Source organism: Pinus tabuliformis, chromosome 5_1 (assembly GCF_031772625.1).
Source record: "Pinus tabuliformis cultivar Carrire ecotype Pingquan chromosome 5_1, CPIR1, whole genome shotgun sequence".
Taxonomy (NCBI): Eukaryota; Viridiplantae; Streptophyta; class Pinopsida; order Pinales; family Pinaceae; genus Pinus; species Pinus tabuliformis.
In genome coordinates, this window is record NC_142305.1 from 433976343 (window position 1) to 434120521 (window position 144179).

Genomic DNA, 144179 nt, shown 5'->3' on the forward strand with positions numbered 1-144179 from the left:
ACTTAAACCAACCCTCATTCTGACAGGTTTGGACTTTCAATTTAGGAGTTTTAATATGCAATTTCCTTACTTTTGGTGCGAATACTTTAAACTTCTGTATGGTTGTCCCTCAAAAGTATCCGGGAAAAATGGTGGCTCTGACATTCCATGTCTTGTTCAGACAACTCGAATGAAAATATGAGGCTGTGAGTGTTTGACCAGCTTAAGGTCCTCATCATCTCCATCTTCGGTTTTCGTATATGTAAATAAATAGATAGTCTTCGTATATAAAAATAAATAGCAGTGTACATCCCACACGGTGGGGTAACGGTTGCTTAAACCGTTGGTCTTTCTGACCAGATTCAGCTTTCTATTTGGGAGTTTTTATATCGCTAATGTGAACGTGCATTTCTCTTATTTTCACCTGCATTTCTTTTATTTTCAAATTATGGTTTAAATTTTAGTGCGTAAATTATAATTTTTGTTTAGTTTTTTATCAAAAACTTAAATTTAATTAGAATAATGATATAAATTAAAATTGTTAATTAATTATTTTAAGTTTTAAAGTATTTTGTTGGAATTTTGTAAAAAAAAAATTGTTAAATTGAATTTTTTGGTGTTTTAAAATCTGTTTTTCAATGTAGATATGGATTCAACACCCCGAAAAATTTTGGAACATTGATATTGGGTAAAGTTCACATATCAAACTTATGATTCAAATAAATTCATACCTAAAAATATGCTTTAAACACGTCCAAAAAATAGAACAGTTGACTAAGACTTAATTAATAGTTTCAAATACTTAAAAACATCAAAATATATAATATTTTAAGGAGTTGTCTATAATGCGACTTTTTGGAGATTCTAGTGACGGAATCCGGTGGAAAAATTTGAGGTTAAATCTTGATTTGTATTATTTAAAATGGTTTTTTAACTGCATATTTGGATTCAGCACCCTGAAAAACCTCTGAGATGCTTTGATTGTGCAGAAACTAGCTATCAAACTTGCAATTCCAATAAATTGCTGCTGGATTTTGACCGGAAAAAACCCACCGAAAAACCGGAAAAACCCACCGAAAAAGCTTCCAAAAAGTCGCATTATAGACAACTGCAAAGCTATAAACACTTAGAAACATCCAACTCTATAATAGTAAGTGTAAAAATACTTATAATATAAAACAATTATAAAAATAAACTCAATTAAAACATTATTATTATTATTTTTGGAGCTAAATAAATATATTTTTAAAAACATGTAACAAGAACGAGAAAAAGAAAAAGATGTTAATTAACAATAATCAACAAAAGTTCACTGGTAAACATGAATATTTTTTTATTAAATTGAAAAGCAAAGAGAATGTTGGAATAAATCTCAACCTTTTATCCTTATTACGATTAAAAACATTTTATGGATATTTTATGAAGGTTAAATTTCTACCATCCATCTAATAATTATTGATAATTAAATTAAAATTTTGTATTCTATATTAAAAAATAGACATAGCTATGAGCGTAATATTTTTTTTTCTTTTTACTAGATTCATGAAGCTAGAAGCTATTTGGGCAATGAGGGTTAGTTATCAAACTTTGTTTTTTTGTCTTATTTTTTTTATTGCACGGATGAAGACTTTATAGCCAAGTATGAGGGGAGATCTTGCACTGCTAGTAAAATAAATCATATAACATTGACTCAATCAAAAAATAATAAATTTATTCAATTCAATTTCATACATTGTAATTTAAAAATTGTTTTTATTAATAAAATTACAAAGGTTTTTTTGTTGATAAAAGAATCAAGCCATACATATCACATTAAAATAAATTCAAATAATAATAATTCATAGTCATAATCATAATATTCCAAAACATATACATATAACACTGAAATAAATTCAGATAATAATAATTCATAATCATAATCATAATATTTCAAAACATATAGTTCATAAACCTACCAAAGTTTTTTAATAAATTTAATTCATAAAAATAATAATAAATAAAAATATTTTTTTTAGAATGGTTATATATATATATATATATATATATATATATATATATATATATATATATATATATATAATCCATCCTACTATATATAATTAAAATAATAATTCATATTCATAATTATTATATTTTATAATTTTGTATTTAAATTTAATTAATAAGTATATAAAAACTTGATACTATCTTTTGATTAAAAAATTAGAAAACATCTTAAAGAAAAATTACAAGTATATATATGTAATTATATGTATTAATGTTTTTTATAAAATAAAAAATAAGAGTATTTTTATATAGAAATGTGAAATTTATATAAATATTAATAATGCCATTAAGAATAAGCATATATCCATCTTACCTTTGAATCTACAAAGATCATAGAAGAATCCAATTTTTCTAAGTGCAAACATTGCTTCAAGTTTTGTAATTAAAAAAAAAATTGCACTGCCAAAAATTTGATCCATATCTATACTTGGTAGATCCAAAGTTTACATGGATTTATGCTAGATTAATTTATAATTTATCCATCTTAACTCTAGATTTACCAAAAGGATTTAGCATACCAAATCTCTCAAAATGCAAACTTGAGTGTAAAACTTGAAAAATTATTTTAGCCTCTAAAGATTTAATTCATCTTGGTCTAATTTAAGATGGATCTATATAAATTTTTAATAATATGCCCTTTACATGTCTCTTTCAAGATTTTTTTTATAGAGCATAGAAAAAGTGTGAATATTAATTTTTTATACGTTTATTAATTAAATTTAAAGATAAAGTTATGAAGTTTACCAGGTGGTTGTAGAATAGACGGTGATGGTGCTAGTGTGCTCTCTATTAAGGCAATTATGGTAAGAAGATCACTCATTAGAATGTGGGAAAAAATCTAGTCATGCTAAAGGCTGTTGTGGCCCCGTGGGGGTTTTGATGGATTAGATGCCCCTAAGTCATTGTTACTCAAGCCATAGGTTATGCTTGCTAGTCATCTCAGAGCTCACTATATCTATATCTATATCTATATCTATATATATATATATATATATATATATATATATATGACTTTTTGAAATATTATGAATATTTAAATATTATTATTTAAATTTATTTAATATGATATGCATATTATGAATTTTTCAACATTAAATTGTTTGTAATTTTAATTAATACAACCAAATTAATTGTAGGGAATGTTGGAGAAAGGAGAAAGGAGCAAGGAGCTAGGTGGAACCTCAACCAAGACTCAAGGTATAATCCTTGTTTTAATCTTCTCTAATTTATAATATATATTTAAGTGAGTCCCCTTCTCTGACATTGTGTATTCAAAATTTTATACAACTTTTCTTGAGTAAAATTGACTAGATCTAGGTATGATTGATGTTCATGTATGTCCAAAATTAGTTTCATATTGGTGTGCCTTGGTTTGTTGTGTATAGGTAGCAAATAACAAGAGCTAAATCTTGGATCTCTATAGTTTTATTAATCAGATCATATCAGAATGACCTACAAGGTTAAAATATGCATTTTAGTCTATTTCCATAGGCATGACAAAGGATCAATTGTCTCAAATCTAGTGGTAAATAATCCAATGGTCTATTATGTAGTCTATCATGGGTCAATGGTAGACTTAAGGGTTTTCTCACCTATCTATAGGACGCATTCTCTCCATAATATAATTACATTAAGAGCTTGGTTCTTAGGCCTTTGAAGAGCTCTTGTTGAAAAATACCCAAAACAATGTGAAAATGTTTCTAAGCACTATAGTTATAGTTGGATTTCTTGGAGCCCTTAATTTAGATATTCTTGACCAATAAGTGCTAAAGTCATAAAGGGGGTGAGGGTTGTCTAAGGTACTATAGTGTAGAGAATAAATTATATATCTTGGGTTATGTAGATTGATGGGGAAGAGAGTTGGGTGGCTGAAATTGTTGTAGGACCCACACCACTATGAAATTACTAGGTATTAGGATATTATACAACTAGCCATCAAAGCTTATACATCCTTGCAACTCATAGTCGTAGCTCGGGGATGGACCATTGTAGAAAGAATTTGTGCAAAAATTTTGTGGTTTGGTGGTCCAACGTCAATGTCTATAAGTGCTCATGTAATCATTCACGAAAATAAGTGTTAAGGTCACTATTTTTATTTATTTGGTTGATATTGTTCTTAACTAATATGTTTATTTTGTGTTTTGTCTATTTGAATGTTACCATGTTGAAAAAACACATTGCATTTATAATGCTAAGGGTTAATTGTAATTGCAAGAGTATGTGCATCATGTCGTATGCATTAATTTAAAAATAAATAAATAAAATAAAATAAAATAATTTGATATCAGAGTTATATCTTTTAATTTGGTAAGGGTTATGTTACAACTTGGTATTAGAGCTAGAATAGGAGTCTGGATCTATTATAAATTGGTATGAAAGCTAAACTATGAGCATATGTATATATTACAAATTGGTATTAAGATGTAGGTTTCAACATCAAACCTACTTGGGTTGGAGACCAAAATGAAATTGACAAAATCATTATCGATAGAGTTTTTTTTTGTAAATAGAGTTTCTATTCATTCTTCCAAAAAAGAGTACATCAAAAGTAAAACACAGGTAGTCTCACCCCAACCAGGTTTGTTGACTACTGTTGAAAAAAATGACAATGCAATAGGAAAACATCAAGTGACCGAGTCCACATCTTGAAGGGCCAAAAGCACCAGTAAACAAATAAGATACATAAAACACCTGTAATCATGTTAGTCGTCAGAAGTGATGGAAGTTGGGTTGTTCAAGGTTATTCCTAGAGGTGGAGGAGGGTGAAAAGAGCATTGAACATGCTCTTCGAAATGGGCCATTCAGGCCTCCAACTTTTTGATTTTTTTAGATAACATGTTATGGCCTCGTGAGACGACCACCACACCTTCCCGAGTATGGCAATAAAGTAGTACATCTTGTTCAAGGTTGTAATTAGCTTCGTGTGCTCCTCCCGCCTCACTCACTCCGCAATTGCCAATCGGTCCAGAATTGATTGAATGAGATCCCAACAACACTGCATGCAACACACCTATTGTTGACCACATCCCACATGATGCACCACCCCCTGAATCCTCCCTCCTTTGCAACGAGCCAACCCATCGCATTGTTGCCTTCACTGGGAGTGACTCCCTCGACATCGATCGAAAATCCCTAGGCACTTCCACCCCTTGCCTCCAAGCGCCCCCGACATTTGCCTCTCGTTCTACCACCTTCATGACCCATTGAGGTTGCTAAGCTCGAATGACCCCCTCTGGAGCCACCACACACTTTACGATTGGGGATGGGATCCAGCTCCATCTAAGAGAGGTTCACACCTCCCTCTAGGCTGCCTGAATTGGGCTTCAGGAGTGGTGAAGAATGAGACATGTGAGGAGAAGGGTGCATGCTGATCCACCTAAAACCACAGAATAATTTCACCGAGGGAAAAATCACCCGTCCTACTGGTAAGACCACCTCTAGTCTCTCTAAGATGGACTCCAAGGATCTTAGACGCACCACATCCATAGATAAATCTCCAATGCCTCCCCTAAGAAGGTCACCTGTAAGCCAAATGACCACCCAGTGAATAATGCACCTGCCCCACAGAAGCCACCAAGCCCGAATGGCCTTGACGAAAGCACCAATGGGGGCGACTAAGACCTTATGCCTCAAATTTAATGAGAAAACAACTAGACCCCAATTGCATAGCAATAGAATCCCTAGACCCCTATTGAACCAACACTACTCTAGTAAAACCAATATTCCCCCTAGAATCCTTTGCTCCATAGATTTAACTCGTATACCAAACCAACAATTGTCAAAGGTAGACCCTCATGAACATAGGAAGGAACTTCAATGGCTCACATGCCACCTCTCCCAAAGCAGGTGTCCACTGAAACAACTGTTTACCCGCTCTAAAATCACATACCAAGTTTCTTAGCATAACCAGACTCCACAACTCTCAATGTTAATTGCACACCATAGCCAGGCATCACCCGTGTGATAATGGGTCATGCCACCATCCATTAACTCACCACTGACACCACCACCTGAAGAATACCATGCGAAGGAATGTTCCACATAAGATTCTTTAAATTGCCTTATACTCAAGGTGCTTGGAGAGGACCGGGAGGCAGGTCCTTGCACCTACAGCCATACGCCCAGCATCATATCCCATGTGTTCCTTCGGGGACTGCATTCAGTCGGTTCAACACTAGCTTCCGGTAATACTTGTTCCTTGCGGACGGTAGAAAGTCCGGTAAATGCAATGACAGTCGATCTCTGTAAAGAAAACATCTTTATGTAAAGTCTGCATCCATATAATAAAATTCCACGAGTTCATATTTCCGCAAGCTTGCTGTGTTATTTATCTTTGTGAAAGGTCCTGTTGAAAATGGTATCAGAGCCAGTAGTATTGTTTGAGTGAATCTTTGCTGTGAGATATTGTTTGAGTGGATCGCGAATTCGCTTGAGTCCTGAATAGCGTTTGAGCCCGTTGTTGCCGGTCTTGGCGTTGGAGGGTGTTGAAGACGTTGGATGAGAATTCGTACTTCGGTATGCGAGGAAGCCGCAATTTCTCCTTCAGAAGAAAGCCGCAATTCTGCTTTCATCATTTTCTGCAAGTCTTTGAACGGGTATTTATCTTTCTTAAATCTACAATGGATGCATCTAGAAATTCATCTGCTAAATCCTCTGAGTCTATGGGAATGTTTGGAACAAAGCATTTTAAATCTATAAAGACTGAAGATGAACTAAGATCTGGTTTAGAAGGTTTATGTCGATTTGAATCTACTTCTGGTAATTCTGCAATAATTGAGCAAGAAGAAACAGACCCTACTGTAAACTGGAAATTTCCACCAGTCTCTCCTCAAGATGTCTATCGAGGACTTTCCTCTTTTAATTTCCGTGCCCTCAGCCAGATAAAAATAAAAGAAAAATCCATTAAAGCTGATTTAACATTGAATGATATGTTGACCATCTCTCTCTTAGAGGCCAAACATATCAAAGCAGCTCTCAAAGCTAGTTATCAGTACGCCCATCTGGGGATGGTGAGGATAGGACTGAATGCGTTGCATAGAAAAGGCCAAAAAGCCTATGTATTCTCAGCCCTATTTGATAATCGATGGACTACATTTACACAAGCCTTGATAGGTGGCATTGAGACAAGCCTTGCTGAAGGACCTGTACAGTATGATGTTTTTCCAGACTTTTCTGTTGCATTAGATGACCCAAATGTCCTGCAATGCCTAACATTAGCTATTCAAGCTGCAGGATATGAAAACTTCAAAACAAAATCAAAAAATTTGGGCATTTTTTATATTACTTGTGTCCGATTTTATAATACCACAATACCTGTTGTGTTACATACCCCTGACAAAGATGAAGGCCGAGTCACTCTCATCCAGTATGACTCATCCTGTAATCCTGTAGCACCAGTCTATGTTTCCCGCAACGATTTGTGTCCTCCTGACGACTGGGTAACTAATTGGGGAAAACCCATAAAGAAACCTGTTGCTGCAGCACAGTCAATCATCACAGAGATTGACGGTAAAGTTACCACACGATTTCCCATAATTAACACAGTCCAGCATGGTGGACCCTCTGTTTCTGTCTCTGCAGTTCCAACCACAATTAGCCAATTACATCCTGCTCAAACCCCTGCGCCTCCGCAATTTGTAATTGACCAAGCAGTGTATGATTCCATCAGAAGATTATTTTCATAGCCAGGCCCATCACAACCATTCAGCTCAGTCTGTGATCATCCAGACTGCTCAAAAACATTTTGCCAATTCGCCTCAGAGCCGCCTACACCACATGGTGAGTCATTAGACCATCACAGGATCAATATGATCAGATTCACTCCTCCGTCTAACTCCTCCGAAGAAAGTTACAAAAAAGTGGTATTCTTTAACCCACAAGAAGAACTACTTGTACATACAGTTTCTAGTTCTTCCACTCATGGTTTGGTTATGTTGATTCTTCACCTATTCCTGAATATAGAAGAAATCCTATTGATAGGATTCCAAATCATGTAGAAATTCCTTCTGATTCAAAGATAGTTGCCTTCTTAAAGATTTTTAAAGGTATCAATCCATATGATCCAGATGATCAATGGAAAAAGAAAATGTTCAATTGGGATATGTTTACACATTAAAAAGAACATTTGTACTTCGAAAAAGTAATGCTTCTTCCAAGAGATGATCGCCCTGCCTTCAACAGACAGAATGTTGAGAAATGGAAAGAATGGATGAAGGCAAAAAACCAATGGATATCATTCTATGAATGGTATTATCCTTCTGCAAATATAATAGAGCAATCCTTGATAAAACAATTCAGAAATCAGGCCAAGCAAAAAAGAATCAAGGATCCAGAAAAATTCATAGAAGAAAAATTGAAAGAAAATCCAGTAGTAATTCCTCCTCCTTTGAAAGCCCATATTTTTCAGCCAAAAATTCAAAGCATGATGAATAAGCCAAATATTCCTAGATCTCTGATTATTGTTCAAATTGAAGGAGAAAAATTACTAAGAAAAATTTGTTCCCAGCTCCATGTAAATATGATACGAACTGGCACCAAATAAACATAAGTGGGAACTTCTTGATGGAAACCTTTTGGAAACAGATACAGAATTTCCCCCTTGGAAAAATTTTGTGATAAGGAGTCAAGATGGAAAGTTGTACAAACTTCTTCCATCTCATGCTGATGACCCTTCATTAGCAGCAAGAGACTCAGTTGTTGCTACCAATTGGACTAATCTAGCTCTGTCTAGTCTTGAGAAATTTGTCAGTTCTAAATTTGAGAGTATTGAAACTGCTAATTCTGAAATGAGGAGTATGCTTGAAAGTATTCTAAGGAAACAGGATTATAACACAGTTTGCTTGAATAGCAGTGTAACTACTCTAGCAGAAAATGACAAAGCTCTTGCTAAGAGCCTTGACAGGTTGTCTTTACAGACAGGACAGATAGAAAAGAAGACCCATGAAGCCACCTCTGCTCATGGAAAAGAAATAGTGAAGATCAGTAATTCCCTAGATATTGTCAAAAAACAAGTCTGGGAAGTATCTCAAGGAATTGAATCTTTGAAAAATAAGCCTAGGGTCGAAGCTTATAAATCTGCAACTATATTTTCAGAACCCAAGACTTCTGTTCCTTATTCTATTACTCCTTCTATGGAAAGCCTCATCAGGACACCCAGTTCTATAACATTTCCACCTCCTACCTCCACTCATCCATATTCTTTGTTTGCAAATCCCAGTTTCTTTAGCCCACATCCTACTATAAAACAATCCAAAGAAACTGAAGAATCAAGCAAGCCTGAATCCTCTAATTTTATGTTTGAAGATTCATCCACCAAAGATGAAGAAGAAAGTTTTGATACAAGTATTCATAAGATAGAAGCAGAACCACAAATTGAAGATCTTGAAATCTGTATCAATAACTTCTCTGTGACAGACCAAGAACAATCTGATGATGATAAAGATCAGGGCAATGCCACATCTTCCAGATCAAGATGGGAGACTACATGAAATCCTGCTTCTGACCGCAGAGACCTTATGAAATCAGAATACCATAAGGATTGGTCTGCAAATGCTACCTACTCATGGAATATTGACAATTGCACAGAAGCTGAAATCATGTCTGTATTACACTCCATGCTTGTTTGCTATAGGACTTATCTTGCAGATGATATAGGTCCTACTAATGCCACGAGAAGGATAATTGGAGGATTTGAGGGTACATTAGATTCTTGGCTAAAAGCTGAGACATTAAAAGAGCCAAGTCTCCTTGCTGATTGGGAACAAGTTGTTGTCCTAAATGAGGATGGCACTACTTACATAAACCCTGTCACTCATATGCCTGTCAGCAATATGATAGGAAAACTCCTCTATGCCATTACTGTCAATTTCATTGGTTTCCCCCAGATAACCAATGATATTACAACCATTACTCTGCTGGCCATGAAATTGCATAATATGCAGCACTTTGATGAATACTTTAATGAATTCCTTCACAGATTGCACACATTGACTCCAGATCTCATTCTTGAGCCAAAATGGAAGGAAATTTTTGTTGCATCCCTTCCCCAATGGGTTTCTTCTGCTATTGTCAATAAATTACCAGGGAAGGTTGGTGATTATAAATTTGGTATAATCAGACAAGCTGTAAAAGCTATCATTGTTGAATTATGTTCACAAATGAAGATTGCTAGAGCAGCTACTAATCCTAAAAAGCCTCATGGTTACCAGCAGCTCTGTAAGCAATGGCACCTTGGTAAAGCTGGCAATTCTGAGGGGCATAAGAGAAGAAAGAAAATACATTTCAAAAAGAATTACCAGATTTCCCAAGAAAAACCAAAAGGAAAACATCACAAAGCAAAACCTTATAAGCATACAAAAATGTTTTCCAAAGACAGAGAAATAATTTGTTACAATTGTAACAAAAAAGGCCACACAGCTCCAAATTGTCCAAACAAAAAGAAGGATTCATCTAAGAAGAAAGTTCAGTATAGAAATAAGAAAGGAAAGATAAATTCTTTTGATCTTCCTAGCAGCTGTGACGAGCTTGTATCTTCTGATTCTGGATCTGAAAATGATTTTAACTTTGTTGACTCAGAAGAGTCATCTGATGAAGAATTTTGTAATGACCCACACTGTACAGAATGTAAATATTGTGACTGTGATGATCCTGACGTTTGTACATGTAATGCAGTCAAAATGATGAAGACTGATTATGATGAGACCAGCAAAAATATTTTTGCACAGATGATGGCTGCTACTGATCCACAGATGAAAGATATGTACAGATCTTTGCTAACAGAACATTTGAAGAAAACACCTTCTAGTCTAAAGAATTCTCCAAATAAAGGGTATGTACCTCCTGCTACTCTTTTCTCAGTAGAGGCCTTAACCAAACAGTTTAGAAATGAAGATTTTGGAGAAGATCTGCCACAGACTTTGCCTGCAGTTCATCAGGCAATTAAAGAATTGAGAAAAACAATCAAGGAGAACAGGAGACTGTGTGTTGAAAAACACAATGAACTAAGTCTAAGGATATTGAATGCACAGGCATCTCCTGCCTCTTCATCACAAGGCCCTGTTTCAGGAAAAACAGAAAACTGGACTTATCATTCAGGACAAGTTCAGCAGCAGTATAGCCGGGAAGAAGGAGAAGAAGAGGAAAAGGCAAGAACAGATTTTGGATGCAATAGCATGAATAGAGATGTCATGTATTGTGTCAAAATGAAGGTAAATATTGGAAACCAGTATGAGTTCTGGAAAGTTCTTATGGATACTGGTTCCAGATTAAATATTGTAAGTGATACTGTAGTTGGTATGCATCATCGGAGGCCAACAACATGTCCGAGAGTGATTACTGCAAGTGGTGATATCCCCACTAAGTATGAAGCAGAAATAGATGTTCTGCTTACAGAAAAGATCGGAGTTCATTTGGTTTGTCCCGTTGTCCCAGGACTAGATTGTGCAATGTACCTTGGGACCCCATTTTTTCAGAATTTTAGCATGCATGGAGCAAAATTTGATACAAAAACCCAGAGGTATGGATATTTTATCAGCCTTGAGAATAAGGAAGTCTTTTTTCCATTTATTAATTCTAATTCTCCAATTAGGATTAAAAGACTAGAGAGAATGGAAAATATTCTGGCAAAAATGGAAGTAAAAAGAGAAGTATTAAAAACAGAAGAACATTTGGATAATGGAAAATATGCCTCTGAAATAGCAAATCTCACTGCTAAATTCAAAGAGTGTTGTTCAGACGACCCAAATGCTTTCTGGCATATTAAGAAACAGGAAGTAGGGCTTCCTCTCAAAAAAGATTTCAGCGGAAAATCAAAAAAGATTTCAGCGGAAAATTAAGGAGATCCAAAGAAGTGGCAATGAATGAAGAACAGATGAAGCTTTGCAGAGAAGAAATAAAGGATCTCTTAAAGAAAGGGCTTATCAGGAAAAGTAAGAGCCCCATAGCATGTTTTGCATTTTATGTTAATAAGCATGCTGAAATTACCAGAGGTAAGCCAAGATTAGTTGTGAATTACAAACCTCTGAATAGTATTTTGGATTATGATGCATACCCTTTGCCCAAGCCATCCTCCATACTTGCCCAGATATCAAAATCAAAAATATTCTCCAAATTTGATCTCAAATCTGGTTTTTGGCAAGTAGGAATCAAAGAGGAAGACAAATGGAAGATAGCATTCTCTGTACCTGAAGGGCATTATGAATGGAATATCATGCCATTCAGCCTAATCAACGCTCCTTCAGCCTTCCAGAGAATAATGGATGAAACTTTTGAAGGAATGGAGGAATTCCTGAAAAAGTATATTGATGATTTACTGATTCATTCTGATAATATTGCTGACCATGTTAAACATTTGAAAATCTTTCTCCGCAAGATCGAAGAAATGGGAATAGTATTATCAGAATCCAAAATGAAGTTGTTCCGGCCAGTGATAGATTTCTTGGGTTACAATATACAGTATGGATCCTATACTGTAATCCAAAGAAGTTTGAATTTTGTTGATCACTTCCCTGATGAAATTAAGGATAAAACACAGTTGCAAAGATTTTTGGGAAGTTTGAATCATATTTCTAAGTTTCTAAAGCATTGTGCACAAGAAAGAAAGCTATTAAATAAAAGGCTTCAGAAGGATCCAATTCCATGGAATGATGACTGCACACAGGCAGTCAGAGCAATAAAAGAGAAAGTCAGAAATATTCAGCCTCTCTCCCCTATCAGGGAAGAATGGGAGAAAATCATTATGATAGATGCCAGTTATGAAGGATGGGAAGCAGTCTTGTGCCAGAAGAACCCCAGCAGCAAAAGTGAGATTGAAATCTGTCAATATGCATCTGGATTATGGGCCAAAAATCAATTGAATTGGTCAAGTCTGAAGAAAGAACTTAGAGCAGTTTGTTTGGGAATAGAAAAATTTAGGGACTTTGTTATCTACACCAAATTTACTGTTAAAACAGATTGCCAGGCATTAAAATTTTCCATTCACAAATGTGATTTTGAAGACGCTGCTATGGTAAGATGGATTATGCAGCTTAGCCAGTATAATTTTGATGTTGAATTTGTTAAGGGTGATAAGAACAATTTTGCAGACATGTTGAGTAGGGAATTTCTGTCCGAACATTCAATACTAAGTCTACATTGCAATTATATCAGGAGAAGAGAAAGCACTATTGAAATAGAAACACCAAATGGTTGGGTAAGTTATATGCTTGAAATTCCATTACTTATCCATGATGTAGATTGGTACCCAATCAAAGAGATTAGGCACCGAGAAGATATTCCCTATCTATGGACAGAAGCAATGCAAGATGAAATGAATCAAGAATCAGTGGAAGCTTTAGAGTATCTGGAACACATTAAAAGTATACACTATACTCTTGAAAGAGATGATGAGGATGATGATCGAATGACAAGTTGCCACATCACACTTCGAAGGTTTGATAACCATCTTCATCGGGAAAATTATAACCCCGACAGGCAAAAGGAATCCTTCTTTACGGCTATGAACCTCCAAAATTTCTCAGCCAACTTATTTTATTCTATACAGTCCTCATTCCTATTTGAAGGTATGACAGCAGAAGCCTTAGAACGAGAAGACCCCACGCCAGATTGGTTCATTGAGTGGTGGCAAATATATGGACTCTCGGCCTTGGTCATTAAGCCGTATACACTACACATGCTTAAAATTCCTGGTTTTAGTGAACCAAGATCCCACATGAATGGTATAGTATACAAGACTGTCGAAGACATTGCTGACATAAATAATTTTTCTTTCTTGCAAGCAATCCGACACTGCGGTCACAACAAATGGTTTGTCACAAACCAATACAAGGCAAGGACGATATCTTCCATTACCAATTATGAAGATTTCCACCATCAGGTTGATATCTCATCAAATCCTTTCCAGCCCATCAACTTTATGGAACCACCTAATAGAAACAGTTCGCAAATGTGGGAATCAGAGAAAGAAATAAGAGTGCAGTACTTTAATAATTCCCTGATTGAAAGGTTCAGATATCTGCATTACACACATCCACAAATAGAATATTACAAAATGGATTAAGTGTTGTCTTTCTGGCCGACTGTGGTGCCGGACGAGCTTTCGTGGATTCCCTCGCCCTGGAATCTCCACTTTGTACAAACCGAGATTTGCATATCTCATCCTTTAGTCATTCCAGTCTTTCGAGGATTCTCGTTTGAAAACATCCTCTATGTAAATAATGTATGTACAAAGATTCGGTCCCCACATGCCTACAACTCTCTGTAAAAAGAGTAGGGACGAGATAACATAGGACGATATTGTCCTATGCCTGAATCTTGCTTTCAGCAGACGAGTCCAGACCTGTCCGTTTTTTCCACTTTTGAGTCATCAGTCTGTAGATAGTCCATTCATGGATGCTTGTTCCCTTCCAGCTTATAAATAAGAGCTAGTTGCGAAGTAAGATTCATTCGTGTTTGGAGAGAGTCTTGAGTCTTGAATCTTGTGTTTAGAGTTTTTGGAGTCGAGGGATTTTCCTGCTCTGCATCTGTGGACCATAGTGTCTGATCTGCTTGCATCACGAAAGATTCACTCAGGTCTTGTAGGTATGGTTTGGAAGCCTGCGCATCAGTGTGCTCGGCACTGGTCAGAACCTAAAGTGGCTGAACCAATAAGAAAAAGTCTATAAATCTGTGAGTCTGTGAAATTTCTGAGGCAGAGTCTGTCTATTGCCAGGTAGCTTCCGGTAATACTTGTTCCTTGCGGACAGTAGAAAGTCCCCCTTCAAGGAATCATCGATAGAGTTTTAATCTACATGACAATGGGGAGAATAGTAAAATTAGAACAAAATTTTCTATAATAAATCCAATTTGTATTTAGTGTAGGGATATTAAATGGGTGAGTAGAAGATTGAAATTAGCCATGCAAAAATAATCTTGAATCTTTCATGGTGGTCTTCTATAAAATTTACTTTAGATATTATATATAACTATCAACAACCTAGATCACATTTAATCTTGAGATCAACAATCCAAATTCATCCTTAGTTTGGTTTCAAATTTCCAAGTTAAAGTGGAACTTTATTATTGACGAGGAAAAATTGTAGTTCATTAAAGAATAGTTTTGTAGCTTGCCAGGAAAAAAATTTATTTCGCTAACATTAAGTTTATTTTAGTTCACTAACCTCAAAAGTTTTAGTTGGCCGATGTGAAAAAAAAAAATGTGTCCATCAATTTGATAATTTTTTTATTTGTCAATGGGGAAAATTTTTAGTTCACTAGTTGGAGAGATTTTAGGTTCATCAGTGGAAGAAGCTTTAGGTTCATTAGTGGAAGAAATTTTAGGTTCCGTAATGGAAGAAATATTTTGTGCATAAAAATAAAAGGAGAATGGTGACATGACCACATCAAGGGATAACAAGTAGACATCAGTGTCACATTAGTGGAAAAATTCCATGTCACATCAACTATGTTGCCATGTCAAGAAAGAGAAAGTTGAAAAAAAATGTAGAGTCAAAATATCATTTTGGCCATAATAGGAGCAAAAAGAATCAGAAGCAAATGAAATTTCATAGGTAGTTTCATAGTGAAGACTACAAAATTTCTAGTGAGAGCCACTAACCAATTCTTCTGTAGAACTCCAAAAGTTGTAAATTAATGGTTTTTAAAAAATAGGGTCAGACTCTTTATGGGAGGCCCTACTAATGAAATTTTATAGTGAGCAATGGATGTAGACATAATGAAACATAGTTGGTATTTTCACTAAATTCCAAGGGATATGGAATGAAGACAAAAAAATAAAAAAAATCCACTATTCCATAACATCTTTTAGGGATTTATGAGATTTTTAGTGGAAAAAGAACCCCATATCAATTTTGTCTGTTCAATAAGCGAGATAAATTTGTCTTATTAAAGTTTTCTCAGTTTTTCTCAATTCAGAAGATAGTATTTAGTTTTTCTCCATTTGGTAGAGACTATATTTTCTATAAATTTCAAGTCTAGAGAAAATGCAAAAATGACAGTTTGGAATGCCATATTGATGCAAAATTTGACTAGAGTGTCAAATCTCCAATCTAAAAGTTTTGTCCTCATCATCAAAAATATTGTCTATGCCCAATATAAAATTTTCTTAGTTTTCACTAGATTTTCTTCTATGGTTGGCATAATTCGACCTTTGACAGTAATTATAACAATTAGATTAGTACAGAAAAGAGGTAAAATTGTTAATTTCAAAGAGCCATCGCTTTCAACTCAAACTTAGAATGGGGCATAAGTATAGTTATTAAAAAGATAATTCAAAGGAGATTTTGTTTAAGGGATCAGAATTTGGATTAGTACATCAATGTTATTTATAAACTAGGATAAGAAAAATGATTTGTGGCATAATTAAAGAAAAAAAATTATAATATGCATAATTTCTAGCAATAATATTTGGATACCCATTTTTGCAAAATGAGGAGTACAAGTATAATAGATCTAGTTCAAAATGAAAACTAGAGAGATGGGTGATGCACAAGGTTCTTAAAACCATGAATATGAAATCAAGGTTAAAATAACATCTTGGGAAACACAAAAATAGAGTCCAATGGACATATAAGCATGGTGGAGCTTGTAAAATTGGTTAAGATAATGGAAATATTATTAACGGAAGGTTAAATATACATTGTACATAATGAAATGTTGATAAGAGCTCAAGAGGATATGAAATAAATTAATACTCAACTGCTACATATTCTGAATAACTAACAAAGACAACTAAATAAGGATTTTAATACAAAATATGCAACCAATACAAGACATGTAACAACACCTAGATCTCATGATAGGAGGGGTGGTCATAGGAGATATGGGTACTCAAGAAGTGTTAGTAGATATCATCATTCACCTAGACATTCATATAGAAGAGCATATGCATTTTCAAAATCATAGAACAACCCAAGTATGTCTCCTATCAAACATCAAAGGAGAAGACCTAAGATAGTTGCAAGGAGAGCTTACGAAACTCAGTTGCCAATATTTGATAGAAATCATAAGGAGGGTGAAGATGTTGAAGCTTTGTTGAGAGGCATGATAAATTATTTTCAACTTCATAATTATTCATCAAATTAGGAAGAAATGATTGCTATATATCACTAGCAAAGGAAAGCTTCCACGTAGTGGGGCCAATGGAAGAAGGTAAAGTATACTGATGAGAACAGAATTTGTTAAAGAAATTCAAGAAACACTTTCAAAACAAATACTTTTTAGAACACTAATATGAAATTAAAATGCAAGAATTATTTAATCTTAAATTAGGAAGCATGATTACAAAGGAATATGACAAGAAATTCTTGGAGATTTTAAGATATGTGGGTTTCATTAAGGATATAAAAGTTAAAATTAAAATATTATTGAGTGGACTATCATCATTTTACAAGGAGAAATCCAATATTATGAACCTAATACTTTGGAGGAAACCATAAGGAAGTCCCAAGATTTGTATGGTAGAGCAAGGGAAGGCCAAATTTTCAAAAAGTTTTGGATTATAAGAAGAAAAGGAAGATGGATTAGAGAAATAAAGGATTCAAGTTGTCCTTATCCAAGAAAAATATCAAACATTTCAATGAGGGTATATAGCACAAGGTGAACCTAATATGACACATTCCTTGGGGAAGATGCCTAGAAAACATCCGATAAAGTGTTGGAGAAACGAGGGAGACCACATGTATAAATATTGTCCTCGCAAGGGTGAAAGAAATATGATGATACATAACATTCAAGAAGTTGATAGATTGGAAGATATGGGTAGAAGCGCGCCAAGGATATATGCATCCTTTGACACCATATAAGTAGACTATCAATCATAAATGATTAAGGTGTAAGGTCAGATTGATAATTATCTCATAGCTATTTTGATTGATTTTGGAGCTAATCATAGATTCTTCTTTTTTGACAGATAAACATCCATATATTCCATATGAGGAATATACATATTCTGGTCCATTACATCAAAGTTCATAATGTCACTTGCAAGAATTGAACCTATGTGGGGAGGATCGAAATCATTCCTCCCAACCACTTGAGATAAACCCAACTGGCTAGAGCTAATTATAGCTATATAGATCCTAATTTGATTAAATATTTAAATTGAAGAGTTGTAACCACAAAATGTCTTAGTTGGTACAACTAGCCACTAAAAACAAGAGAAAAATGAATGAGCTTATCAAGTATTTCCCCATGAACATGAATGGATTTAATGTTAAGGTAGATATGAACATTACACTACTTTAGTTATATGACTTCTTAATTGGTATGGATTGGGGAGGAAAACATCATGTTGTATTAGATTGTTACAACAAATCTTTCACATGCCTCGATGAAGATAGGACTTTAAGAACAATTCAATGTATTTAAAGGAATATATCGATTAGAAAGATTCAACATTGCCACTAAAAAGAAGTTTTAGAAAATGGTCTCAAGTATATGCAACACATATAGAAAAGGTAACTAAGGATAAAGTACCAAATCTTGAAGGTGATCCACTCTTGAAGGAGTATGAAGATGTGTTGGAGAAATTTCAAGGATTACCACCGAAGAGAACCATTAAACTCCATGTTGACTTTGTGTTTAGAGCTTCCACAATTTCTAAGATTCCCTAAAATGGTAGCACATCAAATCTAAAAGAGTTTCAAAATTATTTAGAAGAGTAGTTCAAGAATTGGTACATATGCCCAAGTGTCTTAGCTTCAGGTGCCCCAATGTTTTTTGTGGAGAAAAAAAGATCGAACTATGATGTTTTTTATTGACTTTAAATAGATAAACATGGTTCCTATAAATAAGAAGTATCATTTTCCAAGAACTAGGGATATTTTTCATTAACTAAATCAAGCAAGAATCTTTTCCAAGGTTGTCCTAAGGTTAGGTTACCTCTAGATGAGAATAAAAAATAAGATACCAGCAATACAACCTTATAGACAAGGTACATATCTTATGAGTTTGTATTTGTACCATTTGTGTTAAAAAATGCAGCGGCTAATTTTATTTATCTAATGAATGGAGTGTTTAAATATTACCTAGAAACAATGGAATTGCCTCCTTAGATGATATTCTTATTTACTCCATGATAAAGGAGGAACATGAATGTCATTTGATGTTGGTGCTATAGGTGTTGAGAGTGAACAAATTGTGTGCCAATTCAAGCAAATGCACTTTCTAACAAACAAAATTCCATGGGCCACAATGCCTCAAATGAGAGCATAGAAGTGGATCCAAAAAAGAGTGAATCATTTAAAGGTTGTTTAGCACTAAATAATATTTTAGAGGTGATATCATTTATGGGTCTAGTTAGTTACTAATCACATAATTACAAAAGAAAGGAATAAAATTTGAATGGACTGTTGAGTGTGAAGAGGTTTTCCATCAGTTCAAAAAATATTAACTCATGCACTTGTTTTATATATTGTTGATCTAGAGGAGGATTATGTTGCTTGCGTATATGCATGTAAATAAGGACTTTGTGGACTCCTTACCCAAAATGGGCATGCCATTTATTATAAATAAAGGAATCTTAAAGAGAAGGAAAGGAATTATGCTACCCATGACTTGAATCATACAACTATTATTCACGTATTGAAAATGTGGAGGCATTATCTCATGGGTAGAAAATCCAAGTTGATGATATACTATTGTGGTCTAAAATATTTATTTTTGAACTCATTCATAAATGCCAATAAAGTTAGATGGACAAAATTTCTTAGCGGATATGACTTTGATATAAAGCACATTAAGGAAAAATAAATAAAGTCTTGATACTCTCAATATGAGGGTGCAATATATGTTTGTTACAACCATTAGAATGTATAGTTTAAATTTAAAAAGTATAATTTTGGAAGCTATAGTAGCATATAAAACATTATTTACAAGTCAAGAAAAACATGCAATAAGATAATATACAACTGAAATTTAAATATCCCAGGTTATAAGAGGATGGGATCCTCTTGTACAAGAAAAAAATCCTATGTTACTAATTCTGAAGAGTTGACAAATTTGGTCCTAAAAATTATGCATCATGTGCTATATGCAAGATATCTAGGGTATTAGAAGATAATTGCAACCATATGAAGCCATTTTTTTTTTTTAGTATGAAGAAATATGTGGTCAATTATATAGCAAAATGCATGAATGTTATAAGGTAATGGTTGAGCAGAAACATCCATGAAGGTTGTTATATCCATTTCCCATTCTTGAGTGAAAGAAGGAGACTATTACAATAGATTTCATTTGAAAGTTTCCAAGAACAACAAGATAAATTGATTCCATCATGTTAGTGGTGGATAATCTCACAAAGCAATCACATTTTATTCTCCTCAATGTGACTTGTAAGGAAGCCAACATTATAAAGATTTATATTAAATATATCACCAAGATACATGGTGTGCCTAAACCAATTGTCTCCAACAAATATCCCAAATTCACTTCCAATTTTTAGAAAGTTTTTTTTTAAATTATTTGGAATAAATATGAGTTTTAGAAAAATACATTAATATAGTTACATGAGAAAATAGAGAGGGTCAACTAAATAATTGAAGGTATGTTGAGAATGTATGTAATGAATAAGCCTTCTAGGTGGGATGACTCCGCATTCATTTAAGGTTTCATATAATAATGAGTAGCATGCATCATTCAAGATGATCCCATTTGAGGGCTTGCATTAAAAATAGAACACATTAATGACATAGGACAATCTAGCAATTAAAGATAATATTGGGAAAAAAACTCTCAAACATATGGAAGAGCATATAGTAAAGATAAAGAAAAATTTAAAGTTTGCATAGGATAGGAAGAAAATTTGTGTAGACAAAGGTAGAATATATAGGTATTTCTGAGTTGGAAAGCATGTATTTCTACAGGTAAAGACCATAAAGAAATTGATAAATTGGAAAGTTTCTCAAAATATGTAGTAAGATATTATGGGTCAAGTGAAATATTACATAGGATAGGCATAGTTTAAAATATGATTTTATTTCCTACATTGATGTGTATTCATAACCTATTTCATTTGTATTTACTAAAAATGTATGTGCCTAATCCTAAACATGTGATTGATTACACTATGATCAAAGTGTACCATGATGGGGACTTTCAGGTGGAGCCACTCCACATCCTATATTGAAAATTAAATGTGCTTAGGAACCCAACCATCAGCTTGGTAAAGGTCTATTGGACTTGCTATGATCCTAAAGACATTGTGTGGGAGCATGAGGAGGCCATGCAAGAGGAGTATCAATAGATTTTTGCAAATTTTAAGGAAATATAAATGCACACATTTTATATAAATCTATAAAGACTCCATTATTGTACCTAAAGGGCCCAGAGCCATTGCTACGAGACTTTGTTTTTAGCCTATGCTAGAGCCTTGGAAGAGAAGTATAATAGTTTGAGGAACTATAATGTAGAGAATGGGGTACTATCTCTTGGGTTATGCAAGCTAAGCGGAACGATGGTTTTCCAATCATAATTGTTGTAGGAGTCATTAAGATATGAAACTATTAAGTAGTGTGATGTACATGTCCATGTGCATGGTGATGTGCATTTTGGACAATGCAAAAACAAGTTGCAACAAAATATAACACCATAGTTTTTATCCTTGGGTTAAAAATGCATAATTTTATATATGATGAATATAAAAGGGTTAAGTGATGTAATATGTAAATATTGTATGTTGAAATTTATAAAAATAAACTACATCATCCATTGCATCTAGAGAAGGAAAGAGTCAGGAGGGGATATGATTCCACAAGACAATGGGCTAAAGCAGGGCTTGAAGGAAATTCTACATGCCGAGAGTACATCCCAACAAGCCATGATGTATTTATCTCATGATCTATCCCATAACATCTTGGATTATCTGAATGACCTCATTTCCTAGACTAAGAAGCAATCCCAACACTTAGAGGACCTTCAGATAATGTTCCAAACATGTCATTAGTACAAAGTATGATTGAACCCCCTCATGCGTGTGTTTTTCATTTCAACTAGGAAATTATTGGCTTTCATTGTTTCCCCCAAAGGACTCCCAATTAAACCTTTGAAAGTCCAAGTAGATAATATTCTAGATTGGTATTTGGAACATGCTTACATATATTTCGTTTCTTTTAGTATAAACAACATTAGTTTATAACTATTTCTTGGCACTTTTAACTTCTCAAATACAATCATAACTCCTTATCTTCTAGATTTTGTTCTATTTTAATTACATTTCAAAACTAATTGCAAAACTTATTTCTACATTAGCCACTTTATTTTATAATTACATGTTGTCAAATAGTATATTTTTTATTGTGAATATATATCTAGCTACATTCAAAGTCAATGTTTTGACTATCAAAGCGAAGGGATGAGGAGAAAGATATTGTCCCCTAGACAAGTGAAAAACTAGTAGCATATGGAAATTAGTGAGAAACAAATTATAAAATTGAAGATCAAAGTAGACTAGGCTCATTAACAATGTCAAAATGTTTTACCTTGCAAGTTGTGACTCATTTAAAATAATAATAATAATAATAAATATTCCATATTTGCATGTTTTCCTGATTGCTTTTTTTTTGTATTTTTCCAATGTTTACTAGTTGTGCTTAAATGACCATTACAAATGAATCTAACTTGCAACGCGACAAATTATATCAACACAAAATCAAGCATTCTTATTTTCAAAAAAGTGGCTAGAAGTAGGCCAAAATGATCTAGCAATACATAGTATGTCTTTCTAATTTCATTGAGGCACTCAATGATGATTCCACGAAGTATTACTTATAAACTCTTGCAAAACAAATGTTCAAGCAAGGATTCAATCATATGCTTGTTATTGAAACAACACTCTTTCACAACTAATTTCTTTTTCTTTTATGGAGAATCATCATAAACTGACAAAGAATATAGGATTAAAAAAAACAACAACAAAAAAAGTATAGTTCATTAACAAACACACATAATAGGTTGAAGTTTATATATTTCCATCTTTAAATAATATCTATTCAAAAAACAAAATTGTATGTTTTGAAAGAAAATCTTACAAATAAGATACTTTAAAAGCTCAAAATTGGTTAAAAAATGTTTTCAATTTTTTTATAGATAAAACAAGCATTTGGGATAAGACATGTAGTGAAATTATTCTTTATAGACTAAAAGGTTTTAATTGAGGATCAATTCGCAGTGGATTCATTAGCAATGCCAAAGCTTCTAAGTCTTCCACGTGATATATTTCTATAAAAATAATAATATAATATTGAAAGATTTCACACTTAAGGAAATGGATAGGCTAAATCCTCTAACGAAAATGTAATGAATATTATTAAAGAGACCTTAGAAAATAATAAAATGATCTTGGGACTTACATTTTAGATATTCTCTTTGGAATGATAGGTTATGTACTAAATGGAATGAATGATACCATGTAGGAATAAGGTTTGTGGAAAGTTTTCTCAACATCCACACTACAATGATTTTGTGGGATTGAAGAGGCACAACTTGGGTATTGTTACAAGGAAAGTTTTGCTCACTTCCTCATAAGTGGGGCTCAATATAAAATACTAAATATTTTGGATAAATGGTTAGATGGTTTTACTCCATCATAATTAATAAAATAATAAATTTTTAGGGGAAGGGGTTGAAAATGTTTCAAGGAAAAAGGTAATAATTTCCTCTAATAAAATATTTTGAATAATAAACATGATATGATAATAATATAAAAATCACTATTATAAAATCAGAAAGGAAGAAATATTTTCTTATTCTTGATAATTACTTGTTATGTTTCTTGCTATTACAATTCTTTTTGTCTTCTTTCTTCTAGTTCATCAAGCAATTACCAAAGCAACAACGCATAAAATAATTGACACTAAATGTAACCACTATGCCAGGGAAAATCCCCTCTTGAGGGGAAAACCCAGTCAAGAAATTCTTCCTTTCAATAGTATTCTTTGAGACTCTTCACCCTAGACAAAGACTAGACCTTCTCTCCACACAAAGTCATCTTCCCAGAATTTCGACCCCTTTCGAGCAACTTTGACTAGGCAATAGCTTCCGGCAGCAGGCAGCTTTTGGCAACTGTGAAAATTGGAAGACTTTGATCTCACAATCTAAGTCACGAAACAAAGAGAGAGAGGCAACAAAGTTTCAATTTTCTTCTTCTCATTAGACTCCACCAAAATCACACTTATTTTGGCTTCCCAACTTCAGACTTCTCACTTTTCCCAGCTACAATAGATATCAAACTTCTTATGAGAGAGTTTGTTCCAAATGAATTTGATTTCCTTGTATTTATAGGCTCCATGTGAGGTCTAATTAGTCTCCTTAGGCCGACTTGATCTCTTCTAGGCTGACTTGGTGTCAAGGATACATAAATTATATTTTACTCAATACATAACCTTTTTACATTATTCGGAAGCCCAATAAGGGTCTCTTTAAAAGTACAATGACTCTATTGACTTAGAATAAATCCTAGAAGTCCACAATGGGGACTTTGACCTAAAACATGGTGACCCAAGCATGAAATCCATGCTTTAATAAGTCACAATAATAATAATAATTATTATTTTCTTTATTCTTTTGACAAGTACATTACGTGATGACTCAAGTACATTAATGAAGACCGAACATAGTTACATTTTCCAACACTTCCTCTTAACTAGAGAGGTATTCATAATGTACAAATACAATGGAAGATCTCAAGCTATATGAACCATGAAGAAATTTAGACTCTGAAATGCCATGGACTAGATGCCTGACCAGGTCAATCTATCCAAGTGTTCTCTCAACAATTTAGGCACCGTAATGCCATGGACTAGATTCCTAACCAAGGAAATTTATCCAGGTGGGACTAATATGGACTCAAGATTTCATCCCCTCTAGCTACCATCGATCTTAATTGCTAACCATCAACACAAAAATCTAAGTTTGTATCCAAAACAGAGCTCAATAACCAACACCGCCTTTTAACCTTCGAGACCTAGACATCAACACAAAGTGTTAGCCAAATGTCTTCCCAGGTAATTTTTCACTCACAAAGCCTCAACACCCCTTGATCCAAAAGATCAAGGATAACTAATCTCTCCCAATCAAAATGATTAGTAACTAGCATGCTATCAACACCTTCGAGAGATTCACCTGTACAAACACAACCCTAATCAATAATATTTTCACATGTACATAATCAAAAGAAAACCTCCAAGGTCTTTCAGACAACTTGATGTTTCTTCTCAAATTTCCATAGTAGGACTATCAACCGAATATATGATAGAGATTCCTTGATCATTCACTTTCCTTTCCTACTTCTCATGCAGCAACATATCCTATGAAATTCATTCTTTAATCAAAACCAAGTTATGCCCTCCCTATCAATTAGGGATATTTCCTTTATCCAGACTCCCTCTTAACTCAGGGATATCATATTCTTCTTTTCTTCATTGGAGAATCTTTCGTGTCTTCCAACCATTTCATCAGAGTTACCATCATCCTCATCATGCTTATCACATCAACGAGCATCTTCACCATATTGAAGAATGTGTACCTGCACAACTTAGATAGAAAGTACAACCAAATATATAGAAGCATGAAGTTAGCCATATCAGAATTATGGAAGCATTTCAACCTTACATAAATCAAATAGCCAAACTTATTGATAAAAAAGAGACATATATACTCTTTAACATCTTGCTAGGGACTTTTTCATAAACCCTAGACTATTTCATAACAACTTTTCATTCTATCTAGGGTCTCAATTTTTCTTTCAAAGGTATGACATACCCTACTACAACATATATAAAACCCTAGAAACAATATAGATCTCTTTAGCAAATTTTCAAAACATATGTTAGACTTTCCACTAGGGTTTCATACAAATCTTAGATTTCATAGAAAAGAATCAGTCAAATTAATAACAACTTAGTCATTAACATGACCAACTTCCACTAGGGTTAGTTGCAAACCATATATTTTGAATCAACAATCAATCTCAAATAAAACTCATATTTCAACAATATTACACAAATATCAAATCATCACATTGTCATTAGAGATTTTTCTTCTACTAAGGTTCAACTACATAACCCTAGAATTTCATTTTCACAATCTCAACAATAATTATATAAATAGACCTTAGATACTTATATCAAACATACTAGAGAATTTAATTCCTACTAGGGTTTAGTTGCAAAACCCTAGATTTCGAAATATCGTCATCCTAGAATCTTAGACAAGGACCATCAATAAATAGGTCAACACACATATCTAGGAACTCATAATCATATCATGTGTCTCACAACATTAATAGATTAGACATATTTTGACCTAGACGAGACTAGGCTTTCGACCAAATGGACACACACACACACACATATATAGAGTTTCATGCAAAGGAATTTCATATCATGTGTTAGTCAAACCCAACTTCACAAAATATCAAATAAGAGTTAGACATACAACAAACTTGATTAGACTAGGGTTTGATCAAACTAACACACACATACCAAGGAAATCATTTATTAGACATTATAAAGGACTTACTTACCAATTCCACCAAACCTTAATGAGTTAGGGTTTCAATATAGGAACATAGAAAACCTTATCATTCCACCATAACAAGTTAGGTCTTCCTGATCATACCAAAATCCTAAACATGGCATTGTTAATAAAACTTCAAATGGAATTTCACAATATCCCTAAGAAGTTTAGGGTTTTAGACATTCACACTAACATACCATTAGGTTAGGGTTTTCCGAGAACCTGTCTATGGTTCTATAAAATCAATTGAGAGTAGGAGTGGGGTAGATTTATCAAGTGATGAATCACCCAAAATAGGAATCAATATGATTCAATATAGCTAGACACAACAATGTTAGCAACAGATTGTAAAATGAATAGACATTTACTAAAGAAGTCAATGTTTTTATAGTTTAAGGCATACCTTTAATCTTAACAAACCTTATCTTGGGTGGCTTCCTTTCATACTCCTTGAGGATATAGTAGATGTCTTCCTAAACAAGACAATAGAGGGAGAATGTTGATTAGTATTTAATATAATCAAAACCGAATGAGTACATGAAACCAAAAACTGAAAGGAAATGAGATACTTATCTTTGGGAGTTGCTGGGGGATCCCTCCAAATCTTGAGGGATACCTACAAAATTATAAAAACAACAAAAATGTATTTTCCAAAAATATGTTAAAAACCTACAAATTCTAAAACATCAAAAATATAAAACAAGATATCTAAATCTCAAGAAAAGGACTTAGCAGTGTAAGTCCCTAATGCCAGATTCTTTGGGATTCACTTTCTTTGGGTCTCCTTCTTCAACAATGTTGCCTTGATCTCTTTCTCTCTTCTTTTTTCTTGGATTGTTGGGACAAGCACTCCTATAGTGGCCCTTCTTATGACATTGATATCATTCAACCTTAGAAATGTCAACTTTCTTCCTTGTTCCTTTCGATTTCTTTCCTTTATGTTGAGCAATGTAGGAATATGACACTCCTTCAGGATTGGCAACTAATGAGATCCTTAATTTTTCCTGACTACAGGAAGTCCATAGTTCTTCAAGGGTGAGATATACCTTCTAACTATTAAGTCCTGCAACAAATTCAACCCAAGTAGGTGGCAAACCTAATAGGGAAGTGATCATGAATTCTTTGTCTGGAATAATTTCATCAATGGCCAAACAATCATCCCTGATTGTCGCTATCTTAACAAATAAGGATGCCACTGTGTCTTCTTTAGTCATCTTTGTGGTCCTTAGCTCATTCTTCAAACTTTCTACTTGACCAATGTTCTTAATAGTAAATAAATTTGATAAGGCCTCATACATTTCCTGAGCATGATCGATGTTAGCTATGAATGGGACAAGGTTTTCCTTTATTCCTTCTACCATCAGAGTCATGGCCACCAATTCTAGTTCCCTAAATATCACTTTGTTAGCATCACGAGAATCCTCTGTAGGCTTATTTACTTTTCCTTTGACCAAGTCTAGTACCTTGTTCTTTTCAAGGATGAGGTCAATCCTCTTCTTCGAGGACCCGTAGTTTGAGGCCCTTTCAAGTTTTTTTCTCTCCCTTGATTGTGTTAGACATCTTCCTTAAATATAGTAGATTTCTTCCCTGAGATAATCCTTTGAATGGTTCCTTGATCAAGTGCTTGAGACTGCCTTTTTCTTGTTTCTTCACCAAAGCTCCGATACCATGTTAGAAAATCAGAAAGGAAGAAATATTTTCTTATTCTTGATAAGTACTTGTGATGTTTCTCTTTATTACAATTCTTTATATCTTCTTTATTTTAGTTCATCAAGAAATTACCAAAGCAGCAACACATAAAACAATCAACACCAGATGTAGGCACTATGCCAGGGAAAAACACCCCTCGAGGGGAAAACCCAATCAAGAAATTATTCCTTTCAATAGTATTCTTTGACACTCTTCACCCTAGACAAAGTCCAGACATTCCCTCCACATCAAGTCAGCTTCCCAGAATTTTGACCCCTTTCCAGCAACTTCGACTAGGCAGTAGCATCTAGCAACAGTGAAACTTAGAAGACTTTGATCTCCCAATCTAGGGAATGAAACAGAGAGAGAGAGACACCAAAATATTGATTTTATTCTTCTCCTTAGACTCCACCCAACTCACACTTCTTTTGGCTTTCCAACTTTAGACTTCGCAATTTTCCCACCTAAAAGAGATATCGAACTTATTGTGAGAGAGTTTGTTCAAAATGAATTCGATTTGCTTGTATTTATAGGCTCCATATGATGTCAAATTAGTGTCCTTAGGTTGACTTGATCTCTTCTAGGCCAACTTGGTGTGGAGGATACATAAATTATATTTGACTCAATACATAACCCTTTTACATGATTCGAAAGCCCAAGAAGGGTTTATTTAAAGTAAAATGACTTTATTGACTCAGAATAAATCCTAGAAGTCCTACATGGGGACTTTGACCTAAAATATAGTGACCCAAGCATGAAATCCATGCTTTAATAAGTCACAATGATAATAATAATAAAAATTATTTTCTTTATTCTTTTGACAAGTACATTACAAAATGACTCAAATACATTAATGAAGACCGAACCTAGTTACATTTTCCAAAATATACTACCTTAATAACTAAGTTAACATGTGTATTGATCCGTAAACTGCCATGGATATTCTACTAGACAATTCGCCACAACATATATGATAATAATATATTAAAATTATGAATTTTTACACTATTACAGTTTTATTAAACTTCTAGATCTGTAAATTTAATTGTAATTAGTGCATGCATGCGTATAGAAATTATGCAAAAAAATAAAGAACAAAAAATAAGCTCACACACACACACACATAAGACACAAGATATGCTTTGGGAAACCCTTTCAGGAGAAAACCCAACTGGAAGGTGAGGTTGCTTTTCTCTCTTTCTCTGTTTGGAAAATAAGGCTGCATGTACAAAGAAGTAATGCATGTGGCCCATGGGATGTTACAATGCACATATCCTCTCTATTTTCTCTACCTCCTATCTCTCTTGGCTATCTTTTCTCAACTATGGAATAAAATGCTTTCAAAAGAATGGAATGCCTCTTCCTCCTAGTGGCCCGATTATAGCACAACCTGATAGCCTACTAATGGTTAACTTTGACTACATCAACTCTTAACTAGAGTTACAATATAGATTATTATAGAGTATGTTACATCACAAACACGTGACTAGCCCATTTTCCATGAATAATGGGGGTTGACGTGACATCCTCCTGAACTATAAGTGTGAAAACAAGAAGGTCAACTTCTGAGTGACATAATTTTGCATATGAACTCGGATTGATGCGCTTCTTGCACCGTTCGGAATATAATTGTGTGTAGAACAACATGAAAAGGTCTTTCACTAAAGAGACCAATTTTTTCCCCCAAAAAATGTCATTTGATGCCTCAAAATGCTACCAGAAAGTTTCAGACCCAGTTCCACCAAACTGGGTCTTGCTGGTAAAAATGGTCCCTCGAGTTGGTTCCTCCACCTTTTCCACTTCGAATGCATCAAGATGGATGGAAAACAATATAATTATCCAATATGGATAATGTATAAAAACATTGTTATAATGAATTAAATAATTGATCATGTGAGAAAAATGAAAATAGATATAAGATGGATATTTAAAAGAAAGGATATGAATGCACCATTACATAAGAATCAAATAGCCATAACTTTGTGTGCATGGATTCGAGTCAAGCAAGGTTAAAGGAATTTGAAACATTTTGATGGGCTCCATGGCACTATCAAGTTAAAGTGATGTCTTAATTGAAAAAGATACAAGAAATAAAACCATACATTTTACCATAAAAAACAATGCATTGAATAAAAAATAAATCTTATAGCAAGTAGATGCACTAAAAAATATACTAAAATCAATTTTAAACAAACAACAAACTAACAATGGAATTGTTTTTCTTTCCAAATTGGATCTAGGCACTTGTTCTCGACAGAAATTTTGAGTTTTTAGAATTACAAAAAAGAAAGAGCTCTTTTTCTTTTGTGATCTTCAGTACATATAACATTTGTTTATAACTATTTCTTAGCACTTATTAAACTCCCAAATATAGTCAAAACTATAAAAAAACAACATAGCTTGAAAACCTTAGATCTTAGTATGGTAGTGTTTAATTAAAGAAGAAAGGTATGCTTGAAAACTTTGCTAGACTTTTGGAAATTGCAGCAACGGAATTTGTAAGAGCTAGTGTGAAGATATGGAAGCAATGTTGATATGGATTCTAGCTTGCATGTTGTTAGAAAGGAAGGAGACACTTATTAGTCTTAATGAGAATGTTCATGGTCAAATTATAGCTGAAAAAAATAACAACATATGTTGGACGTGAATGTCAAAGAATATTTTAATAATAGTTGGTGTTGGGTATCCTTAGAGTGATAGTCACACCTACGTTGTTTTCTATAGGACAACTAATATTATTGAAGGCCTACCTACAAGCAAACTTATTTCAATACAAGGGCATAGTTTGGTTCTAATTGTAAGAATATAATTCAAGCATTATCATTTACTTTGTGAGATTTTGCTTTTTATTTACATTATGATATTGTCATTATTCTTATGAAGAAGCTTATTAAGAACGGAGAAAAGTGATTTCTGTGGCCATCAACTATTCTATATTGGGAAAAGAAAAAGATTCAACAAAAGGTGATATCTCATTTTCTAATTTTGTATTATTGCTAAAATGGTTAGAATTAATGAGTTATTAGAGTTATTGAATAATCTAATACGTTGTGTTGTTAACAATATAGTCATGATTTACAAAGTCATTCTCACAGTTATTCAAACCTTTTTACAAGGTCCATAAGATAAAAACAAGTTTCTCCAACTCGAATCTCAGCTCTACCGAGATGAGCTATGATAAAAGAGATATCATTTTGAAGTGGTTTTTGTTAAGAAAAACTCTATATTTGAGTTTGAGATAGACTCCCATCAACACCCAAAAATTGATTAAATTAATGAGGTCAAGGTTGATTAAGATCTAGTGGCCACTTCAAGATAAGATCTACATGAAAATGCAGAGGTTCAGTGTACACTTATCTAGTCGATCATTGGACCTTAGGAAGAAGTTGTTAACAATATGAATAAAGCTAGTCTTGGCTATGACAAGGATGTGTATTTTCATATTCCATACTATGCTAAGCCAATCTAGCTTCATAATATTGGGTTTCTTCAGGATGGTTCATCTTCACCTATTCTACATCCTACTCCTCTTCCACAACCACAATAAATTTGTAGATGCCAACATTATGATTGGGTTGGTCATATGAAAGATCAATGTTTTGATCTTCACCCTTGTGGACATTATGGTAAGCACACTCACCATTCAAACAAATGTTCCATAAATAAGCCTCTTGCATGAATGAAGATTCACTAGATCGCTTCTTGGAAATGGACTTCAACAACCAAGAAGATATTTCAAGCATACTTCAGAGTTCATTCTCGAGTATTAACACCTATTGTAGATGATATTTATTCATCTTCTCACCTTGTAGATGACAAGGGAGAATTGATGGTCAAATAACAAATTCAAAGATTTATCAAGTGAGCTTGAGCCACAACCTGAACCAAAGCTACATGCCAGATTCTAGAGCTATAGTCAACCATATCTAGATTCAGAATTGTAGCTAGAGAGAGAGTCATGCTCCATGAGCATATGTTTTGGTTGGTGGCATGCCTTCAACTACCACTAGCAGAAGACTTCAATTTTTGTTACATCATTTTATGGTCAATTTTAAACCAACATCAGGGAGCACTTCCACATAACTTCTACTAGCAGAAAATTTAGCTTCTAGCTTATTTCATAATAGCTCCAAGGACTACATCAAGATTTAGTTCTAGAGTTGGTGGTCAGCCTTAAACCACCATTGGTAGAGACCTCAAGTTTTCCCACACTTTTGGTTTGTAGTCTTCCTTAAAAACCACCTTTTCAAAGAGAACATCCAACCATTATTTTCCATATAGTTTTACATTTTAGCTCTCTTCTTGGACTCATATACACCCATTAAAATTAAGGGGGGAATGTTGGACACCTAATCTGCTAGGATTTGTGTGGACGAATGTGAACTGTCATAAAAGTCCAAGAGGCCTCCAACAATATGAAACCAAGGGTTAAATATATGTATTAATATGTACGTCTTTGTGAATAATATGCATTCCATAATTTATCTAATTTTTTGTTTACATGCTTGTGTTTTTAACAAAAACTATTTATCTTATATATTTCATCGTAGTTTACATTAGATATAATACTTTACAATCAATCATATAATTTATTTCTCCATCAGCATTTTTTTTATAAGAACCCCCTGTTAAATAGTACATTTTATAACCTAATTATGTAGCCATACACATTTAAAGTCAATGTTATGACTAGCAAAGTAGAGGGCCAACAAAGGAAGATCCTATCCCCTAGATATGTGATAGGACGGTAGGTTATGGGCACCAGAGAGAGAAAAAAAACTTTGAAATTGAAGATAAAAGCACACTAGGCTCATTGACAATGTCAAAGTGTCTCATTTGCTAAGATTCAATCCACTTTATTTTTTTTTTCATATTCCATATTTTCATGTTTGTTTTATTGCAACATTTTCATTTTTGCAATGTTTATTCAGTGCACTTAAATGACCATTACAAAAAAACCATAATTTGAAATGCAATAGCTTATGTCAACAACAAAAATAAGCATGCTTATTTTCAAAACCATGGTTAGGAGGGATGTGGAAATATATGAAAAGTTCTCTATCTATTTTAATGAGGAACCCAATGATGATTCCCCAAATTCTTATTTACAAACTCTTGAAAAAAAATGTTCAAATAAGATTTTAATGATATTCTTATTGTTGCCATTATGACAAATGTGTTTTCCTTGATGGAAACCTAGTTAATACAAAAGTCAACATGATTGTAGGAGGATGGGTATTCAGGCTAGTACAAATGTGACAAAAATATTGGACAAAGGAATATCAATTAAGAGACATAGGAATGATAAAGATGAAGTTTGAGGAAATATACATGGGTTATGTGAAGCAAAGTCGTGTACATACACATGTTTGGTGAAGAAAATTTGTGTACAGTTTCCACACCATAGTATTCTCAATACTAGGGGTCTTTACCATGATATTGGTCCATAATAATGAGTGACAATGGATAGTTGATCCCATCAAAGAATACCATCGACATAACTACAAAATTGGCCTAAGATATTGGCTAAGGCCTAAGCTATATAAGGAGATGGAGATCAAAGTGCTAAGTGTATATGATATGGGTTATTGATGAATTGTTTGGGTTATTGAAATAAGTGTTATCACCAAAAAATGATCACCTAGCCATTTCTAACTAGGCGGATCGAAATACACCATGTAGAATTAATTTTACCATAGTATAATCACTTTCACTGTGGAAAATAATTTAGTAAACCAATTTTATTAAATTATTTTTTGATTTAAATAACAAAACCCATGAGAATAATTAGATAAATCATTATTTATTTAATTTTCTCTAGGAATAATTATTAAATTCATCGTTTAAATAACTATTCCTTGTCACATTTGACTAAATCCCCTAGGAATAATTAAATAAATCACTATTTAATAATTATTTCAATTTCACACCATTCTTGATCCTCGCGAAATAATTAATAAATCATTTTATTTGTTAATTATTTCTTAATAAAGATATTTAACCATTTTTAATATATTTTCCCTCTCTAATAAATATAATAAAGTATTCTTAGTGGTTAGACCTTGAGTTGGTCAATATTAGTTTATTATTATCCATTTTTTAGATTAACTCAATACTTTGCTATAAATAGGAGGGTCTTTCATCCACTCTTCACCATGATCCTTATCATCATCACCATTATCATCTCTTTTATTTTGAGCTCCCATTTGAGTTCTTCACATTGTTTGGGTTTTTCACATATTGAGCGAGAAGATCAATTACTAAAGCATCAAGGACATCAAGGGACACATCCCACGGAGGGGGATTTACAGACCATTTTTGTAGATCTCCTTCACGAGGTGTTATTAATAAATAATTTATTCAATTAAAGTCTTTCCATGTGGGTTATTGCATTGGATATCTTTATTGTTGCTTTCTATTATGGTCCGTCAATGTTATTATTGCAGGTATTTCCATTTTTATTGCAGATCTGAATCGTAAGCAGCCATAAAATTATTGTTAGGGTCACTTGTCACCTAGTGAATTAAGTGAAGTGTTTTTGATATACCTTCCAAGAAATTTCACACTAACAAATGACGACTCCACTGGTCTTTAGTTACATTTGTCATCAACAAATGATGACTCCACTGATTTAATGACAACGTTCTTGGGTGGCTGAAGTTTCAGTAAATTTCAAGTTTTTCTACAGCTATTTTTAGCCTCTTAATTTCTATTTATAGTAATATTTCATTTTTTTTTTCAAATTTTCAGATTCTGGTGGTTCTGTAGTTCTTTCCGCAGGGCATAAGTACCATCCAAGTAGGAGACGGTAAAATTTGTCCAAGATCTATTGATCGAGAGTCCGGAGGGAAAAAACACTTTTCATCCCCTGATATGCACTCCAGAGCGCACTATTTGGCCAAGAAACTACGTTTTCCACTGTTCTAGTTTAGTACCTGCGTTTTGGTGTTTTTCCAGATTTTTTTTTTTTTCGTTCTTCAGAATTGTCGAGAGTGTTGTCTACAGACTGGGTAGGGTACTTCACGTCTGCTTTCAATCTCCCCTAGCCCTAGATACACTTAATTTGTCTCTTTGAGTAAGGAAAAATACCCTAGGGTTTAGAGTATACCTCCACATTATTAGGAAGAGATTTGTTGAGTGAGGAGTCTAGGGTTTCACCATTTTTAGCCACTAATTTTAGAGTCTAATTGATTACTTTTCAACACTTTTGGATAGGTTTCGCTTACCTTTTCTCCCTTTATATTTTGGGTTTTCATTTTCCCCCTTAGGATCTCCTTAAGAATCCTAGGTTTTAGAGCTTCACTCCTATCCTTTGCGGCATTTTTCACCTCTAATTTTTGTTGTTTTTCTACAGCATTTACAATAGATTAGTGGTCGTAGATGTCGGTCCCTTGACATTAGATCTTGCAGGCCCTTTTATGTGTATTTGAGTAGCTTTTTTTCCTCTCTTTATTTACCTCATGGTAACCCTTGTGGGTGGGGTTTTGTGTGCTTGATTCATTTTCAGATTTATTTACAGTATTTCAGCACTTTATTTTCAGCAGCACATGGCATCATAAAGCCTGCACAATTAACTCATCCACTTGACACATTATTTTCACACACTCACACCCTAAGAAAACGTGAGTTTGGTTAACACTATCAAGCCAAGACTTGAAACACTACTCCTTAATAACTAAACATACATAGATTAAGCCCACTTGGGCACCAGGGCTAAATAATCTTTTTAGTGTAGGTGTAAGATCGGTGGGATATGCTTCCAATAACACCCATCGATCACTTTCATTGAGACATATAAGTTGAAATATTAGGGAGCATAAAATCCTTCACCATCCCATGGTCCAAAGCTAGAGTGCGTCAAAAACCCGATTCAAAGGGGGTTAGGTTAGGTCATCGTGTGAGTGATTCTCCTGAGGCATACCCAACCTGTGGTAGGGAATCCTGTGCAGTGGTTGACTACCAAGAATCTCAAGACTCGACCACCCCCATGGGATGAAGGTAACTGTGTTGACCAATCTTAGGAAAACACCCTATAGGACTCATTGTGTAAAGCAGTTGGTTCTCTACCTTACGTTTCTTTGGACAAATCTACTTGCAGGGATGATATTTCGTTAAGTAAGAAGTTATTTGGAAGGCCATCTGAAATAGTAGATTTAGAATTGTTTGAGGGTTTAGATCACCTATAGGCTAGAGGTCTTTTTTTTTTATAAGACATGCTTTCTTGTTGTAACACCCTCCTCCCACATCTACCCAAGCAACTGGATAGCCGGGATAAACATGCGACGAGAGGCCACTATGATATGATTCGACCTCCTAAGTCACGTTAAGGAAGTGGAACTAATGGAAACACACCATACAAACATTCAACATCAGCTTCAGGACCCATAGGAACCAATCCAACACTTTAGACAGCTTGCCCTTGGGTCCCACTAAGCTTTTGGACAACTTAAGCCTTAGTCACTCTCATGCTATAAGCATGACAACATCCAGAAACCCAAAGTCGCTCTCATAAGCTTTCCTGTCAATGTCCAGAGACTCATTTATTCAGTATTATGCCAGCGTCCCCAATATTTGAGCCACTTTTTCAGGCCCATAGCTCAGCTCACTACCCAAAATTGAACCATCTCTTCAGAACATAAAATAACATGGAAATGACAATACTAAAGCAAACACTTGTCTAAGACCTTATCTTGACCCCTACTAGCCATGACAAAAATTTTGTCAAACATATCACGAATATGTAAACTACAGGTGTAAATACCATATTTGAGCATAGGGGTCTCATACTTATCTGAGATTCACCATGAAGCATTGATGCCTCAACACATTAACTTACATTCCATCCATTAGGTCATATATACCTTATTCATTCACTTACAAGTAGAAACATGATGGGATCAATACATAGTTGTTGTCATAAAACATATACATAACCAATATAATAGGGACATAAATACCGATGAACTCACTTCCATATAAAAATCATATAATCTAGTATAACTCTCATAGAAATAAAAGGATAAATAACCTCTTATTGATGACACAAAATCCAAACCTAGATGGGACTTCCACGTTCCACTCGACCGTAGAATGGATGAGCCAAATCTCTCTTTAGCCATTCTCCCCTATGCCATATTCCAAGCATGAATGTGGGATCTCATATAACACATAATTCAAAACTCGTCCAGGGCTTCTAGGGGCCATCCACCTTAACCCATGAAACAATGATTCCACCTCACAGTCGAACATCACAACACCATCATCAAATCGGTCTCTACCCAAGCCTTCCAGGGCTCCAGGGCGTTTGTTCCAACTCGGCTTCTAGGACTAGTAACTCAACCCACTACTGCCGACGATTTCCAGAGAATTTGTTCAACCAAGGCTTCCAGGACTAGTAACTCAAACCAAGCCGTTACAGGGATTCCAGAGTGTTTGTCGAACCAAGGCTCCAGGAACTAATAACTCAACCCAAGCTAAAGGAACATGAGAACGAACCAAAACAAAGCAATGAAAATAAACCCATAATCACCATGGCTATCCAGGAAATGGAAAGGCTAGGAAATCCATTGTCAATCCAAGAAAACCTCCATTCCAATGATAGATCATGACCAAGAATCCACATGCATATGCCATGCATGCCAAAACTAGTGAAAAAATCATACATGTAACTCGATACCTACAAAAAAATCTGATGTAGTTGTTGATCCTGATGCCTTCTTACTCTTTCCTGCTCTCCATTTGCCTTCTTTCTCCAAGAATCCAAGTATGCCACATCCACCAAGAATGCTCCAAGAAAACTCTAAGTCTCCAAGAATATGAGAGAGAGAGAGAGAGTGGAATAGAGCTCCACCAAAACCTGTCAAAAGCTTGACCCAAAAGCTTATACTGACTAAGATATTGCCAACTGATCCTCAAAATATTTCTTTATGAATGTGTCCTCTATTTTCTTCATTTTCCATTATTTTCCTTCATTTGCCTCCTCACATGCAATCTGTAACCTTTCACCTTCCTTTTCTCCTAATTTCCTTTGTTTTCATAAACAAATGTGCCAAAAATGCCATTTTGCCTTTCGAAAGCCTTAGATATTTCCTTTGCCAATTTCCTCAGCCATAATAAACCAAGTCAACACCCATTAGGATGTTTCCCACACCATTCATATTGGAATACATATCCCATCATCCGTGGTATTTATATATTTTTACATGGAATTTTCACCAGTGTTGTTAGAAAACCCTCCCCCTTGGGGGAACACCATCCTCGGTGTTCATTGACACCTATAACCAAAAAGACTACTGAAAACAAAACATATTGCCCATGGAGCATTATAACACAGCTCATTGTAGTATTTACAATGACCACTTGATAAAATATGACAAACATACCATTTACTAGAGCTTTATAACATACCCATTACGATATTTACAATAACCACATATACACATACGCATTTGCTTCAACCAACAAATAACCATACTGTCTGTTAGGTTCCTATACCAATAGGTGTCATATTTCATGATTGACTGTCAAAATGCCAAATATGATCATCCTTTCCATGCTGCAAAGGTTCCATATTTCAAAAAAAAAAAATCAAAAAATTTAAAAAATGTAAAGAGGGTATGCCCCAAAAGGAAAATCAAAGGGCAAAAGAATGAATTGGTCAAGAAAGAAAGAAAATGAACCCCAAAGAAAAGACCAGGAAAGTGTGCTAGTCAAAATGCCACTACTATCCTATTTTTTGCAAAGAAGTTCAAATTGTGCAAATAGTGACTTTTGTCACACCTGATGGATGGCCAAACAACTCAATCTTGGCCAGTCCATGTTTAAATTTCTTGTTTTAGCATTAGAGAATAAGGTCTGTTCAAATAGTTTAAGCTTGGCAAATCAGTAGTTAGGTAGAGAAACAGGGGTGCTCAATAGCTAAATCTGAGCCCCTGGAACAGATAAGGGCAGACTTAGATAGGAGGATAGTTAAAAGAAAACAAGAAAAAAAGGGTTTGCTATTTCAAATGCACCCAATCAAAAAGGAAGAAAAAATGTTAGGTGTATTAGGCTGGGTAGGCAGTTGGATGTTGCAGAAGCAAGTTTATGAGCGGTTTTGTCTTTTTGAATATGATCTATCTCATGGATATCACAGGTACCATGGCAAAGTGGCTGCAAAACAACTGAAGCATGACTAATCTCCCCTCTCATTTCTCCAAGAACATTTACTGACATCCCCTCAAGGACATTGGGATCTGCTCAATGGTCCTAGTTCACTTCATTTTATGAGAAAGACTAAGCAAAACTTTGTGTTTTCTTAGGCAGAGGAAGCCACATTTCTTGTGTAAAAATCATTTTTCTTCTATTATGCTGAGTCTCTAAAAGTTCATGACTTGGATCCCTTTATTCCCTAAGCCTAAGTTTCACCTTTTGCTTAGTGCTTTGTTTGAAAACATTTCTCGTATTAACATCCTAACTCTATTTATATAACTCCTATGTAAAGTTTTCGCCACACCTATTATATGTAAAAATACATAAAAACCCCAAAAAACTTAATATCCCGCCCCGAGCTTGATAAAGCCATATGTTAATATTTATGGGGGTCCAAGGTTTACCTGAAACCTTGTGGACAACCATTCCCCACGCACATATAACATTGGGATTTATTCAATGTTTGGTTGAATAAATAACTGCGCCCAAACGTTTAAACAAAGTTTCAATACACGCAAAAACATTACAAAACATTAAAAATTAACGTGGGTCCCATACTCCATACGCCTCGCCAACTCCACTTGTCTGTAAACCGTCCGATTCGGGCTTTCCCATCGGACGATCCACGTCAATATCACGACCCCTCTGATGACCGAATGATAGCGTCCGGGAAATCGACGGTTTTCCTGTCGTACACAATCCACGCATCGCCACCACGTTTTATCACGTCTGCTCCGCCCAAAACTGTCGTTGTCCAATAAGCGGTGCGATGAAACCATATATCGCCCCCACTCTCTGTCGGTGACGTCATTACCCACGTCAGCACCCACGTCAGCTACCACCTCACTACTGTATCATCCGCCCTGTCCGCCAGGTCAGCTTCCGTACCCCCACTTCCCGACAAAGATGACGTCACGTTGACGTCACCCGACCAAAGTGCACCAAAAACCTGCCAAAGTCAATTTTTTGTTAAAAAGCTGTTAAAACGTCGTTTTTTGTCCATTTCTCTTTGTTTCCTCTACGCGATTTTGCATGGTCTTTTACGTTCAAAGTGGCATTTCCACTGCACAGTCCACCACCCAAGGAAATTGACTCCACAGCTCAGTCCCTCAGCTCGATCTGCCACCCACATTTCACACCAGGTGTCCATAAAATAGGTATTTACCCGAATCCTGCTCCTAAACCCTGTTTTTTTAGCTTTCTCTATGAAAATCGCCCGGAGAACCCAAATTCGAATTGAAATCACGTTGTTGCCTTCAAACCTCTGCATCATAGCCACTGTTTTATCCATTTTTTCCAAAGAAATCCCGTGAACTCTATTTCCCTCTGTGAATTCGCCTATTAAGCCGAATTTAAGCTCATTTCCACCTGCAATTTCCGCAAAAAGGGCCCAAAACTACTATTTTACCTGCTGCTGTTGCACAAAACCCACAATTCAAATTCAAGAATGACCAAAGATTGTATAATGGAGGCTCCAGTGGCCCTGAATTTTGCCCCCTTGAATGCACCACACAAAGAATTGGAATGGCTGCCCCTTGCTGACAAAGATTTCCAAATTAATGATATGGTTGGTGACAAGCCTCACCTTCAAGCTTTTTGTGAAATTAGGAATAGCTATAGAAGCAATACTGATGTCTTTGGAATTTGGGAGTCCAACATGCCCATCTATTACCTCCCTTCAGTAAATGTGCTTCCTAATCTCATCCATTTATGTTGTGCCAATTATGACCCCACTCAAAGAGTAGTTTTGGCTCCATCTGGGACTGTCTTGTTTCACATTACCCCTCAATCCATAAATAAGATGCTACACTTTAATTCAACACAGCCTATGGCTCCTCTCTCCATGGGATTTTTTCTTGACCAAGGTGCCAAACTGCCCAGCGCAGAGATAACCAGAATTGCTCAGTTATTCATGAAACCAAATTGCTAGCCACAACAACCTCCTCCTTATATGCATTCTTGGTTCAATGAAGCAGGGAGATTCATTGTAGACATGATATCCTACCTTAGTTTTGATGTCTATATTTACTCCAGGACAACCCCCTGCTGTCAAATATGATTATGCCACCTTCATAGCTAATAAGATCCATGAGAAATTCATGAGCCTGGACAAAGAAAGAGTGTTCAAATACACATCATACATATACCATTTGCTTTTGTACAATCAACCTGATAGTTTTCAAATTCCTCTTAGAAAGTTGGATCTCAAAGGAGAAAGAAAGTCTGTGATATTCTGGACCTCAGTATTCCATATAGTTTATAATTCTCCTTATACATATTGTGAGTTCATTGACCTGTTCATATATCCAGCTACTTCTTTATTGTTGACAACTCCTCCTGCCAGACTCTTTGCTGAAATGCAGAAAATTTTGGATCTCTCAAAAGACTGGTACTTTTACCAAAATCACACAGAGATCAGGATTTATGGTTGTGAATTATGCCCCTACAAGCTACCAAAGTATATACCTATGAGACTGTTTGACCTGGAATACTTCAGGCAATTTATTAGTTCAGATTTGACTCATTTCTATGGTTCTAGGAAAAAGGCACGACTTAAAATAAGAAATCAATTAGGCCCTTTTATCTTCAATAAAAGGGAAGCCTGGGAAGAGGCTGATAAGATTTTAGGGGAGCAACTTAAGCTGAAACTAAGTTTTTAATGGGCACCATATGACCCTGAACATTTCATAAGTTATAGGAAAGTGAAAAACAAGCTTACAGCATATGTTCACCACCAAATCCCTGAAATTCAACAATATGCCAACCAACAAGAATGGGTAGAAGGCACATTAGTTGAAGAAATTACTGAAGAAGAAAAATTTGAAAAAGCCATGAAATTCCTTGAAAAAACACTTGACCTGGACTCTTTTGGACAGGTATCATTCAAACTGCCCCAGCACACAGGAGGTGATACATCTTTTGCAGGAACTTCTCAGCAGCCCACACAAAAAGCCAGCACAGGGTCAGCAAAGGGCAAAGAGGTAATAGGTGCAGAACAAGAGACAATGACAGACCAGCCAGCTACATCAAAGGAACAAGGCCAAGGGCAGGTCCCTCCGGCACAAACAAAATCACCAGAAATCCCTATACTACAAACTCCTCTAAATGAGGAGAGAGGCAAGAAAAGGGACAGGCAAGAAGACACACCGATCAGTGGTCCTGAAGGGCAACCAAGGGAAAAAAGGCATAGATTGAACCCCCATTCAGAGGAGGAATTCATTCAGGAGATCACAGACAGTCCAAGGGAAGAGAGAGCAGTCAGCCAGGATACATCTCCAATCGCAGAAACATCAGCCAGTTCACATAGATAGGAGATTGGAAGACAACATAATACGGAATTCTCTTCTGCCAGGCAGCAAAGTAAACAAGGCTCAGACATTAAGAGAACATTCACTGAAATAAAAGCAAAGAATGAGCCAATAAGGATTCAACTTTACAATCATTTGATGAAGATGGCACCCACAACTCAACAAAGTTTAATGTCAGCATACGACATCCAAGAAGGAAAGATGATCCTGAGTCACTTCAAGCCCAAAATGTTGCAACCACAGTCAGCTGCTGATTACATCAGGACCAATCTAGAAGTATTAGCCAAAGATATCTAGCTAATGGACCAGATTGAATTACATAAGAAAACAGGTGAAATGGTATACTCCACATTGGAAAATAAGGCACTGTTGGCCCACAAATTGCAGAATTATTTAAATAATACTTCTGCCCAATTGGAATTGGAAAAGGCTTCCTCTTTAGATAAGGATAACAGAATTAAATCCTTAGAAGAAATTATCATAGAGCTGGGACATGATCCCAAGGATCCCAAAGGCATCCAAGCATTAATAAGAAAGAAAGAAGAAGACATTGCAGCTCTCAAGAAGCAGCTCAAGCTGCCCATTACCATGCATCCCAAAACTACAGAGATTGTTGAACAAAAATCACAAGAAGATGCAATGGAACTGCTGATGAAAATGAATGAAAGATTGGCAGAAACAGAAAAGGCATTGGAGGAAGCACTACAAGGAAAACAGGGAGAGTTGGCCTCTCAGCCATCTCAAACAACTCCAATTGTTACAACTGCTCCTGCTACATTCACAACAGCAGTCCCTCCGACTGTCCCAGCATCAACAGCACCAAGCACTTCAACAATAGCAGCAAGCAACAGCACTACCATGTCTACTGAAGAACTGATAAAGGCCATGGAGGATCTAAAACTCCAGGTGTCAGAGTTAAAGGGTGCCAAAGAGCAATTGGCAAAACTGGAAGTAAGTTATGATAAATCCAAGATGACTATAGCAGAAAAAACAAGGGAGGTGAAAGCATTGGAAAACAAAGTAAAGGCATTGGAAAAGGACCTCTTATTAGATAAACCTCTAGCAGAGATTAGGAGTATTTTGTGGGCCAATATTAGCCAATCCATCACTGATATGTGGAAATCGATATAGATAATTTATGAGCAGATTTATTTGGTGGCAGCAACTAAGAAGAAATTCAAAAGGCTCGGGATGCATTGGGAAACATGCCCGAACAGGCCAATAGGCTAATATATTTCATGAACACCCACACCAAAGAAGATCTGGCAAAACTGGATATCAGGGACAGGACAAGCACTATTTTAATAATTAAAAGGGTCCTGACCATGAGGAACTTCATACAAAATCTAGAAAGGAAGTGCTAGGAGATGCAAATGGAAATAAATGCTTTCACACATAAATTTAGAGTTTTGGAGGAAAAGGGTCTGCCCAGTTTGTTAAATGATGACTACAGACTAATGTCACATGCAGCCTATGTACACAAATTAAATACATATGTGGATAGTCAAGCTACAACATCATCAAGTTCCGCAGGAGAGAAATCGCTCCCATCTGGACAGAGCCTATATGGCAATTTGGAGAATTTGTTTTTTATTGAACATGAAGTGAGGCATCTTTTCATAGTCCAGCCCACTTTTTTCAGGTATGCAGATGCAGATGAAACTCTAATTAAAATGCGCAGGCACCAATTACCAGATGATGAATGGTGGCAGAGTATGCTGGAAATTCTGTAGGTGGATTTCAAAGTTTTGTTTAATTTTTCAGAACATAACAGATGCCATAAAGTGAAGAAAAGAGCAGGTAAAAAGTCACGGTGGGTAGCAGTCAATCAAAGCACCCAGGAAAACAACACCAGCAGCGCGGAATTTCACCAAAGGTACCATCTGTCGACTCGCTGAGCAAGTGATCAATGCATTTCACCCACAAAATGGCCAGCACAACATTTCTTACTTCTGCATTCATTTCTCTCTGTTCCCAAGAGCATTTACTACTTCTGTACAGTAGGTGAAAATAGTTATTGCAAGATATTATCTCTTTTGAGATATTTTGTAAACATTTTGTACAAATACCTCCCCAATCTAAGTATTAGGGGTTGGTGAATATCATTCTGGAACTGCACTGTAAATCTGAGAACTCTTCTAAATAAAGACTGCTGGAATGCTTTGCTGATGAATTCTCTAGTTATGGAGTTGATGGCAGAAGCCCATGTTGTAGAATTCTTGGATTATCTCATGGATCAATAAGTCTTTTCAACTCTTGTTTTACTATTAGTATGTTTTATATATCATCTATATATCATGTTCTAACTTGCAGGAAAAAAGAATAGCCCAAAATTTACTTTTTTGTACTCTGTGTTCAATTCCTGTCATTTTTATGTTTTCTTCAGGACTAGCATAGGCAGGAATTCTTGACTGCTCCTGTCTCCCTGGTTCTTGCACCCTGAATATAATTAAGGAATTCTTAGCTGCTCCTTGGTAATATTTTCCCACTTTCCCTATGTTAGTATGATGAAAGATTCTTAATTTCTTTTCATCTCTTGACTCCATTTCACCTGATTCTAGCTTGAAAATTGTTCCATGTTTAATTATCATGCTCTGTAGTTCCTCCTTTTGTCAAAGAAACCATACCCATAAATTTATTTTCATTGACTCCATTAACCTAATGGTCTGAACTTCTCTTACTTTGCAACCCTGTTCTATTGAATGTCACCATCCAAAAATCAAACAACTACCTGCACTTCATAGCTAGCCTAACATATAGCAAAACAAAGCTAAATCATAAAGAGAGAGTCGTCTCTGGCTGCAGATTGGCTAGAACCTGCATCTAAAAGATTGGTTAGTGGTTACCTCGGCTGTATTCCCTTTTCTCACTGCTTTTGGGGAACAACCTGAGTGATAACATTGTCTATGGATCTTTATAAATGCATCTCGATATAGTATTTACAATAATACACATATGCACATTTGCTCAACAAACAAATAAAATGATATGATGTTTTCATCCGCAACAAGGGAATCTAGAGGATCACACCTCCACCCTCAAAGTAATACCAGGATTCACCTCCTTCCTAGGAAGTCCATAATCATTTGCAAAGTAAAATCGGCATCCAATGTCCAGCGCTATAATCCAGTGCCACTTGTCCTCTCAGTGAATAGTTACCGTCTCATTGTTCCAGGGCACACTCACAATTTGCATCTAATTCCATCTAGCAATGCTAATGACCAAAATAAACATATATGCAACCTTCCCTTCTCTGCCACACAATCCCTCGAAAAATTCAATCACCCCTTCCGTGCAGTCACTCACCTCCCAAGTTCTGTTGGCACCCCCATTTTGTGCAATCCATCCCTTGGCAAGGCTTCCTCGCATCATAAGATACAAAAAATAAGGCATATCCCTGCCTTAAAACCATCATACCGATCATAACATGCTCATGGAAATCAATGGACACTATTGGGTATCAGTGTCCCACAATGGCCCTGTTCATGGATGCTTTACCAACATACTGCTGCATGTTCTAATTTCTTTCATTGTTGCTGCTAATTCTTGAAGTTGGTTTCGACCACTCAACCGAGCATGCTCATGCATTCCTTTCCAAGCACATAATTTCCATCAGATTCAAAATAAATTGAAATAAATTCAAATCATACCTCATTGGTTACTCATCAATAAGGTACACTTGCAACCCTGTTTACTTCCTGTCACAACAAGTCAAACTAACATCTTTGATCAAATCATCATGTATAAACATATCACATCAAGTTAGCTCAAAACACAACGATCATAGATCAAAATCACAAATCACACGTAACCAGAAACCATAAACTAGAATCATAAATCACATGCATAATAAAACAAAAATATAATACCAATACTTGTCCTTATTTGATCCTTACTTCAACATTTGTTCCTTTTGTACAGACATTGGATTGATTTCCACACTCGACAACACTCAGTGCCTTCTCCTCAACCATGTGCACCTACACATAGTGTGCATCACACCCATACCACCATGCACGACATACAACACCATGAAATACATGCATATACACCCAGTGTAAAACACAACACAATACATACTCCTACATCCGTTGTACGACACAACACAACACATATATGTACACAATTTACATCACAAGACATACATCTGCACACAACGTGCGACACCACAAAATGCATACACATACACCCGATATACAATAAAACTCATACATCTATACTCGATGTGCAACGCCACACAATACATGTACTTACACTTGGCATACAACACAACAAAATACATGTACTAAATTGAGTACAACACAATGAGTATGCATGACACGATACCACAACTACAAAATATACATACATAGTACCGCATTTACACAACACAACATGTACGAGACACACACAATACCACATGTACACCAACACCATATATACAACATGTACGCAATACCACCTGTTCAAAGAACCACCTGCACAACATGTGCATAGCATCACATGTACGTGACACCACCTGCACAAAGTCTACACTACACCACCTATATAGTGTGTACACAATTCCGCATATACACAGTACCACATGCACGAAATGTACATGACACTACAAGTACACAATGCCACATGCACGACATGTACACAATACGACATGCATGACATGTACACAACACTACATGTACACAGTGCCACATGCACGACATGTACACAACACTACTTACACACATTGCCACTTGTAAAACATGTACACAACACCACTTGTACAATCATGCACACAACACCATATGCACCTAGCACCACCTGTACAACATGCACACAACACCATAGGTACATAGCACCACATATCCAATATGTACATACATCATCTGTACACAACACTGCATATACAACCTGTCCATAGCACTATCTATGTCCATCACTGATATGCAATATTCACACAACACTATATGTACCATAATGTACATAACATTGCATAAACAACATGTACACACACTATATATACACAACACTGCATGTACACAATATCACATATGCAACATGTACAACATATACAACATATGCAAAACAATAGTACCACACATCGAAAACCACATTGCCTTTGCCGAGCAACTTTACTTCCAGTGTCTTATCCATGCTTGTCCCAGGATGTTGCAGACCACACTGCTTTCATTTCATTGATATATCCCTCAATTTACCTATCCATAGAATAGACATAATATCAACTCATAACCATATGATATTGACCTCGTAGATGTGTTAGGCTACTCTTCCCACTTGATTCCTCATGAACCAAGAATCTCTTCATGCCATTCACATGCATAAGAAATCATTCCTCCACATGAACAATCCCTGACAACCTTGTTAGATAGTGACATAGATACATAGATACATACATATATAATCATTAGCATAAAACAATCATCATTATGTCAGACAATGACAGACATACATACATGTATACATATATAAACTCAACATAATCATAATCATAACGTAATTAATAGATAATATAAGGTCTAGGTTAAGAGAATTTCCTTATTTATGCACATCATGCTCAACATTGAGAACCACTGTTCCCAACTTGGTCAAACCATCCGACACCTCAGGTCCATTTCCTTTACATTTTCTAGTTACCTTTCTCATGTTTGTACCATCACTATCCATTTACCACAATGGACCCAACCAGTCCTACCGATTGTCATAGTCTTACCTTCCGTTGCGCTAAATCATGCACCAAGCCTTATCTGAATCTTACATTACCTTTCGGGTACCACACAGCTCTCCCCGAGCTCCATTAAACTTCTTATTTCTCAACCAATTCCCGAGACTCAAAAATCAAAATGAAAGCTCAAGAAACAAACAAGAAGAAAACCATGAAAACCAATAAAAACACGACTCCATAAACAAAGTGGTACGACCATACACTAGACATAAACAAAGTTGCCAATCAAGAACAACAAATCACGAAAGACCAAAAGCGCAAGACTAACAACAAACACCATGACTCAATCCCCATGGTTCCCAGTGCTTCCAAAGAAAGCTCAACCCGAGCCTTCTTCAAGATTTCATGGCAATGTTTGTTGCCATGCAACTCCCTGCATCACACTACCATACACACATAAGTGTCAGTGCATAAAAAAACATAACAATACACCAGTTACCTTATCTTTTTGTGTCAAGCACGTTGCCTTGTAACTAAACACATCCACACCATCTCTCAAGGGACTCCAGTTTCTTTGATAGATCCACCTGTAACTAGAGACTAGATAATGTAAAATAAAATCAAGATTACGAAAACTTCCTACATGCAAAGCACTCATTTGTCTGGAATTAGGGTTTCACGAACATAGCCAAGGAATTATTTCCCAATTCCTTTGTTTTAACTTATTACCTTGTTACAGTTGAGTCTTATTTTGTACTGCCACATCACCCAACTATTAGTTATATAGACATATCAATGATTACCTTGTCATACTAATACGAAGTATGTTTCCTACAAATGCTCACACATGTCAACCACATGTTCCAAATATCAAGGAAATAATATCTACAATTTGGAATCAACCTTTACCGGGACTAGCAATCATGTCCTAATCCATAGTCAACTCATAGTCACTAGACATAGTGCCACAACTATCACCTACTACACTCACGTACATATCAACTATCTCAACACATATGTAGTAGTACAACCATATTAAAGCAAGATTAGTTCTTCATGCAACACATACTCATATGATGCAATTAATAAAACATTCAAACAAATTGTAAATTTAATGTTAAATAAATCAACTAGACGACGTAATAGACACCAAACACTCGAACTCCAAATGGATGATATAATCAAACAATCAAGCACCAAATATACGACATAAGCAAACTCATACCATAATATATCTCAGGGGAGGTTGTCTTGTTTGCACGATCAATCTAATTATATTGATATAACCTCACAACTACATAACTCAAGCATAAATAAGATAATGATATCCATAAATAGTCACTATCTAACATGTGCACATCATAAGCTCATAAACATTTGTCACTCATGCATAACAGTCACATATGTACGATCAATCTAGATTAGTACAACATAATGTCACAATAAGTTGACTCATATCTGAATGTCGTAACCCTAACCATGTGCATAGGCCTATCTAATTTAGCAAGATACATATATCATCAAGATCTTAACGTAATAACGTTAATCATCAAGTTAACTAACATATAAAAACAACACGTTAACCTATAAAATACTCATCAACAAATATAACCTAATCATCGAGCTAACTATCATATAATAACAAGAAGTTTACCTATAACATACTCATCAACAAATATAATGTAATAATCAAACTAACTATCATAAAACAACAATATAAATGCATACAACCACATGTTACAATCCTTCATGACTATCTGACACATGTGCTTATGATTATACTAATCAACTATCATCTATCATGTATGTAACCATAACTTCAAAAGACATGTACATAAACCTAATTCATATAACAATCCTTAACTTACTTACCTACATTCCCAACATGCAAACCTATATGACGATTTTCTCTTATCCCAAATTCTAATGTTGCAACCTCATTATGATAATCTGAATCTCCTACTCTATCTCAACCAACACATTAGCATCATAACAACCAATAGAATCATGATGACCTAAATTGCATACAATGACTTCACAAGGCATGTTTGACCTACATTTCATGCATAACCATAACCAAGACCATACATGCATAACAACTGCATATAAACATATAACACATTAGTACGAAACCATATACACATCATTCTAACTAGGGTCATGTCATCAATGCATGACCATATCAACTACACAAACCATGACCTCATGCATGAAAACAACAACCACATCACATGCACTTGAGAATATGTGAACACTCACGTGCATAACAAATGCATATACAACCATACACTCATGACAACATACTCCACAACAACACCTTCAACCTTCACATGGTGATTGTTGGACCGCTAGTTTGTCATTATTATTATCACCTTTTAACACCTATTTCATCCATTTCTACCATTCTTTATCACATCATTTATCATGGTTTATCATATAATTCCATTTTATAATTATTTATGCTCTTATGGATAAATATTATTTCTTCTCCTTTATTTTTAATAAATTGATGATTATTATGCATGATTTTACCAATGATGGTTTATTAATAAATTTGTTGTAACATCACTCACCATTTTAGCCTCCAAGATATTTTCCAGATTGCAGATTTGATCTCCAGCTCATCATTAAATATTCCAACTCAGAAATTCACTGGAATAAGAAGTGACAGTTTTGCATTAGATGTTTCCGGAAAATGGAGAAGAATCTGGGAAATCTAAAACATGGGTTTTGTTCAGAAAGGACTAAATTAGTTTTCAAATGAGAAGTTTTCCCAAATTCGGTCTGTATTAAGAGAAACAGAAGGTTCTCTGAAGACGTTTTTCTCAGATTCACTGTTGCGGCCGGTTTCCAAATTATCTCAGTTGCAATACCAAATTCGACCTGTTCCTATTGAACGCTGATGGAAAGATATTTTAGATATGATCTTGCTGATCAATTTTTTGTGAACAATCCAATTTTGTTATGGGAGTCATTTTTTAATCATATCTATTGTAACTTCTCTCTGCTCTCTACGTATTTAAATGAGAACAGAGATCAAAGAGGGGGATGGATCATTAGAGGTTAGAGATTAGATTAGAGATAGATAGGATAGGATAGGAGGAGATATAATGGAGGGATTTAACTTTTCGCTGGGGACCTCAATTGTAATATACATAATGTTATTCTGAAGGACACATCGTGCTGTAATGAGGATTGAATTCAATGGTTAATACATAATCTATGTTGTTGTTCATTCGTATTCTTTGAAGTAGCTCAACAGTATTCACCAATGGCTAGGGCCTAGCCCCTGGTGGATCAACTACGATTCTTTGTGTTATATATTTCTAATTCACACGAGGTTAACTGGTTTGTTGTTTTTCCATTCTCTGCTATTTTATCTTGTTTGTTATTTTCCAATTTCATGTATTGCAATTAGTTTACCTTTCTTTAATTCTGACCTTATGTGCTTCGTAGCTTTGTCATTTGATTCTATTTATGCTTCCTGTAGATTAAATTATTTAGCCATTAAGACAGTGAATCCTATTGATTTAATCAGCTATAAGAGTTTGGTTATCACTATTCAACTCTCGGTTGAAATCATTTCTATTTGGATTGCTTAGTTGAGATTGAGTGTGATTTAGATTGAATCAGCTAAGAAGAGATTGGTTATTGCTACTATGCTCTCAGTTGATGCTATTTTCAATTGAATTACTTGCTTCAGATTTGATTAAGGTTTTGCTTGAGATTAAGTCCTAATGCTTAGATGTATTGTTTCCTTTAAAAGTTACAGGTTGAGATTTATGATTGCATCCAGTTACTTTTGTATCAAGTTTTATAGTTCAACTTAAAAAGCATTACTCTCTAGATTTATAGCTTGCACACATTGTGTACACTCTTGAAACAAAAAGAGTTACCGAGGTTGATAATTAATGTGAGGTAATTAGGAGTTTTAAAAGACACCTTTTAGCACCCAACATTTTGGCGTCATTGCCAGGGAGAGTGTTTCCATTTCATAGAGAGTGATGTATGTTTGATATTTGCTACTGGGAAAGAATTGGGTATTAAAAACAGAAGGTAAGAACCTACGTAACGAGAAAGTAAAGTGCTTGCTCCTCCACCCGCTTTTTAGCACAATTGCATAGAAGTTGAAGTAGGTGTTTGATGTTTGTCTGTTGTGAAAGAATTGGGTATTAAAAATGGAAGGTAAGAACCTGCGTAACAAGAAAGTAAAGTTCTTGCTCCTCTGCCCACTTTTCAGCAGAATTTCGTAGGAATTGAAGTAGGAAATTTAGAGGTAGAATTAAAAAAAAAAAAAAAAAATCTCATAATTCCACTCAAGTGGTGATTTAAGCACCACCCATTTCACTAACCAATTGACAGGAACATTTGAAGGAGGAGCCTCGAAGAAACACATGAAAAACATCTTCTATTATGGTAAGAAATGGCTAACATTGCAACTTTTGAATTCTTTATCAAAGATCTAGGAGGAGTGACACAAATGCACATAATTCCCCCATCTTCTCCACCAAATTTTAATGGTCTGACAAATGAAGATCCAAATACATTCTTATTTGAGTTTGAAATAATTTGTAGAGGATATGATTATTGTACTAATGATCAAAGGTTGAAAGTGTTTCCTTTTACTCTAAAAGGAGCAGCTCTCCAATGGTTCATGAGCCTAGGTGGGAATTGCATCCAAACATGGGAGGACATGAAGAACATATTCTTGAAGAAGTACCAAGACTACCGTAAATCCAGTGAATATATTTTCGATATGATACAAAGGGAAGATGAAATCTTGGAGGACTACGTGGATCGATTTCGATACAACCTTCAAACATCAAAGCATAAGTATTTAGAAAAGGAGATCTTAAAAACACTCCTACTCAAAGGAATCAAAGATGAATTTTTAGAACTCTTAAATCTAATGGGAAAATGTGATGTTTTTCAGTTATCATATGATGATGTTTGTGAATTGTGCATAAGGTATTCAAGAGCAATCTTTAAGGCTGGTAAGAATTCTAGAGAATTTTCTTCTTTCTTTTCCAAATATGCTACAAGAACAGGAGACATAAGAGCTGAAATCAATGTTTTATTTGAAAATTTTAAAGTTGATTTTATTAGCTCTCTAAATTCAAAATTGGATGTTTTGCAGAAAAATCAAGAAATTGAAGAAGTGTTTTTCCCTCATTACTGAAAGGGGCATCCCATAGATAGTTGTTCTTCCTTATCTAGGATGGAATTAGCATATCAAAGAGATGAGGAAGCTGCAACAAGGTCAAAACCATGGAAAACGTGGCCTACAGGTATGGTTCAAAACACTTCCTCTCCATTCTCTTACTTGCATAATCCATTATGGAATACTCATGTGTTAGGGCAGCCATGTCCATCTCAATATAATCCCCGCAAATCTTGTCTAAAAGTTTGGCATGGTTCATCTTATGATTGCATGACTACTCTCCCTCATCTTGTAGCACAAACACATCCTCCATATTCTTCACCAGATCTTCCACAACATCTTGCTTGCCTATCTAAATCATCCACTCAACCCAATCAACTACATCATCAAAATGTTCCATTCTGTACACAATTTCCTTCTCAACTCATTCCACACCCTCACGATAATAAACTAGTACAACATGCTTACAGTGTTGAACTGCAAAATAAACCAGGAATTACTACCCATGATGGATGTTTGCTACTTTCTTTCTCATTTAAGGCATACAATTTCATTTTTATACAGTGCAAAAATTGATTTTCATATATATTTAAAACTATGAACTTAATTCTTGTGATTTCTGGATAACAAAGAGGTATCATTAAAATACACAAACCAGTTAATTTCAAGTTAAATTAGTTCATAAAATTTCGGAATTCATGCACTATCACCTACAACCATTTTGTTTATATCTCATGATCCGTGCATCAAAACGATCTAATTTTTGGATCATAGAAGCATTAACATAGTAGAAATCTAGTTGCAAAATTTCAGCAAAATCTGGTTTGTAATTTTTTGAGAAAATGGTTAATGAAGTTTGTTGTTACTTATATCATATTTTGTTGCAACTTCATATACATATAGTTGAATGTCAATGTAAAAATTGTTACACCTTCATCAACATTGCTAAAATTGAATGTTCATTATTTGAGGAAGAAGTCATTTGTTCCATCCATTTCATGAGGTGGGATGAACATTTTTTGTATTATTGCTTGGTTAATACAGAGGCTTTGGGTTGCATGAGGACATGCAATATATTCAGTTTTGGGGCATGTTGGGCCGCAAGTTTGTCATTATTATTATCACCTTTTAACACCTATTTCATCCATTTCTACCATTCTTTATCACGTCATTTATGATGGTTTATCATATAATTCCATTTTATAACTATTTATGCTCTTATGGATAAATATTATTTCTTCTCCCTTATTTTTAATTAATTGATGATTATTATGCATGATTTTACCAATGATGGTTTATTAATAAATTTGTTGTAACATCACACACCATTTTAGCCTCCAAGATATTTTTTAGATTGCAAATTTGATCTCCAGCTCATCATTAAATATTCCAACTCAGAAATCCGTTGGAATAAGAAGTGACAGTTTTACATTGGACGTTTAGGGAAAATGGAGAAGAATCTGGAAAATGCGAAACATGGGTTTTGTTTAGAACGAACCGAATTAGTATTTTTGTGAACAATTTTCCCAAATTCGGTTCGTATTAAGAGAAATAGAAGGTTCTCTGAGGACATTTTTCTCAAATTCACTGTTGCGGCCGGTTTCCAAATTATCTCAGTTGCAATACCAAATTTGACCTATTCCTATTGAATGATGATGGAAAGATATTTCAGATATGATCTTGCTAATCAATTTGTTGTGAACAATCCAATTTTGTTATGGGAATCATTTTGTAATCATATATGTTGTAACTTCTCTCTGCTCTCTATGTATTTAAATGAGAACAAAGATCAAAGAGGGGGATGGATTATTAGAGGTTAGAGATTAGATTAGAGATAGATAGGATAGGATAGGAGGAGATATAATGGAGGGATTTAACTTTTCGCTGGGGACCTCAATTGTAATATATAGAATGTTATTCTGAAGGACACATCGTGTTGTAATGAGGATTGAATTCAATGGTTAATACATAATCTACGTTGTTGTTCATTCGTATTCTTTGAAGTAGCTCAACAGTATTCGCTGGTGGCTAGGGCCTGGCCCCTGGTGGATCAAACTACGATTCTCTGTGTTATATCTTTCTAATTCACGCGAGGTTAATTGGTTTGATGTTTTCCCATTCTCTGCTAGTTTATATTGTTTGCTATTTTCCGATTTTATGTATTGCAATTAGTTTACCTTTCTTTAATTCTGACCTTATGTGCTTGGCAGCTTTGTCATTTGATTCTATTTATGCTTCTTGTAGATTAAATTATTTAGCCGTTAAGACAGTGAATCCTATTGATTTAATCAGTTGTAAGAGTTTGGTTATCGCTATTGAACTCTCGGTTTACATCATTTCTATTTGGATTGCTTAGTTGAGATTGAGTGTGATTTAGATTAAATCAGCTAAGAAGAGATTGGTTATTGTTACTATGCTCTCGTTTATGCTATTCTCAATTGAATTTCTTGCTTCAGATTTGATTATGGTTTTGCTTGAGATTAAGTCCTGATGCTTAGATGTATTATTTCCTTTAAAAGTTGTAGCTTGAGATTTATGATTGCATCCAATTACTCTTGTATCAAGTTTTATGGTTCAACTTAAAAAGCAATACTCTCTGGATTTATAGCTTGCACATATTGTGTACACTCTTGAAACAAAAAAACTTACCCATGTTGCTAATTAATGTGAGGCAATTAGAAGTTTTAAAAGACACCTTTTAGCACCCAACAATGATGTCACTATAACCGTGCTCAACACAATGCAAGTGCAACAAGCACATGGACTACAAGTATAAGCAACACATATGCAACCAACATGAATGCATGACCAACATGCCACACATCTAGTTTGAGGGGTGAACCATGCTATGATACCACTCTGTAACACCCTCCTCCCACATCTACCCAAGCAACTAGCCAGTCGGGGTAAACATGCAACAAGAGGCCACTATGATATGATTCAACCTCGTAAGTCACGTGAAGGAAGTGGAACCAATGGAAACACACCATACAGACATTCAACATCAATTTTAGGATCCTCAGGAACCAATCCAACACTTTAGACAACTTGCCCTTAGGTCCCACTGAGATTTTAGACAACTTAATCCTCGGTCTCTCTCATGATATAGGCATGGCAACATCCATAAACCCATAGACGTTCTCACAATATTTCCTGGTAGCATTCAGAGTCTCATTTAGTCAATGCTATTCGAATTTCCCCAGGATTTGAGCCACTTTTTGAAGCCCAGAGCCTAGGTTGCTGCCCAAAATTGAACCATATTTTCATAATAGTAAAATAACATGGAAATGATTGTGCTAAATAAAATACTTGTTTAATACCTACACTAGACCCCTACTATCCATGACAAGAATTTCATCAAACATATCATGAATATGTAAACTACAGGTGTAAATAACAGATATGTGCATAGGGGTCTCATACTTATCTGAGATTCTCCATGAAGAATTGATGGATCAACACATTATCTACCATTCCATACATTAGGTCATAGATACCTTATTCATTCACTTCCATGTAGAAACATGATGAGAGCCATACATAGTTATTGTCATAAAACATATACATAACCAACATAATAGGGACAAAAAGACCAATGAACTCACCACCATATAAACCTCATATAATCTAGTATAATGCTCATAGAAATAAAAGGAGAAATAACCTCTTATTGATGATGCAAAATCCAAACCCGACATGGGACTTCCATGTTCCACCCAATCGTAGAATGGCTCAGCAAAATCTCTCTTCATTCATTCACCCCCATGCCATATTCCAAGCATGAATGTGGGCTCTCATAGAAGACATCAATTAAAACTCATCCAGGGTTTCTAGAGGCCATCCACCTCAACCCATCAAACAATGATTCCACCTCACAGTTAGACATCAAAACACCATCATCATATCGGTCTCTACCCAAGCATTCTAGCACTCCAAAGCATTTGTTCCAACCTGACTTCTAGGACTAGTAACTCAACCCACTTCTGTCACCAGGCTCTAGAGCATTTTTCCAACCAAGTCTTTCTGGACTAGTAACTCAACCCAAGACGTTATAGGGCTTCTATAGCATTTTTCCAACCAATGCTCCGGTAACTAATAACTCAACCAAAGCTAAAGGAACATACCAATCAAAACAAAGAAATGAAAATAAACACACAATCACCATGGTTATCTAGGAAATCCATTATCAATCCAGGAAAACCTCCAGGCCAATGACAGATCATGACCAAGAATCCACATGTATATGCCATGCATACCAAAAATAGTGAAGAAATCATACATGCAACTCGGCACCTGCAAGAAAATATATTGTAGTTTTTGATCCCGATGCCTTCTTATGTTTCCTATTCTTCCTTTTCCTTCTTGCTCCAAGAATCCAAGTATTCCACACCCACCAAGAGTGCTCCAAGAAAACTCTAAGTCTCCAAGAATATGAGAGAGAGAGAATAGAAGAGAGCTCCACCAAAACCTATCAAAAGCTTGAGCCAAAATCTTACAGTGACTAAGAGCTTTCCAACTGATCCTCAGAAGTATTTTTATGAATGAGGCCTCTATTTTCTTCATTTTCCATTATTTTCCTTCATTTTGCTCCTCACATGTAACTTGTGACCTTTCACCTTCCTTTTATCCTAATTTCCTTTATTTTCATAAATAAATGTGCCAAAAATGCCATTTCGCCTTTACAAAGCCTTATCTATTGCCTCTGCCAATTTCCATAGCCATAATAGATTGACTCAACACCCATTAGGATTTTTCCCCCACCATTCAGCTTGGAATATGTGTCCCATCATCCATGGTATTTATTTTTTTTACATGGAATTTTCACAAGGGTTGTTACACTTGTATTAGATTAACATCATTAATATAGTTAGTTTACACTTGGCACCACTGCACTAGGTGTTTGCTTGTTGCTTTTGTGTTTTTTCCTATCATTACCCTTTAGTCCTTAGATCATTATTTCCTTGACATCATTGCACCCCCTAGGATTTTTTCGTGGTGAATTCAAGGTCTTCACCCTCAGTTCCCCATCGAGTTAGAGTACATCATCCCAGTCATTCATCGAGTCATCATTCTGATTCTCATTCTTCATGTTCATCCTTTGATTCTACATCTTCTCAACCCCGTTCCGCCACCATATCAAGTACCAACGTGGGTGTGGGAAACTAGGGTGGTAACCCAGGTACCAACTAGGGGACCAGTGGAACCCCCACCGGTGTGGTCACTCCTACTCCCTTGCTCCCTTTTATGGCTAGTTTGAGTCTCCCCAATTTCAGCTAGCTCATCAACGATCCTCTTTTCCATGATCCAACTTGGCCAGCTATCACTGCTAAAATCCATTTAGACATCCCAAAGTTTGAAGGTAATCCTAGAGAAGATCCCACTAATCATGTTCGCTCATTCCACATGTGGTCTTCATAAAATTCCATAACTGAAGACTCCATCAATCTTCGTATGTTCCAATGCACAATTACTGGAGCTATTGCTAAGTGATATGTCAATCAACCCATAGCCACTCATTCCACTTTTGCAACTCTTGCCAAAGCTTTTCTTTCATATTTCCAGTCACCTCTCCATTATGACACTGGTACCAAGTTATTGACTTATTTTCCTCAAATTGATGTCATCCACCTTTCTGACCATGTTCAGGAATGGCGTAGAAGGAGAAACATTTATAGAGCTCCTAAATTTGAATATTGCGTCTATATGGATTGATTCCTTAGATCACCTTTGGCCCCCATTGCTAAAGATGTCGCATCACACTTCCCCCATTCTGAGGAATATTCGCTCCAAGTAGCCTTAAAATTTGATCTGATTTAGACCTAGTCAGCTATATATACATTGTCATCCCTGATCTATCTCAGCCTAGTGCTACTAATGCACTGGGGGAATCTCATGCCAAGGATGGCATATTTGGAACCATTTCACACCCTCAAACATATGCTTCACCTTTGATGTGTTATGGTCCACCTCAGGGAGGGATCGATTCCTCTTACAATTATCCCTCCCCCATCCTCAACATGGAAACTCTTATCCAGATCCCAACGTGCCATATGAATATCTCCATCTGCATAAACAAATTCTAGGGCCAATTATTGCACCACCTATTTATCCCAATGCTTCCCCTTCTCCTTATTGTCTGTATGCACTGCCTAGTGCTCTAGCCCCTCTGGTACCAATGCCCCAACCCCCCATGCCTGCCCCACCTCTGCCACAACATCCACCTCCTACACAAGTTCAAGTGTATGCTCAGAAGTGTAGATCCAATCCTCCTAACCCAAGCAAAGGAACAAGGGGAAGGTTAATCGAAACCAGCAATCTCAAGGTAATCAAGGAAACTAGGGTCCTCCAACCAATGCCCCTCACGATCCTCAGCCTAATCCCACAACCCAAAAATAGGGCGGTCAGCCCAAGCAAAACAAGGGTCTTCGTACAAAAAAACCCTATGCTTGTTGTGGCATATATGGTCATTATACTCATGAGTTTCCCCTTTTACCTCAGATGCATCAAGTATGGGAAGCTCAAGAAGTCACTTCTCGAGGACCGCAGCCCACCGCTCCTCCTGCCCCTCCTGCTTCATCTCAACTAGACGTGCTTACCAATCCTTTTCCTCACCAAGGATATTTTGATGCCCAACCTACATCAAATTAGGTAGCCTAACCATCTCCACCATTTGGCCACCATGATTATCATATTCTTATGATGAATTATGATGAGGTCAATACTAATCTAGTCAACCTTCATACTTGATCATGCCAATATGACAAGCCATCCACTAAGTCTGCGACTGAGTCCCAACCCCAAGTTTCCAATGAGCCTTTATTGTCATCCAATGGTACCTTACAGATCCCTTAGCCTAAGTTCGAGGTTATTCCCAAGATCCCCAAAGGTCTAATACGTCAAAATGTTGCTTCCACTAAAGCCACTCATACCTATATTATAGTAGATGACTTGGCGCAGTCTCCTACTGCCATGTCAGTGCTAGAATTTCTCCAGATGTTCCCATCCAAACGGAATGATCTAATCTTTATGAACGAATTCTCTGGATATAACCAGATATGTATCTGTGATGTCGATCAAATTAGAACTAGTTTCACCAGTCCATGGGGAAATTTCACTTACAAGGTCATTCATTTTATATTTAAGAATGTTGGGGCCACTTTTCGGCATGCCATGTCCTACTGTGTTCATGACTTGGCCCATATTATCCTTGCATATCTATACAATCTCATCGCTTGTTCCAAACTTTGGTTGCAACACCTTCATGATTTACGTATCATGTTCCTTCTATGTTGCAAGTATAACATTCGCCTAAACCCCCTTAAGTATGTCTTTTGCATTCATGTTGACTGAATTTTTGGCTTCATTGCATCCAAAGACAGTATCACTCTCGACCCACTGAAATTTCAAGCCATTCTTGAAATTCCTCCTCCTTGTACCCTTCACCAGTTACAAAACCACCAAAGAAAAGCTAACTTTCTTCATGGGTTTGTTCCTGACTATGCCACCAAGGCTCATGGGTTCCTAAGACTCCTTCGATCTATCATTTCATTTGTTTGGGATGACTAAGCTCAATAGTATCTTGATGCCCTCAAACGTGCTCTCACTTCTGCTCCCTTGATTAGTCCACCTAACTTCGAGATGGATTTCATCTTGTACATCTCTACATCCACCTATTCGGTCACTGGGGTCCTCATAAAAAGAATATTTTGCAGGAAATGAGCATGTCATATACTATGTCAGTAAGAACCTTAATGGCCCCCCTATGTCCTATTCCCATGAAGAAAAGTGGGCACTGGTTGTCGTGTTCTCTGTTCAACAGCTTCGTCATTGTATCCTCACACATACCACCAAAGTTGTGACCGATTCAAACCCCATGGCTTTCCTGTTAAGTCAATGGATTATTAATGGGAAGTATGCCTCTTGGATTGTTATCCTTCAAGGATTCGATCTCGAATTTGTCACACCCATGAGTAAGAAAGGTTTATCCCTTGTTGAACTCATTTCTGAATTTCCCACTGGGACGCCTAATCCATCGATGAATGATGACCTTCCAGATGAACACTTGTTTGTCGTTACTATGGACGACCCTTGGTATGGTGACATCCTTACCTATCTATGCACCCAAAAATTGACCCCCCACCTTACTCATGATGATCGACAACATATTCGACATGAAGGCCCCCACTACCTCCTCATTAGTGACGATCTTTATCACCACGGTGTCAATATTGTCCTTCGTCATTATCTCACCCATGCTGAAGTTGAGCAAGTGCTCAATGCCTGCCATGGTGGCACTTGTGGTGGTCAACTCTTTGGAATGGGCAGTACCCAGAAAATCATGTGCGGCGGGCAATTTTTTCCTTCTATCTTTAGCGACTATATTAAGGCAGTCAAACACTATCCCAATTACCAGTTATTCACCCCAAAGGTGCGAGCTCCACCTACTCTCATGCATCCCGTAATCCCAGCTGATCCTTTCGGTAAATGGGTTATTGAATTTATGGAGTTTCGATCCCTATCTACTAATAACCACAAGTATATTATCGTGGTTGTCGACTATTTTACCAAATGGGCTAAAGCCATGCCAGCGTTCAATAACATTGCAGCTATTGCAGTCGTTCTTCTTCTTTAACCATGTTATCGCTCGATTTGGGGTTCCAAAACAATTGGTCTCCGACCATGTCCAACACTTTGAATATGAGATATGGCATGATCTATCCTCTCTGTTGGGCTTCGAACACCAATATTCGTTGTCTTATTACCCTCAAGGAAATGGCCAAGTTGAAATTGTCAACAAGATCCTTAAGGCTATGCTTCAGTGGACAGTGAATAAACACAAGGCCAACTGGCATTTAATTCTCTTCCCTTCTTTGTGGGCCTATACAACTTCTTTCAAGATGTCCACTGGGTTCACTCCTTTCCACCTTGTATTTTAAAAAAATTACAGAACCGTAAACAAAAGTCTATGTTAGTCAAAGAACACACTAAATATTTTAACAAGTTAAATTCCATAGTTGGTCATGTAGGATATGATGCTAATAATGTTTCTTAATACATAAATGGTTTGAAAAATATTGAAGATGCATATCAACCTACCTTGAAGGAAGAAGAGAAGATTACTTGAAATAAGAGTCAAGGAAATCAAGGAAGGAGTGTTGCAAGTGGTAAAGGATGACAAAGTTAAAGAGGAAGAGTCCAAACTGCAAGAGAAGAAGTAGGAAGCTCTTGTATCCAATCACCAAGACAATATGATTCAAGAGGAAGAAGATCATTCTCCAGAGGCAGAGTTTGAGGAAGAGACTATCGGCCTAGATACTTCAAATGTGCAAAACTAGGACATATGTAAGGAATGTTGTGAGAATGCACTAGCAGGCCAAATAGGTGCTCATCTTGCAAAAGAAAATGAGGAGAATGAGAATCTAACCATAATGAAGAAGTTTCTAAAGTAGGGGAGTCTTTTCTAGTGAAAAGAGTGCTGATAAGATCAGAGAAGGAATCCAAAGAACTATCTCAAAGGAGAATTCTATTCAAGACCATGTGCAAATATAAAGGTAAGTTTTACAATGTTGTAATTGATAGTGGTAGCATTGATAACTTAGCCTCCACTGAAACAGTAGAGAGACTGAATTTGAAGAAAATAATACACTCTCATCTTTATTAGGTATCCTAGTTGCAAAAGAGCCACCAAGTTTTAGTTAATGAACAATGTATGGTGGATTTCCAAATTGGGAAATAAAAGATGAAATTGGGTGTGATGTGATTCCAATGGATGTTTTCCATGTTTTGTTGAGGATATCATAGAAATTTGATAATAAATCAATCCATGATGGCAAACAAAATACATATTATATTGAGAAAGATGGTCATATTCACACCTTATTACTCTTGTAAAATAAAGAAGCCAAATACAAAGCTAGTCCAAGTGTATTGTTGATGAGTGGGAAAGAGTTGTTGTATGAAGTAAGAAAAAGAGGAGGTACAATTTTATTTAATTTGGAAGCCTCAGGTAATCCTTACAAACACCAATTTCAATGATTTTCCTGAAGAAATTAGAATATTTTTAGTTGAGTTTTTTGTCATAATCAATGATGAGTTACCAAATAGTTTTCCTCCTATTAGAAGCATCAACCATCACATAGACTTGATTCCATAAGAAAATTTGGGGGTAAAGAGGCAAGTTCAAAAGCTATTAGATAAAGGTGTTATTAAAGAAATCTTAAGCACTTATGCTATACCAACAGTGCTTGGTCTGGAAAAGGATGGTGGATGGAGGATGTGAACTGATTCAAGGGCCATAAACAAGATCACATTCAAATATAGATTTCAACTTCCATGTGTTGATGACTTGATTGATTGTTTGAGTGATACTAGATATTTCTCTAAAATGGATTTCAATAGTGGGTACCACCAAATCCAAATTAGAGAAGGGAACGAGCGGAAAACCACCTTTAAGACAAATCATGCATTTTATTGGTGCCTTATGACGCCTTTCAATCTTACTACTACACCCAGTACTTTTATGGGCTTAATGAATGAAGTATTTAAATAGTTTACAAACGAGTTTTTGATTATGTTTCTATATGACATTTTAGTGTACATCGAAATCAAGGAATAGCATCAAAGACATATCAAATTATTTTTGGGAAATTTGGAACAAGAGAAATTTTTCATAAATTTAAAGAAGTGCAACTTCATGAAGAACGAGTTGGTTGTACTTTGTCTTTGTAATTTCAGAGGATGGATGGAAGATGGACCAAGATAAACTGAAAGTGATAGTTAACTGTCCAGTTGGAAGAAACTTATTTGAGGTAAGAAGCTTTCAAAATATTTCTAGTTTTTATAGAAAACTTATAAATAATTTCAATGGTTTGTGTGCACCCATTATTGAAACTATCGAGAATAACCAGTATTTTAAGTGGATTGCAACATCAGAGTGCAACTTTAATTTGTTGAAGCAAATAATTGTAGAGAAGCTTGTTTTAGTGCTAATAGACTTCAGAAATTCATTTCATGTTGAAATTTATGCCATTAGGATTGTTATTGGAGCTATGTTGAGCCAAGAGGGGTGACCAATCACTTATTTTAGTGAAAACATAAATGAGGCAAAGACAAATTACTCTCCATATGATAAGGAATTCTACACTATTTTGCAGGCTTTAAAGAAGTGGTGAGACTATACCATGGACAAGGAATATGTTTTTCTTATAGATAAGATAGGGATACGAGAGTCATGGGATTTTTTTGGAGAAATTTGTGGAAGAAAATAGGAACTAATTTCAATTTCAGCTCATCTTATCACCCAAACAGATGGACCAACAAAAGTGGTGAATAGAAGTCTTAGAAACATTCTGAGAATTTTGGTGAATGAACATCCTAAGAAATCAGATCAAATGCATTTTCGTGCTAATTTTTCCTACAATGACTCACCTAATAGGAGTACAACGATGAGCCCATTATAAATATTGTATAGAATTCACCCCAGGGGAGTATATGAACTAAGGAATTTGGGAAAGCGGGAGCTTAGAAATGTAACAAAAGAATATTTTGCCGTAAGTATGCAAGAGTTATAGGAAAGATTCAAGCAATTATTACAAGAAAACAACAAGTACAAACATAGAGCGGATATGAAAAGGAGATTGTTGGCTTTTGAAGTTGGTGACTTGGTAACGACATATTTGAGGAAGGAAAGGTTTATTGTGGGAACATACAACAAACATAAGCTTAAGAAAATTGGTCCATGTAAAATTATGAGGAAATTTTCTTCTAACGCCTATGATTTAGAACTTCCTTAGGACATTAGAATATCACCAATTTTCAGTGTATAGCCTACCTATACCACTTCAAGAAATGAGATAGTGTTTCAGCAGATGCACCTATAGGCTATGAAGTTCACATTAGAAATTGGAAGAAACAACTAACCAAAGTAGCTCAGAATGAAATTAAAGCAATCTTGGGTTAGAAAGTAGTCAAAAAATCCAAAGATAAGAATTATATTCAATATCTAGTCAAATGGAAGCAACAACCAATAGAAGATGTTACATGAATAACTAAAGCATATATCATTAAGTATGGAACAAGTGTCAAGGAGCTGATCAATTTTTTTTCTTCCTCGGAAGTCTATTGCAAGAGTATCCACAAGTCAAACTCATTTTTGACCTCTTTAGGTCAAAACCCATTTACTAAAGGAGTTGGTTCCCTAATTTATTTTCAAGGAAGGTTGAATTATCTAAGTCATTTGAATTGCAATAATTAAATTAGATATAGTCCAAAAGGAATCAAAATTGTTAGGAATTTAGTCGAGTGTCATTTGGTTTCTATGTTAAAGAGATAATGTAGTTAAATATGGGATTTTTTTAGATAATATAGGAAACATATTTGAGTTGTTGAGTTTGTATGAGAACCTTGTTAAAAAGAGTTCTCCTATGCAAAATTATATTTTAGAGGAGAGATTTGGAAATATCGAGAGATCAACACAAAGGGAACTGTATATTTATTATATAATCTATTTTCTTCCCTTTCATTCTAAAATCAATATCAAGTAACAAATTCCCTTTGTGCATTATTAATATTGTGATTGTTTTTGCAATAGTCCAATTGATTTAGTCACAAGGTAAATAAATAGAGCACAGAGAAAATGTGAAGTTGGATCACTATGGTAAAGGCCCACAAAACCATACATGGTTGATTACCGAGTTTTTCTTAATCTCTGTGTATTAACATGGATAAGAATATTTCCTTCTCAAAACGTTCTCATCCATGTCCAAGCCCTCGGCCATCAAACTATTTAAATCACCTATATATTGGAAATAAAACTCTTGGGGGACCAGTCCAATGAAATTTGGGTAATCTATCAATTAACAAGCCCAAGAATATAGAAATATTTCCATCAGTTGTTATCTTGTCTACCACCACACCTTCACTGGGAAGAAAAGATAGTTTGTGAGAACATGGTGACGAGTGGTAGATGGTCTCGTTAATTGTTAGGACGATAGATGAAAACTAATTTCATCAACTTTTTCATAAAGTCAAGTGCCCACTGTTGAGTGCTATACCACCCAACTCTTCACTGTTGACATCCTTTGGCACTAATCTATCTGTTAATGATGACAAGAACTAAAACTTTCCTCCATCAAGTGTTATCCCATCATCGAGATTAGGATATTGACTTGTTTACAATAATTATTGTTTAAGGGATCACCAAGTGGTCTGATAATCAGTAACCCTCAATGCATTTATGAGTTTGATGCTTAGTTATACCATCAAGTCATGTGGACTATTACGCTTAGCAACTAAAACAAAGAAATTTGAGCTTTGAACAGAGTAAGACCATCGAGGCATCATTATGTACATATTTTTATCATTAGCAAAAAAACATAGAGATTAAAAATGAACATTGATGACATCTTGTTTGTTTGATATCTCAAATAGTACACCTACCTTTAAGAAATGAGTATTCATCATGGCAACTATGATAGAAGAATATTGGCATACAAATCTATGTTTTCGATGAATTTTATAGCATTATTAGATATGAATTGAATTGGACCTAGTTAAAGTATAATTTTGAAATTATATAAAATAATTATAATTATGTAAGGCGTTGCTAAAATAGTAATTTAGATACAAAATGCATCATCATGCAAAGGAACTTCATAGTAGAATTGCTACAGCTGCATCCCCTTATTAGTCCCTGCCATCTGGCATCCGGCAGGGACTATAGTAATTGTTCCGGACGGATATAGCATTAGTTCTTAGGTGTTATTTGGTTGTTATCATAAAGTTTGGAAATGATGTGTGTGGGGATGTGCCGACCTAAGCTAATTTTCATTCGCACCTCAGGCTTCGCCATCTTATTTGGCCTCTTCCCGAGGCAGAAGAGGCTCGAGCATAGCTTAAAAGCAATAAGCCCGGTGCATTTTCGCTAACCGTCACCGGTCTGGTTTTAATGTTAGCATTACTTCGATTCCTATTATCTGCAGGGGTTTGCGAAGGTTTCGTAAGGTTTCGTGTTCCCTGTTACAAGGTTGTGCATTGGCAGCTGGTGCATGCGATGGTTCAACAGCTGGCGCTGCAGGTGTGCATGCAGGGGGAGGTGTCATGTTTCGCTGGCCTGCCTTATTTCTGGCGGTGGTCTTCCGTGTGATTTCTTCCTGCAAGTGTGATAAACAAAGCATATTCTCCTGGCTGTCTGAGCATCATATTCTAATTCTAGGTCTGAAGCCCGTCCATCCTCCAACGAGGCTCTCTGATAGAGCATAGCCATTTGGCAGTTAAACGAGATATCAGCTGAAGAAGTTATATCTGCGGTTCTTTCTGGCTATAATGAATCCAATTCAATCCGGCAATTCAACGATCTCTGCTAAAAGGGAAAACCGGCCTCCTCGGGACCCCTCCATCCTCGCAGGAGCATAGACAATAAGTCCTCGGCTGAACCAGAACTGTAAGCTCGTGAAGGGAAAGCCAGTTTATGAAGCCAGTAACAGCCAGAACTGAAAGCAGAATGTAATAGCTCGACCTTAACTTGGAATCGTGCTCAGGGTTGCGAGCTTGGAACCAGAGAAGGTGTGTAACTTCTTCTATGTAAAACTGCAAAACAACCCAACAATAAACAATTATTTTGCAATCATCTGTTTGAAAATTTCTGGGCTAAACAACAGCTTGGTACATGTTTCATATAGAAATTTTATCTTAGAGAAATTTTATCTTAGTTACGCAATTAAAATTCTCAAATGCATCTCAATAAAATCAATTTTAAACAGTAAAATATCAATGAAAAACTACATTTCATAATCTGCACAAGTTTAACGAAAGTTGCACTTGATTTGGATTTAGCAGTAAGTGAATTGTGAATTTTAATTCACGAATCTCAAATACATTTAAAAAAAAAATCAATTCACACTGAAAAACTAAATCTCGATATTACTCGCACCAGTTTAATTATCAAACTACAAAGTTTCACTAAATTTGATAAGTGAATTTTAAATTAAAATTGACTATTCTCAAATTCTATTAAATTAATTCGAATTTGAAACAGAATAAACTATAAGCATTTACTGCAAAACTAAATTTCAATACTTGCATATGTTCGGCTACTTAATCTATCAGTCCATGCAATGCAGCACTTAATTTGACAAAAAAACAGTAAACTAAAGCATTCACTGAAAATGTAAAATACAATTTTTGCGCCAAATAGAATTTAATTTGACATAAATAAAATCAATTTCAAGTAGTAAGCTACAAGCATTGAATGAAAAAAAAATCGAGATATTCTCTAATGCTTTAAACAGTACTTCAAACATACTTCAGACAATAAAGTACAGGCATCTTGCTTCCTTCCTCGGTAGTAACAACAATAGCTTTCACTGTGTCTTGCGGCTCATCCAGCCTGTTTCTCAACTCTTCCTTGAATTTCTGTTCCCTACTAAGGAATTCCTCTAATTCTTGAAACCTAGCGTTCTCGGCTTCTAACTCCACGTTCTTTTCTCTGATAAAGCGCCCGGCTCGGCCTATTAGTCTCTTGCAGACTTCCAATTTCTGGCTCAAATTGGCAGTCTCCTTCAGCACAGCGTCGTCTGGTGTGAAATTTGGCAGAAGTTCACCAAAATACTTGACAAAATATCGGCATTCCTCTGCTTTGAGATGCTCCAGCACATCCTCCTCCTCTGCCTTGGCAATGTCAACCCTAAAAATTTTGTCATTTTCTTGCTTCCTTTTCCGTTTTCTGAAGCTTGGGTTGCTCTGAGAAGCGGGAGAGCTCTGAATCTTTGCACTTATGCCAGGAACTTCAACATCTGAAAACTGCTCTGATTTGGCTATTTCAGCTTACTCTTACTCTTCTTCAGTCCCCTGGTGTTGGGCCTTGCAACGAATATCAATTAATCTACAAAAATAGAGTTGCAGTTGCAGAGCCACTTTCAGAACGAGCGGGGAAGCGAATGAGACTGCTCGACGGAGCAGGGGTGGGTCGTTACCACCGAAACGAACTCAATACCCTCTAAGCCGTCGATCTAAACCGTAAAAGCAAGTGTTGTAGATCTGTCGACACGTTTGCGTACCTGAATCCGGTTATGGTTCCATCGAATGCCACATGGAGATTGGAAGTATCACAGCTGTGAAGGTCCAGAGTGTGTCATCGACATTTAACACCCACCTTCACGATGCTTCGGTCGTAGTGGTTATGACTATGCCTAAACATTCCTATTTGAACCTTATTCGCTGGAAAGAGGGCCGTTGATTTTTATTTATAAAAAAAAGAATTGGCCGAGCGAAGTAACATGCTGTTAGTAACCTTTTTTTTAATGAAAAGATGCTGTGGTTTACATAAAGCCGAAGCTTTTTTTAATGAAAAGATGTTGTTTTTTTAAACTGAAAAAAATACGCTTTACATAAAGCGGAAGCGAGCCAGGTCCACATTGGAATCTGCGTTTTTTATCCAAACATGGCTTTCGTTTCTCAAAAGCTGGACATTCACCCAATTCGTGAACAAGAAAAACTGTGTTCAATTTTGATTTTGTCTATGGAGCCTCCAACTAGTGTTTTTTGTACAAAGTCTAATATGCAAGGGCAGATTCTTTTGCCGTCGAAGGGCTTGTGCCACCTGCTGTGGCAAATGCAATTGTGTTCCTCCTGGAACATCTGGAAACGAGGATCTCTGCCCTTGCTATGCGAACCTGAAAACTGGAAACGAGGATCTCTGCCCTTGCTATGCGAACCTGAAAACACATCGCAATAAACATAAGTGCCCATGAACATGACACGTGCCCATTCCATCCAAGCTGGTCGTTCAACTACCTTTGAGGACAGGAAGGGATACCTTGCGAGGTCCTGGCTTTGGATCTGTCTTATATGGCAGGGACTAGCTGCCTCGCAGCCCGCCTTGTTCTATATGTTGAAAAGGAATTGATAGTTTTAATTAGCTCTAGTCACCAAGTTTCTATAGCGGAAGTAATTGTTATTTATAAAAATATACTACATATAATTATTTATTTATTTCTCTTGTGATCACATCACTAATAGAGGAATTTTATAATGCAAAAAAAAGGAAGGAAAAACAATTGTAGTATTGACATAATGTCTCGAAGATTCTATTTTGAAATCAAACAAAAGTAAGAACATGGAAATTATTTAACCCTGAAAGTTAATATTGTTTTAAAATGTGCAATGTATGAGTCACAAAATTCCAGAAAATAAAGTTGAAAGTAGTAAAACAAAGAGCAATTTCTAAATTCCATAAATAAGCAAATTGTCTAAAACAAACTTTATTATATTTAAAACAAATACTAAAATAATCATCATAATTCATTTAACATACTTTTTAACTCTTGAAAAAATACAATGAAAAAATCTCAGAAAGCAAAGAACCAATAAGAGGAACCAAGGTGTATGTGATTACAAGAAGAAAAAAAGTTCAATGTTTTTAGTCTTTGCATTTTTTGGATTATGAGTAATATGAAGTGGATTATTTGATATAGAATTCAATTTAGATGCAAGTAAGAATGAATCACGTGATTTTCACTCCATTATGCATCTACTATGCTAACTTCACAACATTTAGGATTCAAATTTGTCCAAATGTAATCAATTAAGTCTTTGTTTTTGGGGTAGATTATTAAGTCTTTGTTTTTGGGGTAGATTTGTTGGTTATCTCTTCCAGTTTTTGTGAATGCATATAGCCTATTATTTGTTTATTTCTTTGACTATTTTCATGAATGTTAATATTGAAATCACCATGATTATCAAGATACTATGACTATGAAGTATTTTCACTTTACTGGTTGAGATTTTTAATACAACCATGTCCTTGTACACACATCTATAACATAATAACATAAACTTTGTCATTGAAAAGGTTATTTGTTTCCATATTTTGATGTTTCTTTCTATACAATAAAGGAGCATGAAAGGAGCCTAATCACAAAGTATGTTGCATTTAAATTGAATTTGCAGAATTTGTTTTTCCTTGGTGGGCATCTTGTTCATGTCTCTTGAAAATGCATGGCCTTACTGTTTACAAGCTTTTCATTGTGTACAATTCCATCAAGATGTGTGTGTATATTATGTGTGTTCAATGTCACAATCGAAAGGGTATTATAACATGTGGTTGAACTTTGCACATAGTCCAGCTTCCAAGATCTAGTTTTAAATAATTATTTTGTTTATGCTTCCACTTTTTTGTTCACACAAAAAAATTGTTGTGTTAACCTTTGGATTTGAAACAACGAATTCATGTTTTTGACTCATGGCAGTGTTGTTTACACTAATCCATTTGTTCCAATGTTTTCTGGATCAAATGAAGTTGTATCTAAAGATAGTCTTTATGATCTTCGCAATGTTCTAACATAAGCTAGATGCATTGGGTACTCTTTTTGAATTGTACTTTGATTCATTCCTATAATGGATAGAAATGGTTTTGTAGTTTGAAATATCAATGTCCAACTTGTTGAAATGTTTTTGTTATATAATTCTTGAAACTTTTCTACTTGTAATTTTCCAACCGTTGGATCACCAAATTCTATCCAAATGGCATCTAATCCACCTTTTTGTTTGGATAACTCTTTAATGTTTAATAAGGAAATTAACAAAACAATTTTCTATGTTGTAATTTTTGACATGTAACTTTAGGAGATTTGTTTTGACCAAATTGTTTATGAAAATATAGTTATTTTACCATAAGTTGCAAAATTTCCTTGATTGTTTTCAACTTCCTCAAATTCTTAAAGAATTATCAATTCTTCATCTACTTATGCAAGATTTTTTTCATTAGGCTTTTGTAAGTCCTTACTTCTACAAAACAAGTATGGGAATAATGGATATATAGGTGGTGCTCATAATAATGATGATTTATGTAACCTATGTCATCATCATTTCTCATTCAATCTCATTTTGTTCAAAGCCTGAATAAAATCCTAGTCTTTTTGGTGCATTGGCATGTGCGACTTATCACATTTCAATTTTTTCCTACCAAAAGGTAAATGCTATTTTTCCCTTGTTCACTATTGGGTTTCAAAGATCAAATACTCTTTGACAAGTTGTGCTTGATATAACTCACCACAAAATATTATATCAATACCTCTAAATTTTTTTGTGGTCTATGTTTTATTTATTACATCCATTTATCAATTTGATACAAAGATGTTGAACTAATAAGGAATATCTCATAAATTAGCATAATACAAAGTTTTTCAAAGTGCTTTTTCAAATTATCCAATTACTTGTGCGATAGAGAAAAGTACTTTGATTTGTTAAATGACATGAAAAACACAGAATGCAATGTGACATCCCCTGCATTAAATATCATTTTCCTTATATAAGGTGTTATGATTCCTTTTAATATAAGTGGTTCATATTCCATTTTATTGTTGTACATACAGATAAGTGACTGGAAACTTACCTTGGCAACAATTGTCTTCTCAGTCCCTACATTTCAAGTTAAAAAAAATTTTTGGTTCTTTTTTAGCCCCTTTTTAACTCAAGATATACTTCAATATCACTACTAGCTCTTCACTCAATTTTCCTCTCGTGTTATAGTATTATATGTCCTCTAATATATATGATTTCTTTACAATATGGTAAGGTCTATCACCTAATATTTTTATAGTTTTCATGTTCTAAAAATATCGAAGGTTGGCATCAATATTATACTGCTCATGTTAGCGATTGTAATTTGACCACATGACATTCATAATTGATCGGTTTTCTTAACAATATTTCTATTAAATACTTCATTATATTTTCCTTTAACAATGATTGATGCAACATCAACATATCCCCATGCTGCAAGTACAGTGTATGTGAAATTTTGTCCATTTTTTTATAGTTTCTTTTAAGATCGTGTATGTATTCTTTCACGTTGATCATTGATCCTTATAAATCATTTCATCAAGTTTATCTATAAAAAAATAACATAAGTTTTCCTCCATAGAAATTGTGAGGGTTTTCATGTTCACTATACTGTTGGGCCTTGAAATTGTCATTCACTTCCATTACATTTTCACTTATATTTCCATATTGTCACCTTCACTCCACCTCTATTACATTACATTTACCTTACCATTATCATTATTGGCTCACATTTATGTTTTTCCAAACTTTATTAACTCTTAGCATTTTTAAATGAATTTATGGTTAAAAATTAGAAAATAATGTGCATATGCTTATACCTAACAAGTGGGATGAGATTGTTGACATGTATAGGTCAAAAGGAAGCTTCTAAAAGACCTTTATGTGGCCTCCCAAAACCAAATTCGAATTTGGGTGGAGAAGATCATGGTATCATAAGGATATGTGTCTCATTTCCTATTTGTATTGAAAGTCTACGAAGACATGTGTCTTATCATTTCCTATTTTGATTGTAATTCTAGAGATATATGGAGAGATTCATGTGCTCTCATTAATAAGATAGCTTCTCATCTTTTTGTATAAATAGGGGAAGTTTTCTCCTATCATAGGGGGTGTAAAAGGAGAAGAAGAGAAAAAATTATAGAATGCTTTGTAACAAGGCTTGAGATGGAATAGGATGTAAAGTAAAAAGTTATTGATGTAATGAGATTAAGAGTGTAGATTTTCATTGTGTAAAGCTGTGAGTTTATCAATAAAGAAGGTTCTTTTTTATTATTGATTTTTAGAATGTGAGTTTTACGAGTTGGAATGCTATTGGATAATGGAAGGACCCCCATCAACCCTATGCATCCCTTTGTAAATTTGTAAGATTAATTAGTTTGTTTTACTTTGATTCATGCAAATCATTTAGCTTTCCATTGCAAATGTTATTTTATTTTTCAAATGTAGATTTACTTCACTGTGTAATTTTATGTTTCCTAAGAGCATCTCAAGAAAGTAGTGTTTTATCTATTTCTAAAATTGGATTGCTTAAAGAATTAGAGCATACAGTGACTTAGTTTTCTTTCACATGTCTTTACAATGCTTTCTTAGATTCAGCTTTACATTCACTGTTTAACCCTATGTTTTCTAAAGAGCTTCTCAAGAAGATAGAATTCAACTATTTTCCAATATTGGTTGCTTGAGGCATTAAGAATAAACAGTAATTTAGTTTCTTTCCTTATGCTTTTGTCATGATTTTTAGATTAAGCTTTCATCTATTGTGTAATCTCATGATCAACATGTCCAAGAAGGTAGTTCTTCCAATTTGAGTTGCCTAAGAGGCATTAGATCACATAGTAGTTGCAAGTTTTCTTTTCCATGCTTCTATTATGCTTTCTTATATCACATCTAATGTATACTCAATTACTTAAGTCATTTCAAGAAGATGATTTAGATATCTTCCTATATTGAATGTTCACAATATTATTTGAGCATGCAGTAGATCATAGTTGTTTTTATATTGCTTTCTTTCATTTCATAGAATAGGATTAGTTTTATTTTTGATCAAGAGTTTTCAAGGATAAGGATAGGAAGTGATTTCATTTTCATCTTATCAATGAATAAAATTGTATCTAGAATAATGCTCTGCTTTTCATAGACACAGTGTCGGCATAGATTAGACTAACCATTCAAGTTTTTGATTCGATTTTATGTAAATTAAATTAGTTGAAGTACATTTCCTTTTCTTCCTTCTTAGAAATTAGTTTTTTATATTAAACATCCATTAGACTTAATTGATCATTGACACTTAACATCCATTAAAATCATTAGGCATAAAAGACAAAACCCTTAATACAATACAAAAACATACTCAACGAAGTAAGAAACAAGGTTAACTAAGCACATATTGTGCACCACACTTCATCAGTTTACTAACTCTGGTCGATAATTTATGTTCGCAATTTAAGACATTAAATTGACTAAAAATATATCTCGCAAATCTAATCACATATGGCTCATCAACATTTCTTCATTTATTTTCTTTCTTTTGTATAGCTTGATGCAAATTCTACCAGGCAATAATGTGCAATGTCTGCAAGACATTGTAAATAATAATCGATCATTGAAGCACATGTTATTTCTTCTAAATTTTCTAGTTCTCATTGCAAGATTTTCAGTTTTTTAGCAAAATTTCTTATTTGTCTTTGGGAGAAATATTAATAAATATACATGTTCTTGAACTTGTATGCAAAACTAGAGATAGAACAATATTTACAACTTGTTGTGCAAACATTTTCTACAAGTTTAGGAATGCTTTTCCAATCCTACTTATTGTTTGTATAACAATGGAATTTGATTTTGGTTGTTCTTCTCCTTTATGATTATATGTCATTGTCCTATGTAGTTTTTCCATGCAAGTAATACGATAGGCCTCTTCTACATATGAATCAAACACAAACTCAAAATATTTATTTGCATTACAATTCTTGGAATGCAATGGCCAAAAATATTAGTCCATATGTCTACTAGCCTTCTCTTTAGTAATAGCGTAGATTGGTTAAAACTACCTTTAATTGTATCAACGTATTCATTATGTTTCAAACCCAATCTCTCTAAGTAACTATCAATTGTTCATGTCTTATTATAATTGGCATGCTCTTTCTTGTCAAATATTAGTTTATCATTCTTCTTCATTGTGTCATTATTGAACTCTATTGGTCCAAGTATTGTTGTTTTTCTCATTGGAGGAATGGGGAAATTGAACCTGTATAAAACATTTTTCTTATACCTACATGCTCTTGTATGATGATGATGTTGAATTGTTTTAATATTACCGACAAGTATTCTTAAATCAAATGACAAATATCTAGCTACAATGTCCTCTATCATGTTTTTATTTCTTATATAACAATGCATGATCAAGTTGACTTCCTCTATTTTGGAATCTGATTACAAATAAATGGTATTTTAACTCACCATAGTATTTGAAATCATGAGATATTGTTTGTTAGATATCATTTATATAATTTATGTAATATTGAACACAAATTATTAGATCCTGTTTTATCAAGGTTTCAAGTTAATTTTCTTTTATGTCATTGTCAATGGCTTGTTTTTTCTTTTTTCTTATATGTTTTAGTGCATCAATCATGGGTTTCCAATATTGTTCTACACTACTAAAGGATACAAATAATGTTGCTGGTCCCAGTTGTCGGACCACTGAGTAAATGTTCCTATGTAAACCTTGAAAATAATTTGGTGATGTGTGAGTTGCTCTTAGATCCATGTAACCAATATTTAATTTTATAATTCAATCCAGATTTTCTTTTTACTTAACATATTTTGTTAATATATTTATTCCCTTCAGTTTCCTTTTTCTTATTTTGATCCAAAGGTATTTGAGCATTTATTTAGTAATAATGCAAACTACCTTGTAAAATAAATTTATGATGTTGTACAGAAATTCATGGTTTTTATGTGACACTTCCATTGTGCATTTTTTTATATGTAAATTTACTTGAAACATTGTCTCAATTTATCCCTACAAAAGTGTAGGGAAACTAAATTTCTCTAAATATCTGTCTTGAAAAATCCCCATTGGCATGTAGCATTCATCTAGAGAAATGTTTATTTAATTGTTCTAAATATTGTAAATATTGTGTAAATATGTAAATCCATGCAATAAGGGTTTTGTTATTGTCTCTTCAGTGTTTTTACTACTATCATTGTCAATTTCTTTTGGTCTAGCTAAACATTTCTATTTAGTTTCCATTTATAATAACCTTCTCTAACTTATAGGGCATGCTTTTGCATAGTGGCTTCAATGATTTCATGAGAATGTGTACACAAATGAAACCATAAGCATAATGACTTTTGTTACATAGTCTCCATTTTATTTCCCAACAATTGTGTCAGTTTATTTTACATCATAAGATTAGGCATGTTGAATTCAAGATTTTCTAGTAGGCACATTGATTATACCTCTAGGTAATTATTGAGAAATCTTGGGCAACACAGTTAGGGATTCTTATTAATTTGATTTCTCTTTTAGTTGACAATTTCTTGTGATCAGTTATTATTACTTTTTCTTTGTTATTATATTTTCATCATCAATACAATTGCCAAAAATTCAAAAACAACAAGAGAACACAAGATGGAGGCACTCAGTCAGGTAAAGAACCCCTATTGATGAGCCTCATCATTGGGTAACTATATGGACCTTAATACACTCCTAGCTTATTCAAATCAACTCTTCTCATAATTTCTTACATATTTTGATTATATTTTGCTTAATAAGAGGAGTCAAAGTAAGATATTATGCCTACTGGACTAATGTGCATTGATTTGCAAGTTTTTGAGAGAAAATCATGGAAATTTTGGCTAATTAAGGGCTGAAACTTGAATAAGACAAGGATAAGAGATTGTAGGAGATAGATCCTCCTCATTTACTCCTCACTCATTCGAATATTCCTCCATCTAATCACACTAGCTCAAGGTTACAAGCAGCCAAGTCATGAAGATAAAAAGGCAGTCGAGCCAGTGACAGTTAAGGAACCAGTTCTTCTTAAGTTTGGGAGCCGAGCCTCCCTATATTTAAGGAATTCGTTGGAGACTTCAGTTGTATAAATAAGGAGGCCTAAAGCCTCATTAGGATTCAATTTTTTTATGTAAAAACACTAGGAATTTTTCAAGTTCAAGACTTGTGGAAAGACATTGTTATCTAATTTCCTGATTTGATAATGAGAATGAGAATTTCCTTGATCCAACACTGAGCTAACTCAGAGTGTTGAATCTCTTGGGTTAGGGCCCAACCCTAGCAGCAAAAGCTCCTCTTCTTGTATTTGTATGCTTAGTTGATTTCATAGATTAATGGTTGAATTGTCTTTAGCATTATTTCATTACAAGTAGTTGTGGATTTGATTAGTTTGCTTCCATTTGTGCATTACTTCAGCATTAGGTTAGGAATATAAAGTAATATCAAAAATATCTTAGTAGGTGGATTTGGACTCACTCCTCCCTTCATGGACCATGGTTTGAGGAAAGAACTCCTATGCAGCCCCACAAAGACAGAATTCTGATTTCTCATTAAATTTAGGGTTTTCTGTTACTTAGGTAAGCATTTCACTAGTTTGCAAGAATATGATTTAATTATCAATTCTTCTATCTTCAGTCTTACATTAGATTTCATCAAGGTTTCATATTAGCTGCATTTGTTCCCATGCATGAAATAGGCAGCTAGCTCATGAAATTTTATTTTCCTTAGTTAATTGAAATCCTTCTTGTTTACATGATTTATGGATAAATGTCAATGATTGATGCAGTGCAGGAGTTTCAGCAGCAGAAAGAGATTCCATGATCAACAACCCCATCCTAACCTCATACATCCATTGTTATCACTTTCCTTCACTAAATTCATCATTCCCCAAGAATGCTTCTCCAATCTTGTTGAGCAAATCCAACCATGTCACAACTCTGTTTTTGAGTTTTGAAGGAGTCCTAGGCACTCCCTTGCTTCATTTCACCCACCATTCACCTTCCCTAAGCCTTACTTCACCTTCCAAATCCCTCCTCTTGCTCTCAGTTGTATCCTGTAGGAATACAGGGGATCCTGTAGAACAAATTAGGACATCTTGTAGATTGACCTGTAGTGGCCTGTTTTGAGGCTGAATTGTGGAAAAAGAACCTAGGAAGCTATAATAGGACCCCTACTTTCCCCCCAAGCCATCTGACCACCCACCATCATCCTTAATCCAACTTCCACATAACCAAAAGAAGTTAGCCTTCACACTTTCACACACAAAAGACAAAAAGGGAAAAAGAGTTATTTTGTTCATCTACATGCACAGCAGTAGAAAGTTTGATGTTTCAAATTACATGCCTAGGAAAATAGGATTGCACATATGATAATTTAGCATTCTCTTGAAGCGAATCCTTTTAACAGTTAGATTAGATGAATGGTGTGTTTAAGCATTTGATTTTCAGTCTTTCCCTTACTACAGTAGACAAGATTTATTTTAGTATAGATTTCCCTTACCCTCATTGGTAATCAAGCTTCTTCTGAATCAATAGAATTTTGGTTTGAAAAACCTTAGTGGTTTATCGCCAGCTTAGCAGTGACAAAGAGCAGACCCATCACATTTACTTGTGTATACAACACTTTCACCTCCAAGTTTGTACGAACCCCGGGTTGATAAAGTAAATTTGGTAGCCCTAGGAGTTGCAACATTCTTGTTGCAATACTGGTGCTCATCACTTTTTGGCGCTGTTGTCGGGGAGGTGTATGAGTAATATGTGATTTCTTCTTTCTTTCTTCCATTTCTTATCTCTGACATTTTTCTATTAGCTTCATTTCTACAAAAGTAATTTAATTTTCTTTCTTTTCCATTATGTAAGTGAGATTTCATTCAAGCCGTTAGTTTTCATTCAGTCAGTTAGTTTCCATTCAGTTTGTGATTTCAATTCTGCAATTATTCTCAAATCTTGAAATAAAACAAAAAAAAACAACAACACTTCTTTCATGCCTCGTAGGAATAGGGATAGCTTAGGAAAATTTTTACCAAAAACCCCCACCACTTCAAACATCCAACCTTTCCTCTTCTTCGGTGGCTGTGAATTGGAGGACCCCTTAGGTGAACAACCAAAGATATTTGAAGAGCCTACACGAGGAGAAGAAGAAGGAGAACCCATTCCAATTGACCTAATGGTTGAAAATAGAAATGACGGAGGAGATAGAGAAAGAATTGAGGGTGCCTTTACCATCAGAGAAACTAATGGGGATACCAAGATGAAAAACATAAGCCCCTCTGCTCTTCCTCATTTCCATGGCCTGACCTCAGAAGATCCAAAAGCTTTCTTGTTTGATTTTGTTGTCATATGCAGAACTTATGATTACACCAATGATGAGTAGAAGTTGAAACTATTCCCATCCACCCTCAAGGATGAAACTTTACGTTGGTTCATGGGTTTACCTGGGGATAGCATCATGACCTAGGCTCAGATACAGCAAGCCTTCAACAACAGGTATCGAGACTACTGTAGGTCCAAAGACACTAAGGAGGAAACTTTTAGGATGACCTTAGGGCATGATGAATCCCTAGAGGATTATGAAGAAAGATTCTAACTTAGCTACAAAATGGCCAAGTGCACACTTGATCCTGAGTCACTTAATCTAGTCCTGCTCAGAGGGGTAAGGAAAGATCTTTTGGATACCCTAAACCTGCTAGCAGGAGGGTACATCTACCAGCTACCCTATGAAGATATCAAGAATGTCTTTAGGAACCATTCTGGGGAATCTAGGGAAAAGGGTAGGGGTAGTCAACCAATGGCGAGCCAATCCTCTTCCAATACATCCATCAAAGGTGAAATTGGAAATATGATGGAATATTTCAAGAGTGAAATGTTGCAAACCCTTTCCATACAGATGGACACTATGCACATCAAGAGAAAGGAGGAGGAAGTAGGGAGATCCTTAGCCATTTTCTACCCTAGATGCACAAGGAGGCACCCTAGGAATGAATGTCCATTGAATCTGATTGAATTCTACTCGGTCTGTGAAGAAAACCACTCCACAGACAAGTGTCCTTCTCTACCTGGACTAAAATCTATGTATCAGGGAACTAAAGGGGTGACTGAACAACTCTACTACATAAATCAAAGGAGACCTCATGGGCCTTGGCCATACTAGCAGGGCATGCAAGAGTCATCCCATTCATGTTACAACTGTAACCTGACCACATCCTTTCCCTCTTAGGGCCCCCCTACTCATTCTTCCTGGTCTACACCTCCTCCTTGGTCTTTTTCACCTCAGTACCATTCCCAGTTGACCAGCCAGTCATTTTAGCCAAATGCTCTTCCATAGCCTTAGTGGAATGCATCGCCCTAGGGGTGGAGGCCCCCATACAACAATGCTCCAACTTTATTACCTTGACCACCTACTCAACCACAACTTTTACACACTACTCCTCCTAAACAACCTCAGATGCCTGCCAAGCCAAATCTGAACCCGAAAAATAGACAGGCACAACAAGTGTATAGTGGAGAAACATCTTATCCTGCTTATGTTGTGGAGATTCAAGAAATCAAACTAAGATCTAGGAGAGTACTCCCATACAACCAACATCCACCTCCACCTAGGGAGAGTGAGGAGGAAAGAAAGGAAAGCATGCCTAGAGTAAATCCACCACCCTTTCCTAAGAGATTAACTCATCCAGTTGAGCCTACCCCAGAAGAGAATGAACTTTTGGGCGAATTTAAATATCTATGTGTCCAAATTCCACTTCTCCAAGCCATAAAGTATCTACATATTTACAACAAGTTGATTAAGGAGAAGTGCTTCAAACATCCAGGGAGGCGAAAAAGAGACACCCCTACCATTAATGTCATTAGACAGTTGTCTGACTTAATGCTGGTATAGGTAATTTGCCCAAAGTATTTGGACCCTGAAAGCCCTGTAGTAGATGTGCACATCAATAGCACCATTTTCCCACACACTTTGATTGATCTTGGGGCTTCCATTAATGTAATGACTAAGGACACCATGCTCAAGCTCAATCTCTAGGGTTCATTGAGAAATACCACAATAATCTTGCAACTTGCAGACCGTTCCATAGCGACCCCTAAGGGGATTGTGGAGGATGTGATGGTCTCCATTGACTCTTGGGAGTACCTTGTAGACTTGCTAGTTCTCCAACCTAAGGCAAAGCTTACTGGTTATCCTCTCATCCTTGGGAGTCCCTCATTAGCCACTGTCGATGCCTACATCAGCTGTAGGGCTAGAAATATGACTATAAAAAATGGGCATATGTCCAAGCAGCTAGTCTTGTACCCTCCTGCTCAGCCATATCTAGAACATGACTTACCTTTATGGCTAGAAGAGGAGGAAGAAGATGAATTCTACTCATCCAACTCTATACCTTAAAAAAAGCCATGGGAGGAGGACAACTGGATGAATATTATTTGATTGAGCACATACTCCAAATTCCAACTCCCAGCACCTTTTCTTTAGAGGAAGTAGTAAAGGAAACCTAGAATAACCATCATATTGATCTATGCTTAGCTGATTCAAACCCTACCTGTGTCAAAACCATAGAATTCAGCCCTGAGGGAACTTTGAAAATCAACCCATCTCTTTCTGTAAACCAAGAAGAAAAGTTGTGAAACATGCTAAAGGAACATTTGGATGTCTTTGCTTGGAGTTACAAAGAAATTAAGGGAGTGCACCCCTCAGTGTGTACTCACCAAATTTATATAAAAGAATGTTGCAAATGAATCTGACAACCCCAAAGGAGAATGAATCCAACTCTCAAGGATATAGTCAAAGAAGAACTGCAAAAGCTGTTAGATGTAGAATTCATTTACCCTATCTCAGACAATGAGTGGGTCTCTCCTTTGGTGTTGGTTCAAAAGAAAAATGGGAAGTGGAAGATTTGTGTCGATTACACAGAGTTAAACAAAGCAACAAAGAAGAACCATTTCCCTCTACCTTTCATTGAGCAAGTTCTAGATCGCCTGGCAGGGAAAAAGTTTTTCTCTTTCCTATATGGGTTCAACAGGTACAATCAAATCCAGATCAGCCTGGAAGACCAAGATAAAACCACCTTCACTTGTCCTTGGGGTACTTTCGCCTATAGGGTTCTTCCTTTTGGCCTATGCAAAGCCCCTGCCACTTTCCAGAGAGTAGTCCTGAGTATATTTGTCGAGCTAATCCATGATGCAGTAGAAATTTATATGGATGATTTTACACCCTATGGGTGTGATTTCCAGGAGGCTCTGTCCAACATAGGTAAGGTGCTAAACAAATGCATTGAAATGAACCTGTCACTTAGTCCCAAAAAATGTGAGTTCTCGATGACAGTATGGATTGTTCTAAGTCATTCAATATCCCAGAAAGGACTGCAGGTGGACCCAAATAAAATAGCCATCATCCAAAGTGTCCCACCTCCACAAAAATAGAGAGATGTCAGAAGTTTTCTAGGTTTAGATGGATACTATCAGAGGTTTATAAAAGACATTAGCAAGTTATCTTCTCCTTTATTTTTGTTATTGGCCAAAGACTCTGATTTTTTATGGTCAAATAGCTATCAAGAGGCCTTGGACACCTTGAAGGACAAGTTGACCACTGCACCTATTCTCTGAGGCCCAAATTGGGCCCTTCCTTTCCATATACATGGTGATGCCTCTCACAAAGCCATAGGAGCAGCTCTAGGCCAAATAGATGACAAGTTACCTTATGCCATTTAATTCATCAATAATAATCTATCAAAGGTCGAACTAAACTACACAGTGACTGAAAAGGAGATCCTAGTTGTTGTGCATTCATTGAACAAATTTAGGCATTACATTACAAGTTACCAAACATTTGTACATACTGAATGTTATCACCAAAATAAGATCCTAATAGGTTGCTCATCAAGTCAATCTCAGTGTAGCTATTTCAAACCAATCTTTTGGCTGAGGCTTAGCCTGCTCAACCTGAGAGGGCTCTCTCAAGGGTTAATGATATTGATTAAAGATATAGATAGATGGCTAACTCTATGGTTTGTGATTTTATATGTTTATAGGTTGAAAGATGGAGACTTTCTACCATTGGGCTATGGAGTCAGTGACAAAGATAAAGATAACAAATAACTCTTCTTATAAAATTGAGGCTTGTCTATACTTCAATGAAAGAGTAACACATTCAGGAAAGTCTCAATAACTTGAAGTTCATAGAAGTCAGAGCATGTGGGCATGAATTCTAAGTAATCATACATCAAGTTATTCAAAAGGAAAGTATTATAAGTGATTCATCAAAGTTTAATACTTAAAGGAAGTCAGAGCATGAATAACCATGAATTTTGAGTAATAAGTATAAAAACATTGAAGAAAAACATCCAAAGATAGAACCCAAGAACTCGATTCACCATAGTTTAACACTTAAAGGAAGTCGGAGCATGTTCCTCCATGAATTCTGAGTAATATGCATTAAGACTATGGAAGTAAAACATATCAAAGATAAAATATAAAGCTCACTAAAGTACACTAAGAAATCTCAGCTTAAGAAAAGATAAACTGCCTTTGTATATATCAGTCCATTCCTAGCATTTACATAAAAATGGACAAAAATGTATAACTAGTTGAATGACATATTAGCAAACATCTATTGGGCCATGGATTCAAAGTAGTCTTCAACAAAACATCATAATCAGCTAAACATGGAAGTCAGGGCACTTGGAGTTTAGGTTTATAAGTGAAATAGTAACACAGTGAATAAATACATTCTACAAGCATGTGAAGGAAGTTAGAGAATTTTCCAATGAATTCTAAGTAACACATGCTCATACCACTACAAATAAGTAATTGGAAAAGGCCATAGAAAAATCTAACACATAAACCCCTTGTGAACCTTGAGTAGTAAAATTGATCTATGTATTAAGTTGAGAAACACACAGTCTGCTCCCATAACACAGCTTCTTTTGCTAATACAAAATCCAACCTTGAGGAATTCGACCTCATGCTTCATATAGAGTCTTTACAACCTTGGATTCTATGATCCATGCTTATGAGAATTCGAATTTCTAAAATTGACACCTATCTACTCATAAAACAAACTCTTAATTACAACTTGATAGCTAACTATCTTTTAGGAGTCCTAATACAAATAGGAGTGAAACTCCTAAAACATGTTTAAACAACCTTATCTAAGGCTTAAATACATTCTTTGCTAGCTACTAATCCATGTATTCGACCTTTATGATGCATCCAACATTGTTACCAACCCTGTTGATCCATGACCTAACTATCAAGAAACTATCTTTGAACAACATGTGTAAAACTGGAAAATTCTGATTTCTAAAAATATGGCTTCAAGGAAAGCCTTGTTTCTCTCAACTAGTGACACTTTTAAGGAAAGTGAAAGAGGTTATTGTAGCTAGAGATTTTATTAAGAGAAACCTCTTTTAGAATTATAAACTACATTTTCATTTGGCCAGAAACTGATCATGAAGTGAACTACTAAAACCAGAAAACAGATGTTTTCTCCCAATGACTTTCAGCAGCTTCGTAGCGCAAGTTGAGTCATCAATTTCTCCCACCTCATAATGAATTTAAAGAAACTGAGAGAGGTTTTATATCTGGAGATTTTATGAAAAGAGACCTCTTTCATAATTCTAAAATACTTTTGCATTTGGCCAGAAACTCATCATGAAGTGAACTACTAAAATCAGAAAATAGAGTTTTTCTCTCAATGACTTTCAGCAATTTTGTAGTGCAAGTTGGGTCATTAATTTCTCCCAGCTCATAATGAATTTAAAGAAACTGAGAGAGGTTTCTGTAGTTAATTATGTTAGGAAGAAAAACCGCTTTCAGTTTCAAAAATGGGTTTTTGATTTCTCAGGAACCCCCTTGGAAGTTGACTTCTAAAAACAGAGAAAAGAACATACACAGCAGTTTCATAGTGCAAATCACCTTTTTTGAACTAGCTATGCTACGAAACTGTGGATTCCTGTGTGATTGAAAAAATTTAACCCTAAACTTAATGGAATGAATTCTAAATGTAAAATGTGACCTATTTGACCATAAAGTGAACCTAAAGGACTTTATTTGGAAATGAAAGATGACATTTTAAGACTTCAAACCCTATCACTTACCCTTTTATCAAGACTAAAATGACCTTTATACCTCCTTGAAATCATGACCAAAAGCAGAGTTGACACAATGATGTTTTGAGAATTTTTGGGTGATAAGACTGACCATTCTGCAATGAAATATTTGATGAATAAACCTCATGTGAATTTCAGGATTATTAGATGGCTACTTTTATTACAGCAGTTTGATCTAACTATTATTGATAAGCCTGGTAAGGAGAATGTTGTTGCAGATTTTTTTATCCAGATTCACGTTTTCTACAGGGGAGGAAGGAATGGTTGATGATCAGTTACCAAATCAACACTTATTTTCCATTTCAATTCTCTCTCCATGGTTTGCTGACATAGAAAACGACTTGGTGTCTTCACAGTTCCCACCAAATTTTTCCTCTAAAGAGAAAAGCAAGATTGTGAGGAAGAGCGCCCCATTCACTTGGATTGGGGGAAATCCCTTCAAACTATGCCCGGATCAAATTCTGAGAAGATGTGTCAAGGAGGAGGAAGTCTTTGACATCCTTCTAACCTGTCATCATGGGCCTTGTGGAGGTCACTTTGCAGCCAAGAGGACATCATTCAAGGTGCTACAAGCTGGGTATTATTGGCCCACTCTTCATCAGGATGTGAGAAGGTATACTAGTCATTGTGATCGGTGCCAAAGGATGGGAAAACCTACTCCAAGGGATGAAATGCCTCTGCAACCTCAAGTGATTTCATTGGACCTATTGACCCTCCATCCAAGCAAAAGCAGTACATCATTGTGTGCACTAACTATTTGACCAAGTGGGCTAAAACCAAGGCAATCAAGGCAGAAACAGAGGAGAAAGTGGTTGATTTCTTAAGGGAAAATGTATTTTATACGTTTGGGTACCCTAGAGAACTGGTCACTGATCAAGGCAGTCAGTTTACATCGCACATGATTGAAAATTTGTTAAGCCAGCACAAGATCAAGCATAGAAAATCCACTCTTTACCACCCATAAGCTGGAGGGAATTTTGACCACAGTGATTAGCAGCAATAAAAAAGATTGGGCAGATAGATTAGTTGAGGCCACTTGGGCCTACAATACCACTTATAATACCACCACTGGATTCACTCCCTATGAGTTGGTCTAAGGGAAAAAGGCCCTGTTGTCCATTGAATTTGAGTACAATACATTGAGAATGGTAGCACAACTAGATCTAGATCTCACCAGTGCACAACAAGAGAAATTGCTCCAGCTGAATGGGTTAAATGATTTTAGAATGCAGGCCCTCCTGCACACATAGGTAACTCAAGTTCAAAGGAAGATCTGGCATGACAAGAACATAAAGGACAAACAATTTCAAGAAGGTGATTGGGCTTTGTTGTATGATTCCAGAAACAAAGATTTTAAAGGCAAGTTAAGGACTAGATGGTTAGGTCCTTATGTCATAGAGAAATGTCATGATAATGGTTCACTGCAAATAAGAACCATTGATGCGGAGGTTATTCCTTTCCTTGTAAATGGGCACCGATTGAAGGTCTACAAGAAACCCTTGTCAAAGCAAGAATTCATTAATGGCATCAACAAGATAGTGATGGTAGTGGAGCAAGTCTCAGCTTCCACCCAATCAAGTCACTGAAAAATAATAATAATAATAATAATAATATATATATATATATATATATATATATATATATATATAGAGAGAGAGAGAGAGAGAGAGAGAGAGAGAGAGAATAAAAAATAAGTAAATAAAAAGAAATAAATAAATAAGGAGACTCAGGTGAAAACCTCCATGAGGCACCTGAGTCCCACTGATGGGTTGAAAACCTCTTGAGGCGGCCCAATGGTGTCAAAATAAAAAAATAAAAATAAAGATCTTTGGGTGAAGACCTCTTTTGAGGCACCCAGGGCAAGCAGCTAGGATGAAAACCTCTTGGAGGCAAACTAGTTGTTTAAAAAAAAAAACAAAAACAAAAAAAGAGATGAAAAAAGAGAGAAAAAAAAACTTTCAAAATGTTGTTTGCAGGTCAACAGGAGGAGGATCAGATCAATAAGAGAGAATCAAAAGGACCTATACAATTCATGTTTTCATTCCTCTATTCCATATCCTTCATCATTCCATCATTCCCCCCATTTTTTAACTTATCTAGCTCAGTTTGCAAGGGTTCTGTGTTTTCTATAGGATTCCCTATAAACCTACAAGATTCCCTGAAAACCTACATGATGAACCTGCAGGAATTACAGTGCCTTGGGAATCCTAAGGAAAGTAGCCCTAGAGCAAGGGGATGACTTGCTTATGTCAAAAAATAAAAATAAAAATAAAAATGTCTACTTCACCATCTCATCACCATGTCTCTCTCCACCATGATGACCTCTGCATTCATCCAATAAAGTCAGTTTCAAAAAAAATTATTACAGTTTCAAAAAATCAAAAAATAAAAGAGGATAAAGACATAGAACAAGGAGACAACACCTTAAAGTTATACCTCTCATTCACCAATCCCTTTACCCCTTCTCTACTCATTCCAACCATCGTCATGCTCCAGAAGTGAAAGATTGATTACAAAAATTGAGGGAGAGGTAGCTACAGGACATCCTATAGGAAATCCTGTAGCAGCCTATCCCACAAAACAAAAGAAATGATAGGTTTCAGTCAACTTCACCAAGGAGAACCAGATTTCAAAGAATCTCCTCCAGAGCTTAGCAGCAGCAGCAGCAGGATCATCAGCATCACCATCTAGTACCTGCACATCAAGGAAAAAAATTAAAGGAGGACAATAAAAAAGAAGAAGAGAAAAACACATGCAGCAAATACACGGCAAGGACTTCACTCTCCAACAAAGCAGCATCAAGGCATCTCACAATAGGTATGTCTCTCACTTCAAATATCGTATTAGCATAATATGATCAAACATGTAGATTTGTGAAAGAGTTGGCTTTATAAGCAAAAGGTGGCCAGTTAACTTGGCCACCTTCAGTCAGTCAACGAGGAGAATACAATTAGTTCATTACACACGTGGTAGCAATCAAGTTAGGAGAAAGGAGAGATGAGATCAAAAATGGTTAAGTTACGGATGACCGAAGTGGGACTTGATTACGAGGTAAGGAGAATGATGATGTGGTAGTGGGACCAACGGTCCAAAAATGGATACTTGTACCTCGGTTTCCAGCACACCATCCCACTCAAATCACCCATATGAGGAAATAAAATGTTGATTCCCATGCATAGAGGCATTCACAATCTCTAGGGTACATCAAAGCAAAGTTTCTCTTGTCCCCTGAAGCAGTCTACCGGGAAGACAGTGAGCGTTTTTCCAGTGCAGGAGCACCTATAGGATCCTACAGGAAAACCTACAGGATACAGAACAGTCACCTACAGGATTGGTAGTGAGAATTTTTAAATGGAAAAACCAAAGGTTGGCTTCATCCAGCAGTGACAAGGAGGTAGGAGCTATACCTTCCCACCTTTTCCAAGTAAAAAATATATAGAAAAGCTTTCTATTTTGTTGAAAAGATTGCAGTCTAGGGAAATTATATACAAAATTTTCATTTAAAATTCCTCATCCATTAGAATTTGGTATATGACATATACAACCCTCCACATCCATCAGAGAAAAATGATAGGAGGATTTAACAAGAGGGAACCCATAAAAAATTTGAGAATTCATCAACACCCTCTTGTACTAGAGATATTCACAAGGCACAATTGGATGGGTTTCTTTGAAAAATTGAGGCCATAGACTTTTCTCTCTCCCTCATACCACTGACTAGGACCCATGCCACTGTTGTGGTGAACGGCCTCTCTGTAGAACTCACCCCTGAAATCATAGGCAGAATCACCACACTTCTGTTAGGGTTGCCTTGGAGAAAGGAAGATAAGGGTAATAGCCAAATTGGAAAGAAGAAATTCTTTTTGGAGGGAGAGGAGGCAATGGAAGAAAAAAATGGGGTCAGAAGATCAAGCCTGCCATATCCTTGCAATGAAATTAGCTACCACCTCATTAAGTATATATCATGTGAAGGTAGGTACAGTGTGGTATATGGGTACCATTTTAGGCTTCTCCAAGACCTGAGGTTTGGAGCAAACATACCTCCTCAAAACATACTAAGCATACCCTACTTTCTTCTTCAATTAGTGATAGATATGAGCATTAAGGTGCAGGGAGGAAGCCATCAATAGCTAGCCCATCATGGGTTAATTAGACTTATCATAGAAGATGCCCTCCAAAACCTAAGACTCCCTATCACATGGGAAACTTTCAAAGACATGCAAACAGAGCAATACATAAAAGCCCCTGAATATGACAAAAGTCCCACTGCCAATGAAAGGGATGAAGAAGAAATAGGGAATGATGAAGAGGAAACAGAGGAGGAAGAAGAGGAAGAAAAGGAGAAGAAAAGTGGTGAAGAGATAAAAGAAGATGCAAAGGAAGAAATTGATGAAAAGAGTGAGGAACTAGAGGGAGAAGAAGAGGAGAAAGACACGAGTGAGAAGGAGAATAGAAAAGGGGATATAGAAGACAAGAAAGAACAGAGGTCTACAATGCAAGGCAAAGAAGGGTAGGACTCACCCAGGGTATCTCTAGAAGCCACTGAGAAAGAGGCAGCAGCTGTCCTCACTGCCCTAAGTACCCCTATCAAGAAAAAAGGGAAGAGATAGAGACAAACTCCATTGCACTTTAGGACAAGAAAAAGTACAAGTACCAGGAAAGGAAAGCATCAAACACCCACCAAAGTTCCTATTGTCATTGAAGACTCACCAAAACAACATGAAAATATAGCTCCTCTTATGAAAAATCAAGTGGAAGGATCATCAGGACAAACCTCTCCCAAGTCTCCTATCACTTATGTTAGGAGTCCTGTCACTAAATCTTCCTCATCAAAAGGAAAAGGTCTCCTACAGGAGACATAGAAGGACCTATAGGAAACAGAGGCCATCCTACAGGAAACTCTACTAAACCTACAGGAAACTCAGAAATTGGACAAAGAAGGGATCATGCAGCAAGAAACAAAGGAGGATCCAGAACTGAGGGAACCTAGTCCTCAACCCAACCTTGACTCCTACTATAGGTTCATTGAAGGGGGTAGGGTCATTCCACAGAAATTTTCCATCCCCTTATTCTTTGAGCTTGAGAAACAAAGGGCAATAACACATAGGTGGATGAAAATTTCCAAATCTAAAGGAGTGGAGGACATAGGTCACATGGAGGAGAAAGTAAAGAAGATGCGCAAAGAATTGAGCAGCCTGAGGGACAGAGAGGCAATGATGAAAGCTCAGTTCGAGGGAGAGAATGCATGGTTAAGGGGACAACTACAACAGAGAGAGAATCAATTGGCATCCATGGCCAATTTATCCTTAGAGGCATCTAGTGCAGGATGCCAACAAAATCCTATGCATTGTATCTTAAGGAATAGTGGCTGCAATTCCAAATCAAAAATTTAGCATAGAGATGCACTATGCCCTTCCAAGATTATAAATAATTCATTGATCTCTATGATCAAAGCACCTTGGAGGATAGAGCTAAAATGTTTGAGTTTTAACTCCACAACTTGGGCTTGACTAATCTGAATGTATGGGATCCAAATTCAAAACTAGGGGACTTATAGCTGATGCCTTTGGCATCATGGATGAATCATGAGGAAGCAAGGGTTGTAGAAATGAAGAAAGTAATGGCAAGAGAAGAAACATAACCCAGCATGATAAGAGCTGAGAAATCAAATCCAATGGTTGTCACCAACGCCCATAACTTGATTGCAAATGACCCTAAACTTGCACCTAGGTACCTTGCTTCCCAAGAGTAAAAAATCACATACTTTGAGGACATGTTCAAGCTGTTATGGGATGACAACATGCAAGATTTCCAAAGGAGATGGAACACTTTTCCCTACATCTTGAAAATCAGAGAGTACCATTCTCCTCATAGAACAAGAGAGACACTGAATAGAACACCCATGTACAAGCAAGCTCTCCAAAGACTCAAAGTCAATTGAATTGGCTTGAGACTCAGTCCACCACTGCTCTTAGGAATGTTGGAAGTAAGGAAGGAAGAGGAAGAAAGAAATCAATGGGAGGAGATAGAGAGGAAGGCAAGATTCTATGCACATGAAGAGGAAACTACAGAAGAAGCATGGGATGTCAAGGAGGCCACTAGAGCAATGAAAGAGATGGATATAGATTGAGTTGCTCAGAGGATGAGCAACACTTTTAGTAAGGGGGTGATTACAAGCCTCATAATTGGGTAACTATATGGACCTTAATACACCTCCCAGCTTATTCAAATCAACTCTTCTCATAATTTCTTACATATTTTGATTATATTTTGCTTAATGAGATGAGTCTTTGACATAAAATCATGGAAATTTTGTCTAATTAAGGGTTGAAACTCAAATGAGACAAGGAGGAGAGATTGTAGGAGATAGATCCTCCTCATTTACTTCTCACTCGTTCAAATATTCCTCCATCCAATCACATGAGCTCGGAGTTACAAGTAGCCAAGCCATGAAGATCAAAAGGAAGCCGAGCTAGTGACAGTTAAAGAGCTAGTTCATATTGAGTTTGGGAGCCGAGCCTCCCTAGATTTAAGGAAGTCATTAGAGACTTTAGTTGTATAAATAAGGAGGCCTAGAGCCTCATTAGGATTCGAATTTTTGATGTAAAAACACTAGGTATTTTTCGAGTTCAAGACTTCTGGAAAGACATTGTTATGTAATTTTCTGATTTGATAATGAGAATGAGCATTTCCTTGATCCAACACTAAGTTGACTCAAAGTTCTGAAGCTCTTGGGTTGGAACCCAACCCTAGCAACAAAGGCTCCTCTTCTTGTATTTGTATCCTTAGTTGATTTCATAGATTAATGGTTGAATTGTCTTTAGAATTATTTCATTACAAGTAGTTGTGGATTTGATTAGTTTGCTTCCATTTGTACATTGCTTCAGCATTAGCTTAGGAATATAAAGGAATATCAAAAAGTTGTTAGTAAGTGGATTTGGCCTCCCTCCTCCCTTTAGGGACCATGGTTTGAGGAAAGAACTCCTATGCAGCCCCAAAAAGATAGAATTCTGATTTCTCATGGAATTTAGGGTTTTTTGTTACTTAGGTCAGCATTTTACTAATTTTCAAGAATAGGATTTAATTATCATTTCTATTATCTTCATTCTTACAGTAGATTTCCTCAAGGTTTCATATTACCCTGCAAGTTTTCCCATGCATGAAATAGGCAGGTAACTCATGAAATTTTGTTTTCCATAGTTAATTGAAATCCTTCTTGTTTACAAGATTTATGGATACATGTCAATTATTGATGCAGTGTAGGAGTTTTAGTAGTACAGAGAAATTTCATGATCAACAACCCCATCCTAACCTCATCCATCCATGGTTATCACTTTCCTTCACTAGATCCCTCAGTAAATTCATCATTCCCCAAGAATACTTCTCCAAGCTTGTTGATCAAATCCAACCATCTCACAACTCTGTTTTTTAGTTCTGAAGGAGTCGTAGGCACTCCCTTACTTCATTTCACCCACCATTCACCTTCCCTAATCCTTACATCACCTTCCAAATCCCTCCTCTTTCTCTCGGTTGTATCCTGTAGGAATACAGGGGATCCTGTAGGAGCATTAGGACATCTTGTAGGACGAATTAGGACATCCTGTACGTTGACCTGTAGTGGCATGTTTTGAGGCCGAATTATGGAAAAATCACCTAGGAAGCTAGAAAAGTACCCCTACTTGCCTCCCAAGCCATCTGACCATCCACCATCATCCTTAATCCACCTGCCATATCACCAAAAGTAGTTAGCTTTCACACTTTCACACAAAGAAGACAAAAATGAAAAAAGATTTTTTGACCATCTACATGCACAGCAGTAGAAAGTTTGATGTTTCAAATTGCATGCCTAGGATAGTAGGATTGCACATATGATAATTTAGCATTCTCTTGAAGCAAAGCCTCTTAGCAGTTAGATTAGATGAATGGCATGTTTAAGCATTTGATTTTCAGTCTTTTCCTTATTGCAGTAGACAATATTTCTTTTAGTATAGGTTTACCTTTCCCTCATTGGTAATAAAGCTTCTTCTGGATCAATAGAAGTCTAGTTTGAAAAACCTTAGTGGTCTATCACCAGCTTAGCGGTGACAAAGAGCGGACCCGTCACATTTACTTGTGTATACAACACTGTCACCTCCAAGTTTGTACGAACCCTAGATTGATAAAGTAAAGTTGGTAGCCCCAGGAGTTGCAGCATTCTTGCTGCAATACTAGTGCTCATTACCTATGAAGGGGAAAAGCCAATCAAACACTTCCACTAGTAGATGAAAATCAATTTGAGACAACCTAGACCTTTGACCAAAATATAGAGTTCCTCCTTCCACCAAGTTTTTTTATTTATTCACATCAAATCTTCTTGTGTTTTGACTCCTTCTCTACAAATTCTGAAACTGATCTTTGTACCTTCAACTCCCAGTAATTATCTTGGATCTGTTGCACATGTGACAGAGACTTCTGTTCTTGAACCTTTATTTGACTTGTCTCCTTCCTTCCTGAATTTTGCATTATGTTTTCTTGATACTTTTAATTGCATATAGAACCCTTTTCCTCATGATCTAATGACTTTTCATTGTACTCACTTCAATAGGTTGAGTGCATGCATATATATAGTAGACGAAGGCTCTTTTGAGGCTAACTTATTGGAGAGGCATACTGACATACAATAAAGGGAGCCAACTTGGTGGATAGTCTCTTTGACACAAGATAATTCTTCTTTCTTTGATTTTAGGTGCCCATGAAAGGCCTTCTAGATTATGACTTTGACTTTGATATAATTCAAGAATCATAGAACACTCAATGGGTGCTTTGACCTATTAACCACCAACCCAAACATGAAACCCATGCTTTAATAAGTCAATTTGTTTTATATTAAAATTTTATTTTTCTTTCCTTTGACAAATACACTACATCATGACTCAAACACAATTGTGAAGACTGGCATTAGTTACATTCTTCAACACTCCCTCTTAACTAGGGATGTATTCATAATTACATATATACAAAGGTACATGGAAGATCTCAAAATGATATGTTCTACGAAGAGTCACAACACACGTAGTGCTACAGATTAGATACTTGACCAAGGTATCTAACTGGTTGGGACTAAGGTTTGTTCCAAGCTATAACCACTATAGGTACCATCAGGATTCATCTCTAATACCAACCTAGGAATCTAGGTATCGTATCCAAAGTCGAAGCTCCACAAGACCAATGATACCCTCCCTACTTCAGGATCTAGACATCATCACAGGTTGGCCAGATGTCCTCCTAAGCATCTTGTTGCCCCAATATGCTTCATCTCTCCTTATCAACTAAATCATATATATCCACGAATCTAACCATGCTTATCCTTCTTATGGAGAGATCCTAAACATTGACAACCCCAAATAGTAATAAATTTCCAATATATATATATATATATATATATATATATATATATATATATATATATATATATATATATATATATATATATAAGTTATCTTAAAATTATATGTTCTAAAATATATTGATACTACTTAGGTCATCATCATATTTTCCAAACACATATTCATTGTAAGCTTACTTCTTTTAACTTCTACAACAACACCAAACTCAGCCTTAACACTTCTTCTACAATATCCAAGTCTTGTTAACTTTTCCATTCACGAATATCTATAATGCTTCAGCCATGATATTTATTATTTTTTCAAGGTATTTATGATAGCTTCCACATTATGCCCTCCCTCTTAACTAGGGAGATATACACTTTCTTTCATCCAAGCTCCCTCTCAACCTTGGGAGATCAACAGTTTCATTCTTACAATTTTTTTATCATATCAAAATAGGGTTAGCAAGTTATCATAATGGGAGCTTTTAATACTTTGAAAAAACTTTAAACATTTAAAACCTAAGCCTAGTTAGGTTCACGATCAACAAGAGTTACATATTTTATATCTTCAATAACTTAGCTAAGGTTTTGTTACAAACCCTAGATTCCATCAATGTGACTTGAAGCCTTAGATATCAGCAACTAAATCAAGTTAGCAATCATTACATCTAGGGATTCAATATTATGCCCTATAACTTCATGTCAAACTTTACTAAGGTTTTGTAACAAACCCTAGATTTCATCAATAAAACTAAATCATGTATATCAACAATCAAGTTAGAATTTCATATATAGGGTTTCATTATTAACGTACCAAAATGCTAGGGTTTTGTAGTGAACCCTAAAGATTAGGGTTTTACCAAAGACAAGAAAAATAGTAAAGAGAGGGTTTATTTCATTTAGAGATTAATCACCCTAAACAAGAATCTTGATGATTTGACATCCTAGACATAAGAGAGTTAGTAATGTAAAGTTACCATACTTTCTTACAATATAACTTACAATCTTATGCGTACTTTGAGTTCGTCTTTAAAAAACCTTGTAGAGTATTCTTTGCAACACTTTTACTTTCATGATACAAGTATTTCTTTTGATATCTCCCTCTGAATCTTACATACCAACAATCTTAGTCCTTCCAAGGAAACTACAAGAGATGAGGACAATAAATATAATACTTATCTTTTGTAACAAAGTGGAATTTTATTCTTGAGTGGCTCCTTCTTTGCATAAGATCAACATTATTATATGTACCTGTAACAAACATTGACAAGTACTACCAAAAGTATACAAGCACAAGAGTATAATTACAAATTAGGAATTTCATATTCAAACCCTAAGTTTAAATCCAATTCTATACGTACTAGAGTTTTCAATTTTATCCTAGGCTTACAAACCCAAAATCTAGGGTTTCTACAAGGGAACAAGATTAAATAGGGTAGCGTTTCTCTACTAGAATTTATGAAAATTTAAATGGAATTAACCTTCAGTATCACAAATCCTGGACATTATGGAATAGGATTTCTAAGAGGGAACAAGGGTTTTCAATATACTTACTATCTAGCATTTACAATTCCTATATTTAATGAGAACATTCAAACCTTAGGATCATATAAGCAACTAATACCTAAGATACCTTTCATAAATGAACATGTTATACATATCTTAAAAAACATACCTTTTTCTTTTATGTTTCATTGATCTTATTATTTTTCTGAAGACATAATGTTAGATGGCTAGAACATAAAAGTGATAGCAATACTTGCTTGAGTTTGATGAGATCTCCAAGGCTTCCTTGCTAGATGCTCCTTCTATTATTGCTTGTAGATTAATTCTCCTCTTTGCTTAAATATGGACTATGTACAGATAACTTATTCATGTAGCCTTCTATTACAGACTTGTCCCTTTAAAATAGGGCCATCAATAATTAAACAAGGTAGTAGTTCTCTTTTAATGAATGCGAACTAGAATTTACTTCCAGGTGTCACAATTTGTAATATGAAGAGGCTACCACAGGACTTGTCAAAAATTGATATATACCTCACTATTAGGTCTCAGCCTTATACTAATCTTTTGTTGCTACAGATTATGGTAATGACTTAAAATATACTTCGAGACTTTCTGAAGATGATCACAGTATTTAAGAATGCCCTTTTTCAATTAAGGATGTTGGTTTTTTCTTTTATTCCTCAAATTATATGACTCAATCATCTATATTTTACACTAAACCTGAGGTAAATCCATACGCACAAAACTCGGTTGTTTAGATCCTCATTTTTCTCTCACGAAACTTCTCTTATTCCCTTAAATGGTTTCGGTTTTTGACTAGGTATGTAGCCCAACTTCTCGAATTCATTAAGAAGATGATTTTGTTTTCTTTAACTTCTTTAATTCATTATCTCAAGTTTGTGGCCTTAATTGCAAAGGTATATACTTATATTCCTCCCCATAAATTTTGACACTTCTTCTATATAGCTTGAATTTTATGACTAATTGCAAGTAATGCCTCTTTCTTCATGTGATATTCAAACTGCCATCATGCTTTTGACCTTAGCTCTGATACCATGTTGATAAATATAGGGAAACATAGTTAGGGCTTCTTATTAATTCAATTTCTCTTTCACTTGGAAATTTCTTGTGATTAGTTATTACTTCATATTCTTTGTTATTATATTTTCATCATCAAGACAATTTCCAAAACTTGAAAAACAACAAGAGAAAACAAGATGTAGGCACTCAGCTAGGGGAAAAACCCATATGAAGGGGAAAACCCAGTGAAACTCTTCTACTAGTAGATGTAAATCAAATTGAGACAATCTCGACCTTTGACCGAAATATAGAGATCCTCCTTCCACCACGTCAGTTGATTTGCTCATATCAATTCTTCTTGTGTTTCAACTCCTTCTCTGTAACTTCTGAAACTGATATTTGTACCTTTGACCTCTTGTAATTAGCTTGGATTTTTTGAACGTGTGGCAAAGACTTTAGTTCTTGATTCTTTATTTGACTTGTCTCCTTCCTTCCTAAACTTCACACTCTTTTTCTTGATACTTTGAATTTCATATTGAACCATTTTCCTCATGATTGGATGACTTTTCATGGTACTCTTTTGAGGATTCTCTTTGACACAAAATAAGTCTTCTTTCTTTGATTTTAGGTGTCCATGAATTCCTTTTACATTATGACTTTGAATTTGATACAATGTAAGAATGCTAGAACACTCAATGTGTGCTTTGACCCAAGCATGAAACCCACGCTTTAATAAGTCAATTTAGTTTATAATGTGATTTCATTTTTCTTTCTTTTGATAAGTACATTACATCATGACTCAAATGCAATTATGAAGAATGACATCAGCTACATTCTTCAATAGTAACCCCATTTGCTACCCTCTATATTTTGGACCTAGCTCTCAAATTTTCTAAATGGGAAATCTAAATGTTACTAGCATTTCTTCCAATTCATTTAGTTGTTTTAGCTCACTTATACACTTTCCAACCTTAACATAAAAACTATGGCCATATAAGTGGTTTTGTTTTTTACATCTTTTCAAAAAAAAAGTGCCACAACAATTCAAACAATCATAGATAGATATGTCATTATTATTTTTCTCAAGCATTTGTTCAATTAGTGTTGGAATTACATTTTTTTGTAGTTCCTTATTTCTATGACAATGCCTAACTAATTTTGGTTTTTCTATTCTATCTTGAACTATACCATTCTTAAACTCCAACATTTGCATTGGCATTTGTTTTTCAATTTTAGCTACATTTATATCAAATGTCTGTGTTTTTGTTTCAGTGCAGTATTACTTCTTACTATTTTTTTTGTTTATATATAAAAGATATAACTTACTCCTTTTTACATCTTTTGTTTGAAGACAACATTAACTTGATGCAAATATTTTTGTCCCCTATTTGTTGCAATGGTTCAAAATGAAAATGCCCCATGCTTCTTCAATACTTAATAAGTCAATATTTTCAATGTACCTTTTGTTTTAATGGAATCTAGCTAATATAGTAGTTATTTCAACAAATCATATGCATATATCTACATTTTAAATATAGGCCATCCAATCATGAATGAAAAGACCACCTGACATATTTCCTTTTTCATATGGAAATGCTAAATGTACAACATATACTTTCCAATATATTATATTCTATACTTGTTTTTATATATCAACATTGACATTTTTATCTATCGATATAATTGCAAAAGAATCAATATGCCTTACTACATTTGAAAAAGTTTGTGCCACTATTCATGGTAAGAAAGAAACATCACATTAATATTGTGCTAAATTACAAAAGGATTCAATCAACTTTCACCATAAGAATTCTTGAATACATATACTCATTGAAACCCATTTGATAGAATCATGTTTCTATATTCACCCATTGTTGTTCTATGGTTTCCATATCTCATACCATATTGATTTTCTTCTTGACTATTAATGTTGTTGATTTTTCCCTTTGCACAATAGTGGTTTAAAATGTCAAGCAATAGGTGTAACACCCCACCCTATTTTTTCATACTTACTAGGGTAAACATGAGCTAAGAGTTACTATGCACGAACCAACTTGCAAGATGTAGTTACAGAAATGAGGTCCACTTGACCAAAATTAAAAAGTAACTGCAAACACTCGGAGACACATGATCACACTACTAACAGCCTAAATTTACCTGGTAATCATCTTACCTGAGCTTGACAAATTCTCAACCTAGAATTACTTCCCAGTCGCAGGCATGCAGACCTATGGCTGCAGCTAGAGGCTTCCAACTACATGCACAACCCATCTTCCATGCAGTTGTAGCCAAAATTTCCCATTTCTGATAGCGCGTCCACAAACTCTGTTCTAGAAATTTAAGGCCAACCTTCAAGCCAACTACCCAGAATTGTCTAGGACTCTATCGACAAGGTTCCTGAGTATTCATGCTCTATTTCTAAGCTTTGTTCTTACTCAAGCTTGTCCAATACAAGTCATTCATATTTACAAACACTTTGTGACTAAGGTGTCGGTAGGTTCGGATGCATAGTTTGTTCATTATTTCATTAGTTTCTCATATGTTCATCAAGAATGTTTGTTTCCCTCTTATACTAGCTGCAATAACACAGATTAGCTCATACATCCATATAAAGCATTCAAGAACCAGTCAACCATGAGAAACATCAATAACAATAGAACTTCATATAATAATAAATATACCATGCATGTAATAACATTTAACCAGAAAGAATTCATGACAAACCAGACACATAATCACACATTAAACCAAAACTTGTGCTCATTGATCTTCATTAAATAATAACACATATTAACATATTCATTAGAGAAATATTAAGGTCTAAAATGAGCCTCCTTAGGAATATTATAAAATAATAGTGGAAATAATAAAATAATATGAGATTACATCATCAAATTTTAGAGGGAAAAAAGAAAAAACTAGTTTTCCAACTCGTATTTTCAACTTATCTCCCTGTGGTTTTACTCAAATTTCAAGCAGGAGTGCTCGTTGGATGCATAGTTTAATTCCTCATCCAAGGCGTACCCATTTTTCATACTTTCAATGGACCATGCTAAACAAAAATTGAGAAATACATGAAAAAATGTGACTGTAATAACGTATTTTCATGTAATTCTCAATTTTTGCGTAGCAAGGCCCATCGAAAGTATGCAACATGGGTACTCCTTAGATGATGAATTAAATTTTGCATCCAGCAAGTTCTCCTGCTCGAAATTTGACTAAAAATGTAGGGAGATAATTTGAAAAAGTAGTTTTTTTATTTTTTTAATCTTTTAATCTTTTTACTTTTTTACTTCAAAAATGGTGAATCACCCCCCATGGTTGACATCATCATATTGAATCTTATTGGTTCTTATAAAGTTTATTTTTGTTGTATATTTTTATTTTGAGGCCCATTTTTTACCTCAAAAATTCTCTAATGGCATAGTGTCAACCAAGTTAGATACTTCCACATACCACCCAACCATAGATTGGGGTTGCACCAATCCTTTCTTCCATCCTAATAACCCCCATGCCATATTCCAAGCCTGAATTTGGGATCACATGGGATAAACCAAAACATCACCAAACAGGGAATCCAGAGGAAATCACCTCCACCATCAAGCCATAGCGATTTCACCTAAGACCACGTCTAGAAATCACCAAAACTATTACAATCTTGGATACCTCACAATTTCTTCACCATACCCATAGGAATTTTCCTGTCTCCACCCACCTGTCAAGGGATTACCGGAGAAAACTATCTCTACCCTCAACCCTTGTGATTTTCCTAAGACCATCTCAACCAGGGTCCAAAATATTTTGTTAATCCAAATATTAACCAAACATGGAACCCACTACATTATGGCTATCCGGGAAATGGCATAAGGCAAGGTTCTACATAACCGTCGATCAAGGAAAATCCCCATTCCAATGACAACAAAATGACAAATACACCAATACATGAACCATGCATTCAATTTTCGGCAAGATAATCAAACATGAACACTGTTACCTACAAAAATACTCCTGCTAGTTGCTGATCAACCTTCTTCTTGGCTGCTACTCAAATTTCTCTTCACTACTTGCTTTCCTTGATTGTTCCTTGCTTGTCTCTTATGTTCCTTATGCTCAATGCAATCTCTAGTTTTCTCTCTTCTACTCCTCTATTTCCCCCAAAGAGAATGCTAGAATGTTCTCTCTCTAATTTCTTTTCTTTTCTTTTCCCTTTTTCCATGTTTCATTCAATGCATATAGTTTTATTATTTTTATCCTTTCTTTGTCTCTTAATCTTCCCCACCTGCTGAAGTGGAATTTCTTTCATTTGCCTTTATTTATTTTTTACTTTTCCACTTGTCCTTGCTAGCCTGTAATGATTCATTTTCCATTTATTTCATTTTTCCTCTTGCCAATGCCAAATTCCATAGCTAATAAATAATTAACCACAATTGGATCCCAATGTAATGTTTTTACCCTCATTTGGCTTGGAATATGTGTCCCATGACCTTGGTTTGATTTTTTCATTTATAATGTCCATACATTATTTATTTACATGGAAATTCAACCTGGGGTTGTTACAAACCCCTCCCCCTTGGGGGAATACCATCCTTGGTGTTCTTTGATTCTTGTGACAAGACAAAACTGTTGAAAATATGACAAACATACTCCTCATTGGAACTTTATAAACACATTTTGATGGATCTCTCTCTCTCTCTCTCTCTCTCTCTCTCTCTCTCTCTCTCTCTCTATATATATATATATATATATATATATATATATATATATATATATATATATATATATATATATATATATATATATAATCACAATTGCTTTTACTTCAACTAGCAAATAAAGAAGGATAAAATTCCCGCATCATATCACCCATATCCCATATAGCTTCCTCAGGCTAAAATGGCTTCCGTTGCACTTTAACTTGCTATATTGCTCGATTCTGAAGCATGAGGTTCTTCTGATGTAGGATGGATTGAGGCAATGGATGGAACTCTCCTTCTAGTTCCACCTACAATATAGAACAATCAATCACATGATCAACACCCCGTAGATAACTTTTAAGCAGAAAAAACGTGAAAAACATCATGGATTTTCACAGATGGAGGCAAAGTAAGCCTATATGCCATTGGTACAATCCTTTAAATGATTTAAAAGGGTCCATAATAATGAGGTGAAAACTTAGCACATGATCTAATCTTCAAAGAGCTCTTCTTGGGCTTGGAAGACAAGTACACATTCTCTCCAACCTGAAACTCCTTGAATACTCTATGTTGATCTACACAGCTCTTCTGCCTATCCTGGGATGTCTTCAAATTATTTTTCATGACCTGCACCTATTTCTCCATCTCTCTTAACATATCATGTCCAATCAACACCATTCTCACTAGATCACTCTAGCTAATAGGAGTATTACAAATCATCCCACAGAGAGCCTCAAATGGACTCATCTTCAAGGATTCATGATACCCGTTATTATAAGAAATCTCCACAAGTAAAGATACTCCTTCCACTTCCTTTATTGATGCATGACATACATCCTCAACATATCCTCAAGGATCTTTTTTATTTTCTCTGTCTTCCCATATGTCTGCAGATGATAAGTTGTAATGAAGGCCAATTATGTCCCCAAGCTTACAAACAATTCCTTCCTAAACTTGGAAGTGAACTTGGCATCTCTATCTGATATAATCCTCTTGTTAACTCCATGAAACCTAATTGTCTCCTTAATGAATATTTAAGCCACTTTGCTAGCTGATTTGGTATACTTTACTGCAATGAAGTGAGCTACCTTGCTCAACCTATCAACCACAACCACAATGGAGATATGTTGCCTTGATGTTCTTGGAAATATTGTAATGAAATACATGGAAATAACCTCCCATTTCCATTCCAATATCAAAATAGGTTTCAACAAACTAGCTAGATTATTACATTCATCTTTCACTGGTCGATGGTCCAAGCACTTAGAAACAAACTTAGCCACCTCTTTCTTCAAATTAGGCCAATAATAGAGCTTCTTAATAGTTTTCAAGGTCTTTTTGTATCCTGGATGGAATGAATGTGGCTTCACATGAAACTCTCTCAAGATGAGCCTCTTCAACTCACTATCATCGTCATTGCCTTGTTGATGCAATCTCTGCTTCAGTTGCTAGCAACTTTCATGATGTTTCACTGCATGCAAGATCTTCTCTTTAAAATATGTCCCATAAGAGCTCATAATTAAAATATGATTCACCTGTACTCTCCTACTGATTGCATATACAACCCGATTGCATATACCTTATTTCAAAATTAAACTCACTGAGAGTAGCCAACCATATAGCTTGCCTTGCATTCAAATCGGGTTGGTCAAACAAGTACCTCAGTCCACTATGATCCCTCATCAAAATGAACTTCCTACCAAGGAGATCATGTCTCTAGATATTGAATGCATGAATGATAGTTTCCAACTCAAGGTCATGAATCACACAATTTTTTCAATCTCACTCAGCTCTTGTGATTCATAGCAAACTAACTACCCTTCCTACATCAGGAATCCACCAAGTCCTTCCTTGCAAGCATCTATACAAACCACAAAGTCCTTATCAATATCACAATCCTAAAAAATGGAGAATTTGTAAGAAATTTCTTCAACTGATCAAATCTGGTTGCACACTCATGAGTCCATTCAAACTTATTTCCTTTCCACTACAAAGATGTGATATGATAGCCAATCTTGGATAATTTCTTGATAAACCTCTTATAATAACCTACTAGTCTCATGAATGATATGACCCCATTCACATTCTTTAGAGCTGGACACTCCATGGTATCCTTAATATTTTTTGGATCCACTGTTATCCCTTCCTTAGAAACAATATATCCCAAGTAATGAATCTGAGACTGAAAGAAGCTACACTTGTTTATCTTAGAATACAACTTACGATCTCTCAACAATATCAATATTGTTGCAAGATTTTTTGCATTCTCTTCCTCATTATTTGAATATACCAATATATCATCAAAAAAATATCACAAACTAATCTTGGTAAGGTCACAACACATTATTCATCATACACATGAAGGTAACTAGAACATTGGTAAGATGAAAATGAACCACCACAAACTCATTATGCCCATACCTTGTATGAAATGCAGTATTATAGATGTCTTCTTATTTAATTCACACCTGGTGATATCCTGATCTCAAATCAATATTTGAAAATACTACATCTCCCTTCAGTTGATCAAAAAAATCATCAATACGAGGAAATGGATACCATTTCTTGATGATCACCTTATTCAACTGTGTGTAATCAATGCAAAATATGAGAGTGTCGTCCTTCTTCTTTAAAAACAACACTGGTGCTGCCTAGGGAGATACACTTGGCCTTATGTATCCCTTATCAACCATCTCTTTAAGTTGTAACTTCAGTTTCACCAACTCGGGAGTGCTCATACTATATGGTGCCTTAGATGTTGGTGTTGCTCCAGGTATCAATTCAATAGAGAAATCCACCTCCCTATGAGGAGGAAGCTCTGGAATCTTTTCAAGGAACACCTCCTGAAACAACTGTAAGATATGATACCTCCTCAGGACTTCACTATCCTCATCATCCAACCCTTTATCACTGGAAACATGTACTGTAAATAATAAACATCATTTTATGTGGTTGCACTTAGCTTGCATGGTTGTAACCATCCTCCTTGTTGTAGGCTTTTGCTTTCCATGTAAGATATCTTTTCTCTAGTCTCATCTAGGCACTTAGCTTCCTTCTCATAGAAATCCACCTTGGTCTTGTGAATAAACAGACAATTCATGCCCAAAATCATGCACCCAAAGGAAGAAAATTCAAGTTTGTTGTTGTAGGCATCCCATTAAGCTCAAATGTACAAAACTTGACCGAATGGTGAACTCTTCTCTTGGTCCCTGTAGCCATTTGCACCAACCAATATTTTGCATGCACTTCATTTTCCAAATGATGCTGATCCACCATTTCAATATAATACAGTTATAATTTATCATGGATCAAACAAAATAGAAACAACTCGATCACAAAGCTTACCTTACATCTTGATGATCAATGCTTGGTGTTTTTCCTTCCTATTATCAACTATTGCATAGATTTGAGGATTACTCTAAGCTACATACCCAACTGTCTACGCCTAATGAGAATTGTAAATCTAAGGCCTAACACCCTGATACGATGGATAATATTTCTTATGATGGTCTCTCCCACAAGTCCAACACTTCAATGGTTCTTTGTCATTTCCTTTATTCTACTGCTCTACGGGCTAAAACCCACATCCTTTCTTAGTTGCACTAGACTTCTTATGAGGAACCATATTTTCCTTCTCACCTACATCCTGAGATCTTCCTCACTTCTTGGGCCATTTTCCTTTAGTATTCTCGCTACCGTTCTAGTCACGCTTGAATTCGCGCTGACACTTTGACTATTCATAGTAATTCTTGAATTTTCTGATGGCTTACTCCAATCACTGAGCTTCATCAAACTCAATCTAGTATTTGAATGATAATGGAAATCCAATGATGAACCTTTTGATCTTTTCTTTCTCATCCTTGATATATGGAACATATATCAATAGGTCTAGAGACTTAGTTGTATATTCTTCATCTGACATCCATCCTAAGTTCATAGAATTCCTTGGCCTTACCATCATAATACCTCTCAAATAGGTACTTATTTATGAAGAGCCTTTCAAATTCTTCTCAAGTCATCTTGTCTTCCCTTATGCCCCTAGCGTGATTGACATCTTCCCACCAGATATCTTCTTTTCCTTTAAGACTAAAGGTAGTTATCTTGTCTTTCATATTCTCTAAGTAATCATGAAGTATGAAAAAAAAAATCATTCCCATCATTCATTCTTCTGCATCTTCTGATTTGGTCATCTCACCATCAAAAGTAGAAGGCTTGGATTTCTTGAATTCCTCTGGAAGGCATTCCTTCCCACTTTTCCTATGATGATGTTGTCAGTGATGGAGATGATGTCTCATAGAATTAGAGATAGAATAAAATCCCTAGCCCTGTTCTTAGGCGTACCCAAGGATCTTCCCTCTTTACTGTATCATCACAATACATCTTGTACCTTTTCTGAGACTGAATTCCATTTGCCTGATTAGGCTTTTCTTCTTGTCTATGTCCATGACTAATCCCTAGCTATACATGTTTTTGTATATCTAAAAGGCTTTGGAGAATAAATGTTTTAACCTCAGGTTTCTTTTCTTAAGCCTTTTCAAGCCTTTTCTAGGCTTCAATCAACCGCTCATTATTAGCTTTACAACTTCTAATCTCTACCCTAAGACTTCTTAACGTGTCTACTAGATCAGCAGAGTCTCTGTCTCGCTGCTACACAATTGATTTCTCCCATCCCACTGATTTTTCTTATGGCCTATATGGGGATTCATACGAAAGTAATCAACCAATCTTCTCTTCATCTCTTGGCCTTATATTTTCGTGCCACATACCACTATTAGATGAATCAAATAAAAGGAATCATCAAAAGAATTACCTCAATTTATTGATGGTGAGGCTATTGCATCTGCACAAGTCAATCCAGATTAGTATGATACATAATATTATCAAAGCATATCAGTTCATTCATGAATCAAGATAAATTTGTAACAATGTCCTGTGCATGGATATAATAACAATAACAATGAAATAATTAACATGCAAGCAAGTTATTCATATAGATATACATAACAATATACATTCACCCCAAGGTCCAGTGCTCTCAACCTACTCTGATACCACTCTATAACACCCCACCCACATTTAACCACTTTTACATACTTACCAGGGTAAACATGAGCTGAGAGTTACAATGCATGACTCAACTTGCAAGATGTAGTTATGGAAATGAGGTCCACTTGTCCAAAATTAATTGTAAAATCTCAAACACACGTGATCACATTACTAATAGGCTAAATTTACGTGGAAATCATTTTCCCTAAGCTTGACCAATTCTCAACCTAGACTTACTTCCCAACTGCATGCATGAAGACCTATGAGTGTGGCCAAAGGCTTCTAGTCGCACGCACAACCCATCCTCCAAGCGGATGTGGCTGAAATTTCCTAATTCTAACACTGCGGCTACAGACTTTGTTCCAGAAATTTAAGGCCAACCTTCAAGATAACGTCCCAGAACTGTCCATAACTCTATCAAGAAGATTCCTGAGTCTTCATGCTTTGTTTCTAAGATTTGTTCTTCGTCAAACTTGTCTGGTACAAGTCGTTCATATTTACAAACACTTTGTGACTAAGGTACCTGTAGGTTTGGATGCATAGTTTGTTAGTTGTTTCATTAGTTTCATCAAACGTTCATCAAGAAGGCTTGTTTCCCTCTCATACTAGCTACAATAACAAATATTAGCTCATACATCCATATAAAACATTCAAGAGCATGTCAACCATGAGAAATATCAATAATACATTAAAGAAATTTTGAGGTCAAAAATGGGCCTCAAACAAAAAAGTACAACCAAAATAAACTTTATAAGAACCAATAGGATTCAAGATTATGATGTCAACCATGGGGGATGATTCACCATTTTTGGAGTAAAAAAGTAAAAAGATTTTTAAAAAAACCACTTTTTCAACTCATATTTTCAACTTATCTCCCTACTGGCTTTTTCAAATTTCGAGCAAGAGCACCCATTGGATGCAAAATTTAATTCCCCACCTAAGGGGTACCCATGTTGCATACTTTTGATGGACCATGCTACATGAAAAATAAGAAATTGAAATAAACATGATTGCAATCACATTTTTCATGTATTTCTCATTTCTCATGATGCAAATTCCATAAAAAGTATGCAACATGGGTAGTCCTTGGATGAGGAATTAAATTATGTATCCAAGAAGTTCTCCTACTCGAAATTTGAGTAAAATCGTAGGGAGATAAGTTGAAAAGATAGTTTTTTTTCTTTTTTCCCTTTGAAATTTGATGATGTAACCTAATCTTCTTTTATTATTTCCACTATTATTTCATAATATTATTTAGGAGGCCCAATTTAAACCTCAATATTTCTCTAATTAGAGCACTTCATATAATAAGAGATATACCATGTGTGTAAAAGCATTTAACCAGAACAAACCAGACACATTATCACATATTAAACCAAGACTTGTGCTCATTGATCTTCATTATAGGATAACATATATTAACATATTCATAGTGTCAACCAATTCAGGGACTTCCACGTACCACCCGACCATAGATTTGGGTTGAACCAATACTTTCTTCTGGCCCAATCACCCCAATTCCATATTCTAAACCTGAATTTGGGATCACCTGGGATAAACCAAAATATAACCAAATAGGGAATCCAAAGGAAACCACCTCCACCCTCAAGGCACAGTGATTTCACCTAATACCAAGTCCAAAAATTGCCAACACTAATGCAAAATTAGATTCCTTATAATTTCTTCACCATACCAAGAGGATTTTTCCTATCTCCACCCACATGTCAAGGGATTACCTAAATAAAACAATCTCCACCTTCAACCCTTGGGATTTTCCTGAGACTAGCTCAATGAGGGTACAAAATCTATTAGCAATCCAAAGCTCAACCAAACAAGGAACCCACTACATCATGGCTCTCTAGTAAATGGCATAAGACAAGGTTGTACATAACTATCAATCTAGGTAATTCCCCATGCCAATGACAACAAAACAACCAATCAACCAATGCATGAACCATACATTTAATTACTGACAAGATAATCAAACATGTACACTATTACCTGCAAAAATATGCTTGCTAGTTGTTGATCAACCTTCTTCTTGGCCACTACTCAAATTACTCTTCCATTGCTTGCTTTCCTTGCTTGTTCCTTGCTTGTCTCTTGCTTGTGTTCCTTGTGCTTAAAGTGCTCTCTACTGTCCTCAAATATTCTCCTCTCTTTTCCCCAAAGATAATGCTAGAATTTTCACTCTCTAATCTATTTTCTTTTTTTTTCCTTTTTTTTTCATTTTTCTTTGCATGCATATTCTTTTTCTATTTTTATCCTTTTCTTGTCTCTTCCTCTTCCCCACATGCTGAAGTGGAATTTCTTTCATTTTCCTTTATTTCTTTTGCACTTTGCCACATGTCCATGCTAGTTTGTAGTGTTTAATTTGTCATTTATTTCCTTTTTCCTCTTGCAAATGGAAACTTCAATAGCCAATAAATAATTAACCACATGATCCATAAACTGTCATGGATATTCCACTAGACAGTTCGTCACAACATATCTGCTAATAATATATCAAAATTCTGAATTTTTTACACTATTACAGTTTTATTAAACTTTTAGATCTGTAAATTTAACTATAATTAGTGCATGCATGCAAATGGAAAGTATGAATAAAAGTAGAGAATGAAAAAATAAGCTCAAACACACACATAAGACACAAGATATTCTCTAGGAAACTATTTCAGGAGAAAAGCCAATTGGAAGGTGAGGTCGCTTCACTCTCTTTATTTGTCTATAAAATAAGGCTACATGTACAAAGAAGTAATGCATGTCCCTTGGGCTGCTACAATGCACATATCCTCTATGTGTGCTCTACCTCCTATCTCTCCTGGCTATCTTTGCTCAATTATGGAACAAAATTCTCTCGAAAGAATGGAATGCCTCTTCGCCCTAGTGGCTCAGTTATAACACAGCCTGATAACCTACTATTGGTCAAGTTTGACTAGATCAACTCTTAACTAGAGTTACCATATAGAATCTTCTAGAGTATTTTACATCAAAAACATGTGGCTAGCCCCTTTTCCATGAATAATGGGGGCTGACATGACATCCTCCTGAACTATAGGTGTGAAAACAGGAAGGTCAACGTTTGAGTGGCATAGCTTTTGCATATGGACTCTGATTGACACGCTTCTTACGTTGTTAGAAAAATATCTATGTGTAGAATAGCATGAAAAGGATTGGTGCTAAAGCGACAAGTTTTTACCCCCAAAAAATGTCCTTTTATGCCTCAAAACACTCCTAGAATTCCAAATTGGGTCCTGCCTTTAAAAATAGTCTCATGAGTTGATTCCTCCACTTTTTCCACTTTGAATTCTTTGAGATGGATGATATATAATATAATGATCCAATCCAAAATTTCTTTTATTTTCCTTTATTTCTTTTACACTTTGCCACATGTCCTTGCTAGCTTGTAGTGTTTAATTTGTCATTTATTGCCTTTTGCCTCTTGCCAATGGAAATTTCCATAGCTAATAGAAAATTTAACTATAAGTGGATCTCGATGTAATGTTTTTCCCCTCATTCAACTTGGAATACTTTTCCCATGACCTTGGTTTTATTTTCTCTTTTATAATGTCCATACATTATTTATTTACATGGAACTTCAACCTGGGCTTGTTACAACACGGTTGTCACCATGAAAAAAGATTTCTCAAGTATTGTTCCTTAAAATTGAAATAAAATGTAAGTATTTCTTCATTTGTATCTTTGGTCAAAGTCTTATTAGTATTATAACCCATTTTTAACCAATGTATGCAAAACATGTCACCCTAACATCCTCTTTCTTTGACTCACAAAAGAATAGAAGTTAACTAGTACTTGAAGAGCATCATTTGACATCAATGAATTGTATTCAACTCATGTTTATAAGATATCAATACTTTAATATCATTTTTTTGCCACGTAGTCTAAATAGGCCATAATTTTTCTTAGAAAAAATAGAAAATTCAGCCTGGTTTTTAGAAAATTTGGTAGATTTTTTTTTTAAATTTAGGTTACAGTTGTCAATCTTCACAATTTTGGGTGCCCCGAGAGTTCTTGATGGTGTTGAATCAATTTTCATCATCAAAACAACAATTTAAACACTTCCATTCAACATTATTGAAGAAAATTTCACTAGATTCCAACGAAAAATTTACAGTATAGGTGAGATTGTGGCCTCGTTATACAACGCCTTTTTTTGCAAACAAGTTTTGAAATGTTGTATTTTTATGTATATATATTAGGTAATAGTACTTGAATAACATCAAGCCTATGTTATCCAAGTGAATATGAAAAGTTTTACAACTAAACTAAATTGTATCTTCCTAAAACATCGTGGATGTTAGGTAAATGATCCCTAACAAACTTACTTTCTCTAGGAAAATGTTTATTCTCCTCTTCCTTCCAAAATTTATTTTTAGATGCATCCAATTTTCCCCTATTTACCCCTGAATTGTAGGGAAAGGAACACAAAACATAAATTTTATTTTATTAGGCACAACAACAAGCAAAAACCAATACTAGCATTTACACACACTACAAGGAAAGTACCTTCTAGTGAAGGTTATAACAAAGTTTTTTAGTGTTATAAAATTGGCAAAAGTTGTCAAAAAAACATATGCTAAAAAATCCGTTTGTGGTAGCAGATGTTTTAGCGGGTACTATAATGGAACTTCATCACAACTGGAAAAATATAGGAGGCCGAAGATTTTAGCGTATGTTTTCTTGGTGGTGTGCTTCATGGAAAAACAACACCGGTGTGCTACATATATAAAAGCACTAGGGTTGCATACATAACTGAAATCACCAAGGAATTGAATGCAAAGAAAAACGTTACCTAAAATGTATACTTCCCCTATGTGTATATATTAAAAAACGCCCCAAGGTGTTCCTTTCAAAAAGGGCATCGGGGTAGGAAAAAAATATTACAGACCTCGTGCTTTTATTTAAACTCACAACGTCGATGCGTATGATTTGTCTAAATGCACCGGTGCCCTAGGGATATAAAATAACCGGTGCTATTAATTTTAATAATGCACCGAGACTGGAAATAATGTTTTGTATCATCAGGGTGTTAGTTCTTTTGAAAGCACTCGTGCTTTAAGAACTACAATGCATTGAGCATTAATTACAAACAATACTAGCACTTGAAGAATTAAACACCCCAGTGTTGTCATTTTCCGAAAAGGCATTGGTCATGCAAAAAAGATCTCCTAATGGTGATTTTATATAACATAATGCACCAATGCGTGTTTATGTTATGGACATTGGTTTTTTGTATGAAATTTTCTCTTTTTCGAAAACATCGACCTGCGATAGTGCAATTATTGTGTTTTTTTAAATATGTTATTCATCAAAAAATCGAAATATATCTTATAACAGTATTCATATAAATTAAAATTTGATTAGTGCATTTGCATATGATGTTTGAATTAATTTGTTATACTATCATATTTTTCATCTCTTCATTATAATATTTAATCATCTGTATATTTAATTAGTGGTGTAACATTTTCACTACAATATTGGATAACACAATAGAATAAATTAAAATATATTTTATTATATATCAATAAGAGGTTCTTTTTCATACAAAATGGGATTGTTATTGGTAACCCATTTTCGTTCAATTGGGACACTATGTCCATTACATTAAACAAAAAATTTTATTTCCAAAAACAATTACTTCAAAAAATATAACAAGTTGCATTGATATCCAAATAGATCATCATTCTTTGTTGGAACCATTGTCAATGCTCGAGCTATTTCCATCACTTGGGTTATTTGGACAAATGTTTTGTTGATTGCATCAATTTTTTTCATCCTCTTAATCTTGTTCCATCTACAAACATAAAAATAAAGTGTAATGAGTGTATCTACATTAGTGAGAATAATGAAAATTGAAATAAATAATATACATCAATGTAAATCGAATAGCAATGTACCACAGCAAGAAGTGGCTCATGAATTGTACACATGGTTTCAAAACCAAGTCGCATGCCTTGTTGCAACAAGTTTTTTGTTGGCGTAGTTCCATACTTTTTTTCCTGCATATTTGATACCCCATTATAAATCATAGATTTAATATAAATGATTTTTTTGTTCTATTAATTATAAACTCAAAGAAGTAAAACAACATAAATACTTACAAATTCCACAATTAATTTTTGATATACCAACATATACTCACAACCCTTATTTAACCAAATGGAAATCAATTCTTGTGATGCCTCTTCATTGTATGTTAGCACCTATTTGAAGACATTCAAGGATTGTTGTTATAACACAACTTAAAATATGAAAAAAAGGATACATTGAGTTGTTATAAATAAATATTAACAATTACTCATAAACTTTGATATCAACCATTTTCTTCCTTGTCGCCCTGTTTTATGTGATGAATGAGTTCCATTTTGTTTTATTTTCTGCAAGAAAATACTTGAAAATTAATATTTAATGCTAAATTATATTTTTATATGTACAAAGTCAATCATGATTACATACGTTCGAAGCATGTTTTTGTTGAGATGGTTCCTCCCGTGATGCGATTATGTCCATTTCTTTGACCATATCCTTGTACACCTTTTTGGACATTCCTACTAAAATGTCTCACATTTCAACTCATTGATCCTGTAGGATTTTCATAATCTTCCTAAAACAAGTGATAACTAATTTTATATTGATATACGAAAATTAAATATAATAAAATTGATATTAATAAATAATTGGTTTGTAGTAATATATACATATAATTCTACAAAATAATTTTAATTAGGAATATTTCCTTTTAAATGATTCTTTTTTGTTGTTGTATGTCTTTTCTATTGCAATTCTGACAGATCTCATTGACCATTGCTATGGAAACACTTCCCATAGTTTAGATATAATTTGGTTTTCTGAATCCTTGGATTATTTTTTATTGTAAGTGGAAAATATGTCTATACGTTCGTTTCACTATATCCCTCATAGTTTTATAAAAAAAAAAAAATCCCCCTCTCATTAACCTCCAGCACCACTCCGGATGAGGTAAGGACCAATTCATTGTATTTTAAATGTTCTGTAATTTTTCTTTTCTTTAAACGACATTAATCTTTTCCTTCGTTGTATCACACTCTAGAATAATAAACATGTATGAATTAATAGATTGTTTGAAACATGTTATCTAATATTCTTAAGTATATTATTAATGGAAATTCAAAAAAAAACTCATATTGAATAGTATTTTTTCATTGACCTGATTCATCCTTCCACAATTTTTCTATCAGGCTTTTACGCCCTTTTGCACTTAAATTAGAAATAAACTTATTGACCTTCTTCATTTAGTGACTCTGCATGACATGCACTAACCAATACATATTAGTTAAACTTACATATAGTTCAAACATATTAATTTTGTAAAGAATTTACAAGAAACTTCCCTTCTCTACTTTTTTCGATGTTTTATCATTGTGTCGATTAATATTTTTGTTACTTGACAACTTCTCGGACATTTTTTATCAATATACAACCTGTAACATGTAATACATAATCATTAAATATATTTAATACGTAAATAAAATAATTTTCAACCAAAAGGAGTTCTGGTAACCGGTGCATTTAATCCATTAAACTCACGAGGCGTTTGTTTAGCACTACAATGAAAATCGTTTTTTTTAAATGTTTTTAAATTATGATGGTGCAATTTGTAATCATAAAAGCACCACAATGACTTAACGTTGTTATTTGGTAGAGACGTGCTAGTGTGTTATACTACACTTGGAGCAACGATAACTAGGTTGGACAAAGCCAACAAGGTTATAAGACATTGGTGCATCGTATTAAACAGGGCGCACCATGTGTTATATTACATTAATGCACCACAAATCATATGTCATTTTTTTTTAAATGCACAGCGATGACAGGGTTTGGATCCAATTCAGTAAGTGGCCCCCTACTTTACATGTCAAATACCTATATATAGTAAGTACACAAACCCATTAAAACTAAAATGGCTAAAATGAAAAACCCTAATTGTGAAGTGGTAGAGGGAGTTAAACCCTAATGCGAAATTTTGCAATCACATAAGCACGAAGAAACAAGGGTTTAAGGTAAGTATTGAATTTATTTATTTTTCAAAATTTTAATTAAATCTAAAAAGGAACAGAGATTGTAAAAAAATCTACTAATAAACTTGAATATAGTAAATATTTTATTATACAGTGTTTTTATTTTATTTTTTCTGAATTTTGAATAAATCTAACATAAATTGTAAAAACATTTACAAGTAAAATTTAAATTTTTTACTATGCAAGGTTTTGAGTGAACCACCATACCTTTCAAATTCTAATATTTCTATGGTTACAAAATATTTTACTGCTCCACAGTGCTCCTAGTATGTCTTTGTTGCAAATGATCTCTCTTTTAATTAAACCTTAACAGAAATTGTAAAAAAAATTATTGGTAAAATCAATGATAAAATTTAATTTTTTATTATGAAGAGTTTCGAATGAATCACCATACCCTTCATGTTATGAAATTCTGAATAGTTTCGTTGCTTCAAAGTATTATGTTGTTGCACAATGCTCCTCATATGTCTCTCTTGCAAATTAATCCCTTGAAATTTTGGAAAAACAATGAAATAGTGAATAACTTTTTACTATTTAAAATACTTTCTGAAACTAAATTTCGACAAATCAATTGCCGCCCATTTTTCAATTAGAAAAAAAAAAACAAAACAAAAGAACTCGCACTTTTTTTCACTCCATCTGAAGATCAGTTTGTTAGATAGTAAAGAGCACCAGTTCATTTACAGGTAAAGCACACCGAAATTGTCTGGGTGCTAAATATTTTCAACGCACCAACATGATAGAATTCCTTTTTTTTTCGAAATCCTGAAATGGTGTGGTTAATATTTTAATGCAATGGTGTGGTTTGTATTTAAATGCATCGGTGTTATAATTGTTATAAGAGCATCGTTATGACGAAAATAGGTGAAAACTGGTAGTGTTTTTATTTAAACGCATCAGTGCAGTTTTGTACAAGTGCACCGATATGATAAAATATTTTATATTTTCAGAATGTCAAAAAAAAGTGCTGGTATTATTTGAACGTCGTGTTGTTGTTATGATTTAAATGCATCAGTGTGATTCGTCCTTATAAGCACATCGTTAGGGTTTAAAAGCTATCTAAAATTTTATTTTCACATAAAATTGCATATTCATCTCAAATTATCCTTTAGAATGCATCCACATGAATTACAATAGTTCATAGTTATATACATTTTCTACTTAAAGTTGCCTTATTCTTACAAAATGGTTTGAAAACTATAATGAAATTCAAATTGTGGTAATATGGCTCTCGAAACTAATTTTAGATGTATACAAAATTTTATTTCTGATTTTGCTCAAATGTAGGGAGAAAATCTCAATAATATCAAATGGTCAATTCTTCAAATTCCATCCCATTCCATATTGCTGATCAAAGTCCTTCGCGGAGTTCTCCCTTTCTATCTCAAGTAAGTTAAAATTTTATTATATTTCAATTATTTAATTTAATTTTTTATTTTTTTTATCCATGTCAATTTGAATATAAATGTATCCAAATTTGTAGGATCCTGATTCAAAATTGATTTCAGATGCAAAATATATTCCTCCATTTCAAAAATTTCGGAAGCTCTTATAAGGGACAACATATCGCAAGTAATTTGTAGATGAAAATGGACACCCTCTTCACCCTTCCTATTGGAACATGGCATCTTCCAGGCGCAATCCTGGATCAACGATGGTCATAATTTTTTGGTATAATCTAATTTAAATAAACCAAATGCATTGACATGCTTACTAATATCATTGATATTGTACTAATAATGTTCAATATTTTTTGAAACTAGGATTCTAGTGATGATGAGCGACCCACCTACCATATTTTGGTGCACCCCACTACAACGTCAAATCAAGAGAAGGTTGCATTAAGAGCAAGAGTTGGAGAGGAAGCATACAAAGAATGGTTGAATCAACCATCTATTCAATGCCCACTACGTCCAAATTCACCAATTAGGAATGACTATAGTAATAGTAGTTTTTCATCATGAGTTGGAAATGGAGGTAATCAAATAGAGGTTGGTATGGATGATTACTTTCGTGATACGATTGTCATGGAGGCAATGTTGTTAGATGCATTCAAGAACGATGAGCTAGGGGAAGGTGCTCATATCATTGATACCTTATTTGAAATCTTGAAATTTGCTTCCACCGCCCCTCTCTTTGGACCTGGCGACAAGTTAGATTCTACTTAGCCGGGGACAACAATGTTGTTGTACAACTTGAAAGTAAATTTTGGCATGTTGAATGTATGTTTCTCAGCAATATTGAGGTAATTCACCTACATGATCGGTAAAGTCCCTTATATTTTGGTAAATCTTTTCACGCGATCAACATTAAAAATGGTCAATTTTACGAATGTTAAATATTGACATTGTACAATTATATTCCCCACCAACTACAAGCTATTCAAAGACAAGTTTATTCTGAGTGATAATTTATTTTCGGGTAGCTGCGAAGAGGCAAAGCAGTTGTTGAAAATGTTAGGTGTTGAGTACATATCATATCATGCATGTCTAAATGATTATATTCTATATACAGAATATGCAGACAAAGAGATATGTCCAAACTATGGGCATTGATGAATCCCATCAATAGGTATATTTTGAATATCATCATGCCATCCTCTAGCCTTCAAACTATCCTTTTCTCACATTAATTCACATTCTTTGTTAAATTATGCTTAGTAAGAGGAGTAAAAGGTGTTTGTCATAGTATGTGGCCTAATGTGGTTTAAATGCAGGAAAATGAAGCATATTTTAGGCAATTACTATGCATGGGCTTGATGGAGAAAACGCGGAGAGAATCTAGGGGGTTTTTCCACCTCCTTAAATCCCTAACTCAGCTTGGGATCACAACATCCTCTCTTACCAGTTCAAATTCATTAGCAGTCAAGTAACTCCTAGTACAAGTGAAGCTCAAGAGGGACAAGATCCACCATTTCTGAGATCAAGGAGGTAATCACTCCTATTTTCAAGGGAGCTACTATCAGCTACCATTTTGTATAAATAAACAAGATGAAAATCTCATTAGTATTTGAAGTTTTGATTCGGCTAGGTATAGCTATTGAGATTAGAACTTGAATTTTTCATTTTGAACTTTTATGTGACGTATGAAACCTTTACTTTATGATAATGAAAATTTTGTTATTTAGCTGCATCAAAGTTAGTTTCAGAGGGTTGAGACCCTTGGATTTGGGCCCAACCTAGACACTTTTCTCCCTCTTTTGTACTTGTGTTTTGTTCTTGATTCGAAGAATTTCTTAGTTTATTTCATTTCAATAGAGGTTAAGCTATAAAAACTTGTGGTTGCAAGATTCTACATCACCTCACTTGTGGGAGAATAGGTGGAAGGATTCACAGTCTCAGTCCAAAAATATTTTGTTTATGGTTTATTGGAATTAGATGAATGTTAGTATTTTTGCTTCACATTTTCTTTTTGTATTTTAGAAGTCATTTTAGTGATTATAATAGTGTTATGGCATAAAATAGATGTTATTTAAATTCAACTCATCTTTTCCATCATAGGTTTTATCACTTTGTTAATGATCAATGTATGTATGCATGTGGTTAATTGCATGGTTGTGGTGATCTACAAGGGAGAGAACCTATTCCACCTCCATCTTGGACTCCTCCATCTTCTCTTTCCAACCCTCAATTCTTTCCCAAAACTTTGTTGCCATAATCACTTTTCTTAGTAAACTTAGGACACCGTGAGCATTCATCCTAATGCAAGACAGACCTATGAGAGGTCTTAGGCTTGGCTAGGGGGCTCAGCCAAACCTTCCTTCATTATCTCTAACCTCCATCCACCTCTCCATACCCTCAAGACATCATTTTCACCATAAAAGGCCTCTCAGAACCCCTCCTGTAGCATTACATGCCCTTTTGTAGCAATACAAGACCTCCTGTAGCAACACTTGTAGCAAGCTTATAGCACCACTTTTCTTCACTAGTTTTGATCCCCATTTCAACTTTAGCTCAGTCAAGATTAATGATAACCCCAAGTTATGATTTGGTGATCAAGGGAAGATCCTAGGCCACTCAAACCATTCCTTTTCCTCACTGAAAGATAGAGTATAATTAGTTTTTTAAATCACAAATATGATGTAAGTTAGGCTTTTTATTTTCAAGCAAGTGTGAAATAGGTAGATGATACATGTAATCATGTTAGTTTGATGAATTATGCAAGATAAAGTAGCTTTATTTCTACAAGTATATTAGCCCTTATCCTTTCATGAAATGATTAATTAGCATCTACAAGTTGAGAAAATGGCATTTCCACTTTCATAGCTAGAATTAGCTTTCAATTGTACTTTCATCAGCAATATTTCACTATATTTCAGTAGGAGGAATGGTCTTTGAGCACTTTGATCTAATGTCATGACTGAGGGTGGCATGAGTAGAATCTAATCTACTATGCATATAGCACTATCACCTTTAAGTTTGTATGAACCCTGGGTTGATAATTTGAGTTTGAGGAACCCTTGGGAGTAGCAACATTCTTGGTGCAATACCAAGGCTCACCACTTTTTGGTGTCATTGTGAGGTAGGTGTCTAAGTAGATGTTGTTGTTTTTTCTTGAGAATCATTTTCTATTTTGCATACAGTTTTTGAAAAAAGTGAAAAATTAAAATTAAAAAATATTGCTTGCCTCGTAGGAGTAGCAATAATCAAGGAAAATTCTTACCAAAAACCCCCACACCCTCAAGCAGTCAACCTTCACTCTTCTTCGGTGACTGTGAGCTTCCCTCTCCAACTGTAGGGGTGTTAGAAGACCCTCTAGGTGAGAAACCAGAAATTTTTGAAGAACCTATTGGGTAAGAAGAAGAACCCACTTCATCTACCCAAACTATGGCTGAAAATAGGGAAAATGAGGGTTTCCCTATCAGAGAGACAAATGGAGAGGCTAGAATTAAGAATATAAGCCTTACTTCCCTTCCATGCTTCCATGGCTTAACCTCTGATGATCTTGATACCTTCATGTCTAAATTTGTTGTTGTTTGTAGGACCTATGACTAAGCCTCTGATGAGAAGAAGATAAAGTTATCCCCCTCTGTTACAGATCCATTTGGGCACATTGAATCCCAACATTCAGATCAGTGTTTTAGGGCTCATCAAACCCTAAATTCAGTTGTTTCATGCCCTAAACAAGTCACCCCTTTGAATTCCTCCTTCCTAGAAAGTTTCATGACCTAAGACATCCATATATGGTCTCTAAAGGGACCAACGCAACTAGATACACTGCCAGGGTGCTCTGCAGTGTAGGTAGATACACTGTCAGGGTGCTCTGCAGAGTACCTAAGCCCTATTTAGGCTGCGCTGGGCGAATTTGAGCGAAATTCAATTGGGGTTTGGGGAATATTCTTATCTCTTGTAGTAATCTAGAAGCTTCCCTCAGTTATCTACTCCTATGAGCTCGAAAATGGATGAGGAATGAGTTAAGGTTCATCCTATCCTCTCATCCCTTCCTCCATGGAACTAATTCTAAGTATGGAAGGCCATTCAATGCCACCATTTATGACAAAACCTCCTTCATCCTCCTATAAATTGACCACTCATCTAAATGATTAGGGGCTGGCTGGATTATGTTGAATTGCAAGGAGATAATGTTGCTATGAGACTTGACTTTGGAGCAAATGATGTGAGGCCACAAGCTTGTCTTGCTTTTGATGTGATGTGGATGGGATCCAAGCTTGAGGAATGACTTTGAATCAAACACTGATGGTTGTAATTCCTTCTTCTATCTAATAAAGTGTTTGAACCTTTTTCCATATGATGTGTTCTTTCATAATGCTTATATGTATGAATTTCTTCTTATTCATTTCATTTATATTCAATGGATTGTATGCTTTGCTCGGTTTTCGTATTCTGTTGTGTTTACAGGGTACTTCTCAAGCGAATTAAGTACGAGAAGGAGCGACGGAATCGATACAAGGGTGATGAGAGGAAAGCGGTACTATAGGTAGGCCTTCTATCCTCTCTTCTTATCTATTGCTTATAGGAAAAGTCTAAAACACTTTAAATTATTGTTCTAGGTGCAGCTACTTGTTTAGTGAATTAGTGTTTATTCGTAGATGCTAAATTCTCCAAAACAAATTGGTGACTCCGCTAGGGAAACTATCACCTTTCCTAGTAGCTTATTCACCTCCTAAGACATTCTTGTAGACCCTACTTATGCTCATTGATTGTATTTCAGCTCTTTTGCATTGAATTTTGGTCAAAAATTGAGGTTAGATGACTCTTGAGTGGCCTCTCAGAAATCAGCGCAGGCTTGGTCAGGGGACAGTGCTCTGCAGAGCACCCTTGAGTGACAAACAGTGCTCTGCAGCGCAGTTAGGCCCTCTTTGACCTACATTGATCAACCTTAGGTTAAATTCCCACCTTTGGAAAGTGTTTGTGCCAACTTTTCTTTGTTTGTTTGCTTGTTGATTGATCAATGAATGTCATGTCTCAAAGAACAAATTTTATCTCCTTTTCCAGCCCTACTTTGATTTGATTGATTAATGTTTTCTTTGTCATTATCAGTCTATAGTAAAAGTTAGAATATAGTTGATTAATCTTCATTAGAAAGAAAGTTTCGTAAAGTCTTCTTTTCCTTTGAAATAGAACTGTCGTAAAAGTCTTCGTTCTTATGAAAGATTGATTGATTGTATGTGCATATTTCCTTTTTGTTCATCATAACATTAAGGGATTCAAAAAGAAAAAATTGCATCATTCATATTGTAGTTTGTGAATGCTTGAAAGGAATAGCTACGGAAATTGCATTAGATGTTCTCTTTGCTCTTTATCAAAAATCTGATTGCTCTATCCCTACTAGCTAAGGATTTTCATTATTAAATTGAATGGAAAGAATGCTTATCATATTAGTTCCATTTTAGGAATTGCAAACATGCATCACATGGTGAACCTTGAAAGGCAAATTCTAAATAAGATCAACATAAAATTTATCTGAATTTACCTAATGGAGCATTGTCTACTAACAAAAAACACTTAGAGGTATAGGCTAAAGACGTGTTCCAACGTCGTAAAACAAAGCAGCTATCCCTAACTTGTCTGCAATACATCCCGAGTGTGATACCTCATTCCATGTATGTGAGTATATCGTAGCTTTTCCACGTACCTTCGGGTATATAGGGTGGTGTTACAGTACGTAAAGTATATGGGAATGCTCTCACTGTGCAGTTTTACATTAGACAGCGCTTATACGAATTGGGCCTCCATGTATTTTCAGGTATATATGGGAGGACAAAACTAGGTTGCTATCCATCCTTAGGTAACTGAGTCGGCTGCCTTGTACACTGTGATACACCGAACACAGCATTCGGGGAGATTGCATGCCCATACTTCTCGGTTCGCCGGGAGGTATTCTGCAGTTCACAGTTACTTGGTAATCCTTTTGCCTAGATTATCCCTCTTTTGTTTTATTATGTTACTTTGATTAAAATAAATTTAATTGACCGCAAATAACATCCTCCATGCTCGCTCCTTAGTTGATCTTAGGTTGAAACATATGGCGACAAATCTGGAGTCTGTTGATCAAGGAATTCCTTTTTATGGGAATCCTAGTCCTTTTCCTCCTTTTGGAAATATTGGTGCTCCATATATGGCTATATTGTCCCTTCCGGGATTTACTATTGGCTTGCCAGTATGGTTGTTTTCAACCTCCTTGGTTCAAAATATCGTGATTTCTCCGCAATTGAGTACACATCCAACTGGACAAAATCAACTCCAGTTGATCCTAAAGTTGATCCTTTGCCTCCTTCCTCGGTTGTTTCTTCCTCCCCTTCTTCCTCTTTGCCTGGTGAAAGTATTGGTACCAGTAACTAGGTGGCTAAGAAGAAGAAGAAAGGGAAGAAGAAGAAGAAGAAACAAATTTAGCAGAGGGGAAACCAACCAACCATCAATTTGAATGCAACATCTGATGAGAAACCATCCGTCAAGCCTCACAAAGTTCGATATCCATGAAAACTTTGTGTTGGAGACCATATTCTTCGAAATTTTCCTAATATTCCTTAGATCTTAGAAGAATGGTCTTCTCGTTCACATTATCCTGTGTCGTCAACTTCTGGAGATCATGTTGGTGACACACCATCAACCAGTGGTAGTAAAGTTCATGGAAAGAAGGGTAAAGTTAAGTTTCCATGTAGGTTATGTGAAGGGAATCACCCCATTCACCTTTGTCCCTATCTTGATGAAGCCAAAAAAGTGTTGGATAACCGTCCTACTTCACCGCAGCGACTTCCATTTGGTTACAGGAAACTCTCCCTAAATCCTTCACTAGTTGATGAATTGAATGACCAAAACCAACCGTCGATCAAACCCACTCTCTCTAAAAGTGAATCTTATGAGTCTATACTTGACACAAATCAACAGGTCGAGGAAACAATTAACCCAATTTCACCTTCAGTTAATCGTACTTTTCCTGAAGAGAGGGAATATGATACCACTCAAGTTCTTTTTGTTTCTTTAGATTCTAATGAGCTTTGGGGTAGTCCTCTTGTTCCATTAAAACAAGAGGAAAATCCTCCCACTCTCGTAACTCAAGGGGTTAATTCTCTCGTTCTTATGGTAACCCCTCCAAGTAGTTTGGTCACTTCCTTTGATTGGAATCGACAGGAAGGATTTCGTCTTCCTTCTTATATGCCTTTCCAGATCATAGTACAGGTTTGTAATATGATTGTATCTAGCACTATTATAGATGAGGGTGCATCAATGAGTATCCTTTCCTCAACTTCTTAGCAAGTGCTCGGTTCGCCACTGCTTGTGCCAGTTACCCAGAATTTGTTAGATTTTAACAAAGGAACTAGTCAACCATTAGGGATCCTCCCTCGGTTACCCATTACTTTGGGAGGAAAAATCGTTTATTTGAACGTGATGATAGTCCTAGGCCCTTTAGATTATAATTTACTTCTTGGGCATGATTATGTTGATGACATGGGAGCTATTGTTTCAACACTCTTTCGAGTGATTTGTTTCCTGCATGAAGGCAGAATTGTCACCGTTGACCAGCTTTCATTTCCTGGTCCAAATATGGCTCCTAGTCAACCATCTTCCCTAGATGGTCCTTTTGTACCAATGGTATCATCCCCGCCACGGGTTAATTATGTGGCAACCCGTTCCATACCTACATCAACTGACGAACATTTCAGTGATGTTGTACATCATGTACTGGGGGCATTAGAACCAGATCTCTCCTTCATGACCTCTTATGAGTTCTGATCCAAGGAAAATGAGGATAGTTCCTTGTCTTGTGTCAATCTCATTAAAAAATGAAAAAAATTATGACGATAGTTTTTTTACTGTGTCAACCTCGTTAAAAAATGAAACAGGTCCACGAGGATAGTTCCTGGTCTTGTGTCAATCTTGTTAAAAAATGAAACAAGGAGCATGAGGATAATTATTTTACTGTGTCAACCTCGGTAAAAAATGAAATAGCTCCCATGAGGATAGTTCTTTTACTATGTCAACCTCATTAAAAAATGAAACGAGGAGTATGAGCATAGTTCCTTGCCTTGTGTCAAGCTCGTTAAAAAATGAAACAAGGAATCTAAGCAGAGTTCCTTGTCTTGTGTCAAGCTCATTAAAAAATGAAATAAGGTCCCAAGTTCTAAGTTGAGTCTTAGATTACATCTCGTAAAATCCCAGTCGATTCTTTCACTTGATCTCGTAAAAGAACCTTCATGCCATCCACCTGATAGCCACGAGTAGTCTACTTAGGTGAATGTAATGAAGCTTGGGGGCATGCACCTAGTGGTAAAGTTAAGTTTCCCTATAGGTTATGTGAAGGGAATCACCCCATTCACCTTTGTCCCTTTCTAGACGAAGCCAAAAAGGTGTTGGATAACCATCCTACTTCACCGCATCGACTTCCATCTGGTTACAGGAGACTCTCCATTTCATCATGCTGGGGGCATGTAAACCAATTTCAAGCATGGTTTTTCCTCGTTTCAAGCTTGTGTAAAAATGAACCCATTTCCATTTTTAACCCTTGTGATTGCCATTCTATCAGCCTCTTTCATCAGATGAGCCTTGGTTTTTGTCCTTCCATCCTTTTGGTTGATCATACACTTTCACTTGGTTGTTTTACCCTTTTTGAGGAACAGTTGCAATGAGTGGTCTTATTAGCCAGCCTCTTCACATCAATCAACATGTTTTGAGAAGTTCCAACATCATCGAAACCAGTTGCTACCCTAGACACCATTTGTTCCTCAAAGTGGAGTCCTCTTTAAGCTCTTTTCAGACTCTCTAAATATGAAATTATTGTCGATCGCTTGCCCTTTCCAGCTCGTTAACGGATTGGAAAAGATATCTCTCTTATATTATTTTATGGTTTTTTGAACTTGAGAGATTAATTTACGAAAAGGAACTTGTGGATTTTTCTTTTTGTACCTTTTCAAACTCTCTAAACATGAAAAGGGCCGAGTTATCTTTGTCATTAAACTCGTTAAAAACATCAAATAGTGACAAACTTGTCCATCTAGACAAGACCGAGTTTCACCTTTGCTAGACTCGTTAAAACATCAAATAGTGATGGATTCGCCCGAAGGGTGAAATTATACAACAACCATATGTTATCCTCCTCAAGCTTGGTAAAAATAAATAGGTACTTGTCAGCAATGACTGGGGAAAATGGAAAAAGGGGAAAACCACTTTATGGTAGTAGGTCGCTCTTGAACATGACACTTTCACTCCATCACCGTGACTATTTGGGTTGGGTTATTATCTTGATCGTTATCACACCATTGGTCTATCATACCATCCATCACTTTGTTTTGGGTCAATGCTACCAATTCACTTTAGTGTCGCCGACATTTTCAAGATAAGTCATTCAATCAAAATCCATCTTTTGCAATACCATAAACCTTCATTTTCATGACTGCCATTCTTGAACCTTTTGTCTTCAGTCAAATTCCATCTCTAAAAATCACTACACTCATTTCGTGTCGTTGATATGGGATACATCAAGGCCCTCCTGTGACAAGTCGCTTCTTGTCGACATCAACTCATTATCCAAGAAGTTGACTTAAAAACACCCATTCAGTACCTTGAGGCTTGCATACATCAATGTCAGGTTTCTCACTTTTGGCGATAGGCATACATCAATGGCCTTCGACCAAAAGACTTTGTATGGTGTTCAACATCAAATCATCTATTCACACCATGCAGAATGGACTGCAGTACCTTGAGGATCATTATCATTATCGGTGATTTATCTCGCATCTGTTAACAACTTACATCATCGGCTGGTAATCAGATGGTGTCTTCCCATGTTCGAATTCAGATCACATATTCACATGATTAGACTCGTACTTGAGCAAACGGTTGAACAAGATTGAAGACCCCGTATGTAGTTTCACCTATCCGGGCTGCAATATCAGGAGTACTAAACCATATGTACAATGGATTTACATTGATAGTCATTCTGATCATGGGTCTATATCTATAGACGGTTGTTTATGTACATGTAATGAAAGTTTATAAGCTAAGCATGGGTATTCCTTCCCTCATCCATTCTTGCAAAATCAAATATCATGATAGATGTATTGTAATTGATGCAGGTCACCTTCCACTTCGATACATCCTCATCACGTCATAAAGCATTTCATTCGACATTGGCATTTTTCCGACTTCATGCATTAGGGGGCATCTGTTACAAATCCGTTTGGGCGCATCAAATCCGAACATTAAGATCAGTGTTTTAGGGCTCATCAAACCCTAAATTCAGTTGTTTCATGCCCTAAACAAGTCACCCCTTTGAATTCCTCCTTCCCAGAAATTTTCATGACCTAAGACATCCAGAAATGGTCTCTAAAGGGACCAGCGCAGGTAGATACACTGCCAGGGTGCTCTACAGCACAGGTAGATACACTGTTAGGGTGCTCTGCAGGGCACCTAAGCCATCTTTAGGCTGCGCTAGGTGAACTTAGGCAAAATTCAATTGGGGTTTGGGGAATATTCTTATCTCTTGGAGTCATCTAAAAGCTTCCCTCGGTTATCTACTCCTATGAACTCGAAAATGGATGAGGAATGAGTTAAGGTGCATCCTATCCTCTCATCCCTTCCTCCATGGAACTAATTCTAAGTATGGAAGGCCATTCAATGCCACCATTTATGACAAAACCTCCTTCATCCTCCTATAAATTGACCACTCATCTAAGTGATCAGGGGCTAGCTGGATTATGTTGAATTGCAAGGAGATAATGCTGCTATGAGACTTGACTTTGGAGAAAGTGATGTGATGCCACAAGCTTGTCTTGCTTTTGATGTGATGTGGATGGGATCCAAGCTGGAGGAATGACTTTGAATCAGACATTGATAGTTGTAATTCCTTCTTCTATCTAATAAAGTGTTTGAACCTTTTTCCATATGATGTGTTCTTTCATAATGCTTATATGTATGAATCTACTCCTATGAACTCGAAAATGGATGAGGAATGAGTTAAGGTGCATCCTATCCTCTCATCCCTTCCTCCATGGAACTAATTCTAAGTATGGAAGGCCATTCAATGCCACCATTTATGACAAAACCTCCTTCATCCTTCTATAACAATGTAAACTTTGAAACGGGAACTGCTGCTGTTACCCGTTTTGTAGAGATAGCAAAAAAGTGACCCGATTTTGAAAAGGGGTGATGCAGAACACACATGTTTTTTTTAAAGCATAGTTTTTGGCACTTTAAATTTTTTTATGTACATTGCGTTTTAGAATGGTAGTGATTTTCATGCTGATTTAAAAAACTGGTTATTCTGCATCAGACCCTTTTTTTAAAAGACCTATTTTTTGACTTTAAATTTTTCTAACATATGAAATGTAAATAATTATTTCGTAAATTTAGTAATTTTGGAAGTGGTCTTCTTTTTCATATTTTCTAGTTTTTATTTTAATTTTTTTTTTTTTTTGTAGTGAGGTTTTTATTGATTTGCATATTTAAAGAAGAAGGTCGATATTTTGCATTTTCGATATACTACATATTTATACATTGTTAATTAAATTTTCAATCCAAATGAAATAATTGTCTCTAAAAAACAAATATAAAAATATATGTAAAAAAGACAAAAATAAAAAATAAAAAATGTTAAAAAAAATTATCTCATAAACCATAAAAGAATTTGAAAAAAAAAAAAAAAACAAAATTATATATATATATATATATATATATAAATAATATATATATCAATAATTAAAAAAAAAAAAAAAAAAAAAAAAAAAAAAAAAAAAAAAAGCATTAGCAAAAACTAGGGAAAAGAAAAAAAAAATTAAAAACAAACTAGTTTAAAAAAAAGAAATAGAAAAATAACGAAAAAAAAATTTAAAAAAAATAGTAAAATTAATATTAAAAAAAAAAAAAAAAAAAAAAAAAAAAATGTAAAAAAAAAAAAAAACAAACAAACAAAAAAAAAAAATCTCACAAACCATCAAAAAATTTGGAAAAAAAAAAAACAAAATTAAAAAATATATATTTATAAAATTAAGTAAAAATAGAGAAATTAAAAAAAAACGCAAAAACTGGAGAAAAAAATTAAAAACAAACTAGTTTAAAAAAAAATAGAAAATTAACAGAAAAAAAATTAAAAAACTCGTAAAATTAATATAAAACAAAAACACACACACACAAACAAATTTAAATTATAAAAAAAAAAACCCAAAAAAACACATATTTTTTATTAAAAAAAGAAAAAAATGCAATTATTTTTTATTAAACATATATATTTTATTTAAAAATAAATAATAATTTTAATTTTTTTTAAACAATCTTTGTTTTTATTAAAAAAAAAAAAAAAAAAAATTTAAACAATTTTTATTTGAAAAAAAAAAAAAAAAAAAAAAAAACAATTTAAAACGAATTTTTTTTATGTGAAAAAAGATATATATTAAATTTTATTAAAAATTAAATTATTAAAAAAATTTAACAAAATATTTTAATAAGAATTCAATTTTTTTTTTTGATATAAAATATATATATATATATATATATATATATATATCGTTTTAAATTGTTTTTTTTATTTTTTTCAAATAAAAATTGTTTAAAATTTTTTTTTGTTTTTTATTTTTAATAAAAACAAAGATTGTTTAAAAAAAAAAAAAATTTATTATTTATTTTTAAATAAAATATATATGTTTAATAAAAAATAATTATATTTTTTTTCTTTTTTTAATAAAAAATATGCGTTTTTTGGGGTTTTTTTTTTATAATTTAAGTTTATATTTTTACATTTATTTTTTTAAGTAATCATCATTTTAATTTTAATTTCACTAGTTTTTAATTTTTTTTTGTTAATTTTCCAAAAAAAAATTTAATCTAGTTTGTTTTTAATTTTCAATTTTCTTTTTAGTTTTTTGTTAATGTTTTTTTTAATTTTTCTATTTTTACCTACTTAATTTTAGAGTTTTTTTTAATGTGTATTTTTTCTTTTCCCAATTTTTTTTAGTTTACATATTTGTTTTTTTTTTTAATATGTTTTTTTTACTATTTATTTGTTTATAATTTGTAATTTTTTTTTAGTTTTTTAATTCTTATTTTTATTGGTTAATTTTGTTTTTTATTTTCATTTTTATGATTGATTTTTATTTGTTGAATTGAGATTTCTGTGATCCATAATAGTTATCAGAAGAGCTTCGGCGTAAATCACATATAGAAAGACCTTTGTCCACGCGTTTTGAGCCAGCAAGTGTGGCTCATCGTCAGGACAAGTTGAAGAAACAGATCCAGCCTTGCGTGTTAAATAGTCTGAGCAGGCCTCCAACAGCTATCTAGATTAACGGCTAGCTTTGACTTAGGGACAGTGAAAAAGTCAAATTGATTATTTCAAGGACTAATTAGTTAAAATGATAATTTAATAATTAAAATTTTTTATTAAATGGGAATTAGTTAAATTGAAGACCTAACTTATTTATAAATAAGGTAAATGTAACTAAATAAAATAAATAATAATAATACAAATCAGCAAAGAAAAAAATAATAATAATATATATTCGCTAGATAAATAAATAAAAATAATAATAATAATAATATATATAAATTAGTTACGCAAGAAATAATAAAGTAAATAACAATGATAATAATACTGATATATATCCGTTAATAAATAGATAAATTACCAACACTAACAATATATAAAAATTAATAATAATAATATATATATTTTAATAGATAAATAAAATTAGTATATAATAAAATAATAATAATATATAAAAATTAGTTACGAAGAACTAATAAATAAATAAAAACATAAGTAAATAAATATAACAATAATAATTAGGGAAAAGGGAACGACTCAACAATAATAGATAAATAATTAATTAATATATATATATACATAAAATAAAAAAATAATAAAAATAAAAAATAAAAATAAAAAAAATAAATAATAATAATAATAACACTAATAATAATAAGTAAATAAATATTAGCTAAGATAATAGAAACCAATTTCATTCAGGGAAAAAGGAGCGACACAAAATAAACAGGAGAAGGCCTGAAAAGAGTCCAGAGCCAAAAAGGATAAACCCTAGGAGATAGGAAGGCTCCAGGAACGACGAAAGCGACAAAGATGATTTTTATTTTTGATGTTTGTTTTTTTTTTTTTTTTTTTTTTTTAGTATATATTTTTATTTATGTTTTGTTTTTTTTATTTTTATTTTTTTTGTTTTGTGTTTTTTCATTGTTTTAACTTTTTTATTTTTTATTTTTATTTATTTTATTTTTATATGAAATTTTAATGTTTTTCGGGCTCATGATAAAATATTTTATGCTATTATTTTGAAATGTTGAAATTTTACCCTTGAAAAACAATTTGTTATCCCAACATCAACACTTTTCGTTTTGAGGGTGTTTTCTGCACAAAATTTACCATTGAAAAAAAATAAATAAATAAAATAAAAAAAATGTTATTCGAACATCAGCACTTCGTTTTGAGGGTATTTTTTGGACAATTTTTGCACAAAAAATTGGTTTTCACCGCCATTTTTAAAACATGTTGAAAATTTACCCTGGAAAAAAAAAGGTGTTATTCCGGCATCAACATTTTTCGTGTTTAGCATTGTTTTTGATGTTTTTTCGGGGTTTTTTGGCCAGAGTTCCCGTTTTGAGTTTATAGTTCTCGTTTCAAAGTTTACATTGTTCTATAAATTGACCACTCATATAAGTGATCAGGGGCTAGCTGGATTATGTTGAATTGCAAGGAGATAATGCTGCTATGAGACTTGAATTTGGAGCAAGTGATGTGATGCCACAAGCTTGTCTTGCTTTTGATGTGATGTAGATGGGATCCAAGCTGGAGGAATGACTTTGAATCAGACACTGATAGTTGTAATTCCTTCTTCTATCTAATAAAGTGGCTGAACCTTTTTCCATATGATGTGTTCTTTCATAATGCTTATATGTATGAATTGCTTCTAATTCCTTTCATTTATATTCAATGGATTGTATGATTTGATCAGTTTTCATCTTCTGTTGTGTTTATAGGGTACTTCTCAAGCGGAATAAGTACGGGAAGGAGAAACAGAATCGATACAAGGGAGACGAGAGGAAAGTGGTACTACAGGTAGGCCTTCTATCCTCTCTTCTTATCTATTGCTTATAGGAAAAGTCTAATACACTTTAAACTATTGTTCTAGGCACAACTACCTGTCTAGTGAATTAGTGTTTATCTATAGATGCTAAATTCTCCAAAACACCCTCTACCCTTAAAGGTGCAGCCTTGCGTTGGTTTATGGGTCTGCCTAGGGGTAGCATCACTACCTAGGCCCAAATGCAACAAACCTTCAATAAAAACTATAGGGACTACTGTAGGTCCAAACAAACCAAGGAAGAAATATTTAGGATGAATCTTGGACCCGATGAATCCCTGGAGGGCTATGAGGAGAGATTTCAACTCAGTTATAGGATGGCCAACTATACCCTTGATCCTGAGTCACTCAAGCTAGTTCATCTCTGAGGGATCGGGGAGTATATGTTGGAAATCCTCAACATGTTGTATGGAGGAGATATCGGTTTGTAGATTTTTGTGGCATGGTTTTTGAGAAATTGTATTCGGATATTCCACAGTGTTCATATTTCATTTGTCAAGGAGATATCTATCAATTATTCGATGATGACATCAAAACTATATTAAAGAATCACTCTAGGGCTTCTAGGAAGAAGGGTGGGACTAGTCAAGGATTGGTCGGTTCCTCTCCCTCCACAAGATCCATCAAGAATGAGATAGGGATTGGATGATTTCAAGAGTGAAATATTGCATAACTTTGCATTGCAAATGGATACCATGCAAATCAAAAGAAAGCAAGAGGAAGCAGAGAGGGCACTAGCTATTTTTTTCCCTAGATGCGCCAAAAGACATCCTAGGAATGAATGCCCATTAAATTTCATAGAAGTTTTCCTAGTTTTTGAAGAAAATCATGCAACAGACAACTTTCCCTCTTTTCCAAGAATAAAAGTTGTGTACGAAGGGGTAGAAGGTGGGTCAGAGCAACTTTTCTTCACTAATCAAAGAAAACCTCAAGGACCTTGGCCATATCAATAATACATGCAAGGTGCATGTTACTCTTATTTTAGTCCAAATCAAAATTCACCTTTGCAACCTTTTTACTCTTTCACTCATCCATCATGGTCCACACCCCCTTCTTGGCCTTATGCTCCTCCATATCCTCAACCTGTCAACCATCATTTTCAGCCATATCCATCCTAATCTTCTAAATGGGGAAACCCATAACAAGGGTGGAGGCCTCAAGTCAACTAACCTCTTGCTTTATTGCCTCCACCCCAACATCAACCAAAGCTCACTCATCCTAATCAACCTAATAAACCTCAAATTCCTGCTCAACCAAATCTGAACTTGAACAATAAGTAAGCACAACAGGTCTACAATGGAGAGACATCCTATCCTGCTTATGCTATGGAAATCCAGGAGATCAGCCTTCGGTCTAGGAGAGTGATCCCAAATATCACCCACCTTCTCCACTCAAAGAGCTTGAAGAAGAGAAGGAAGAGAGTTCTCCTCAATTCAATCCAGCTCCCTTTCCTGAGAGGTTGATCCACCCTAGCCAGCACACCCTAGAAGAGGTTGAAATTCTGGGAGAACTGAAGAATTTGTGTGTTACGATACTACTTCTCTAGGCCATCAAAAGATGTTCCCATCTATAATAAGCTTATTAAAGAAAAATGTTTGAAAAATCCTAGGAGAATAAAAAGAGACACCCCCACCACAAATTTTGTTGGCAACTATCTGATTTAATGCTTGGGAGGGTGATCTTCCCAAAATATCTAGACCCTGGAAGCCCAGTAGTGGATGTGAACATTGATGGAATTATAGTCCCTAATACCTTGATTTATCTTGGGGTTGCAATCAATGTGATGACTAAGGAAACCATGCTAAAGCTAAATCTCAAAGGGGCTTTGAGGAATACCACCACAGTGTTGCAACTTGTAGACAGATCCATAGTAGCTCCTGAGGGAATTGTTGAAGATGTTATGATCTCCATTGACTCTTGGGAGTATCCTACTGATTTCCTGGTTCTCCAGCCCAAAACCAAGTCTAATGGCTATCCTCTCATCTTAAGAAGACCTTGGTTGACCACTATTGATGCCTACATTATTTGTATTGCTAGAAACATGACTATTAAGAATGGACATTTATCAAAACAATGGGTATTGTATCCTCCTGCTCAGCCTTCTATTGAACATGACTTACCCTTATGGTTAGAAGAGGAGGAAGAAGATGAATGTTATCACACAACACCCTACCCAATATGCAATCTAAATACTATTATGGGGGGTGGGGGAGGGGGGAAGGGGAACCTGATGAAGACGACCTCATTGACCATATCCTTCAAAACCAACCTCCCACTCCCATAACAATTTATGAGTTGATGAAATAATCTGGGAGTAGTCCTTGGACTGACTTATGCCCTATTGACTCAAGTCCAGAACATGTCAAGATTGTAGATTTCAGCCAATCCATAACTTTAAATATCAACCCTTCTCTCTCGCCCAAACATGAAGAACAATTGTGCAATGTGTTGAGGCACCACTTGGATGCTTTTTCTTGGGATTATAAGGAAATGAAAGGTGTGCATCCCTCAATTTGTACTCATCATATTTACATCCAGGATGGATGCAACTTGTGCGCCAACCCCAAAGAAGGATGAACCTAGCTCTTAAGGACATTGTGAAAGAAGAAATACAAAAGCTACATGATGCAGGATTCAAATACCCCATTTCAGATAGTGAGTGGGTGTCACCTCTTGTTTTAGTTCCAAAGAAGAATGGGAAGTGGAAATCTATGTTGATTAATGGGAACTTAACAAGGCCACAAAGAAGGACCATTTTCCTTTACTCTTCATTAACCAAGTCCTATATGGGCTTGCAAGGAATAAATTATTCTCCCTCCTGGATGGACTTAGTGGATACAACCAAATCCAGATCAACCCTAAAGACCAAGATAAGACCACATTTACATGTCCTTGGGGTACCTTTTCCTATAGGGTTCATCCATTTGGTTTGTGCAATGCCCCTACTACTTTCCAAAAGGGAATTTCTAAGTATTTTTGTTGAACTTGTTCAAAGCTCTTTTGAAATATGCATGGATGTTTTCACTCCTTATGGATGTGACCTCCATGAAGCTCTCTCTAATCTATGAAAGGTATTAAAGAAATGTATTGAAATGAATCTCTCATTGAGCCCTGAGAAATGTGAATTCTTGATGAATGAAGGGATTTTCCTTGGCCATTCCATATCCAAGGAAGGGATACAGGTTAACCCAAACAAGATTGTCATCATCAAAAGGTTCCCTGCCCCACAAAAGCAAAGAGATGTCAGGAGTTTCTTAGGATTAGATGGGTATTTTAGCAGATTCCTCAAATACTTTAGTAAAGTGGCTTCACCTTGGTTTGGATTATTGGCCAAGGATTCATACTTTTGTTGGACAAGTAAATGTCAAGAGGCCCTTGAAGTGCTGAAATAAAAAGTGACCACTGCACCCATCCTTAGGGGTCCCAACTGGGCATTGTCTTTCCATACCCATATTGATGCATCAGATAAAGCTGTGGGGGAAACCTTATGACAAGTATAAGATAAATTTCCTTATGTTATATCTTTCATTAGTAATAATTTGCCTGAGTTGAATTACACTATCACTAAAAATGAACTCTTTGTTATAGTACATTCTTTAAACAAATTCAAGCACTATATCACTGGGTATCAAACTTTTTTTCATACTAATCATGAAGCCATTAAATATTTGATGAATAAGCATGGTGTCGATTCCAGGATAATTATATGGTTGTTTTTGTTACAATAGTTTGATTTGACTATTATTGACAAACCAAGGAAAGAAAATGTTGTTGCAGATTTTGTCCAAGCTAACCTTGCCTACAAGTAATGAGGAGATGGTGGATGATCAACTTCCAAATGAACACCTATTTGTCACCTTCGTGCTTTCTTCTTGGTTTCAAACATATCCAACTACTTTTCGCTAGGATGTTCCATCCTAATCTATCATCCAGAGAGAAAAGAAAGATTGTAAGGAAAATCTCTCCTTTCACTTGGATTGGGGGGAATATTTTCGTATTAGGATCAGATCATATCTTGAGGAGATGTGTAAGAGAAAAATAGGTATTTTACATCCTCTCATCATGTCATGTTGGACCTTGTGGGGGTGATTTTGCTGCTAAAGGGACAACATTTAAAGTTTTATAGGCTGGTTACTATTGGTCCACTTTACATCAAGATGCAAGGAGATACACCACTACGTGATCAGTGCCAAAGGATGGGCAAGCCCACACCCAGGGATGAAATGCCCCTACAACCTCAAGTGGCCTTAGAGCCAATTGGGGCATGGATTTCATTAGGTCAATTGATCCACCATCAGGAAAGAAGAGGTACATCATTGTGTGCACTGATTACTTGACAAAATGAGTTGAGACAAAGGAATTCAAAGTAGGAACTGAGTAGAAAGTGGTTGAGTTTTTAAGAGAAAACATCTTCTACAAGTTTGGGTATCCAAGGGATGTAGCCACTGGTAAAGGAGCATAATTCACATCAAATTTGATTGAATATCTCACAAGGCAACACCATATCAAGCACAAGACCTATCACCCTCAAGAAAATGGGAAAGTAGAGGTCACAAACATAGCATTGGAGAGCACCCTCACCAAGTTTTTTATTAGCAACAAGAAAGATCGAGAAAAAATACTAGTAGAGGCCACTTGAGCCTACAACACCACTTGGAAAACCACCATTGGGTTCACTCCATATGACTTGGTTTATGGGAAGAAGGAATGTCTTTCTATTGAGTTTAAATATAACACTTTAAGGATGGCAGCTCAGTTGGACATAGACTTCACTACAACATAGCAAGAAAGGTTGCTCCAACTTAATGGCTTAGATGATTTCAGGATGCAAGGTCTCCTATAGACTGAAGTCACACAACTCCAATTAATTGTCTGGCATGACAAGAATATCAAGGAAAATACTTTTCAAGAAGGAGATTTGGACTTGTTATATGATTCTAAGTTCAAATATTTTAAAGGGAAGTTAATAGCAAGATGGTTGGGTCCATACTTAGTAGAAAAATGTCATGAAAATGGATCTTTCCATATCAGAACCATTGATGAGGAAGGTATTCCCTTACTTTTAAATTGTTATAGTTTGAAGCTATATAGAAGACCTATATCCAAGGAATAATTTATCAGTTCAGTCAGCAAAGAATTAAATGTGATTAGGAGTTTCATAGCTTCCAGTCCACAACATTCCTAGAAATTTAAAAAAATAATAAAAATAATAAAAAGGCTTGGATGAAAACCTCTATGAGTTATCTGAGGCTATCTCTAGGGTTGAAAACCTCCCTAAGGCATCCTATGAGAAAAAAAAAAAAAAAAAAAAGAGAATAAAAAATAAAGATCCCTAGGTGAAAATCTCCTCTGAGGCACCTAAGGTAGGCATGCAAGTTGAAAACCTCCAGAGAGGTAGCCTTCTTGTTCCAACAAAACAAAACAAAACAAAAAAAGCGGAACACAAGGAAGAATCCTACACCATGCCTTCTAAACTTTCTCTTCTTTTACAAGACTGCACACAATGGAGGATTTCATGGCTACAGTACAAAGCCTACAAGCTCTCATCCATCCTTCCATCCATACACATAATCTCCGTACTCTCCACTCATATAACCATATCTCTCCACCATCCAACCAACAAGAAATTTGAATTTCACCTCCTAACTGTGATGGTACATGAAGGACATGTATTGCTACAGGAAGTCATGTAATGTTATAGGAGGAGCCTGTGAAGTTATAGGATTGGGATCCAATGAGGATAACAAGCCAAAATACCATCATGCCCCTAGGAAATGGTAAAAAGTCTCCTCTAACAATTTACTCGTCATCCATCCATCACCCATCCTCTCCATTTCACCAAAACTTCCTCAAATTTTCCACTTTGTCCTACCTCTAAGAAAAACACAGAAGCCGTTGTTTTCTATTTCTCCAATGTTTGCACTACTTCTTCATGAATCTAACCCTATCCTCGTCATTTTTCATCATCTCCCTCAATACTATCATCCAAACTAAAGACTTCAAGGGAGCATCAAAAGACTGTTATAGGAAGAAAACTCCTTCTGTATCAGCTTGTGCAGCCACAATAGAAGTCACTCATATTTATTTTTCCACTAACAGAAGGCATCATGGAGCCTTATTTGCAACCAGGAAGGGACACATCATCCTCAGGAAGGCTTCCCACTAGTAGCAGTAGCTTGAACATCAAAGAGGCACCTGCACACACACAGCAAAGTCAACAGTCAAGGTATCAGCAAGTATGAAGAGATGCATAGGAAACAAGTTAAAGAGCCAACTCCCTTGATCATATTTTTACATGGCCCAACTCCAACATGCAACCATATGCAACAATTCGATCCACAGGTAGGCTTAGGTATGGAAACCCACACCTCTTCCCTATGCATAAAATGAATAAAATGTGTAATGGTCGAGAGAGGTCTTTTAATACTCTAGAGGTGGCAAGTGAACTTGGCCACCCTCGGCTAGTAAACTTAAGCTTGTGTTAAGTCACCCATGCAACGTGGGGATGTCAACACAAGATGAGGTGGTGTCCTCGAAGAGTGGGGTGATAATCACGAGGAGAGAGGAATGATTACAAGGAGTGGGGACAATGGTCCAAACAAGGAAACTCGTGTTAATGCCATGTCACTAGAGTGCTCCTAGATTTTATCCCAAAAAGGATAGTATGTATTGGGCTTGACTTCATTTGCACCATCACTCATTCGAAAAATAGGTAGAGGAAGGAGGAGTTATTATATCATACAACCTAGGGTGCCACCGAGAAGTTTCGAACCCTATCTACAAGTGCTACAGGAGGAATTAGAAGGTGAAAAAGGAGCCACAATGGCTCAAAATTGTCTCAAAACCATCATGCACACACATAATTGTTTTGACAAGAAGTAGGTGACACCCTCATTCCTTGTTTTTAAATTTTTTTGCATGACAAGTTTGCTTGAAATTAAGAGACTGTAATAGTCAATTGAACAGTAGGAGCTAATTTTGAAATTGTTGTGGTTAAAAGAAGAGAAAAGTACTTTGGTTGATATCAATTCAGCACCCTTATCCCTCACTACTACTAACAAGCTTAACAATGTTTCACCACTGAGGTTGTTTATTTTTTTTAATTCCACACCTAAATAGCACCAAGGAGGAATAGTAGAAGAAATGGGGGGAGGATTTAACAGAAGAGAACCCTCAGAAACCAAGAGGATTCACCCACACCCTCCTATAGTGGACATCTTCATAAGACACCAATGGTTGGGTTTCTTTGAGTTGTTAAGGGAGTATGATGATGATCTTTCTCATGAATTTTCCATGGCATTACATTCTCAAGAGGAATATAGTGCCACTATGGTCAGAGGGCTGACCATCTCTCATATTCTTGAAGCCATAAGCAGAGTGACCACCTTACCCCTAGGAATTAGGTGGAACAAAGAATACAAGGCAATGAGTGTCTCAGCTAGGAAAAGCTTCTTCATTTCAAAAGAGAAGGTTGTAGAAGACAAGAATGCAGTAAGAAGAGAAAGTATACCTTACCCTTGGGATGAGGTGACTTACCATATCCTCAAGTATATATCTTGTGAAGGGAGATTGAGTGTGATTTATGCCTACCACTTCAGATTGCTCCATGAGCTAAGATTCAAGGCAAAATTACCTCTCCCTCAAAGACTCAATTTTCTCCATTTCCTCCTACATTCAATCTTGGAGATGAGTCAGAAGGTGAGGGAAGGAAAGCACCAACACTTAGCTCACCATGGCCTCATAAAATTAATAGTGATGGATGCTTTGAACAACTTGAGGATCCCTGTCCTATGGACTAAATTTGGGGAAATGGATAGGGAGGCTTTCATAGAAACCCAAGCCATAACACTTGAAGAACGAATAGCCTCTAGAATTGGAGGTAAAGAAGGAAAAATAGAAGAAGAAGAAGGATAAAAAATAGAGGGGGAAGAGGCAGAAAAAATAGAAGAAGAGGAGAGGAAAACAGAGGAAAACGAGGTAGCAAAAACAGAGGAAGCATAAGCAAAAATTAAAGGAGAATAGGGTGAGAAGCAAGTAAAAGAAAGTCTAAACCCTAAAGAGACTTCTAAACCCCAAGGAGTAGAGAAGTAACCACATTAAACAATTCCATCTCCACGGGATACTTAATAGGAAGTAGCCGCAACATTGGCTACATTGGGCACTCTTGTCAAGCCCAAGAGGAACAAATCAAGACAACGACCCATATATTTCAGAACCAGGAAGAGCACCGGAATTAGAAAAGGGAAACCACAAGCTCCTACAAAGCTTCTTATCATTATTGATGAATCACCAAGTAAAAAGTAAAAAGTAGGACCTAATGAAGGAAAGATTTAGGAGGTCACTCCTCCTAAAACCAAAACCAAGTCACCTGTAGCATATATGGGTAGGCCAACCACTAGGTTAGTGACCTTCAAGAATCCAAGGACACAAGTTGCCTTTGAGAAAGAAAAATAAGAGAAGCTACAAGAGAAATAGGAGAAACTACATAAGAGATAAGGTTTGCTACAGGAGAGACAATGTTTGTTATAGGAGGGGCAGATTCTGCTACAGGGAGAATAGGGGAAGCTATAGGAGCACAAAAAGGAGCTACAAAAGGAAGAATCCACCTCAAAGTCATTTGGAAAGGACCTAGAAGAGCCCCAAGAAACTAACCCCCAACCTAGATATAGGTTCTACTATAAATTTATTGAAGGAGGAAGTATTGTCCCTGAAAAATTTGCAATCCCACTCCTCTATGAGCTTGAGATAGAGATAGGCAAAACCCACAGGTGGATGAAAATTGCCAAATCCAAGAAGGTGGAAGATGTGGGCTTCATGGAGGAGAAATTCATTGAAATGGGTAAGGAATTAAGTGATTTGAGACTAATGGAATCTATTATGAAGGAGAAGCTATGGGCTGAAAACACAAGGTTGAGAGAGAGGTTGTAGGAGAAAGAAACACAACTTGTCACCATGGAAAGTCTCTCTATGGAAGCCCTGAAATGAAGGAAACCATCAAAATCTTATTCTTTCTTATTCAACGAACAGTAGTTTCAGTTCCAAATAAAAACTCTAACACAATATGGGTCTATGCCTTTTAAGGACTATAGGCATTTTATTGAGTTTTGCAACCAAACTAGTATGGAAGGCAGGGAAAAGTTAGATGAATTCTATATGCATAATATCACTTTAACATATATAAATTTTTGGGATCCCAATTCAATATTGGGAGACATACAACTAATGGCTTTAGCATCTTGGTTGAGTCATGAGGAGACACAGGTTGAGGAGGTGAAAAAGGTAATGACAAAGGAGAAGAAGGAACCTTTGTATATCAGAGCAGAACTAGTGAGCCCTAAGTCTATCATCAGTAATCATAGCCTCATCTCCAATGATGTTACTTTAGCACCCAAATACATTGCTACCCAGGAGCCATCCATTCTTCACTTTGAAGACAACTTTACAATGTTGGGAACAAAGAGTCTGCAAGATTTCTAGAGAAGATGGCATGCCTTACCCCACAGTCTACAAGTCAGAGAATATCACTCTCTTGAAAGGCTAAAGAATGCCTTGGAGAGAACACCATTGTATAAGAGAATCATGAAAAGGATGCAAATCAGAAGGATAGGACTCAAAATCAGTCCACCCTTGCTGCTATTTTTACAAGAAGGAAGAGATGAAATAGAAGAGCAGAGGGAGTGGAATGAGATAGAAATAAATGAAGGTTTTTACCCACAAGAGCTCACACCATCTAAAGAGCCTTGGGATGTCAGAGAGGCCACCAAGGCCATGAAAGTGCTTCACATGTATGACTAAGTTTCTCAGAGGATGAGCAACACCTTCAGCAAGGGGTGATGATGAGTCTCATCAATAGGTATATTTTGAAGATTGTCATGCCATCCTCCAACCTTAAAACTATACTTTTCTCACATTAATTCACATTTTTTTTTTATATTATGCTTAGTGATAGGAGTAAAAGGTGTTTTTCATAGTATGTGGCCTAATGTGGTTTAATTGCAGGAAAAAGAATATTTTTTCAAGCAATTACTATGCAGGGTCCTGATGGAGACAACTAGGAGAGAATATAGGCGGTTTGTGGACCTCCTTAACTCCCTAACTCAGCTTGGGATCACAGCATCCTCTCTCACCAGTTCGAATTCATTGGCAGCCGAGTAACTCCTAGTACAAGTGAAGCTCAAGAGGGGCAAGATCCACCATTTCTGAGATCAAGGAGGGAATCACTCCTATGTTCAAGGGAGTTTCTATCAGCTACCATTTTGTATAAATAAACAAGATGAAAATCTCATTAGGATTTGGAGTTTTAATACAACTAGGTGTAGCTATTGAGCTTAGAACTTGACTTTGTCATTTCTAACTTTTATGTGATGTATGAAATCTTTGCTTTCTGATAATGAGAAGTTGGCTATTTAGTTGCATCTAAGTTAGTTTCAGAGGGTTGAGATCCTTGGGTTTGGGCCTAAACTAAAGGTTTTGTCCCTCTTTTGTACTTGTATTTTTCCTTGATTTGAAGCATTTCTTAGTTTCTTTCATTTCAATAGAGGTAAAGCTATAAAAACCTATGGGTGAAAGCTTCTACATCACCTCTCTTGTGGGAGAATGGGTGGAAGGATTCACAATCTCAATCCAAAAATGTTGTGTTTATGATTTCCTGGAATTAGACGAATGTTAGTTATTCTTCTTCACATTTTATTTATGCAGTTTAGAAGTCATTTTAGTGATTATAGTAGTGTTATGTCATAAAATAGATGTTATTTACATTCAATTAATATTTTCCATCATAGGTTATATCACTTTTTTAATGGTCAATGGATGTATGCATGTGGCTGGTTACAGGGCTATGTTGATCTGTAGGGGAGGGAACCTCCTCCACCTCCATCCTGGAATCCTCCATATTCTCATTCCACCCCTCAATTATGTCCCCAAAATTGTTTTCCATAGTCACCTTGCCTAGTAAACTTAGGACACTGTCAGCATTCATCCTAGTGCAAAACAGACCTATGAGAGGTTCAAGGCTTGGCTAGGCAGCTCAACCCAACCTTCCTTCATTCTCTATAACCTCCATCCACCTCTCCATACCCTCAAGACATCATTTTCACCCTAAAAATCCTCTCAGAACCCCTCCTATAGCATTATAGGCCCCCTTGTAGCAATACGGGACCTCCTGTAGCAACACCTGTAATAAGCATGCAGCACCACTTTTCTTCACCAGTTTTGATCCCAACTTCAACTTTAGCTTAGTCAAGATCAATAATGACCCCAAGTTTTGATTTGATGATCATGGGAAGCTCCTAGGCCACCCCAACCATCTTTTTTCCTCACTGCAAAATAACGTAGAAGTAGTTTTTTAAATCACAAGTATGATACAAGTTAGGTTTCTGATTTTCAAGAAAGTGTGAAATAGGTAGATGATACATGAAATCATGTTGCTAGTTTGATGAATTATGAAAGATAAAGTAGATTTATTTTTGCAAGTAGATTATCCCTTGTCCTTTCATGAAATGATTAATTAGCATATACAAGTTGAGAAAATGGCATTTCCACTTTCATAGCTAGAATTAGCTTTCAATTGTACTTTCATCATTAAGCTTTCACTATAGTTAAGTAGGAGGAATAGTCTCTTAGAACTTTGATCTAATGTCATGACTGAGGGTGGCATGAGTAGAATTCAATCTACTATGTATATAGCATTGTCACCTCTAAGTTTGTACGAACCTAGGTTGATAATTTGAGTTGAGGAACTCTTGGGAGTTGCAACATTCTTGGTGCAATACCAGGGCTCACCAGGCATGATAGGTACTATAAATAAATAAAAAAATGCGTAAATCATATGATTCTCCTCATAATATATTGATGCACATGCCTATATTCCCAAGGATTCAGAAGTTCTTTCATTGCAGAAAATTATCTATGTTGAAGGGATGGCATGCCTCACAAAGAAG